At 44.9% G+C, this 121,896-nt stretch overlaps 1 protein-coding gene across 1 annotated transcript; it reads right to left on the minus strand.

Moving 5' to 3' along the window:
• Positions 1-44,368: 44,368 nt before the first annotated feature.
• Positions 44,369-121,541, minus strand: BAK1 (BCL2 antagonist/killer 1). The gene is made up of 6 exons (XM_068265510.1): positions 121,447-121,541; positions 78,288-78,394; positions 64,873-65,014; positions 62,509-62,652; positions 50,303-50,483; positions 44,369-44,818 (listed from the first exon to the last, which is right to left on the minus strand). The coding sequence occupies exons 2-6, from the start codon at positions 78,343-78,345 to the stop codon at positions 44,711-44,713; spliced, it is 633 nt and encodes a 210-aa protein (XP_068121611.1). The 5' UTR covers positions 78,346-78,394; positions 121,447-121,541; the 3' UTR covers positions 44,369-44,710.
• Between the last annotated feature and the right edge of the window lie 355 nt (positions 121,542-121,896).

Raw genomic sequence — 121,896 nt, forward strand, 5'->3', positions numbered from 1 at the left:
GTTATTATTGCTTGATTACCTGTGTATGACTCTGGCTCTCTTCTGACTTCTCTTGCGCTAAACGATTCTGTACTTTAGCCCATCTGATTCTGTTGCTGACTCTGACTGAATTATCACTATCCTTTTGCCTGCCGATTTTGTACTGTATCCTCCTGTCTGTTGCCGAACTGATCTGTCTGACCACTCTACTCACCAGTGAGCCCTTGTCACTGGTGAGGTTCATTACTGATAGTACCCACCAGCTCCTCTGGTGAGGTCTTGCCAAAACTAATCAGTATTACAGTTGCACCAAGCACTATACACTTGCAATTACCTTGTTAGTAGAGATGTCGCGAACCTCCGATTTTCGGTTCGCGAACCCCGTTCGCGAACTTCCGTGGAAGGTTCGGTTCACGTAAAAGTTTGCGAACCGCAATAGACTTCAATGGGGAGGCGAACTTTGAAAAATAGAAAAAATGATGCTGATGTCATAGTGAAACATAAGAGGACACAATAAATCATCAGATCCAATATTCTGAAACCATAAACTTTACAATCGACAACTTCTAGAAAAAAAGCAACTGTGTAAGGATTTGTGAGGATCTGTAAGGTTCTTGCAATAAGAAAACCTCATTTGTTCAGAACCAAACTTTCAGCAATAAGATTATAAAACAGTTCTCCTTAAAATCCGCCGTGTCCGATCGGGATTCGATTAGATTCAATTTGATTTGCCATTGTTTTGCAATGGCAAATTGAATTGAATCAAATCGAATCCCGATCGGACATGTCGGATTTAGTCGGATCGTAAATAGAATTGTAATCGAATTGCACAAAGAATCGTATTGTGTAGATTGGGCTTACCAGAGACATTTAATCTAATGCAATAGTCTTTTTAGAAGTGATGTCAGCTCTCATTTAAACGGAATGTTATCTGACTGCACCAGTTGCATTCTAGATGGAGCCAGACTGGATATCGGAACCTAATTTTCCCTGAAAATGAGTACAATTAATCTGATGCCACGGTAATGTCAGAGTGACCAAAAGCCAGTTAACTGGAGGTTGGGATGTGTCTGGCATGACTTGAGGGTCTTGCGTTAATAGTACGATCCATTGATCGACGTGTAGTTTAGTAACACCTATAATCCACCCACTGCCCACCTATAATGGGAGGTGACTGACCAATAGAGATGGCCCGAAACTCAGATTTTCGGTTCGCAAACCAGGTTCGCGAACTTCCGCCAAAAGTTCGGTTTGCGCGAACTTCCGTGAATCGCAATAGACTTCAATGGGGAGGCGAACTTTGAAAAATAGAAACACTTATGCTGGCCACAAAAGTGATGGAAAACATGTTTCAAGGGGTCTAACACCTGGAGGGGGGCATGGCAGAGTGGGCTAGACACCAAAAGCCCCGGGGAAAAATCTGGATTTGTCGCAAAGCAGCATTTTAAGGGCAGAAATCACATTGAATGCTAAATTGCAGGACTAAAGTGCTTTCAAACATCTTGCATGTGTACAGGGCCGCCATCAGAAATTTTAGGGCCCCACACCCATCATAAGGTTGGGACTGCACTGCATCTCCCCATGTGAGCAAGCTGTCCCATTCGACTGAGCATGCTCCCCTTCCCCGTGCTGGAGTCCTCGGAGGGGAGTGGAGAAGGAACAAACAGCTGCCCTGTGATCCTGGTCTCTGCAGGAAGTTCTCCAAGGCAGGCCATGCTCAGCCATCTTCCTCACAGGCTTGAATCTCCCTCGCTGGCTTAGCCACGCCCCTCAGTGTCAGAGGGGAAGGGAGGGGCGCTCTCCTCTGCACTGCGTGTATGCAGGAGAGAGTGTAGAAGAAAGCAGCAGCCAGAGCAGACAGCCGATTGCCGATAAAGAGCTGATCTGCTGCCGGTGTGTGACCCTGCCCCAGCTCTCCTGCCGGCTCAAATCCAGCAATCCGTGTTGGGAGGGGGCCGGACCCCCTGGGGGCCCTGGGCCCCTCACGGAAGTGTTGCCTGTCCTCCCCTGATGGCGGGCCTGCATGTGTATACATCAATCAGGGAGTGTAATTAGAGTTCTGCTTCACACTGACACACCAAACTCACTGTGTAACACACCGCAAACAGCTGTTTGCGTAGTGACGGCCGTGCTGGACTGGTGCGCACCATGGCCAGAGTGCAGGCCGTGGCAGTTTTCCAGCCCATATGGTCGCCGGGCTGTGGTAGCTCAATGATAGAACAACAGTGACTGTCCAGCTGATCGAATTTGGTCTGTCCACAATGAAGCAACGACCTTATTATCTTCTTGTATGTAGGTAGGCATAGGTAGGAGTCCCAGTATAGGTAGGTAGGCATAGGTAGGTGCCTCAGTAGTTAGCTAGGCATAGGTAGGAGACCCTGTATAGGTAGGTAGGCATAGGTAGGTGTCCCAGTAGTTAGCTAGGCATAGGTAGGAGTCCCAGTATAGGTCGGTAGGCATAGGTAGGTGCCTCAGTAGTTAGCTAGGCATAGGTAGGAGACCCAGTATAGGTAGGTAGGCATAGGTAGGTGTCCCAGTAGTTAGCTAGGCATAGGTAGGAGACCCAAAATAGGTAGGTAGGCATAGGTAGGTGTCCCAGTAGTTAGCTAGGCATAGGTAGGAGACCCAGTATAGGTAGGTAGGCATAGGTAGGAGTCCCAGTATAGGTAGGTAGGCATAGGTAGGAGTCCCAGTATAGGTAGGTAGGCATAGGTAGGTGCCTCAGTAGTTAGCTAGGCATAGGTAGGTGACCCAGTATAGGTAGGTAGGCATAGGTAGGAGTCCCAGTATAGGTAGGTAGGCATAGGTAGGAGTCCCAGTATAGGTAGGTAGGCATAGGTAGGTGCCTCAGTAGTTAGCTAGGCATAGGTAGGAGACCCAGTATAGGTAGGTAGGCATAGGTAGGTGTCCCAGTAGTTAGCTAGGTATAGGTAGGAGACCCAGTATAGGTAGGTAGGCATAGGTAGGAGTCCCAGTATAGGTAGGTAGGCATAGGTAGGAGTCCCAGTACAGGTAGGTAGGCATAGGTAGGTGCCTCAGTAGTTAGCTAAGCATAGGTAGGAGACCCAGTATAGGTAGGTAGGCATAGGTAGGTGTCCCAGTAGTTAGCTAGGCATAGGTAGGAGACCCAGTATAGGTAGGTAGGCATAGGTAGGAGTCCCAGTATAGGTAGGTAAGCATAGGTAGGAGTCCCAGTATAGGTAGGTAGGCATAGATAGATGCCTCAGTAGTTTGCTAGGCATAGGTAGGAGACCCAGTATAGGTAGGTAGGCATAGGTAGGTGTCCCAGTAGTTAGCTAGGCAAAGGTAGGAGACCCAGTATAGGTTGGTAGGCATAGGTAGGTCCCCTAGTATAGGTAGGTAGGTAGGTGTCCCCGTATAAGTAAGTAGGTGCCCCAGTAGTTAGGTAGGCATAGGTAGGTGTCCCAGTATAGATAGTTAGGCAGGGCCTGGCTGGCTCAGTAATAACAATTACCAAGGTCCAGCTGCAACAGATAGGGCTGTATAATGTCAGTGTCAGTGAGCAACACACACAAAAAAAAAACAGGAAAACATTAGCTCTCAAAAGAGAGCTGAGGGGTGCTATTTTAGCAATAACAATCATCTAGGAGCAAGCCAAAAGCCTAACTAATCTTTCCCTAGGAGAAAAAATCTGCAGCAGCTCTCCCTAGTCTGTCTATTTGCAGCAGGCACACGAGTGAGTGTCATGGCCAGTGAGCCTGCCTTATATAAGGGGGGTGGGGCTCCAGGGCTTAGTGTAGCCTGAATGGCTACAATGTGCCTGCTGACTGTGATTCAGAGGGTCAAAGTTGACCCTCATAGTGCATTATGGGGCGAATCGACCTTCGGCAAAAGTTCACCTGGTCCAGGCGAACGCGAACCCCCAAAGTTCGCCTGGAACCGTTTGCCGGTGAACCGTTCGCTACATCTCTACTTGTTAGCTATACTTGCATTATTGGTGATTCTGCAGATCACCATATAATCAGGTATAGTGTCTGATTTATTGGTGATACTGCAGATCACACAATAACCAGACTTCTGTTTGCTACACCAATCGTTACACCCCCATAGTGCACCATTAGGGTCAACTTTGACCCTCTACATAACAGTCAGCATGCACATTGTAGCCAATCAGGCTACACTCCCTCCTGGAGCCACTCCCCCCTTATAAAAGCAGGCATCACTGACCATTTTACGCACTTCTGTGCCTGCAGTAAATAGAGAAGGGACAGCTGCTGCAGACTCTCTCATAGGGAAAGATTAGTTAGGCTCTTGTAGGCTTCTTAGCTTTCTCCTTGCTGATTCTTATTGCTAAAATAGCACCCCACAACAGCTCTTTTGAGAGCTAATCTTGTTCTTGTGATCTATTTTTTTTCTGTGTGTCCCTCTGACACTTGTGTTGCATAGATAGCCTTGATAATTCATACTGTGTGTGCCACTGCCAGGCCCAGCACATTCAGTGACTACCTGTGTGTGACAAGTGCACATTACCCATCACTGCATATACCTACCTGTTGTTCACTGTGCACCCACCCACCTACGTGAGCGCAGGCAGTGTCACTGTGCCTGTCCGCTACCTGTATGTGTGTGACAGGTGAACATTGTAATACCCATTACTGCATATACCTACCTACCTGTTGTTCACAGTGCACCCACCTACCTATGTGAGTTGAGCGCGCGCAGTGTCACTGTGCCTGTCCGCTACCTGTCTAGGTGTGACAGGTGCACATTGTAATACCCATCAATGCATATACCTACCTGTTGTGTTCAGTGCACCCACCTCATCACTGCATATACCTACCTGTTGTGTTCAGTGCACCCACCTCATCACTGCATATACCTACCTGTTGTGTTCAGTGCACCCACATACCTAGTGCAAGCAATGTGATATACCACTCCGTGCATACCTGTTAACTGCACCTGTGTGACTGTACATTGTATTAGTGAAGTCAGTGCATACCTTTCACTTCATCCCCCCCGATATGGACAAAACTGACAAAACAGGTAGAGGCAGAGGTAGAGGCAGACCCAGAGGAAGGCCAACCGGCAGGTCTGTGTGAGGTCGTGCTGATGTGATTTCGTGCGGCCCTGGACCAAAGTACAGTGCTCAGATAAAGGCATGTCCCATAAACTCCCACAGGACGTGGTTGACTATTTAACACCGAACACCTCATCTTCCGCAGCCACCAGCGCTACTCCAAGTAGCACATCCGCTACATTTTACAGTTTGCAGGAGTTATTTGGTGGGGAAATCACTGATGCAAAGCCATTATTGTAACAACCAGATGAAGGCGCTAAGCAAGTTACACCACCTCATATGTCTGAGTTAGGCGACACTATGGACATAACGTGTGCGGAGGGGGATGATGAAGCGCTGCGTAATATGTTGGAGCTTTATAAATACAATAAATAAATAAATAATAAAATGAAGTACCTGCTGTTGGTGCAGTTTTGGAGATGTCTGAGGCAAACGAAGCTGGGCAGGATGATTATGATGATGACGATGATACGAATCCCACGTATGTTCCCAATAGAGGAGATGAACAGGGGACAGTTCAGAGGGGGAGTCAGAGAGGAGTAGGAGGAGACAAGTTCCTAAAAGAAGAAGGGGGAGCTCATCATCCGAAACAGCTGGTGGCAGTGTCCGGCGGCATTTACCGCCACCTTTGCACAGCCAGCCAACATGCCCTTCAACGGCAGCTGCTGATGCCACCATAGTGCCATCACCCAAGGGGGGCTCAGCGGTTTGGACATTTTTTAGTGTGTCTGCCTCAGATCGGAGCAATGCCATCTGTTCTTCTGCCTCCAAAAATTGAGCTGTGGAAACGCCAACACCCATGTAGGGACAAGTGTCTTACGAAGGCACATGGAGAAAAGGCACAAACTGCAATGGGAAGAGCACCTGAGCAAAAGCAGCACACAAAAGAAAAGCCACCCTTCTTCTCCTTTTCTTCCTTCAGGTGCAGCATCTTTTGCTGTTTTCTCCCTTGCACCTTCACAGCCACCCTCCTCCACTCCGCCTCTGCCCTTGAGCGGTTCCTGCTTCTCTGCCCACAGCAGCTAGGTGTCCGTGAAGGAAATCTTTGAGCGGAAGAAGCCAATTTCTTCCAGTCACCCTCTTGCCCGGCGTCTGCCAGCTGGCTTGGTGGAACTGTTAGCTCGCCAGCTGTTACCATACCAGCTGGTGGACTCTGAGGCCTTCCATAATTTGTGGCCATTGGGACACCGCAGTGGAAGATACCAGGTCACAATTATTTCTTTAAAAAGGCGATAACCAAACTGTACTGTGAAGCAGAGAGGCAAGTGGTGTCATCTCTGGCACACAGCGTTGGGTCAAGGGTCCACCTGACCACAGATGCCTGGTCTGCCAAGCACGGTCAGGGCTGCTACATTACTTACACAGCCCATTGGGTCAACCTGGTGACCGATGGCAAGCAGGGAGTACGTGGCTGTGCAGCGGACCAACTTGTGACACCTCCACAGCTTGCAGGCAGGCCTCCTGCCACCTCCTCTCCTTCTCCTCCTGCTACATCCTCTTCGCTATCGTCCTCCTCCTCCTCCTTGGCTGAATGGCAGTTCAACTCTACTGGTGCTGCGATCTCCTCTCCAGCTACACAGCCCCATTTCCCCAGGGCCTATGCTGCATGCCAGGTACGACGGTGTCACGCCATCTTAGACATGTCTTGCCTCAAAGCGGAGAGTCACACTGGACCAGCTCTTCTGGCTGCTCTTAACAAACAGGTGGATCAGTGGCTGACCCTGCACCAGCTGGAGATCGGCAACGTGGTGTGTGACAACGGCAGAAATCTAATTTCCGCTTTGAATTTGGGAAAGTTGACACATGTACCCTGCATGGCACATGAGCTGAACCTAGTCATTCAAAGATTTGTGTCAAAGTACCCAGGCTTAGAGGACGTCCTGAAGCAGGCCAGGAAGTTGTGTGGGCATTTTAGTCGGTCTTACACGGCCATGGCACGATTTGTGGACATTCAGCGGAGAAACAACTTGCTGGTGAGACGCAAAATATGTGATAGCCCGACTCGCTGGAATTCGACCCTGCTCATGTTCTCTCGCCTGCTAGAACAGGAGAAAGCTGTCACCCAGTACCTGTACAATTACAGTAAAAGGACACAATCTGGGGAGATGGTGATGTTCTGGCCCAACAACTGGACACTGATGCAAAATGCATGCAGGCTCATGAGGCCTTTTGAGGTAGTGACCAACCCAGTGAGTCGCAGTGAAGGCACCATCAGCGACTTAATCCCGTTCGCTTACTTCCTGAAGCGCGCCATGCGTAGAGTGGTGGATCAAGCTGTGGAGGAGCGTGAAGAGGAACAGTTACGGGAGGAACAGTTGTGGGAGCAATTTTCAACAGAACCAGATGTTTCCTCAACACCTGCAGCAGCACAGAGGGGGGACAAGGGGCAAGAGTAGTGTGGGGAGAGGAGTCAGACTCGGATGATGAGGAAGGTTTTTCTTTGGAGGTGGATGAGGTGGAGGCGGAGGCAGAAGAACAACCGCAGTAAGCGTCGCAGAGGGTTTGTGCTGCTCGACGTTCCCACGTTATTGTTCGTGGCTGGGGGGAGGAGGAGGACTTACCTGACGTCAGTGAGGAAGAGCAAGAGGAGATGGATAGTGCGTCTGGATCCAACTTTGTGCAGATGGCGTCTTTCATGATGTCCAGCCTGTTGAGGGACCCCTGTATAAAGAAACTCAAGGGGAATGAGCTGTACTGGGTGGCAACACTACTAGACCCTTGGTATAGGCACAAAGTGGCAGACATGTTACCAACTCACCAGAAGGCAAAAAGGAGGCAGCACATGCAGAACAAGCTGGCAACTATGCTTTACAATGCGTTTAAGGGTGATGTCACAGCACAAAGCAATAAAGGTACCACTGTAAGTACCACTAAGTCGCCAGTAATCCTTCTACCATGTCCACGCAGGCAAAGACAGGACGCTCCAGCGATCTCATGGTGATGTCGGACATGCGGACATTCTTTAGTCCAATGCTTCGACTTACCGCTTCTGGATACACCCTCCACCAACACCTGGACCAGCAGGTAGCCAACTACCTGGCCTTAAGTGTGGATGTAGACACTGTGAGCAGCGATGAACCCTTGGACTACTGGGTGCACAGGCTTGTCCTATGGCAGGAGCTGTCCCAATTTGCCATCCAACTTCTGTCTTGCCCTGCCTCAAGCGTCTGTCAGAAAGGACCTTCAGCGCAGCTGGAGGCATTGTCACGGAGAAGAGAAGTTACCTAAGTCACAAAAGTGTTCAGTACCTCACCTTTATCAAAATGAATGAGGCATGGATCCCGGAGGGCTACTGCCCGCCCAAAGACTAAGTCAGTCCCCACATACAGCATCTCTGCCTGCACGCTGTGTGACTGGCTGCCTGCCCCAAGACTAAGTCGCTCCCCACACAGCACCTCTGCCCGCAGGCTGCTTGACTGCCTTCTCCGCCACCACCAACAGAGTCCAGGACTCCAGGCAGATTCCTGAATTTTTAAGGCCGCTGTTAGCAGCGGCCGCTATAATAATTTTTCTTGTGTGTGTACATGCCTGCCTAATTTTTCTGGCTGCAGTGCAGCTGCAACAACAAAACAAAAGGCATGTACATGTGCCCATTCCCCTTCGTGATCATTACCTTGCAGCGGTGAAGGGGCTTGTGTATCACAATGAAGCAATGACCGCCGGCTATTTGAGTGTCTCGGGGGGTGGCACACCAAAGATAATAATGTCGTTGCTTCATTGTGGACAGACCAAATTTGATCAGCTGGACAGTCTCTGTTCTGTCATTCAGCTACCTCAGCCCGGCGACCATATGGGCTGGAAAGCCGCCATCACCTGCACTCTCGTCATGGTGTGCACCAGTCCAGCATGGCCGTCACTACACAAACAGCTGTTTGCAATCACTGCATACCTTTCACTGCATCTTTGACTGCACATTGTATTATACCTGGCAGTCAGTGCATACCTTTCACTTGAATGGATGGCAGACTTGCCCTCCATAACAGATTCTCATTACAGGTAGTAGAGTCTATCAGTGTCATCTACAGCAGGGCCTCGAAAATCGTCCTTTAGATCACTACCTCGGGACGTGCATGCCATGCCTGCTGCCTTCCTTGGATGTGTGGTAGCTGTTCATGCTCCTTTGCCCACAGCATGACTGCTGCCTTCCCTGGATGTGTGGTGGTGGTAGCCGTTTCTTAGGCTCCCACTCCGGACTGGAATCGAACCAGGATTCCCCGGCCATTACCAGTGGTCACTCACAATGGCAGACTTGCCCTCCATAAAAGATTCTCGTTGCAGGTACTGAACAGCAAGCAGAACAAGTATTTAAAAAAATAGATGTAAGCTTTTACAATAGTAGAGAAAGAACCATTGAAAGTTGATAAGGCAGTCAGACTTTACCTGACATCACTGAGTGTGGAAGAGCAATCTCACCATGGTGCGCACCAGTCTAGCACGGCCATCACTACACAAACAGCTGTTTGTGGTGCGTTACACAGTGAGTTTGGTGTGTCAGTGTGAAGCAGTACTCTAATTACACTCCCTGATTGATGTATACACATGCAAGATGTTTTAAAGCACTTTAGGCCTGCAATTTAGCATTCAATGTGATTTCTGCCCTTAAAATGCTGCTTTGCGTCATTTTCCCCCGGGACTTTTGGCGTCTAGCCCACTCCGCCATGCCCCTCTCCAGGTGTTAGACCCCTTGAAACATCTTTTCCATCACTTTTGTGGCCAGCATAAGTGTTTCTATTTTTCAAAGTTCGCCTCCCCATTGAAGTCTATTGCGGTTCACGGAAGTTCGCGCAAACCGAACTTTTGGCGGAAGTTCGCGAACCTGGTTTGCGAACCGAAAATCTGAGTTTCGGGCCATCTCTATTGGTCAGTCACCTCCCATTATAGGTGGGCAGTGGGTGGATTATAGGTGTTACTAAACTACACGTCGATCAATGGATCGTACTATTAACGCAAGACCCTCAAGTCATGCCAGACACATCCCAACCTCCAGTTAACTGGCTTTTGGTCACTCTGACATTACCGTGGCATCAGATTAATTGTACTCATTTTCAGGGAAAATTAGGTTCCGATATCCAGTCTGGCTCCATCTAGAATGCAACTGGTGCAGTCAGATAACATTCCGTTTAAATGAGAGCTGACATCACTTCTAAAAAGACTATTGCATTAGATTAAATGTCTCTGGTAAGCCCAATCTACACAATACGATTCTTTGTGCAATTCGATTACAATTCTATTTACGATCCGACTAAATCCGACATGTCCGATCGGGATTCGATTTGATTCAATTCAATTTGCCATTGCAAAACAATGGCAAATCGAATTGAATCTAATCGAATCCCGATCGGACACGTCGGATTTTAAGGAGAACTGTTTTATAATCTTATTGCTGAAAGTTTGGTTCTGAACAAATGAGGTTTTCTTATTGCAAGAACCTTACAGATCCTCACAAATCCTTACACAGTTGCTTTTTTTCTAGAAGTTGTCGATTGTAAAGTTTATGGTTTCAGAATATTGGATCTGATGATTTATTGTGTCCTCTTATGTTTCACTATGACATCTAAACCTGTATATCTCTGCGGTTGTTTTGTTGTACCTTTTTGGCAGCATAATTTTTACCCTTTTATATCTTTCCTGCCAGATTTATATTCCCCATAAACAGATTATTTTTCTCAGAATTGCACAAAAAATAGAGAGTTCCCATCTATAGTCTGATTTACAACACAATTTGAATTCAGTGGCGTTATCTCCAATGGACTGTTCCCAGCATAGCTTTATAATCGCAGTCTTGTGGTTCAGATCTGGCTTTGTAAACATAAAACCCATTTTACTTGCTTCTTTTAACATGGTATCTGCTAAGCATGTCTGTTAGGGTGGTGAATGGCTGTATGGTGTACTGCAGGATGGCAATGTGTATATTTAACCATCAAATCTTGTTGCAGCCTCTCTATATGTCTTTTCATGTTTCAGTCTGCACCACTGGAAGTCATTCCTTTCTCTTTTAGTACATAGCAACAATGAAAGTGGCAGTCTGATCAAACCAGTTTATAGCTTGGTGCCAAGAGAAGCATGTAATCCAGCTTGATGAAAAATAGATGCTGTGCACTCAGATATTCCATATCTCTTAACAACATCTTAGGAATTGTGATTAGCCTGTTGTGTTGCATTATTTTAACCATTTCCGGACCGGATGGGCCAGCTCTGGCCGCTTTAAGACCAGAGCTGTCGGTGCCCATTTAGTACTGTGATTGCTGTGATTGGCTCACAGCAATGAAATCGGCTCTATACCGATATGCTGAAGCTTTGCTGTTAGCATGACAGCAGAGCAAGTGGGTGCAGCAATGGTAACGGTGGGAGCATCAAGACTACGTGGCGGGGATGATTGAAATCTACGCTCTGGCAGGAATAACTGGAACGTAAACAGGGCATAGATTTAAATCATCATGATCCGAAAAAGGTTAATGAAAGTATTACATCTTTAAGGTGGCCATACACTGGTCGATTTGCAATCAGATTCGACCAACAGATAGATCCCTCTCTGATTGAATCTGATCAGAGAGGGATCGTATGGCTTCCTTTACTGCAAACAGATTGTGAATAGATTTCAGCATTAAACCGATCTCAATCTGTGGAGCTGCCGCCGCCGCCGCCAGCTATACAATACCTGATCTGGCCGGCGCGACTCCCCCGGTCTCCGCTTTCTTCTTCTCCGCGCTGGTCTCCGGTCCGGCTGCAGCTTCACTGAACTTCCTGTCCAGGAGAAGTTTAAACAGTAGAGGACACTCTACTGTTTAAACTTCCTGCCGGGGCAGGAAGTTCAGTGAAGCTACAGCCCTGGAGCCCGGAGCGGAGAAGAAGACAGCGGAAACCGGGGGAGTCGCGCCGGCCGGAACAGGTAATGTATTGCCTCTGTATTGCGTCAGTTGTCGGTCATTCGAACGCTGCTATCAACGCACTCCCGACCCGCCGACGATCGAGAAAAATCTTCCGCACGGACGGATCGACGGGAACTATTGATTTCGGATGGAAATAGATCGTTCTGTCAGCGTTTGCGCGACGATTTCACAGCAGATTCGATCACAGTGATCGAATCTGTTGTATATCAGCGGGAAAATCGTTAGGTGTATGGGCCCCTTAAGAAATATTGTTCTGTGCTCACAATCTATTTCTTCTTCAAAATGAATCACAACATTGCTCCAGAATCTGGTTATGTAAGTTGAGTCAGGCATACATTGGTGGTATTTGGACCTCTGTATAGTGAATACGTGTGCTGTTACTCCTAGTCTCTAGAGAGGAGCACAGAAATTAGGCAATTAACCAAGTACACATAACCAAATACACAGATCCCCACCCTCTGCACTGGAGATCTTCTGGATGGCTACAATACTGCGGTTCATGCCCAATGCCAATGCAGTCATAATGAGGAGTGATTGCTTCAGCTGGGTTGTATATTGAGTTTGCAATTGTGTTCATTGAGCAGGATACAGATATGTGTGTCAGTTCATCAGGACAGTGGATGTGTACAGCTTAAAGATAATCTGTATTCACAAAATGAAGTATAAACAAACATCCCTGCCTGTTTGGGGTCATCTCCTAGTCCCCTCTGTAATATTTTTGCTGCTCTCCGCTGCAATAAAGAGGGTAACAAAAATGTTTTATAAACTGTTTTGTAAACAGAAAACATGGCCACCAAAACAGGAAGTACATCAGCAGAGCAGTGAACTCAGTTAATACACAGTGAGTACAACGAGAATTCAGTAAGTTACACATTGAATTCAGTCTCCAGAGGTTATGTGCAAGTTTTGAAAGAGCTCTGTGTCAATGAAGCATGACAAGCTGTGTTAGAGCCTGGAGTCCTGTCAGCCTGACAGGCAGCTTCCTCCTCAGCCAGCTATTCTTTGTTCAGTTTATCAGTCTGTGTTTATCAACCTCACAGATAGCAGACAAGCTGACAGTGAGAGCAAGGGACATTGTCTGTGAGGAATAATCCTCACAGGAGTACTGGAGGGGCTTGGAAGGAGTTAACTTGTTCACATTACTGAAGAGTTGTCAGCCTTCCAGACACAGCCGACAAATCCGACAGGGGAAAGATAAGTTGATTTATTACAGAGATGGTGCAAGTAGAAAGTGCTGCAGTAAGCCAGAGCACAATGGAACAGCCTTAGGAACTTGTAGGATAGGAGAAATACTGCTGAAATTTTTGTTACAGGGTCTCTTTAACCACTTGCCGACCGCACGCTTATACCGTGCGTCGGCAAAGTGGCAGCTGCAGGACCAGCGACGCAGTACTGCGTCGCCAGCTGCAGGCTGATTAATTAGGAAGCAGCCGCTCGCGCGAGCGGCTGCTTCCTGTCAAATCACGGCGGGGGGCTCCGTGAATAGCCTGCGGGCCGCCGATGGCGGCTCGCAGGCTAAATGTAAACACAAGCGGAAATAATCCGCTTTGTTTACATTGTACGGCGCTGCTGCGCAGCAGCACCGTAAGGCAGATCGGCGATCCCCGGCCAATCAGCGGCCGGGGATCGCCGCCATGTGACAGGGGACGTCCCGTCACTGGCTGCACAGGACGGATAGCGTCCTGTGCAGCCTCGATCGCCGGGGGGGGCCAGGTAGGAGAGGGAGGGGGAGGATTTCGCCGCAGAGGGGGGCTTTGAGGTGCCCCCCCCCGCAACACCCAGGCAGGCAGGAGAGATCAGACCCCCCCTGCACATCATCCCCATAGGGGGGAAAAAAGGGGGGCAATCTGATCTCTCTGCCTGCAACCTGATCTGTGCTGGGGGCTGCACAGCCCACCCAGCACAGATCACTCAAAACAGCGCTGGTCCTTAAGGGGGGGTAAAGGGTGGGTCATCAAGTGGTTAACTACTTGCCGACCGCACGCTTATCCCCGGCCAATCAGCGGCCGGGGATCGCCGCCATGTGACAGGGGACGTCCTGTCACTGGCTGCACAGGACGGATAGCGTCCTGTGCAGCCCGGATCACCGGGGGGAGAGGTAGGAGAGGGAGGGGGGTGAATGTCGCCACGGAGGGGGGCTTTGAGGTGCCCCCCCCCGCAACTAGCCTGCACGCAGGAGCGATCAGACCCCCCCTGCACATCATCCCCATAGGGGGGAAAAAAGGGGGGCGATCTGATCGCTCTGCGTGCACCCTGATCTGTGCTGGGGGCTGCAGAGCCCACCCAGCACAGATCACAACAAACAGCGCTGGTCCTTAAGGGGGGGTAAAGGGTGGGTCCTCAAGTGGTTAAAGAGACTCCGTAACATAAATTGCATCCTGTTTTTTATCATCCTACAAGTTCCAAAAGCTATTCTAATGTGTTCTGGCTTACTGCAGCACTTTCTACTATCACAGTCTCTGTAATAAATCAATGTATCTTTCCCCTGTCAGACTTGTCGGCCTGTGTCTGGAAGGCTGCCAAGTTCTTCAGTGTTGTGGTTCTGCTATGAACTCCCCCTTCCAGACCCCTCTATGCACACTGCCTGTGTATTATTTAGATTAGGGCAGCTTCTCTCTTCTCTCTTATCTTTTACAAGCTGGATAAATCTTCCTCTGAGCTGGCTGGGCTTTCACATACTGAGGAATTACAGACAAGGGCAAAGCTGTTTGCAGGAAGAAACGAGCAGCCTGAAACTTCAGTGCATGAGAACAGGGGGAAAGAAACACACAAATGATCTCTTGAGATTCAAAAGTAAGGGTGTATACAGCCTGCTTGTGTATGGATGTATTTTCTATGTGTGGACATACTGTACATCAACCTACTTCCTGTTTTGGTGGCCATTTTGTTTGTTTATAAACAAACTTTTTAAAACTGTTTTTAACCACTTTTAATTCGGCGAGGAGCGGCGAAATTGTGACAGAGGGTAATAGGAGATGTCCCCTAACGCACTGGAATGTTTACTTTTGTGCGATTTTAACAATACAGATTCTCTTTAAGCATTAAGTTGGTATTATTTCCTTTTTTTTAGATGAGCCTGGTATTATTGACCATATCTTCACATCAATGGAATTTGCCTTGTCTTGCTTGCTTAGTAAACTATTATATATTTTTGGTGTTCTTTGTATTAGGAATTGTGAAAGTTTGTGTGACGCTATAGTAAGAGAGGCAGACATGCTTGCTTGTTGCCCAGTGATGAGAGACATATTGTAATGTTGTATGGGTTAAAAATGTGCCACATTAACACGGAGGAACCAGGATGCAACCTAGGTTCAAGTACTGTTCCGTTAAAGAACATTCAGATCATTAGTCATATGCCTGAGCTGGAATGCCTCTGATATTTAGGCGCGAGCTTGGCTACTATCCTTCTAAATTCCTGTTCTGAGTTTCCAAACACTGTTTATCTGTAAAGTTACATTTCGTGACTACCGCCTGCCAGGCTACATAATACTGGGGGCTCTTGTGACTACCTATATTGGGGCTCCGCTGGCTAACTACACGGGGGGGGGGGGGGGGAGGGGGTGGCGGGCCCTCTCCCAGCTATGTTGGAGGCTACCTAATACTGGAAGGCACTTCTGGCTACTGAATCGCTATAGTGTGCCGAGTATAAGGTGTGTGTGTGTTTGCGTGTGTGTGTGGGGGGGGGGGGGGGGCACAAGTTATACACCTATTGCCTAGATACTGCCCTGACCTGCACTAACCTTCAGTTTTCTTCTGAAATGCTATTAGTCTTAGAACTTTTCTTTATTTACCTGTCTGGTGTATTCTGACACTACAGAGGTGATACAGAAGGTCACATTGTGAGATCAACAAAAAGGCCTCGATTCATAAAAGTGAGTGCAGTAGTTCAGAGAAGGGCGGGAAATTACCGCTAGTTTTTGCAGTGAATTCATTAAAAAAATTCTGAGTGCGAGGTGATTGCGATAGCAGTCGGCAAGTGTGCGGTGTGGTGCGTAAAGCTGTCGGTATAATTTGCTGAGTGCGGTAGTTTGCCACTGACTTCCTAATGACAAGGTGCATGCTGGGTAGAAGTGGGCAGTTTTAGACACATGTGACTTATTTATTATAAATTATTATTATATTTTATATATCTATCGATCTATATATATATTCATTATATATATATATATATATATATATATATATATATATATATATATATATATATAGTGGTGTGAAAAACTATTTGCCCCCTTCCTGATTTCTTGTTCTTTTGCATGTTTGTCACACTTAAATGTTTCTGCTCATCTAAAACCGTTAACTATTAGTCAAAGATAACATAATTGAACACAAAATGCAGTTTTAAATGATTGTTTTTATTATTTAGTAAGAAAAAAACCTCCAAATCTACATGGCCCTGTGTGAAAAAGTGATTGCCTCCCTTGTTAAAAAATAACGTAACGGTGGTTTATCACACCTGAGTTCAATTTCTGTAGTCACCCCCAGGCCTGATTACTGCCACACCTGTTTCAATCAAGAAATCACTTAAATAGGAGCTATCTGACACAGAGAAGTAGACCAAAAGCACCTCAAAAGCTAGACATCATGCCAAGAGCCAAAGAAATTCAGGAACAAATGAGAACAAAAGTACTGTAATTGAGATCTATCAGTCTGGTAAAGGTCATAAAGCCATTTCTAAAGCTTTGGGACTCCAGCGAACCACAGTGAGAGCCATTATCCACAAATGGCAAAAACATGGAACAGTGATGAACCTTCCCAGGAGTGGCCGGCCGACCAATATTACCCCAAGAGCGCAGAGAAAACTCATCCGAGAGACCACAAAACACCCAAGGACAACATCTAAAGAACTGCAGGCCTTACTTGCCTCAATTAAGGTCAGTGTTCACGACTCCACCATAAGAAAGAGACTGGGCAAAAACGGCCTGCATGGCAGATATCCAAGGCGCAAACCACTTTTAAGAAAAAAAAGAACATTAAGGCTCGTCTCAATTTTGCTAAAAACATCTCAATGATTGCCAAGACTTTTGGGAAAATACCTTGTGGACCGACGAGACAAAAGTTGAACTTTTTGGAAGTTGCGTGTCCAGTTACATCTGCCGTAGAAGTAACACAGCATTTCAGCAAAAGAACATTATACCAACAGTAAAATATGGTGGTGGAAGTGTGATGGTCTGGGGTTGTTTTGCTGCTTCAAGACCTGGAAGGCTTGCTGTGATAGAGGGAACCATGAATTCTACTGTCTACCAAAAAATCCTGAAGGAGAATGTCTGGCCATCTGTTCGTCAACTCAAGCTGAAGCGATCTTGGGTGCTGCAGCAGGACAATGACCCAAAACACACCAGCAAATACACCTCTGAATGGCTGAAGAAAAACACAATGAAGACTTTGGAGTGGCCTAGTCAAAGTCCTGACCTGAATCCTATTGATATGTTGTGGCATGACCTTAACCACTTCCCGACCGCCCACTACACAGGGGCGGCGGGGAAGTGGAGCCCTTCAGGACGGCCTCACCCACAGAGGCGGCGGTCCATTTAAGGGCATGGGCGGAGCGATCGCGTCATCCGTGACGCGATCCTCCGCCGGCGCCTGTCACCGCTCGCTCGCCGCAACATCCCGCCGGCTATACGGAAGCGCCGGCGGGATGTTAACCCCGCGATCGCCGCATACAAAGTGTATAATACACTTTGTAATGTTTACAAAGTGTATTATACAGGCTGCCTCCTGCCCTGGTGGTCCCAGTGTCCGAGGGACCACCAGGGCAGGCTGCAGCCACCCTAGTCTGCACCCAAGCACACTGATCTCTCCCCCCCCTGCCCCAGATCGCCCACAGCACCCATCAGACCCCCCCCCCTGCCCACTCCCCAGACCCCTGTTTGCACCCAATCACCCCCCTAATCACCCATCAATCACTTCCTGTCACTATCTGTCAACGCTATTTTTTTTTTATCCCCCCCCCTGCTCCCTGCCCCCTCCTGATCACCCCCCACCCCTCAGATTCTCCCCAGACCCCCCCCCCCAGACCACCCCCCCTGTTTACTGTATGCATCTATCCCCCTGATCACCTGTCAATCACCTGTCAATCACCTGTCAATCACCCGTCAATCACCCATCAATCACCCGTCAATCACCCCCTGTCACTGCCACCCATCAATCAGCCCCTAACCTGCCCCTTGCGGGCAATCTGATCACCCCCCCACACCAATAGATCGCCCACAGATCCGACATCAGATCACCTCCCAAATCCATTGTTTACATCTATTCTCTCCTCTAAACACCCACTAATTACCCATCAATCACCCATCAATCACCCCCTATCACCACCTGTCACTTTTACCTATCAGATCAGACCCTAATCTGCCCCTTGCGGGCACCCAATCACCCGCCCACACGCTCAGATTGCCCTCTGACCCCCCCCTTATCAATTCACCAGTGCATTAATTACATCTGTTCTTCCCTGTAATAACCCACTGATCACCTGTCAATCACCTGCCAATCACCTATCACCCATCAATCACCCCCTGTCACTCCCACCCATCAATCAGCCCCTAACCTGCCCCTTGCGGGCAATCTGATCACCCACCCACACCATTAGATCGCCCGCAAACCCGCCGTCAGATTACCTCCCAAATGTATCGTTTACATCTGTTATCTTCTCTAAACACCCACTAATTACCCATCAATCACCCCCTATCACCACCTGTCACTGTTACCTATCAGATCAGACCCTAATCTGCCCCTTGCGGGCACCCAATCACCCGCCCACACGCTCAGATTGCCCTCAGACCCCCCCCCCCTTATCAATTCGCCAGTGCATTAATTACATCTGTCCTTCCCTGTAATAACCCACTGATCACCTGTCAATCACCTGCCAATCACCTATCACCCATCAATCACCCCCTGTCACCCCCTGTCACTGCCACCCATCAATCAGCCCCTAACCTGCCCCTTGCGGGCAATCTGATCACCCACCCACACCAATAGATCGCCCGCAGATCCGACATCAGATCACCACCCAAGCGCAGTGTTTCCATCTATTCTCTCCTCTAAACACCCACTAATTACCCATCAATCACCTATCAATCACTCCCTATCACCACCTGTCACTGTTACCTATCAGATCAGACCCTAATCTGCCCCTTGCGGGCACCCAATCGCCCGCCTACACGCTCAGATTGCCCTCAGACCCCCCCTTATCAATTCGCCAGTGCAATATTTACATCTGTTCTCCCCTGTAATAACCCACTGATTACCTGTCAATCACCTATCAATCACCCATCAATCACCCCCTGTCACTGCCACCCATCAATCACCCCCTGTCACTGCCACCCATCAATCACCCCCTGTCACTGCCACCCATCAATCAGCCCCTAACCTGCCCCTTGCGGGCAAACTGATCACCCACCCACACCAATAGATCGCCCGCAGATCCGACATCAGATCACCACCCAAGCGCAGTGTTTCCATCTATTCTCTACCCTAAACACCCACTAATTACCCATCAATCACCCCCTGTCACTGCTACCTATCAGATTAGACCCCTATCTGCCCCTAGGGCACTCAATCACCCGCCCACACCCTCAGAATGCCCTCAGACCCCAGCCCTGATCACCTCGCCAGTGCATTGCTTGCATCTATTCCCCCCTCTAATCACACCTTGAGACACCCATCAATCACCTCCTGTCACCCCCTAGCACACCTACCCATCAGATCAGGCCCCAATTTGCCCCGTGTGGGCTCCTGATCACTCGGCCAAACCCTCAGACCCCCTTCCGATCACCTCCCCAGTGCATGGATTGCATCTATTTTCCCCTCTAACCACCCCCTGAGACACCCATCAATCACCTCCTGTCACCCCCCTAGCACTCCTATCCATCAGATCAGGCCCAATACAACCTGTCATCTAAAAGGCCACCCTGCTTATGACCGGTTCCACAAAATTCGCCCCCTCATAGACCACCTGTCATCAAAATTTGCAGATGCTTATACCCCTGAACAGTCATTTTGAGACATTTGGTTTCCAGACTACTCACGGTTTTGGGCCTGTAAAATGCCAGGGCGGTATAGGAACCCCACAAGTGACCCCATTTTAGAAAAAAAAGACACCCCAAGGTATTATGTTAGGTGTATGACGAGTTCATAGAAGATTTTATTTTTTGTCAAAAGTTAGCGGAAATTAATTTTTATTGTTTTTTTTTCACAAAGTGTCATTTTTCACTAACTTGTGACAAAAAATAAAATCTTCTATGAACTCGCCATACACCTAACGGAATACCTTGGGGTGTCTTCTTTCTAAAATGGGGTCACTTGTGGGGTTCCTATACTGCCCTGGCATTTTAGGGGCCCTAAACCGCGAGGAGTAGTCTAGAAAACAAATGCTTCAAAATGACCTGTGAATAGGACGTTGGGCCCCTTAGCGCACCTAGGCTGCAAAAAAGTGTCACACATGTGGTACCGCCGTACTCAGGAAAAGTAGTATAATGTGTTTTGGGGTGTATTTTTACACATACCCATGCTGGGTGGGAGAAATTTCTATGTAAATGGACAATTGTGTGTAAAAAAATCAAACAATTGTCATTTACAGAGATATTTCTCCCACTTAGCATGGGTATGTGTAAAAATACACCCCAAAACGCATTATACTACTTCTCCTGAGTACAGCGGTACCACATGTGTGGCACTTTTTTACACCCTAAGTACGCTAAGGGGCCCAAAGTCCAATGAGTACCTTTAGGATTTCACAGGTCATTTTGCGACATTTGGTTTCAAGACTACTCCTCACGGTTTAGGGCCCCTAAAATGCCAGGGCAGTATAGGAACCCCACAAATGACCCCATTCTAGAAAGAAGACACCCAAAGGTATTCCGTACGGAGTATGGTGAGTTCATAGAAGATTTTATTTTTTGTCACAAGTTAGCGGAAAATGACACTTTGTGAAAAAAAAACTATTAAAATCAATTTCCGCTAACTTGTGACAAAAAATTAAAAACTTCTATGAACTCACCATACTCCTAACGGAATACCTTGGGGTGTCTTCTTTCTAAAATGGGGTCATTAGTGGGGTTCCTATACTGCCCTGGCATTTTAGGGGCCCTAAACCGTGAGGAGTAGTCTTGAAACAAAAATGACCTGTGAAATCCTAAAGGTACTCATTGGACTTTGGGCCCCTTAGTGCAGTTAGGGTGCAAAAAAGTGCCACACATGTGGTATCGCCGTACTCGGGAGAAGTAGTACAATGTGTTTTGGGGTGTATTTTTACACATACCCATGCTGGGTGGGAGAAATACCTCTGTAAATGACAATCTTTTGATTTTTTTACACACAATTGTCCATTTACAGAGGTATTTCTTCCACCCAGCATGGGTATGTGTAAAAATACACCCCAAAACACATTGTACTACTTCTCCCGAGTATGGTGATACCACATGTGTGGCACTTTTTTGCACCCTAACTGCGCTAAAGGGCCCAAAGTCCAATGAGTACCTTTAGGATTTCACAGGTCATTTTGAGAAATTTCGTTTCAAGACTACTCCTCACGGTTTAGGGCCCCTAAAATGCCAGGGCAGTATAGGAACCCCACAAATGACCCCATTTTAGAAAGAAGACACCCCAAGGTATTCCGTTAGGAGTATGGTGAGTTCACTTTTTGCACCATAGTTTGTAAACGCTATAACTTTTACCCAAACCAATAAATATACACTGAATGGGTTTTTTTTTATCAAAAACATGTTTGTCCACATTTTTCGCGCTGCATGTATACAGAAATTTTACTTTATTTGAAAACTGTCAGCACAGAAAGTTAAAAAAATCATTTTTTTGCCAAAATTCATGTCTTTTTTGCTGAATATAATAAAAAGTAAAAATCGCAGGAGCAATCAAATAGCACCAAAAGAAAGCTTTATTAGTGACAAGAAAAGGAGCCAAAATTCATTTAGGTGGTAGGTTGTATGAGCGAGCAATAAACCGTGAAAGCTGCAGTGGTCTGAATGGAAAAAAAGTGGCCGGTCCTTAAGGGGTAGAAAGCCCTAGGTCCTCAAGTGGTTAAAAAGGAGGTTCATGCTAGAAAACCCTCAAATAAAGCTGAATTACAACAATTCTGCACAGATGAGTAGGCCAAAATTCCTCCAGAGCGCTGTAAAAGACTCGTTGCAAGTTATCGCAAACGCTTGATTGCAGTTATTGCTGCTAAGGGTGGCCCAACCAGTTATTAGGTTCAGCGGGCAATTTCTTTTTCACACAGGGCCATGTAGGTTTTGAGTTTTTCACACCACTGTATATATATATATATATATATATATATATATATATATATATATATATATATAAATTATTCTTATAAATTATCTAACGCTGTGCGATTTCTAAAAACCTGGGTGATACTACAACCACCCTTCCTCCTCTGTATCCTTAAAACTGTGACTGTGCTCATGTGCAGCAAATGGCCAGGTAGTCCTGTTGCCATAGTGTTGTATATACAGTTGATCCGCCAGGCAGCGTCTTCAGCTTCTCTTGGGTTTGAGCAACATCCGCAATTTCCCCGACCCCGAGAGACAGACAGGAGAAATACCGACTAACAGCTTGTACAATTAGCTAGCTGACTTGGGGGTTCGTTCACTTTGTAGGACGAGATCCCGCACTTTGGCCCAATAGGCTGCCTGTCAATTGACAGGCAGCCTATTGGGCGAATCAAAGTGCGGGAATCTCGTCCTTCAAAGTTACTGGACCTGACAGTGTCCTGAGTGGGACAACTGAAGCAGTTGTTCGTTTTGTGGTAGTGTAAGTTAGTAGTGCATGCTAGAGCAGTAGCATGCCTACTTTGAAAATGTAACTTGCGCTGCCACACTAAGCTGCGCTGTTTGAGCTGTGTAGCTTAGTGTATCAACCCCTACTGATTTGTATGTGAGCCAGATGTAGCCATCAAAAGAGCCACATCTGGCTCCCGAGCCATAAGTTCCCTACCCCTGGTGTAGAGCAAACTCGCCAGGTCTTTGTTGGCGATAACATGTTATTTATCGCTTCCTTACTCCCCCTTTTTTTTCATGAATACACTTCATTCAATTTACCGACACAAACATTTCATTACCGCACTATTACCGCATGTGATAAAACATGCCTAAAATTTCATGAATCCACTATCAAGAACATACCATGCGGTAATTTACCGCTTGGGCGATAACGCATGTGGTAATGCTTTATGAATCGAGGCCAATATCCCCATTATCAACTCTGGAGGAAACTTGGGTGCCTGTAAAAACATACCTAGGTTTGAGGTTCACATCATCTATCCTACCTAATAAAACCTAAGTGTCGCTGCGTCCAGTGGTTTGCAGCGTCCCTGGTAATTTGTTACTGCACATGTGCGCAGTAACGTACAGCTGGAGGGACCAGGTGGGCGGGCAGTTGCGTGCGAGTGGCAGGTGTGCGCCGGGTGCGCAGGCATGTGCAGTGACTGGCGGCAACGTTAAAAAAAGACCTAAAGCCGTTTTTAAACGGGCTTGGGTCTACTAGTTACTATATAATTTATCTTTTTTTGTGACATTTCTATTTATCTTGTGATAATCTTTTCCTTCATATCTGTAGCTCATACAGTAGTTCACCCCATGTAGCCAGTGCTCCTCATCACTAAAATTTACCTGGTCTTAAAGTATATACACACACACAATTACTGTTGCTGGGATTTCATCCCCAGGGTGACAGTTGTTTCAACAAACTCATTCAGACATACTGTTGCTATGGGGAGGAGAAATGAGGACACCGAGCATGATGGAGTAGCTTCCTATGTGCAGGGTAAGGAGAGTAGCAACACCCTTATTTGTTGCTATTGCAGGTGGAAGCCCGTGATCGCGATGGTCCCAGCGACATAGGGGATTGGTGGCAGGAGACAGAAGTCCCCTGAGCCAATCTGTGCATGTCGGACGAGAATTATCACTGTTTTTGTTCGAAAACAGTGATCATTCTCAAATGGTACCACCGTGCTCCCTCCCGCTCGCTCGTTCCCACCGCTCCCGCTGCCAATCATTAGATTAAGGGATGGGAACTTTGTTGCCATTCATTCATCTCCCCTCTAGGCCACCATGATCGCTGGCATCAATGAGATGCCTGCGTCACTTCCGAAGTAACACAGCCGTGCATTACTTCCTATTTAGCATACTTATTGTATGTGAATAGGAAATAATGGAGAGGACATCTTGTGGTCAAATAGTAATATTACACCTACATACATTAGACACAGACAGTCACAGAACATTTATATCTCACTGTGAGAAAACGTGGAAAAGCCGCCACGTGTGCTCAGAACAAGGCGGCTGATTCCGCATCCAACGCGGCGGTTTGCACGCGTAGGCCTACATCTGCCAGTATGGCTGAACGCGGAGAAACCGCCGCATGCCCTGACAGCGGTGCGGCTGGTTCTGCGTCCAGCATGGCGTGTCTGGTGTGGCTGGGACTGATAGTCCACACAGGTTCAGAAGGACGCGCGCGTGCGCTGAGAGGCAGAATTTTTATGACAGCCAGAAGGGAGTCAGCTGACCAAGCCGGTCAGCTGACGATTCTACCAGTTCCCATTGGTCCAGCACTTAGGGGAGGCACTGGAGAGCGCTGGGCTAAATATACCGGGTGTTGGTCATTCGCTGGTTGTCTGCCGTTGCGATCACTACGTGGAAGCACTCAGACCTTATTGTCAGAATCTATGTTATCATTCTGTTATACTTCAGACTAGTTCCAGGGTGTTGATGATCAATGACCTCACACCCAAGATTAGGGACTTGTGTTACCATTCTGTTATACTTCAGACTAGATCCAGGGTGTTGATGATCAAGGACCTCACACCCAAGATTAGGGACTTGTGTTACCATTCTGTTATACTTCAGACTAGTTCCAGGGTGTTGATGATCAAGGACCTCACACCCAAGATTAGGGACTTGTGTTACCATTCTGTTATACTTCAGCAAGGACCTCCAAGGTGGTGTTCTCTGAAATACTGCCAGTGCCACGTGCTACATCTGAGAGACAGAGGGAGCTTAGGGAGTTAAATAAGTGGCTGAGAAATTGGTGTAGGAAGGAAGGGTTTGGGTTCCTGGAGAACTGGGCAGACTTTGCAGTCGGCTACAGGTTCTACAGCAGGGATGGGCTGCACCTTAATGGGGAGGGTGCAGCTGCATTGGGGGAGAAGACGCCTAAACGGTTGGAGGAGATTTTAAACTAGGATCTGGGGGGAGGCGGGAGGATAAAGTCTCAATATGTAGACAAGATAAGGTAAAAAGACAGTGGGAGCCTAACATTATGGGGGGTGGAGAGGGGGGTGGAGACAGTGTAAAGATTAAGGAGGTTGGTAAAACTTCAAGTAGCCCATTTCGTGTAAACAAAATTGGTAAATGTGTTGGTAAAAATATAAAGTGCATGGTAACCAATGCTCGGAGCCTTGCAAATAAAATAGACGAACTAGAGTTCATTCTGAATGACAAAGGCTATGACATTGTGGGAATAACCGAGACATGGATGGATGAAAGCCATGACTGGATAGCTAATTTAAAAGGATACAATGTGTTTAGGAGGGATAGAACAGGGAAAAAAGGTGGAGGGGTTTGTCTCTTTGTTAAGAATTCTTTTACAGCTGTCCTCAACGATGAGATGGAGGAAGATTGCGAAGATGTGGAGTCCGTTTGGGTAAATATTCATGGTGGAAATAAAAGTTGCCAATTGCTTATTGGGGTATGCTACAGACCACCTCTTATTAATGAAGCTGCAGAACTGCGATTACTACAGCAGATTGAAAAAGCTGCAAGTAAAAACGAGGTCATAATTATGGGCGACTTCAACTTTCCAGACATTGACTGGGGTATTGAGGCTACCCATTCTGGTAAAAGCAGCAGATTTCTGGCAGCACTACAGGACAATTACTTGACTCAAATGGTAACGGAACCAACTAGGGGGAATGCGTTACTGGATCTGATCATTTCTAATAGACCAGATAATGTATCAAATGTGCAGGTTCAAGAACATTTGGGAAATAGTGATCACAACATGATAACGTTTGATCTGGTGACTGATAGGCCACGGGGCAGCGGGACCACTAAAACTATGAATTTTAGAAAAGCAAAGTTCAATCAAATTAGGCAGGCACTAAGTTTGGTGAACTGGGATAATGTACTACAAGGGGACGACACTGAAGGGAAATGGCAAGCTTTTAAACGTATTCTCAATCAATATTGTAGTATGTATATCCCATATGGAAACAAAATGTCTAGGAATAAAAAAAGGCCTCTATGGATGAATAGAAAGGTTAGGGATAAAATGAAGAGGAAAAAAAATGCCTATAAGGTCCTAAAACAGGAGGGGACTGAGGCTGCACTAAGCAATTATAAGGAGTGCAATAAAAATTGTAAAAAAGAAATTAGGCTGGCAAAGATCGAAGCTGAAAATCAAATCGCTAGGTATATCAAATCTAACCCAAAAAAGTTTTACAAGTACATCAACTCTAAAAAAAGAAAGGTTGACTGTATAGGAATCCTAAAGGATGAGGGTGGGAACTCAATGGTGGACGACCAAGGTAAGGCAGAGTTATTAAATGCTTTCTTTGCTTCTGTCTTCACAAAGGAAACAGCACTGTTGCAAATTACAGAGGCAGAAGAGTCTCAATCTTCTAACTGTAATATTAAATACTTAACGCAGGAAGAAGTAAAGGCAAGACTAAAGAAATTAAAAATAGACAAGGCACCTGGCCCGGATGGCATGCATCCTCGGGTCCTAAGAGAATTAAGTTCAGTTATAGCTAAGCCCCTTTATCTTATCTTTTGTGACTCTCTTGCAACTAGCAGAGTCCCAGTGGATTGGCGTACAGCCCACGTTTTCCCATTATTTAAGAAGGGCAAAAAATCTGATCCAGGAAATTATAGACCTGTAAGCTTAACATCAGTTGTATGCAAACTATTTGAGGGGTTACTAAGAGATACTATACATGACTTCATAGTAGAAAATAATCTTGTTTCTCAGCATCAACATGGGTTTACTAGAGACAGGTCCTGTTTGACTAACATGCTCAGCTTTTATGAGGTAGTGAATGCTAATATGGATATTGGGAATGCTGTAGATGTGATATACTTGGACTTTGCAAAGGCCTTCGACACTGTTCCCCACAGAAGTCTGGTGCAAAAGTTGAGGATGCAAGGACTGGGGAAGAGTTTGTGTGCATGGATAGGGAACTGGCTAATGGACAGAAAACAAAGAGTTGTGGTCAATGGATCGTACTCAAAATGGGAGACTGTTAGCAGTGGGGTCCCACAGGGGTCTGTACTGGGTCCAGTGCTCTTCAATTTATTTATTAATGACCTAGTAGATGCAGTAGTGAGCAATGTTGCTATTTTTGCAGATGATACAAAATTGTGCAGAATCATCAACTCTCAGGAAGATAGTGTCATATTGCAACAGGATCTGGATAGGATGGCTATATGGGCACATACATGGCAGATGAAATTCAATATATAGGTAAAAGGCTGCGCATCCCTGACCCAATACTGTACAATTGAATGGTTAATCGCTGTGGCGCACACCGCCCCCCTGGACTAAAATGTACGCCCGCATCCAAACAATGCAATACTGGTCTATGGAGAAATTTTAGCTTCCATCATAGTTTTGCATGCAAAAATATAGATATACTGGACATCTGCACCAACGTTGAGGTATATCTCCAGAGCAGATGTCCTAACACTAAACTGACCTAAGTTAAAAGCAAATGTCTTTACCCTGGCAGCTGCTATGCTAAAATGTGTAACTTACATTCAATACAGACAGCAGGAAACAAAGCAAGCGCTCACCAATATGGGCCGCATCTGAATGACTCACCACCTCATATGCACCGCTTAAATAGCTCAAATACACACTCAGCAATCAGACAGATGCAAAACATATGCAAAACTAAACTAAATACTTACCATGCAAAACAGGATAGCACAATGGGTGCTGCTAGCCTGGTAGTTACAGAACTGTGGATACAAAATATAGGTAAAAGGCTGCGCATCCCTGACCCAATACTGTACAATTGAATGGTTAATCGCTGTGGCGCACACCGCCCCCCCTGGACTAAAATGTACGCCCGCATCCAAACAATGCAATACTGGTCTATGGAGAAATTTTAGCTTCCATCCATTTAGTTTTGCATATGTTTTGCATCTGTCTGATTGCTGAGTGTGTATTTGAGCTATTTAAGCGGTGCATATGAGGTGGTGAGTCATTCAGATGCGGCCCATATTGGTGAGCGCTTGCTTTGTTTCCTGCAGATGAAATTCAATGTTGACAAATGTAAAGTCATGCATTTTGGTCGTACCAATGGTCTAGCACCATACAAAATAAATGGGATACAGTTGGGAACATCAAACTTGGAGAAGGACTTAGGAGTACTCATCGACAACAAGTTAAATAATCGTACTCAATGCCAAGCCGCTGCAGCTAAAGCGAACAAAATTTTGGGATGCATTAAAAGGGAAATAAAAACTCGAGATGCTAGCATAATATTGCCCCTGTTTAACTCTCTAGTAAGGCCACATCTGGAATATGGAATTCAGTTCTGGGCATCACATTACAAAAAAGATATTGCAGTTTTAGAGCAGGTGCAGAGACGAGCTACAAAATTGATACGTGGGATGGAAGGTCTTGCTTACCAAGAAAGGTTAGATAAACTGGGTTTATTTAGTCTAGAGAAAAGACGCCTTAGAGGAGATCTAATTAACATGTATAAATACATTAGAGGGCAATATAATAGCTTGGCGGATGAGCTTTTTGTCCCTAGGCCTTCTCAAAGGACTAGAGGACATGAGCTGCGCATGGAGGAAAAACGTTTTAGCCATTTATTTAGGAAAGGGTTCTTTACAGTAAGAGTGGTTAAGATGTGGAATGCATTGCCACAGGAAGTCGTTATGGCAAACTCTATACCTGCATTTAAAGGGGGCTTAGATGCTTTCCTTGCGTTGAAAGACATCCATGGCTACAATTACTAGGTTATGCCTAATGATGTTGATCCAGGGATTTTATCTGATTGCCATCTGGAGTCAGGAAGGAATTTTTCCCATTTGGGGCTAATTGGACCATGCCTGGTGGGGTTTTTTTCGCCTTCCTCTGGATCAACAGGGGTATGTGGGGGACGGGCTGGAGTTGTACTTTGTACTGGTTGAACTCGATGGACGTATGTCTTTTTTCAGCCAAAATAACTATGTAACTATGTAACTTCAGACTAGTTCCAGGGTGTTGATGATCAAGGACCTCACACCCAAGATTAGGGACTTGTGTTACCATTCTGTTATACTTCAGACTAGTTCCAGGGTGTTGATGATCACGGAGCTCACACCCAAGACTAGGCATTGTTTATTATCTGTTATGACTTTCTGCTTTCCTGACCACTCTTCTGTTCACTGATTCGGTACTTCGCTATATCTGATACTCTGTTGCCAAACCCTGCTTGCCTTAGGATTACCGAATCAGCCTCCTATCTTTGTACTTTGTATGTCCGTGTGTTGCCGACCTGGCTTGTCCGACCTTGAGAGCTATCTCCTCAGTTAAGAGATAGTTCACAGATCAGTCAGTGACATCCTCCTATTGGTGTCACTCACGCTCTGGTCCTTTCCTCTTCCAGTCTGACTCCTCCCTGCGGGAGATTCTCAGGCTGCTGAAAGGTACTCATACTCTAGCAGTATTCCTTACTGCCTTTGTACCTGTCCTCCTGATATTGTTCTCAAAGTATTAAGGTGGCCATACACTGGCCCGATTTGCACCCGTTTCGACAGCAGATTTGATCACTGGGATCGAATCTGCTGCCAATCGTTCACGCTACACGCCGAATTTCGATCCATTCCGTCCGATCCCGTCGATCGCGCCGTGCGGAAAATAACTGTCGATCGCCCGTGGGTAAAGAGCGCATCGCTAGCGGCGTTCGAGTGCCCGACGACCGACGCAATAGAGCCGCATACATTACCTGCTCCGCCGGCGCGACTCCCGGGTCTCCGCTCTTCTCCGTATCGGCTCTGGTCTGGTCTCCTCCGGCATGCTTCCCTTCTTCCTGTCCCGGCAGGAAGTTTAAACAGTAGAGGGCGCTCTACTGTTTAAACTTCCCCCAGACAGGAAGAAGGGAAGCATGCCGGAGACCAGAGCAGACCAGAGCAGAGACGGAGAAGAAGAAGAAGAGCGGTGACCGGGGGCAGTCGCACCAGCGGAGCAGGTAATGTATGCGGGCGGGGGGAGCGGCGGCAGCACCACCACAACAGATTGTGATCGGTTTCAGGCTGAAATCGGTTCACAATCTGTTTGCAGTAAAGGTAGCCATACGATCCCTCTCTGATCAGATTCGATCAGATAGGGATCTGTCTGTTGGTCGAATCTGATGGCAAATCGGCCAGTGTATGGCTACCTTTACTGTTGCACCAAACACTCATATCTCTCAGGTGTCCAGAGGTTAGTAATATATCTGATTATCGGTGATACTGCAGATCATCAATAATCAGGTATATATCTGTATTTTTGGTGATACTGCAGATCACCAATAATCGGATCCTCTCTGTGTTATACTGATCGTTTCAGAACGACAGACCAAAACAAAAAAATGCAAATGGACGCACTCACCAGCCGTCTGGGCACACTTACCACTTCTGTGGAAAACATCAATATAGTGCTGGGCAGTCACCAGACGGTAATGGACGCTTTGTCTGGATCTATACAAACCCTCCAGACGGCTGTGAAGGATGTGCGATCTCCTCTTACACAGACATACGTATGCCTGTACCTGAAAAATGTTCTGGTCACAGATCTGACTTCCGAAATTTTAGAAGTAGAGTGTCATCATACTTTGAGTTAAGACCTAATTCTTCAGGAACTATGGCCCAAAGAGTTACCTTTATTAAAACCTTGTTATCTGGCGATTCTCAGACCTGGGCGTATAGCCTTCCCACCAGTCACCAGTCCCTAACCTTTGTAGAGGAATTTTTTAAAGCTATGGCTATAATTTATGACGATCCGGACATTGCCTCGACTTCTGAGCGGAACCTCAAACTTTTACGTCAAGGCAAGAGTCCGGTTGAAGATTATGCTGCTGAATTTAGGAGATGGTCAGTATCGGCCAGGTGGGACACATTTGCCCTTTTAGATTGTTTTTTATCAGGGTTGTCAGACGAGGTCTCCGATCTTATGTTAAGTCAGCCGGAACCTAAGTCCATCGATGAGGCCATTTCATCGGCCATCAGGATAGATCGCCGGCTGCGCTATCAGAGACAGACCCGGGGTAAAAACCATGTGAAAATGGTGTCCCACGCTGCACCCCCAGTGACTCCACCTCCACCCGCTTCACCACCACTGGAGCCAATGCAGATTGGTCGGTCAAAGTTGTCTCAAGTGGAGCGGAAACGCAGAATATCAGAGCATCTCTGTCTTTATTTGTAATGATCGGTGTAACACAGAGACGGTCTGATTACCGGTGAACTGCAGTATCACCGAGAATACAGAATATACTCGATTATTGGTGATCTGCAGTATCACCGATAATCAGATATATCTACTAACCTCTGGACACCTGAGATAACAAGTGAGTGATTGGGTGTAACAGTAACACAGTGGACTGTACCTAAGGAGTAGGTACAGAGGCAGTAAGGAATACTGCACAGAAGAATGCTCCTTCCGTAAGCCTAGACTCTCCCGGGGGAGGAGCTAAGAAGAATGTGGGAAGGACAGAGCGTGAGTGACACCAATGAGCGGGTGTCACTAACAGATCTGGGAACTGCCTCTAACAGTAAGGCTAGTTCTCGAGGTCGGCCAAGCCAGGTCGTCAACACACAGACAGATAAAGTACAGAATCAGAAGGCAGATACGGAATCCAATAACAGGCAGGGTCAGGCAACGGAGAATCAGAATAACGAGGTACAGAATCAGGAGGCAGGTACAGAGTCCAGGAACAAGCAGAGATTGGCAACAGGATATCAGAAATAGCAAGGTACAAGATCAGAGTTCAGAGGAATAGTCAGGCAGGCAGAAGGTCATAACAAATAATACAATTCAATATTCCTAATGCTAAGGTGTGAACTCCTTGATGTCAACACTTTTGGAAACTATGCTAGAACACAGAAACAGACAAGGCCTGAGTGTTACCACGTAGTGATCGCAACGACAGACAACCAGAGAATGACTAGCACCCAGTATATATACTATAGCGCTCTCCAGCGCCACCCTAAGTGCTGGACCAATGAAAAGTGGTGGAGATGTCAGCTGACCAGCTTGGTCAGCTGACCTTCTTCTGGCTGTCATATAAACTCTGCCTCTCAGCGCGCGCGCGCGTCATTCTGAACCTGTGTGGACTATCAGTCCCAGCCACACCAGTCACATTTTGCGATGTCTCTGCTGGCCTGCACGCGGGGTGAGACTAACCGCTATCTGCACATGCGGTGGCCTCCCCGCACCTGGTCAGACCGTCAGTAGCTGGCCTGTGCGCACAAACCGCCGCGTCAGACGCGGCGGTTTTTCCGCGTTCCGCTATGCCAGCCGCGGAAACAGCCGCCTCATCCTTCGTCCATGCGGCGGCTTTTCCGCGTTTCTTCACATTGTTGTGCAGAGGGGGGTCATAGAGTGCAGAATTGCCCTAAGAAGTCGGGAAACGCTACTGCCTAGGTGTAGTCGGGGGTAATTCCCTAGGCATGCAATTTTTACCCCTAGATGATAAACGTTTGCTTCTTCCCTGTAGTATTTCATGGGAAGATAGGTCTGAAGTCACTGAAGCCTTCATTGACTCTGGCTCAGCGGCTAATTTTATGGATTTTGAATTTGCAAAAAAGTTGGGTATTCCGGTCACCCCGGTAAAACCACAGATACAGGTTACTGCAGTAGATGATTCCCCTCTGCAGGGTAACAGTCCTCTGTCACAGACTCCAGAAGTGGGGTCACTATCGGGGTGTTGCATAGGGAAAATGTGTTTTTTTTGTGTTACGTATGACAACCTCTACGATCATTCTTGGCATGCCTTGGTTACAACTTCACTCACCTCAGATTAACTGGGCCACTGGTCAGCTAACGAGCTGGTCTTCCTATTGTTTAAATCATTGTTTAGCGAAGGTAACCTTGGGTGAGACCAAGATTCACGTGGAAGGATTGCCAGATCAGTATTCTGAGTTTGCAGACGTGTTTTGTCCTAAATCGGCCGATAAACTTCCTCCACACCGCCCTTTCGATTGTCCTATTGATCTCCGGTCTGGTTGTATGCCCCCTAGAGGTCATCAAACTTAGCTAAAGGGTTCATTCGTCCTTCCCGATCGCCTCCTGGAGCAGGTTTCTTTTTTGTAAAGAAAAAAGACAGAGGCCTTAGGCCGTGCATTGATTATCGGGGCCTGAATAAAATCACAGTAAAAAATCGCTATCCATTGCCTTTGATAGACGATTTATTTACTCAGGTCACCAATGCTAAGATTTTCTCAAAGTTGGATTTGCGGGGTGCATACAACCTGGTACGGATCAGAGAGGGCGATGAATGGAAGACGGCCTTTAACACACCTGATGGGCATTACGAGTACCTGGTGATGCCCTTCGGGTTGTGTAACGCCCCGGCCGTCTTTCAGGAGCTCATTAACAGGGATGAGCAGAAACTACGCCAGTGCGAATTTACGCATCGTAGTTCGCATCTACGCATCGTAGTTCATAGGCGAAGTTTCAAACCTACGCTTACGAATTTACGCGTAGCGAAGTACCGCTACGCGTAGCTTACGCCCACTATGCGTAGTTAACATGTGTATTGTGTAGTGAACTACGAATGCGTTACTCGCATCTAATTTTCCGCATGCGATTGTATGCATACAAATTTACGCATTGGAAAGGGGAATGTACGCATAGAAGAGTTCCCAGTATATGCATTTCTAACGAAATTAATGCGTACAATTTTCTGCATACGGGCATAAGTATCCGCATACACTACGCGTAATTGCGTATTTTAACGCGTATTCTACGAAATGCATACAAAGCGAATATTTGTTTTCGAAGCCATAAACGACGCGTATTTCCAGCGTAGCGAAGTTGGCTGACTACGACCATCCCTACTAATTAATGAGGTGTTCAGAGAGGTTTTAGGCAAATTTGTCCTGGTATATTTGGATGATATACTAATCTTCTCAGCCAACCTCTCAGAGCATAGGGATCATGTCATGTTTGTGATGCGCAAGCTAAGACAAAACATGTTATATGCCAAGTTGGAGAAATGCATTTTTGAGGTAACATCTGTCACCTTTCTGGGGTACATAATTTCTACGGGCCTTTCTATGGACCCTGCCAAGGTCTCTGCTGTTCTGGAGTGGCCTCAGCCAGTGGGTCTGAAGGCTCTCCAGAGATTCTTGGGGTTCGCTAACTACTATAGAAAGTTCATAAAGGGGTACTCCACAGTCATCGCACCCCTCACCAGTCTCACAAAGAAAGGGGCAGATACTAACCACTGGTCCTCCGAAGCTCTTGCTGCTTTCTCCACCCTGAAGGAATTGTTTTGTACTGCACCCATTTTAAGACACGTTGACATCTCCTATCCCTTTATTGTGGAGGTAGATGCCTCAGAGGTTGGGGTAGGGGCTGTGCTGTCTCAGCGTTCTGGGTTGCAGGGAAGGTTACACCCGTGTGCCTATTTCTCTCGTAGATTTTCACCCGCAGAGAAAAACTACGATATAGGCAACAGGGAGCTCCTAGCCATTAAATTGGCCTTTGAAGAATGGCATCATTGGCTAGAGGGAGCAGAACATACGATTACAGTTTACACTGATCACAAACATTTGGAATACATCGTTTTTCTCGAGATTCAGATTTATAATTACGTATACCCCGGGTAGTAAAAACATTAAAGCAGACGCTTTATCCAGATGTTTTGAGCCAGAGACAGCACAGCCCTCAGACCCAGAGACTATTCTCCCACAGAAAGTGGTGTTGGCAGCCACAGAGACCTGGAGGAACTGGACCGAAACTTTAAGTCCCTTCCAGCAGGATGTCCCTGAAGGAAAGCCTGAAGGGGTCATGTTTGTACCGTTGCCATTCCGCCTCCAGATATTGCAGATGTTCCACTCCCACAAAAATGCTGGACATCCTGGTGCCACCAGAACACAGGACCTTGTTGCTAGGTGTGCATGGTGGCCTTCATTGGCAACTGACTGCAAGGAGTATGTAAGAGAATGTGCAGTATGTGCAAGAAGTAAACCCTCCCGTCAGGCACCTGTGGGAACATTGCAGCCTTTACCCACCCCGAGTGAACCATGGACCCATTTGTCCATGGATTTCGTGGGCGAACTCCCGAAGTCTGAGGGCATGTTGGTCATTTGGATGGTAGTCGACAGATTCAGTAAAATGGCCCATTTCGTGCCCCTGAAAGGACTCCCCTCGGCCCAGGAGTTGGCCGATCTTTTCATCCTGCATATCTTCCGGCTACATGGTATTCCGGAAAATATAGTGTCAGATCGGGGAGTCCAATTTGTTTCTAAATTTTGGAGGGCATTCTGTCATCAGCTGGTCATGGAACTTTCGTTTTCGTCGGGCTACCACCCACAGACCAATGGACAGACCGAGAGAATTAATCAATCTCTGGAACAGTTTTTAAGGTGTTATGTTGTGGATGCACAGACTGATTGGGTCAAGTTCTTGCCGTTTGCAGAATTTGCACACAATAATTTGAAAAGCTCTTCTTCTGGATTCTCTCCATTCAAGGTGGTAACAGGAAGGGTGCCTAGGTTCTCCCCATTGCCAGTAGCTTCTACTCCGTTTCCAGCTCTGGAGGCTTGGCAAAAGTAATTTAAAAACATTTGGGGAATTGTGAAAAAAAATCTAGAGAAGGCCTTTCAGAGTCAGAAAGGACAAGCTGACAAGAAACGTTCCATAGAGTGGAAGTTCCGGCCAGGAGATTTGGTCTGGGTGTCCACTCGTCATTTGGCCCTAAAACAGCCTTCACCCAAGCTAGGACCCAGATTCGTGGGTCCTTTCCCTGTAACCAGGAAAATCAACAATGTTACTTATGCCATTGATCTTCCTGCCAGTATGCGGGGTGTAAGATCATTCCATGTATCCCTGCTTAAGCCATCAGTGCATGTAGATTCCAATCCTCCTCCCCCTGTGATGGTGGATGACCAACCTGAGTATGAAGTGGAAAAGATTTTAGACTCACGTATTGTACAGAACTCAGTACAGTATTTGGTTCACTGGAAGGGTTACGGCATTGAGGAAAGAACATGGGTACCTGATTGCTGCATGCATGCGGATGAATTAAAGAGGGAGTTCTACGCCCTACATCCTGAGAAACCGGGTAGGAGCTGTCCGGAGTCCACTCCTCGGGGGGGGGGGTACTGTGAGAAAACGCGGAAAAGCCACCGCGTGTGCTCAGAACAAGGCGGCTGATTCCGCATCCAACGCTGCGGTTTGCTCGCGTAGGCCTACATCTGCCAGTATGGCTGAACGCGGAGAAACCGCCGCATGCCCTGACAGCGGTGCGGCTGGTTCCGCGTCCAGCACGGCGTGTCTGGTGTGGCTGGGACTGATAGTCCACACAGGTTCAGAAGGACGCGCGCGCTGAGAGGCAGAATTTTTATGACAGCCAGAAGGGAGTCAGCTGACCAAGCCGGTCAGCTGACGATTCTACCAGTTCCCATTGGTCCAGCACTTAGGGGAGGCGCTGGAGAGCGCTGGGCTATATATACCGGGTGTTGGTCATTCGCTGGTTGTCTGCCGTTGCGATCACTGCGTGGAAGCACTCAGACCTTATTGTCAGAATCTATGTTATCATTCTGTTATACTTCAGACTAGTTCCAGCGTGTTGATGATCAATGACCTCACACCCAAGATTAGGGACTTGTGTTACCATTCTGTTATACTTCAGACTAGTTCCAGGGTGTTGATGATCAAGGACCTCACACCCAAGATTAGGGACTTGTGTTACCATTCTGTTATACTTCAGACTAGTTCCAGGGTGTTGATGATCAAGGGCCATACACCCAAGATTAGGGACTTGTGTTACCATTCTGTTATACTTCAGACTAGTTCCAGGGTGTTGATGATCACGGAGCTCACACCCAAGACTAGGCATTGTTTATTATCTGTTATGACTTTCTGCTTTCCTGACCACTCTTCTGTTCACTGATTCGGTACTTCGCTATATCTGATACTCTGTTGCCAAACCCTGCTTGCCTTAGGATTACCGAATCAGTCTCCTGTCTTTGTTCTTTGTATGTCCGTGTGTTGCCGACCTGGCTTGTCCGACCTTGAGAGCTATCTCCTCAGTTAAGAGATAGACACCAATAGGAGGATGTCACTGACTGATCTGAGAGCTATCTCTTAACTGAGGAGATAGCTCTCAGATCAGTCAGTGACATCCTCCTATTGGTGTCACTCATGCTCTGGTCCTTTCCTCTCCCAGTCTGACTCCTCCCTGCGGGAGATTCTCAGGCTGCTGAAAGGTACTCATACTCTAGCTGTATTCCTTACTGCCTTTGTACCTGTCCTCCTGATATTGTTCTCAAAGTATTACTGTTGCACCAAACACTCATATCTCTCAGGTGTCCAGAGGTTAGTAATATATCTGATTATCGGTGATACTGCAGATCATCAATAATCAGGTATATATCTGTATTTTTGGTGATACTGCAGATCACCAATAATCGGATCCTCTCTGTGTTACACCGATCGTTACACTCACTTTTCTCCTGACAGACTCAAAGCGCCAGAGCTGCAGCCACTAGGTCGCGCTCTATAGGCAGTAGCAGTGTTAGGGAGACTTGCCCAAGGTCTCTTACTGAATAGGTGCTGGCTTACTGAACAGGCAGCGCCGAGATTCGAACCCAGGTCTCCTGTGTCAGAGGATATGTATGTAATATGTATGTCAAGAGGGTATACTATTATTAAATTATGGACTTGTGATTAGTGATGGATGTAAAACGGAAAAAATGCACCTTTATTTCCAAATAAAATATTGTCACCATACATTGTTCTAGGGATATAATTTAAACATTGCAATAACAGGGACAAATGGGAAAATAAAATGTGTAGCTTTTATCTACAGTACAACATTTTATTTTAAAACTATATTGGTCGAAAACTGAGAAATAATGAATTTTTTTCTATTTTTTTTCTCATTGTTCCCATTAAAATGCATTTAGAATAAAATAATTCTTAGCATAATGCACCTGCAGGACAGCTTGGTATTATTACACAAGTTTTGCTGCAGGAGCTTCCAGCATCCCTTCCTGAAATCTTATATGGGCCTGATGAGGAGAAAGGCCAAGTACTAGTACTGCTAGCCCTTAGTAGCAAACAGTGTTCAATAATTCCTTTACATATATACCAGCCTTATTAAATCAATCCCATGGTGTCATAGGGGAATCAGTGAGGGCTTTGTTCCTAAACATTCATATTCAGATGTTTGGCTGTATCGCCATTCATGTGTAGTCAGAGCCAGAATGAGGGTAGCCAAAGCTATCGACAGGCACTAGCATTGACCTCTTGTTAATAAGTTTAGCCATCGTCTTGTCCTCTGCTGTACAACCAATGTGTCCCTTCATTAAACATATTTTTCCCATAAATTGCCTGACTTAGTGCAACCGTATAACTGGACTTCATAAAACATAGAACAAATTGGTCTAAGCACTGCTCATTGTTGCAAAAATGGGTGAAAAAAGGAATTTATTACACATATAGAGCTCACAGACTTGCTCTTTGAAAAGAGCCAGACACAGTATTATATTAAAATAATTTTCTGCGCAGAAAATGTGTTTAAAAACCACGGGGGGCCATCAATATCTAGATGTTTTTTGTCAGGTCTCATCTGCTTACGGGGACGGCGGCCATGCTGACTCAAAACGTCCCCGCAGTCAGACGCCCACCTCCTACCACTGCAATCATACGATGACAATCCTGCATTCACACAGCAGCTGCCTCCCTACTAACAGGGACAGAGTCCATATGGCTATGACATATATGCGCAGTTGGCCGGCAAGAGAAGGTGATAACAGTTCATCTATTCAGCTATATTCAGTATAAAGCAAACTTCTTTCCAAACACAGCACAGTAGCATAGCAGAGAAGCAATTCACATGGATTATGCAGCACAGAGGCAGTTGTTAGTGAAGCGGTATACTGACAGCTTGCAGCATTCAAACTTTTGCATTTTTCATCAGCGTTTATCAGGCTTAAAAGCTCAGCATAACAGCATGCACCAGCTGGTATAGTCATGTGATATAGAACACTGGGTAGTTTGAAATATACTTGCAGCTTCCTGTGTTAGAGAGATGCCGTTCTTCCCAGGCCTTTTTCCCAGCGATGGGCGACCATTTCCTCATCAGCGGGTGCAGTTTCTTGCTCCTGGGTTATATCCAACGGCTTCCTCTCAAAGGTTTCAGCGTGGTAAGGAGGTGTAAGCGGCCTGGCGTCTCACGTGCTGCTCTGCACGGAAGTTGATGGCCCCTCCTGCCTATGCATTTCGCGTCATCAGACGCTTCGTCATTGACCTCTCCTGCCCAGCTTGTGGCATCAGTTGAAAAGTGCGCCTGGGCTGCCTGTATGAAAAGGGCGCCTCCATAGACAATGTTATTTCTGCAAATATCGGCTACAAGTAGGGATGCTCATTCGGGTTTCGCGGAATTGAAATTTCCGAATTTCCGATCGGAAATCTGAATTTCCGATCGGAAAACGGAACTCAGTAATCGGATTTCTGCAAAAATTCTGCATTACTGCAATTCGGTAATTTTAGCCCACTCACAGAACTCGAAATCAATGGACCAATCAGAGAATGCAGAAACAACTCAAAAGTATTTGGCCAAACAGAGAATGCAAAAAATGTCCCCAAAAAAACACACCACTACTCGGAAATCGGAAACCGATCGGAAATCCGTGAAATCAGTAATCGGCATTGGAGGAAGTTGTTATTTCAGAATCGGAAAATGACATTTCCGACCATCCCTAGCTCCAAGGTGGTGAAAAGGGCGCCCGAGTTTTGATATAGGTTACAAGCGGGCGCCCCTTGGTAGCCCATATTTTATTTGGCTACTTTTGGCTACAGTAGGGCATCCCTTTGTAGCCCATATTTTTTATTAGGCTACAAGGTTTTCAATTACAGTAGGGTGCCCCTTTGTAGAACATAATTTTTATTCGGCTACAAGGTATTTGGGTACAAAAGGGCGCCCTACTGTAGGCCATATTATTTTATTCGGCTACAAGGTTTTTGATTCTGCTACAAAAGGGCGCCCCTTTGTAGCCCATATTTTTTATTCAGCTTCAAGGTTTTCGGCTACAAGGTTTTTGATACTGCTACAAAAGGGCACCCTTTTATAGCCGAGATTTTTGATTTGGGGGTGAGGGGGGGGGGGGGGTAGGATTAGGCATCACAAGCAGGGTGGTCTTAGGGTTAGGCACCACTAGGGGGGGTTAGGCACCACCAGGGGGGACATAGGGTTAGGCATCACTAGGGGAGTCTTAGGGTTAGGCACCACCTGGGGTGGTGATATTCTCCTTTTACTCATGTGCTTTAAGCTATAATGGATTGTAACGTCTTTCCCTTTGGTTCAGTTTCTTATGCCCTCATAGGCTTAGCTTTTGTGCCATGTATATAACTTCCTATAAAATGGCTGCTTTGGCCAGTTCTGGGCACAGCAGGGTAGGATGGTTGCTGAAATCCAGAGTTAGTTAACCCCTAGATATTATAATCATTAAGTATACCATATTTATGATTTCTATTGTTATTCTTTGCTTCTTATAATAAAGCAGTTTTTGTATATTTAAAATTAACACCCACTGGCCATTGATTATGTACACCTGCTCAGTGTGGTTGTGTTTAGTTCTTCTCTGGATCTCCAAGAAGCAGCTAGGAGAAGAAGGAAGGATTGAAAACGAGCCATCTACAGTATGTGTATGTAGAGCATAGTACAGAATGAGCCACGTCTTCTGAGCACAGCCTGTAGTTAGAGGGCTCTTTCACATGGGAGTTTGTCCAACACCACATTGACCCATACCAGGGCCATGCACGTGAATAGGGCTATGTAATCTGGATGGTATTGTATCCTCACTGCTATTTGCACAATAAATTGCTGACAGAAGACGGAAGGTGCACACGCTTGTTTCTTGTAACTTGGACACTCATTACTATTTGCCCAGTGTTTGCAAGGTGCAGAACTCAGCTGTGGCACCGGTGCATTAGCGGCTGCAATATTTACCTATCGCAATATTTACATGGCCGCTGTTCGGGGGGTGCCAGCGATGGACCCTGGATGGTGAAGAGGACAGCGGAAGCCTCATTAGGATCCAAAGGCTTCCCCCTCCCGAGGTAAGTACCTCCCATGGGCTGTTTTGTTTACAGATACTCTTTAAATGATTGTCATTATTTACAGTACAACAAAGTGTTTAGAGGATGTTCACAAGCCCTGTTTGAGTAAAGCTATGTACACATGTTGGACGGAACTCGGCCATTGCAGGTGAGAATCTACTGTAGAGTTTTCCCAGCGTGTGCTCAGCAACTTCTAAAGAACCGGCATCCTGCCAAGTGACCCCAGAGCATAATTTCTGAAGAATGAACGTCCAGAGCGCTCCCTGCCGCAGCTGCTGTACAGAGCCATGAGGAGTGCAGACATATGGGAAGCGAGGTGTGGAGAAAAACATGTGCTGAAGGAGGGGAAATCCTATAGCTATTATTTGACTGGCTTCAATTGGAAACATGAAATGCAGCAGAGTGGTGCAACATGCAAAATTAGGAGCCTGTAAGTATTAACTCTCTGAAACAGACACATTTTTATGTTTATTTTAGAATATTTCAGTCAGTTCAGATGTCCTTTGAACATTTATCGTAGCTACACAAGACCTTTTTTCAATATGATCTTACCTGAATTGGGACAAAAAAAGTGGAATTTTACTTACCTGAGGCTTCTTCCAACCCCCATATTCTGTCAGGTCCCCCCTCCTATGCGCTGCTGCTACCTCAGAAAGATCTGTGACTGGAGCTCTAGTTCCAGCTACTGAACATGAGAGGTCCCTTCTACACACCTCCTCAAGTGTCCTCCCTTCCCCGGGAGTGTTCTGTGCTTGCACGATTCTCAAAAGAATTGTACTGAGCATGCGCAGAATGCTCCCGGGCTATGGGAGCACGATTAAGGAAGTGCACCAACAGGTGGAAGATATGAAATAACTATTTTTTTTTCAAAATAATCCATACACAAGCCATTTAGCTGAAACATTTTTTTAAAGCCAGACAGTGTGACAAACAATATTACCTCATGTATGAGGAAGACATTACTTTCATATCGGATCAATATTGGTACAATATCTTAGGATGGGAAATGCAAGCACATGGTGAAATTTGTTTATGTGCAGGCAAGTGTGAGGAACTCAACTCCAACATGTGCTGCCAGCCAATGGCCCGTGTCACACAGACAAGTCAAATCAAATATAGCTTTATTGGCATGACCAAGATTCTTTACAGGTATTGCCAAAGCAAGGGGAAAAGGGGGGCATGGGAGGGGGTGAGGTAGGGGGAAATTGGCTAAGCAGTCTGTGGGCATTCTTTAGGTTTACAGTTCCGTTATGCTCCTCTCAGTCTGTGGCATGCTGTGACACAGTGCGCAGCGATTGTCACTGTGGATTCCTCTTCTCCCAGTAGGATATATGTTTTTCTCTCATCTTCTAATGTGAGAAAGTCTGGGAATAGTTCCAACAATTTCTTAAAGTAAGTGTCCCTGGTTGCAGTATATTTGGGGCAGTGCAGCAGGAAGTGGCTTTCATCCTCAAGGGTCTTCTACTCAGTGTCGGCATAGTCTCCCCTCCCTGGGTTTGTACGTCTGTCTGTGTCTCCCAGACTCTATTTCGAGGTTGTGGGCACTCAATCTGTAGACACTCAGGACTGTCCTCTCTTGAGAGTTTTGGAGCTTTTCCAGGTAGGGGGCCATTTTATATTCTCTTTGTAGAGACTGGTATATGGTTAGCTTTTGTGACTGTTTTACTTCCCTCCTCCATTTTTCCACATAGTCCTCTTTGCTCTTGGCTGTGGTGTGTTTTATCTGGATTTTTGTTATGACCTGTGGGTCAGGGGTTGGAGGGAGTATAGAGCTGACCACTACTTTCAGTGCACATGGCTTTTCTTGGTCTTCATTGTGCAGCATGGCTTTGTAGTGGGGTGAGTCAGGGCTGCTGCTCTGTAGGTGGGCCCAGAAGGACAACACTCTCTTCTGTATCTCAAGCAGTAATGGGAATCTCCCCAGCTCAGCTCGGCAGGCATTGTTTGAGGTACTCCGATGGACAAGGAGAAGGTGTTTGCAGAACTCCAGGTGGAATATTTCTGTTGGGCTGGATTCCCATTTTGATTGGTCTGGGTAGGTGGTGGGGCCCCATACTTCACTTCCATACAGTAGGATTGGGGTGATGACACTGTCAAATACTTTAAGCCAGACCTTTACTGGTGGTTTGAAGTGGTACAGTTCTTTCCTGATGGCATAGAACGTTCGGCATGCTTTGTCTTTTAGGGCCTCCATGTCTGGCTTAAGGCTTACTGATTGGTTGATTTCCAGACCAAGGTAGGTCCATTTCCATGCTGCTGACACTGTTGGTGGAAATATCAGCAAAATGCAGCTATATCACAGTTAATCAGCTTGTCGCCTGTGATTTGTTGGCCCATTGCTAGCTGAGATGCAGCTGTCCCATTCAGGAGTTAGTGACACAGCAACCAATGACTATGATGGCTAGCAGTAGGAAGCTTTATTAAGTATTATGGAGCTGTAGTCTGAGAATTGATCAATAGGGATATGTTACTAGCAGGACTTTGCCATGGAATCACCTGTATAATAGGTTCTAGGGCAGGATCACACTGTGAGCGATTGCGCTCTGTTTGCTGATCGACAACGATCGGCAAAGCGCTAGAGCAGTGTTACCCTACGGGGTGTTCTTAGGGCAGCGTTTGCATTTTTAGAACATTGAAAATGTGCTGCCTGTATCATTTTAAGTGTGATTTTTCCTATATGCACATTCCTTTAAAAATGCTCAGAAAATCACTTTGCAAAATTGCAATCGCTTAGTTTTGTAGTGTGAACTAGGACTTAGTGTGGTTACTTTTTATAATTATGTCATGTTCCAACTTTTTTTTTTTTTTTAATAAAAAAAACAAATCTCCTCAGTTCAGATCTATACATTACAAGGACTTTTATCAACATTACTTTAGCTCTTTCACTTTATTTATACCTGTTGAGACAGTTTCAGCCTTGCCAAAGGAATGCTAACAGTGCAATGCGTAATAAGTTTGCTGATTACTGCAGGTGATAACTCCTCTAGGGTTGCAATGCTTCCTACTTTGTGCAGGTAATTACTCATGCAAAGACAGGGGCGTTACTGGGTTCTTACTGTGCAGTTTGTGCTTTCCCAGTTAGACAAACATCGCCATTTGAAATTCAAAGTTCATTTTTAACAATTTTAGATTGTAAATTGAACCGAAATAAATATTTAATAAAGAAAATGGCAAAATGTTTTATAAAAATGGGATATTTATTAATATTGATTGCACTAAACCGACCTCTTTCATAGAGGTCCAGTGTATCCCGCAACAGCTGATACTTTATTCCCTGAGGCTGACACGGAGTCAGGTATCAGTAATACAGAAGTTAAAAAATCAGGAATTCCTTGTGGGTGAGAGTGAAGGTTTTCCAAAACACAATATTGCCCAGGTATAAAACACAAGTTCCTTTGTGAATATATATTGTAGATCATATAAATCCTTTGGGAGAAACATTGCCACCGGCTCTGTAGGAACTGGACTGCAGATGCAAATTTTATTCACAGATCTTCAATGCTGAGAAGATACTCCATACTCAGGATCCGGAACTTATGCGCTTAATCAGGAACTGAAGGATGAGGACCACACCCAGTGCCATCAGGACATATTGGATGCTGTTATTTGTCAGTTTCAGTACAGCAGCCTGGTAGGGATACACAAAATGAGAGGCATTAGGTACACATTGAGGAAATATAGAAAATCTCCTTACCTGTCTGTTGGCAGAAGTCATATCCTTCATTGAACATTAATTTACTAGATTTTAGGGTGACCTTTTTTTGCTCATTTAAACAAAAAAACTTGTATATTACAACTTATTTTAAAGATTAAATGACTAAAAATAACAGTGAACCTAGTTCTGACTACATTTGGATGTACGATGAAGTGGAAATCCTATACCATAAAATGCAAGTGTCCCTGCGTCATCATCTGAATGGTTGTGTGTCCCTGGCTTTTTTGTACTGAGCATGTGCGCAGCCAGGTCAGTTAGGACACAGGGCCGGACCTGACAGTTTACTGTGTGTGGTTCACAGAGATTCTCATTGCATAGTGGGAAATAACGTATATGCCGGTGTCTAAGACCACTGGGCGTATAAGACGACCCCCCAACTTTGCCAGTTAAAATATAGCATTTGGGATATACTCGCCGTATAAGACTTCTCCCTCTCTGCATCCTCCATCCACCTGTCCCACCCCTGTATACCAACCCCTTTGCACCTCATATTACCTCACATCAAAATGATTGTATCATAAAACATTTATCATAGGACATCATAGGACAATATAGGAGATAAACAGAACAATTGTATAAAATATTTACTGAATAAAAGATACCGGTAGTAGCAACTGGCATTGCAGTGGGAGGGAACAGAGATCACGCTGTGCTGGCCATGTGGGGACCGATGACTCCATTGCTGTACCGTGTGCTGGAGTCATTGGGAAATTGTTGCAGGCTTCGGGCTTTCCATCTTGAGTTAAAGTTTCCAGCAATCCAGATGGCATATTGCGAACAGCCACTCGCGCGGGTAATAGAGCAGCTTCCTGGTTGCGGGTCACCTGACCGGTGACATGTGCGCTCCACAGTCCGCCAGCAATCTCTTCCGGCGTGATTACACATGCCACCATTGGAGCGCACAACCGCACACGTCACCAGTCAGGTGACACCCGAACAAGGAAGCTGCTCTATTACCCATGCGAGCGGCTGATCGCAACATGCCATCTGGATTGCTGGAAACTTTAACTCAAAACAAAGATCCCAAAGCCTGCAACGTTACCCGATGACAGCAGCACCCGGTTATAGGTCAGCCTAAGGCTCCCTGCACACTGCAAATCCGTTTTCCGATTCCGTTTCCGATTTTCCTTGAATACATTCAACAGAAAAACGGATCAAAAAACGCAGCATGCAGTTAAGATTAAAAATCTGAATCGGAATCGGATGTAAAAACAGATTAAAAAGCGGAATCGGAATCTGAAATGCATGCAGTGTGCAAGAGGCCTAACACATGTGCTGACACCCGGCAGCCTGACACCCGGCGTATAAGACGACCCCCGACTTTTCAGAAGATTTTCAGGGGTTTAAAAGTCTTCCTATAAGCCGGAATATACAGTAACAGCTTTATCCAGCTGCCGAGCAAGCAGCTCCCTGTGTGCATATACTTCAGACAGTGGTGGGGAACGAGCAAGCGGGGCGCGTATGTGCGCGCATTGCAGGGGGTAGCGGCTGTGACCTACCGCCCGTTTTTTAATGGGCGGGCCTTTTTACTAGTTATATAATATTTGCTTAAAGTTCTCAGGTAGATTTATTTTCTATATTTTGACAATAAAAACACAATCGAAAGAAAAAACAAATAAAGTTCTCAGGTAAAAGATAAGCATAGTAATTCTTCAAAGACCACCAGTATCTGATCCCATCATCAAGAGCTACTGGTGGCCTGGTGATGACAGAATCGTACATTGCATATATTTACATAATGTATTGCTGTTCCCTCTGGCCAGTATGCCACACTGTGCTAAGACAGTAAAATATCCTCTCCAATCCTTTCAGGATAGGTGCACACATAACATAACATGAAAGAAGCGTTTCATGTCATGTGCAGGTTTTTTCTGTGGACTCTTTCTCCAGCTACAACCACACATATGGATACTGACGTGCCGTGATCACCCCTGGAGTCACAGGGATTCAATGCATAAGATGAGACAATCCGCAAACAGCATTCCCAGTAGGACTCGACCCTCCACAGATGTGTATCCAATCTTTATTGCATATTAATAGCAGTGGTACAAGAGCATCACAACAGCATGCATGCTGTTGTGATGCTCTTGTACCACTGCTATTAATATGCAATAAAGATTGGATACACATCTGTGGAGGGTCGAGTCCTACTGGGAATGCTGTTTGCGGATTGGATTTTCAAGGAGGAGTGATGGACCTCTAGCCCTGACAGGACTCCCCAATATAATCGGTTTATCCCAGAGGCGGGCAGATACACTTTAGATTGCGATAAGATGAGACAATCCGCACCGTCTAAAAAGATTTATTAAAACTCTTTAAAAACTGGCAAAAGCATTAAAGTCAGTGTGTGCCAAGTCACCATAATGGTGACCCGCCACACACTGACTTTAATGCTTTTGTCAGTTTTTAAATAAATCTTTTTTAGACGGTGCGGATCTTCTCATCTTATTGGGCTTTTGTTGTGTTTTTACTGCTTTTTTGGTGCGATTGCAGTTTTTTTTTTACCACAGATGCATTTTTCATTTCCGTTCGCATATAAAAACCGTGTAAGCGTTATGTATGCGTTTTATGCAAATAACTAGGAAGACAACAGGAAACGTAAATACATCACAAAACAATTTTTTTAAATAAAAACTCATAAAAATGCATGAAAAACGCATACCATCGCGTTTCCATTGACCTTCATTATGTGTGTTTTTGATGCGTTTTTGCATACCATGCAACAAAACCAGAGTTTTTGAAAATTCACGCATAGAAAACTCATATACGTTTTTTATATGCGTTTTTATTCCTGCGGCCCATAGACTTCCATTAGCAACAAAACCACAGCGGTTTCCCCAATGCTAGCGTTTTTGCTAGGTGGGTACCTAGCCTCAAAGACTTGCTTTCTACCAGCAGTCTAGAATGCTCTTGCACTATGTCCCTTCTGATATGTTATTCACCATCCACTGCAGCCATGGTTAAGTGGGATTCTAAGGGCTTGATTCACAAAAGAGTGCTAACTGTTAGCACGGCCGTTTTCGCGCAAATTTTCGCATTGCGCGCGATTGCGAATTTTCACGCAAAACGATAACGTTTACGCGCGCAAACACAAATTTTATAGTTTTCGCAGGAAAATTCTCATTTGTGCGAAAAAACGTTAGCGTTTCGCGGGAAAATTTGCGATCGCGCGCAATGCGAAAATTCACATGAAAACGGCCGTGTTAACAGTCAGCACTCTTTTCTGAATCAAGGCCTAAATGTGTTAGCATTAACACAAACTCCAGCTAGATGTGAAGACCTACAATAGATTCCATAGTGAAACCTATTGAAAATCTGTGTGCAGTGTATGGAGGATTCTATCCCTCTCTGATCAGATTGAGATCAGAGAGGGATCAATCTATTTGCCCCATTGGGTAAATGTGTGTATGGCCACCTATACCTCAGTAGTGGGAAATCTCTGGATAGTATAAAGGAATCCGGGATCCTCCAACAGCCCACTATTCCAGCACAGGGACCATCTATACCTATTCAGCTTGCGCCGGTCAAATAGATTTAGTTTGGTCAAAAGCATGGTTGTTAAAATTGACATGTACCTGTTCCACCTTACTTAGTTGTTTCATTTTGGTATCGTTTGTTGTCTTCTTACATGTTATATGACTATCTAGAGGAAGTAAAAGTTCTTACATGTTATAGGTAATTGCTTATGAACCCCTGCGGGGAATTGTTTTGTAATGATTGTTTCCTTATTTTATGCCTAATAAAAATCTAGTGAAACTAAAAGTATGGCTGTGGATAAGCGTATCCGGACAGGGCAAGTACAAGTAAGGTGCATGCATGCCCAGTAGAATGAAGTGTTCATGCACATAGGAAACATGCTGTGTATGAGCTACAAACAGCTTCATTGTACTGGCCATGCGCAGACTCGTGCATACCAAATCTGGATGTGCTTGCCCATGGCTTTCTTCCTCTTACTTCCACTGGGCATGCATAGACCTTACTCATGTATGCCCAGTCCGGATACACTTGTCCAGGGCTGGAAGCACAGCCAGGGGGTAAAGAGAGACCATGCTCTGAAATTGTTGGCTCTACAAGGGTCCAAGAAGCCTCTGAACCCTCCAGATGCTTTCCATTACTAAGGTATCTTATTTTCGAACGCTGCCATTCCTGTGCAGGAGACTTGGGCGCAGCAGTGAGTAACTTCAGCGCCGCCAGAAGACAGAGCTGAAGTTACTTGTAAAACTCTATAATTCGGCCTCCAGCAATTGCTGGAAGCCAAATTATTTCATTCCCCACCATCTATGGATGCCTGGAGGGGGAGTAGTATTTAACATTGATGGGAATTTGTGCAGGAGCAGGATAAGCCATACAGGCTGTATCCTGCACCCAAGTCTCCTGCGCCGATCCCTCTCGTACGCCTTATTTTTGTTTTTTAGTAGTCACTTTAGTTTAAATGATTCAGCATTTTTTGATGAATGTAGTGCAGCTTTACTTATCTGGGGCTTCTTCCAGCCCCTAGAAGCCTCTGTGTTTGTCGCAGTCCTATTGTCATCCAGTCTTCTGCTGTCTCCTCCATAGCGGTCAGTTACGGGAGCACAGTTGCGAGCAGCACAGTTGTACACATGCAGAAGCTGCTTGTCGTCCATTATTGAGGGGACAGAGAAGACAAGATGACAGTAGAGCTGCTGCAAGGGACACAGAGGCTTCTAAGGGCTGGAAGAAGCCCCAAGTAAGTAAAGCTGCACTACATTCCTTGCCCTCATGTCTCCTTGTATCCAAATTGCCTGGCTCTCCTGATCCTCTGCCTCTAACATATTAAGTGTGCAGGACGGGAGCATGGTGCAATATACGTGGACTGACAGGAATCCCAGTGACATACTTCCTGACCAGCAGGGAGTATGTCACTAGCCAGGCAGTGGGTCTATGCATATGACCCTGTCGCTGCACTGTGGTGCATGGTCACATGAAAGCTCATTTATGCTTGCACCACAATTAATAGGTGTGCAACCGGCCTCAAAAGGAAGTAAATATGGCAGCCTCTATTTTCCTTTCACTTCAGGTGTCCTTTAATTTTAGTGCCGGCCTGCGTCTGCAATTGCTGCAATGCCAGAATGCATCCAAATCCCTCTGGCATGGCTATGGGGATTCACATGCGTGATGCGATTTTTTTGCTGCTGACATCTGTCTTTTTTCCTGCATACAAATTTGGAGGAAGCCTATTCATTTCAATAGGCTGCACTTCCTCTGAATTTGCGCAAAGGGAAACACTATGAATCGCCGCTAGTGGAAACGAGCCCTAATGATGAACACACACCATGGATTTGAAAAATGACGTAACCCGCCACATTTGTAATGAACATCCTTTGGCACGTTTGATTTCTGCATTCCTTTCTTGCAACAACTTTTCATTTCACTTACCCATCCACCTTGTCTCACAATCCACCGCGCAATGCTGCTTTCCACCAAGTATCTGGCAAGCCACTGAGCAACTCGTCTGAAGAACTGACGCCGTCCATTCTTCCAAACAAACACAGCTAGTTGATATCCAAAGCCAAGGAGTGCCAGAACACGCCCCCAGTTCACACCGGTCTCAAAGACACTGTACAGTAAAATGTAAAGATAATACTGTCAGATGACTGAGCAGCGTGACTCCAGTACATGTTCTAAGAATATATTTATAGCATGTTATATACGAGTTATTGTGCATGCTGGGAAGCAGCGACCAAAGGAATTCAAGCTGAGCTCAGCAAAAAGTTATTTCAAACATGTCTTTCCTGCGATTTGTTTTTTTTGTTTTTTGCGACCGCTGTACATTTTGTTAGACAACAGTGTGTATTAGCTACTTCCGTATTCAAGCAGTTCACCACCTTTGTATTGTGCACCCATGATTTGTATTGATTACTACAGAAGGTGATGGCAGTACATACATCACTCATTAATAATAATGGATGTCTACAAGCTGCTGTAACTACAGTATGCCTTAGGTATGATCAGTGGTGTGATGGCTCCAGCAGAAGTTACAGGTTTGACCTACTTTAGTCACTATTAATAACTCAAATACCCATTTTACACTCCACCAATGAGTTTGATTTCCCATAACACACAAAAATAGCTATTAGAATGCGAGAGTAACACTTTCATTATGGCTTTTGCATTTGGGGACAGACAGTAATAGAAAGATAAGATTTTTCATTCACTGCTGCCCAACAAAGAAGTGCAATATGAACTTTCCTTCAGTAGAGTCTGGTGTCCCTGTTTTGTCCCCGTACTTCAGGCTACAACCATTCTGCCACTGCTTAATACTAAAGGTTAAAGGACAACTGAAGTGAGAATATGGAGGCTGCCATATTTATTTTCTGTTAAACAATACTAGTTGCCTGGCAGCCCTGCTGATGTATTTGGCTGCAGTAGCCTCTGAATAACACCAGACACAAGCATGCAGCTAATCTTGTCAGATCTTACAATAATGTCAAAAACACCTGATCTGCTGCATGCTTGTTAAGGGTCTATGGCTAAAATTATTAGAGGCAGAGGACCAGTAGGATGGCCAGGTGACTGGTAGTGCTTAAAAGAAAATAAATATGGCAGCCAAACAACTTCTAGGGGCTGAAAGAAGCCCCAGGTAAGTAAAGAGAGATTTAGCTTTTCGCTTCGAGAGTCCTTAACCACCCTGGCTCGGCCGCGGGTGGGTTTTTTTAACCTATTTTTTTTTTTATCATGTATCTAGCCTAGCGCTAGCTAAATGATTCCCCCCCCCCTCCACCCCTCCGATCGCCGCCGCTATGCGGGACATCCCTGCAGCGGCGGTTTGCAGCGCATCGGGACCGCCGCAAACCGCCGATCACTATGTGACCTTTTGTGGGCACGTAATACTACATGCCCACACTGTCCTGCCCCCAGCCCCATACCTTTTGGCCCCCATCAGCCCCTGAAGGAAGTGACATTCAGATTTAAATGTCACTTCCGTTTCTTTCCTGTTTGTTTTTTTTTTTAATAAAAAATAGCTTCTGATTCATTTTTGCAGATTCCATTCTGCAAAAAAAAAACAATAATAATAATTGCAGATTAAATTTTATTTTTATAAGTTGTTAATAGAATGAATGGCATCCTATGGGATGGACTGGGGGAGGGTGTAAATAGTAGCCAGTATTTTATTGTTAATCTGCCCAATCGAAATACCAACGAATGCATTGTGTGTAGGGACAGTAAGACCCCGGGAGGCGGGCATAAAACTACCTACGGTATTATTGCGAAACTTGCTCACGCAGGCCCGGATTACACTCAGGAAACTGTTTTTCAATTTACCATACCTTGGCTTGCTCCTCTGCTACCAGCCAATAGAAGATGCCAAACTGTCCAAATAAGGTATCAAATTAAACGTTATAATATGTTCTTTAAAATAAGATATACCATGTTACGGTGTTATATTCCATGTTAAAATGAGAGAGAGAGTAAGAGGGAGAGCACATTTCTTAAAAAAAAAACCTCAGAGCAGAAACGACATCCTTTAGGAAAGAACTCCACATACAGAGGTAACTCAGTGTGTTAACAGAGCTGCCTAACTTTTAGCCTTAAAACTAACCCTAATCTTAGGCCCTACAAAAGTAAATTGCTAACCTTTAACTTATTCATAACACTAGCTACCCCTAACAATAATTCAAATCTTATAAAAGGTACACACAATCAGTGATGTTCATCTGAGCTAGGATATCCGAGGTACTCGGATATCCTAGCTCTTTTTTCACTATTCGAGCTCGAATACCGAGCTCGAATAGTATTAGCTATCCGGGCTGTGCTATCCCAGCGCACTCGGATAGCAAGCAGCTATCCGGAGATATCCTATAGCTATCCGAGCTCGGATAGCGTCACGAGCTCGGATAGCGTCACGGCAGACGTCACCTCGAGTCCTCACAAGCGAATCAGAGGGCTCCCAGCCCTCTGACTGCAGCCAATCACAGAGGGGGAGCCTGGCCAAGCCGCCCTCTATAAATAGCGGACGCCATCTTGCCTCACTCTTTCTGCTTGCGACTTACTGACTGATTGTACTGAGAGACTGCTCCAGTGCTTTTTGACTGTGTGCAAGTGCATTTATATTGTTCTAAACCAAGCGTTTTTTTACCCTCCAACACTTGATATTCAACTGTATTGCTTTGTATTGTAGATAGATTGTATTTTAGGCAGTTTAGGTTGTGTGATTAGGGACTAGGGAGGGAGACTGTCACTGGTGCTGCTGCAGGCCTGCAGCCAGCAGCTAGGCCCTGTGCCTAGGCAAGGCAGCCTGCCTGCTCTGTGCTCTAGTCTCTACCTTACCTGTGCTCTCACCTGTCCTACTCTACTCCTGTACTACTACTTCTGTGTTAGATCGATTATTGTACTATAGTATTTTGTAGTTAGCAAGGCCCAGCTTTACTGCTATACCTGTCCTGCTGTATCTGCTCTCTGTAATCTAGTCACACCTGTTGTATTATTTAGCTAGATTCTTCTATTGTTTACTGTAGTGTACTCTAGTCTGTGTATAGGGACCGTCCGTCACCGCGTTACCTAGGGTCTTTGTGTGCACAGTGCACGTCTGCGCTGTCCGCACCCTCTCGTTAGTGCTACAACTGTCCTATTGTTTATATTACTTCTATTGTGTATTAGCTGACTATACTATACTGTAGTCTGTGTATAGGGACACCGTCAGTCAGCGTCAGCTAGAGTCTTTGTGTGCGCACTGCGCACTCTCTCGTTAGCGCTACACCGATCTCTGCTGTAGAGTACAACACCTGTCCGTCACCTCACACACCCACCACCACCAGTCCCACCCCATTAAAGTACCCCACTTGTCCCACCCGCCTTTACATACATAAGTTTTTTGTTTTTCATTTGTATAATATTAAAAATATACGATGTCTGGCACTGGCAGCCGCGGTTTGGGAAGGGGCAGCAAGGGCATCGCCAAGAGAGGAGGTCGTGGGCATGGCAGCCGCGCCACCACCACCATGCGCAGTTCTGCGTCTGCACCAGTGGCTATTCCGCCATTAGCCACTGGGCGTGGACGCCTTGGCCGCCCAACAGCTGGAAGTCACGCTGCAGAGACGCAGCAGCAGCAGCGTGTGGCGCAGATGTTCCTCCCACCGCCAGGTCGTAGCCGCTCTATTGAGGAGAAGGACGCAGACGCTGTGGTGGAACTGATGGTGGATGAGCAGGCCACCATTAGCTCTGGAACCGAGTCCTCCACCCCCGCCACCACTCCTGTTCGCAAGAGCAGCAGCAGCCGACCAGCACTGCCTGGGGAGGAGGAGGAGTGCAGTTCTCCAGTCCCAGCGGGCGACACCAGCACCTTGTCACTCAGCACCTTCTTATCCCCAAGCACAGCGGGGTTATGGAGTGCTGTTGCGGCAGAATTGGAGGAGGAAGGAATGCTGATGGGCACTTTGAGGGATGATGCTTTGGACAGTCATACAGTGGTGACTGTCCATCCGCCCATGCATGCACAAGGGGAGTTTGGGGGATCCCAGCAGGACATGTTTGCGGAGGGGGAGGATGATGATGACAGGGTGAAGGATAGAGACTGGGTGCTAGGTCCTGGGAGTGGGGATGTCATCAGCTCTGAGGAGGAGGATGCGTCTGTGGGCCTTGCTAGAAGGATCAGCATCGCAGGCATGGGCAGGATCACAAGTGGGCAGGCCAGACAGCGTGCTATCAGGAGACGAGTTCTGCCAGTGCCACCACCAGCCGCACCAAGAACCCCCCCCCCCCCAACCACCACAGGGAGACCAGCGGCAGCAGCACCTTCCAGCCGAAAGGGCAACTTCACCTCCCCAACATGGAATTTTTTCACCCTGCCATATTTGGAGTGCAAGTATGCCACCTGCAACCAGTGCCGCAAGCAGCTCAGCAGAGGGAAGGAGCCCTCTGCGTTTGGCACCACCTCTCTGGTCAACCATCTTGCAGGGAAACACTTTCATGAGCATGAGGAGTTCATGAAGTTGAAGGAAGCTGGCAGTGGCAGACCCGCCACCACTGCGAAGCCGTCGGCAGCAGCCACCCGCCCTCCTCCACCTCCTCCAGCAGCACCAGCAGGAGTTTTTCAGACGCACTGCTCCTCCTCCCTCTGCAACTCCTGCCGCCGACACTGAGGCCTGTTCTGGCAGCCAGTCCTCAGTGGCCTCCTCTGCTCCCTCCAGTGATTCCGTGCCAGCAAAAGGCGTCGCCAGACCCTGCTCAGCGACACCTTCCAGGGGGTGGTCAGGGTTCTGCCTCCCAGTAGCCGTCGCGTGGGTCAGCTGAACGGCTTGCTGGCACGGGCCATGTGCTCCCGCCTTATTCCCTTGTGCAGGAGGGGAGTGACATGCGTGCGCTCCTGATGTGCGCAGCCCCCGATTGGCCAATCCCCAGCCGACATTATTTTTCGCGCACGGCCATCCCTGCACTTCACCGCTCTGTGATGACCAATGTCGGGAGAGGGATGGATCACGCGGTGGGTCAACGGGTCCACGTCACCATGGACTCGTGGAGCAGCCGGTTTGGGACAGGCCACTATCTGTCCTTCACCGCGCATTGGGTCAGCTTGGTGGAAGGGGGTGAGGAGGGGGGAGCAGCATCGGGCACTGTCAGAGCAGCAGCAGCAACAACGCAGTGGGTGGTGCCACCATGCAGGGTCAGTGGAATTGCAGCAGGTTCCTCTGATCCGCTTCCATCCTCCGCCACATCAGCCCAAACCCCCCGCCTCAGCAGCAGCGTGAAGCCCCGCCACTGCCAAGCGCTTCTGGAATTGGTCAGCTTGGGGAAGACCAAACTGACGGCGAACCATGTCCTGGCCAAACTCCGAGAGCAGGAGAGGAGTTGGCTGACCCCCAGAGGCCTCAGAGTCGGAGAGGTGGTGTCCGACAATGGGGCAAACCTTGTTGCTGCCATCAACAAGGGAGACCTGACCCACATCCCCTGCCTGGCGCACGTCCTGAACCTGGTAGTCCAAAGTTCCTGCGGACCTACCAGGGGATGGACCGACTTCTTGAGGCAGCAAGGAAGGTTGTGCGTCACTTCCGGCACTCGGCTGCAGCCGTAGCGAGCCTGGAAGAGGTGCAGAAGGAGCTGCACCTGCCACAGCACCGGCTCATGCTCGATGGAACTCCACCCTGGCGATGTTGGAGCGTCTGGTTGAACAGAGGCAGGCTGTCAGCCAGTTCATTGCACGAGCAACAGTTGCCTCCATCACTGCAACTGGGCGTGCCGCCACCAACCTCCGGTCCATCATCTCCACGGAGGACTGGGGGCACATGCAGCAGCTGTGCTCAGTGCTGGCACCCTTCCTGCAGGCCACCAACATAGTAAGCAGGGACTATGCAATGGTGTGCGAGTGGGTGCCCATGGTGTGTGTGCTGGACAGGGCCCTGTATGCACTGGTGGAAGAGGGAGCGGCAGCCTTGGACCAGCAGGAGCTGCAGGCAGCTTCACAGGCCACCTCTGAGGAGGAGGGCTCGGAGTTGGTGGAGGTCCCTGACCTTGCTGCTGATGAGGGGGAGCAGCAGAGCGCAGCTGGACTGGTGCGGGGGTGGAGAGAGGATGAGGTGGAGGAGGCAGAGGAAGAGGACAGCACTGTCGGCTCTGGGGCTGCCGATGATGTGCCAGCAGACGTGGCCAGACTCTTCCCAATGGCAGTGCACATGCTGAGGTACCTGCGCAGGGACCCAAGGGTGATCCAGATGAAGAAGAGGGAGCACATCTGGATCTGCATGATGCTGGACCCACGTCTGAAAGGGAAGCTCAGCCAGTTCCTGCCTGCAGGAGGAGACCGTGCACAACAAATGAGGGATTTGCAGCTGTCCCTTGTTGAGCGCTTGGAGGAGGCCTTCCCTCAGACATCCACCCTCACTGTCCAGCCAGCACAGAGGCAGTAGCAGGTGCCTGCATCCACCAGCAGCAAGCGCACGCGCACCACAGACCTGCTGTCTCTGACCCAAGAGCTCTACATGAGTGTAGAGCTGCCAAGGACTAGAGAGGAGGTGCCTGCAGCAGCATCCTTCTCCAGTCACAGGCAGCGCTTGACCCGCATGGTGGCTGACTACATGGGGTCCTTCAGCGGGCTTGACAGCGTGGCCCCTGATGATCCCATGGAGTATTGGGTCAAGCACCTGCCGATCTGGAGCGAGCTTGCGCAGTACGCCCTGGAAGTGCTCTCCTGCCCCCCTTCCAGCGTACTGTCAGAGCGTTGCTTCAGTGCAGCCGGTGGAGTCGTCACTGAGAAGCGATCTCGTCTGTCTCACAAGTCTGTGGACAGACTGACGTTTCTCAAAATGAACCAGGCTTGGGTGGAAGGCGAATTCATGGCCCCTGTTGTCGGCAAGAGGGGGACATGAAGTGACGACTGGCACACACACATACACCTGCTGCTGCTGCTGCTGTTGTATTTCATCCTGCTGTCTGTGTCTCCACTGCCAGGGAACACATTACAAGGTGCTGCTGCCCATGCGCCACCAGCTATTACACTCAAAAATAGCTGCATTCAATTTGAAAAAAAAAAATTGTAATTATTTTAGAGGTGTCCGGGTTGAAAACTGTGCTGTCCCAATTGTGTATTGGATACAATGTGGGCTTCATGACCGCTGTCTGGAACCTCATGCTGTTCATTTACGGCCCTGGAACCACCGCTAGGACCCAGGGCCTATTATGTCTCGCTGCCTGCCCTCGTGCCTGCTGCCAGTCTGCCACACACTCATCCTCCTCACGATGCCTGCTGTTGTATTTACTCCTGCTGTCTGTATGTTTCCACTGCCAGGGAACACATTACAAGGTGCTGCTGCCCATGCGCCACCGGCTATTACGCTCAACAATAGCTGCATTATTTTGAAAAAAAAAATTGTAATTATTTTAGAGGTGTCCGGGTTGAAAACTGTGCTGTCTCAATTGTGTATTGGACACAATGTGGGCTTCACGACCGCTGTCTGGAACCTCATGCTGTTCATTTACGGCCCTGGAACCACCGCTAGGACCCAGGGCCTATTCTGTCTCGCTGCCTGCCGCCAGTCTGCCACATACTCATGCTCCTCACGCTGCCTGCTGTTGTATTTACTCCTGCTGTCTGTATGTTTCCACTGCCAGGGAACACATTACAAGGTGCTGCTGCCCATGCGCCACCAGCTATTACGCTCAACAATAGCTGCATTATTTTGAAAAAAAAATTGTAATTATTTTAGAGGTGTCCGGGTTGAAAACTGTGCTGTCCCAATTGTGTATTGGACACAATGTGGGCTTCACGACCGCTGTCTGGAACCTCATGCTGTTCATTTATGGCCCTGGAACCACAGCTAGGAACCAGGGCCTATTATGTCAGTCACATCACACTGCCTGACACACACTCCTCCTCCTGTAGCTGCATTGAGCTTCTGCTGTCTTTGTGCTGCTAGTACCACTGCCAGGGAGAACAGAAGAAGAACTACTTTCTGCTGCCGCCCACTCTCCTACCAGCTATTGCCACACTACAATAGCTGCAACTACTTCCTCCTCCTGCTGATGTCTGTGTTTTACCACCGCCAGGGTACACAGAAAAAGGCGCTGTGGCTTGCAATGTGCTACTAGTACCTATTATGCCATCAACACAAATATAACTATGGTGTTATTAAAATAAAATATTTCCACAAAAGAAGTAAAAAAAAAAATTACAAAAGAAAGGAAGAAGAAGCAGACGATGATATAGAATAAGAAGATATAGAAGAAGAAGAAGATATAGAAGAAGAAGAAGAAGAAGATATAGAAGAAGAAGATGAAGACGACGTAAATGAAGACTTCCAACTTACAACCATTTTGGACACACCTTCTCATGCAAACACTTTTCATGAAGTTAATTTACAATTTTTGATACCTTTTTTATTACTACTGCATCACCACATAATCACTTGATGTTTTTCTTCATAAAAAAGGTGGTTTCATGCATCATTGACCTCCAATACAAGTTTTAAAAGCTATTTAAGGCCATCTCGAATATTTTACTCGAAAACAGAATCGGATAGTGACGTTGGATATCCGAGGTCGAATCTGATATTCGATTAACTCGAATATCAAACTTCAAGTGAATTCGGATAGTTTACTATCCGAAGTCGACCAAACTCGAATAGGATAATGAGGTATCCGATCAACACTACACACAATGAGATTTCCTGGCAGATTTACTGTCGGATGAATTATTTCCAACAAGTCCGATCTGATTTCCAATTGGTTTCGGATTGATCTTCCATTGACTTGTATGGAAAATCAATTGGAAATTGACTGGAAATCAGATCGGACATGTTGGAAATAATTGATCTGCCAGAAAATCTCATTGTGTGTACCGAACATTACAATAACCTGGCTACTTTTTAGAGATAGGCCTTCATGTGTGAAAAGTAAATGCTGACTGTTTTTATTCCACTTATTCTCTTAGTTTTACATTACACTTTTTGAATGCTTGCATGAGGGTCCAAGCAGGTCGCCACTTCCTTCCCAAGATGAATGTGCAAAGGAGTCTTTTCCCTCATGAAAACAATGTGAAACAAGATATTATAATGCCTTAATATTACTTAAAGCTCACCTCTGGCATACATACAAAAACTCAGAGGTGGGAAGTCGTATGTGTAATTATGTTCACTGGAGCCCCATATTAGAGTCGGTCCACACTTGTCTGGTTGCAGATCGGAATGTGTTTTAAACGGATCAGTTTTTCTAAAAACTGATCCGTTTTTCAAAATGTTGTGCTTTTGCAGCATACGTTTCCAGTCCGTTTAAACATATGGCAAAAACATGTCCTTCCATCCTGAGTGATTCTGTTGGATAAAGAGGTCCACAAAGATGGTGCTGAAGGGAGTAACAGGCAGTTGGCAATCTGCTTTGGCATCAGTTTTGTGTGCAAAAAGTTCTCTGTGTAGAGGGAGATCCGTTTTTGTGTTACCTTTCATTGCCTCAGTGTGTAAATCTACAAAATCCACACTCTCCGTTCAGTTTTCTAAAACGGAGCCTGCGGATCCATTTTTTGATGTGTGTGAAGACGGCCGCTATTTTTAACATTGGTATCCGTGGCTCAGTTTTTGTCCAGGGCAAAAAAACAGAGCCACGGATACGGTTTTGAAACAAGTGTGAACCGACCCTTAGCCAGGTTCTGGCATTTAGCTCTGTCTCTTTGCAAGAAAGGCCTCAGCCTTTTCTACATCTTATATTAAAAAAGGTTGAGGCTTTTTTCTTCAAAGGGGTGGAGCTGCATGCCGAAAACTGGCTGATATGTGGCACTGGTGAATCTTATTACACAGACGATGTGCAGGGTAACATGCAACTTGTAACTTTCAAGCATTGGCGTACCTCTGAGTTTTTTTATTTATGCCAGGGGTAGCCTTTAATTGTTTCCAAAACAAAATAAATAACATCAGTTTTAGACATAATCCATTTCCTTTCCACCTATTTAAATAACCTGTGTAATATTGTGACATATACAATGTCTGTATGGAAGGATAGGAAAGTAGCTCACACACAGTGATCTGCTGTTGCATGTTTATACTTAATTTGATGGCCGTGTCCCATCTATTTATCCTCAGATTAATTAGTATATACAGAGTTAATAGAGTATTTATTTTTTCAATCAAGGCACTACATTGACTTGCAGTCTGTCATTCTATTGCATTTCTCATCAAATACTTCTTACAAGGAAGGCTCCCTCTGGGTTCCATATAAATCAGCTTCAATCCACTACCAATTTATCCAACTCTCTGCACAGCATGAAGATCAGGGAGATGCTGCCCCAGCACGCTCACATTTTAATTCGGACGTGACGCTCTATGACACCAAGTGCTGATTATATAATGTGTGTAATCCCTACCTTTCAGCGATCTCAGCTGAAACCGTGCCTAGTATCAGCTCATGCCACACAAACCTGCTACACCTACACCAAAGGAGTATCGGACTGAATTGGTTCTTTTTAACCTAACATGCCTACAAACATTCAAAGATGCAAACGAATACCTTATTTGCAAAATAGAAGCATTAAACTATTTTAAATGCATTTTATAGAATAGGTAAATGTTATAGCAACGCATTTGACTAGTGGAACTGGACAGTATAAAGTTACCTTAAAATGAATCGTAAGCTCTAGCCCACAGAGAGGAAGCAGGAGAGAGAACAGAGACATTTATGCAAAGCCAGTTATATCAACAGCAGTTTACATGTACCGGATACTCTGTTATTCTGTACCTAAACTGAGACTGCACAGAAAGACCTACAGACAGATAAACAGATAGCTGGACAGACAAACATACCATACTCAATAAACATCAGTAACGTTGCTGTTCGAGGGAGCACACAGCAATTTCACAGTTTTACTGTTAATTTCACCGACTACATAGAGTGCGTTGTGCAATTAACCGAGTCTTATAATGGTAAAAAGCATTAAGCTTCTTCCTTAGTGAGCATTACCCTAGAAACACTCACATTACCTTGGTAATACAGGTCACACTAATTATGCAATACTTTTGAAAGGCACTGTATATAGTGTCAAAAAAGGTACCATTTAAAATGGTAAGATTTTAAACATTGTCACTACAAATTATTTTATTTTTCACGACAAATTATTATAGTATAGGCTAAGACTCTCTCTGTTTTTACTTTAGTTATACTATTTTTTTACTCCATAAGATGCACTTTTCCCAACAAAAAGTAGAGGGAAAGTCTTATGTACCAAGTAATACATTATTCAGGCCAGCACCGGGTCTCCCCCAAGGTATGTCTCCAGCACCCCTGCAGAGTATATAATGGCAGTGGAGCACACTCATCTCTCTGGTTGGCACTCTCCTCCCTTTCTTGTCCACTACCTTTATACTCAACAGGGAAAAATACGGAACTTGATAATCATAGTATATATGTGATGGCTGGTGATTCTTCAGTGCATTTGATAATGCTCTTGCAAACAAGTTACTTTGAAAATAAACAAAATAAAATAGCATTAAAGAGACTCTGAAGCCTCATAAAATCCCACGTTTTACTTAACATTCATCTTCTACCCTATAACCGAAGCTAAAACATGGCATCCTAGTGGCAGAACGCTGTGTTTAACACCCTCCCCCCCCCAAAAAAAAAAATCCGCTGGGCAAGATGCGTGGAGCGCTTACTTTTAGAAGCAGAGCTTAGCGCTGTAGCTCTGCCTCTACTCGGGTCAATACCGCTGATTGCCGCCTCTCCCCGCCCCTCTGTCTTCTTTCACTGAGTGGGGCGGGGGAGAGGCGGCGATCAGCGGTGGATTGACACTAGTGGAGGCAGAGCTACAGGGCTAATCTCTGCCTCCCCGGGCAGCAAAATCCACGACCAGGAATTTGGTGGATTTTTTCCCCGCTATTTGGGGGGGGGGGGGGGGGGGGGTTAAACACAGCGTTCTGCAGCGGGGATGCGGCGTTTTAGCTTGGGTTATAGTGTAGAAGGTAAATAAAAAGTGGGATTTTATGAGGCTTCAGACTCTCTTTAAAGCCCTGGTTGAAACACAAATATTGTCCTTGATCTGTGTACGTACACAGTAGTAGAGCTTGTTATGTCTGTGATGTAAGCCATTAGATGGTGTTCCTATACTTGTGCCTGGAAATGGGTTTTAAGCACAAAATAACAATCCTTCTTTATCTCTTTATCAACTTTACCTGGAAGCAATCTTTTTGAAATAGTCATAAGCTGTATCCAGGTTGGGATTCAGGTCCTTTAAAATGTCATTAAAAAACTCCTCGTAGCGCTTATTTAAGTCATCTCCAATCAATGCTAGCTGTTGTCCAACTTTGTCTAGATTGCTGTGAAAAGATATACCGGTAAGTTCATAGTAGGTTAAAATTAAAATTCACTTGTATAAAACAATTACTATATACATATCCAGGAACCCGTATCATGTCACAACTAGCAGGTGGCTGCTGCCCACTCAAATATACATGCTAGAGGACAGGGGCCATTCCAATGTCAATGCCAAGCACTTGCAACTGCCTGCAAGCACCTGGCAGATCCATGGCAACAGCTGACAGTTGGTGGATGCACCATTGTACACACACAATGTAAAAGAGGCCTTAAAATTGATTCCCCCCTCCCCCTCCTCATTTTGAATAGAATGAGGAAGAGTAAAAACTATTGTCCAGCTGTTATTGTTGGGGAAATTTGTTCTCACTTTCTGCTCTACAGATAGCATTAACAACATGTCTAGTAATATGAAAAAGTAATGCAACATTTGTATGGTTTTTATTTCTCTACTGGATACATTTACTTAAGCCTGGTACACACATCCACTTTTGATTGGCCAATCACTGACCAATTTTACCACCTCCATGTAGTATGAGGGCCAACAGATTTTGAATACTATGAACAGATTGTGTAGGTGAGCTCTCATACTGGTGGATGTGGTAAAACTTGCCAATCAAAATTGGAAGTGTCTAAGAATAGGAAGTGAGAAGAACCTCCTTAGTGGGACTGCAACCAAAATGTTAGAGATGCTCTACACTTTCCCCTAACTATACAAAGCTGAAATCAATTGAAACCAACTTGCTTTCCTAGAAAAACCAGCAGCTCCCAAGCATCTGGTGCAATCACCACCTCCATGTGCATTCCATATTAGCATGCTAATGACAGGTAAGAGGACAGTAGCTATAGCACAGAGATACCATGCAAGTAACATACTCAACTACTATATACAGGTTATCTATCCTGACTAGAAGTGTTTGCTGGATTACTACTTTAATCATGTCTTACTATCCTAAGCTTGGCTCTGTGTGTCTCTTCTTGTTTTTCTCCCTGAAAGCTATAAAGCTAGGTACATAATCTGGATGACTGTCATCCAATCTGACTCTGTATGTCTCTACCCACTTTAGATGTACGGATTCAGGGACCGATCTGTTCGGGAGAGTAATATTTTTTCCAGCAGATCGCTATAGTATTTTCTTGTATTAGGAGGTACCCTCGCTCCTCTAAGCCAATTATTAGATAGAGTAGCTTCCTAAAATTGTTCTTCAGCTCAGACATTTATAATGTCTTTGAGAGATGGATGGCCCCTGTACAGGAGTTCCATGCCATGTGGTTCCTGCCAATCAGCTATTTCCGGGCTGGAGGAATAAATGTGACACACTGGAGATGCTTTCTATAAAGCCATTGAGTTAGATAAGTTGAAGGAAAATTGTCCTTACATTTAAGAGTTATAGATTTGTCCCCAAATGGCATTAAGTTCTACATGGACCACAAGTCTCCATATTTGGAAGTCCAAACAAAGAAGGTCAAGTTTACTTTAATGATGGTCATTGGTGGGTAAACAGATAACCATATTTATGTGTGTAACTAAGTTATGCTTTAAAGGGACTCCGAGCTCAACATAGAATAGAAAATGGTACTCACCCGGGGCTTTCTGCAGCCCAGTGTAGGTCTGGAGGTCTCACGCCGGTGTTCTGCCTCGTCTCCCAAGGGCTCTTCAGAAATGGCTGGACGGCGGCAGCTTGGCGACACTGGCCCCGAGTGTCGGGCTCCTCTTCCTGATACGTCATGGCTGTCGACATCACGCCGGCCGCCTCGCGTCATCACGGTGGCCGGCGTGACAGTACGGCGCATGCACGATTAAACCGTGCATGCACCGTACTGTCACGCCGGCCGCCGTGATGACGCGAGGCGGCCTTGGTGATATCGTCAGCCATGAAGTATCAGGAAGAGGAGCCCGGCACTCGGGGCCAGTGTCGCCCGGCTGCCGCCGTCCAGCCATTTCTGATGGGCCCTTGGGAGACGAGCCAGGACGCCGGCGTGGGACCTCCAGACCTACACTGGGCTGCAGAAAGCCCCGAATGAGTACCATTTTCTATTCTATGTTGAGCTCGGAGTCCCTTTAAGCATTCTTCTTCACAAGCAATAGATGCTCTCATGGACATTAACTTTATACAGAAGTTTATCTTTTACATGGTTAGTTTCCACAACCTATGCATACCATTTTATTATCTTTAGTCCTTTAAATAAATGTCTGATAGGTACCTTTGTTATTATACTGTTACCTGTTTTCTTGCACAGCTTCTTCAATTTCATTAACAGGGAGTGTGGAATCTTCATCTTCATCGTCACCTTCCCTCCTAAATCGAGTGAGGTGAACGGCGTAACTCAAGAATACAGTTTCCGTCTGCTGACCTACTTGTTCCTCTGCAGGACAAAAACACAAGATATCAAGGAAGAGACATCATAGGGCCCTCACACAAATCCATACTCCTATGGTAATCAATCTCATGTATGCATCATTTTGGCAGATGTTTAACTGGACACGGTGAAAGCTGACAGTGAGTGTATCAGTAAGTTGCGATTGCTCATACTATGTTGGCTTGCAACACTACTCTCACTGATAGTTTTGTGTTTTTGCCCCTGTTGATGAGGTAACCCTAACGGACCTCCTTAAAATTCCAGATGCCTAACCCTGATCTACCTACTAAAGCCAACCCTTTACTGATTTTACACCTAGCCCCACCTTTTCCTGATGTCTAACATTCAATCCACAGACACATTAACCTCTTGCTGACACGTAATGTTAACCTTACAAGCCTAGCAATGAAAGCTAACCCTTCTAATCTGCAGTGGCAAGTTTTTGGCTATATGACAGGGACCCCACCATGAAAGTAAATTACTACATGACTGATACTTGTGCTACAACACATTAGTTATGTAATAGTTAAGCTATTTTTTTCAATGTACACCTTTCACAGCTTTTGGCTATAGAATAGCCAAATCGTGAATAGTGAGCACCAAAGTAAATGAATGCATAGCATTTGGCTATATATTAGTCAGCCTCCAACCTATACCATCAAGTTTCGGGTTACACCAGTGCCCAAATTATAGAAAAAAGCCAATATTCCCATCAACTGTATGGTGTGTTAAGATAAATATACACACACATATGCACAGACTACATGTATCCTCAGCTTCATATATATCTAAAAATAAGAAACAAGCTATATTATGTGGTACATTTTAATGTTTCTCCTGTACAAAAATCTGAATCATGTTGTATCTTTAGTTGCGTTCATTAATACTTGCCTTCAAATTTTATATGTTAAAGTAGATGAAAACAAAGATAATTAGGTGTTCTTCCATTGTAGTACTGATTGTAAGTGTACTGTCATTAGAGCAATATTTTATTTCACAGTATGTATGGTGGCCAGCTTTGACCAATTCCAAACATATGAAAAGGACATCTTAGAAAATGAATGAAATCATGATGAAATTAAGGTGTGGTTTACCCAGATTAATTAATCAAAGCATTCCGTACAAGATAACATGTGACTCATTTGCTCAGCATGGCAACAGCAAGCTACATGAATGATCACTGTCAGGAAGAGACACAGGACAGATTTGAATTGTTTGCCAGATCACCATTTTCCCCAGCGAAAGCACAATCATATGACATGTGTCCTTATCTCCTGCCCATACTCAACACTCCTCTATTCTCTGCAGTAATAAACATGTATGCTCAGCCAAGCAAACTTACAAGCTTATAAGATGGAAGTCACAAAGCTTTTGTTAGTTAAACCTAGGAAAGATAGAAAGAGAGAGGGAGAGATCTCATTAGTAAAACATGTAACTGAAAGTTATCACCAGGGTTCACTTAGGGCTCATTCACACTAGTAAGTGCATGAATAAAAACTTGTGAATTGGTCAGTGATTTTTGTGCATTTCAACACATTTCTATGAGTTTGAATTAGGGCTCGTTCACATTAGGTCCGGAAATGTATCTGTGGCTCAGTTTTTAAAACTGATCAAAACCGGAGCCAGTAATGTTAAAAATAGCAGCCATCTTCACCCAAACAAAGACGGATCCCGTCTGCGTATGTGGGGACCAGTTTTCAAAACCTGAACGGGAGGTCCGCATCTGTTGCATTTTCCCGCACCGCACATGGATCCTGATACACGCAGGGGTAGTGGAGGGCAGAGCAAAAACGGATCTCCCTCTACACAGGCTAATCATAAACACAAAATGGAGGGAGATCCGCATTGCCTACTGCTTGCTCCTCCCCTTCACGTCATCCCAATAGGTGTCCCCCAGGTAGCCTGAGGGGGTAGCAGCCAGGACAGGTCCCCCAGTTCCCGCTCCCTCCTCCAGCTATTTGTTGCAAAAGCGTAGCGAATGAGCCCACTAGAGGGCGACATTGCAGGAAGTCACGGCGAGCAAAGGAAGTAAGGTGCTTCACTGCTCACTCGCTCACTACACTTTTGCCACAAATAGCTGGAAAAGGGAGCGAAGCCAGGGGGACCCAGGTGAGGGAGGGGGGCAAACTCCCTCCTTGCTGCTGTGCCCGTTACCCCCCATCCTGGCTGCTACCCCCTCAGGCTACCTGGGGGACACCTATTGGGGTCCTGGCTACAGCCATCCGTTTTTTGGGGAAGGGGAAAAAACAAACAAACACGCAAATGGATCAAAATCGTTTGCTGCAAAAGAGCAGCACGGATCCATTTGGGTCCAGGCTTAAAGGGACACTTAAGTCAAACAACAAAAATGAGTTTTACTCACCTGGGGCTTCCAATAGCCCCCTGCAGCTGTCCGGTGCCCTCGCCGTCTCCATCCGATCCTCCTGGCCCCGCCGGCAGCCACTTCCTGTTTCGGTGACAGGAGCTGACAGGCTGGGGACGCAAGTGATTCTTCGCGTTCCTGGCCACAATAGCGCCATCTATGCTGCTATAGCATATATCATACACCATATAGCAGCATAGAGGGTGCTAATGTGTCTGGGAACGCAAAGAATTACTCGCATCCCCAGCCTGTCAGCTCCCGTCACCGAAACAGGAAGTGGCTGCCGGCAGGGCCAGGAGGATCGGAGGGAGACGGCGAGGGCACCAGACAGCTGCAGGGGGCTATTGGAAGCCCTAGCTGAGTAAAACCCATTTTTTTTGTTTGACTTAAGTGTCCCTTTAAGCAGAATCACGGACCACCAGGATCACGGACCGCAGGTTCTGCAAACGGGCCTAGTGTGGACCTAGCCTTACTCCAGGCCTGTTGAAATGCACTGCACAGCAACTCACTGTTGTAGTGTGAATGATAAAATTAAAGAGAATCTGTATTCTTACTCTTACTCTTAAATTCTTAAAATAAAAAGCATAACATTCTATTTATTATGTTCTCCTGGGCCCCTCTGTGCTGTTTCTGCCACTCCCTGCTGCGATCCTGGCTTGTAATTGCCAGTTTTAGGCAGTGTTTACGAACAAAAGACACGGCTGCTAACCAGAGTGTGATAGGCTGAGAGGAGCTCAATCTGTGACTCACACAGAGCCTGCAGGGGTCGTGGAGAGGGTGTGTATAGCTTCTGCCTATCACAAGCAGAGCAGCACATTCCTTCCTGAGTGCCTGAGCCCAACAAAGCCGTCAGAGGAAAGAAGATTAGACCATATAACAGAGATAATACAGCCACTGTGCAACTAGGAAAGGCTGCAGTAAGACAGACCACATTAGAACAGGTATAGAAATTTAAAGGATAGAAGAAATAAGGCTGAACATTTTGTTAGAGTCTCTTTAAAGTCTATGGACTTTCATGTTACCATGTTTAACACACACTATGTACAGTGCATCAAAACTCACTGCAACTCACATATTGTGAATGAGCCCTCATCAAAGCACACTAATAACAGCTATTCTTAAAGGGAACCTGAACTGAGAATAAAATAATGAGAATAGTAATAACCATACACAGGTCATACTTACCTCCTGTGTAGTCTACTCCTCAATCACTTTCTCCTCTCCTGCTCCCTGTTTGTCCACTGTGATCAATGGAATTCTCCGTCTTCCATTTTAAAAATGGCCATTACCCCATAACAGCTTCCTGGTCAGCACACTGTTAAACTGTAATATCACCCACTTGAGCCATAGGGAAACATGGACATTACCTTGCACAATTAGTTGTAACTGAAAGCTGCTGATATATAACCGACAGCAACTGGTATATTTCAGTTCTGACAAAATATTGTCAGAACTGGAAGGGATCACTGTAAGAACAGAATGGTGAGCTTCTGAAAGGAACTGACGGTAAAGTTAGTATGTAATATTCATTTGCAGCTACGTCATGTATATTTTAAATAATTTTACTCGCTTCAGGTTCCCTTTAACAGTCACACCAAATAGTAGAGTGTAACGTAACAGAAACAGAGACACCGGGTGCACCAAACAAAAGAAAGCAATCTTACATTTAATGAGGCACCCCTTAAAGAGACACTGAAGCGAAAAAAAAAATATGATATAGTGAATTGGTTGTGTACTATGAATAATTACTAGAAGATTAGCAGCAAAGAAAATATTCTCATATTTTTATTTTCAGGTATATAGTGTTTTTTCTAACATTGCATCATTCTATAATATGTGCAGATTACACAACACTCAGCATTCAAAATGAGTCTTTCAGAGCAGTCTGTGAAGTAATGACCTCTCCTCTAGCAGAGGAAAAGTAAATAGTCCAGGAACAGTTGAGATAATAAAAGTCAGATAACAGCCCTCTCCACGACTAACTTAGTCGGAGAGCTTAATGGCTTGTTTGCATAGAGATAACAACTGGAGTTTCTCAACTCTTCCTGTACTGGAAACAATTACACTGATGTATCTGATCTTAATGTTTTATTTCTTAGCTGTGCTACACATACAAATCATAATATCATCATTTTTTTTTTCGCTTCAGTGTCTCTTTAATATGGGCACCATCTTAGTCTGTTAGTTACAATATTGGTAAGGTGCGAATATCAGCGTAGCGATGCCGTGTTTGTCAGGGTTTGCTGTGCATCTCTTACATTAAGTGGGTATCTCTAACCAATTCTCTTCTTCTACCCAATGTTTAATCCTAGATGCCCCCAATGTAAATTCCTTTCCTCATGCCTAACCTTAACTCTTTCAATGTATTATTGCTTCCTAATGTCTACTCAATCCCACCACAAGTAAATCCCTTCTAGAACTCTAACCTTCCTTACCAACATATTGGCTGTCCTAATGATGTCTAAACCTAACGTCCTAATTTCAGTTTTAAATCTAACCTACTCAACCTAAACTCAGTAATTCTCATTAAATAATGCCTATCCCTAATCTTTACCTATTACCAATATTCCCCTTCCACAGTCTTTCTTGTAAGGTGCTTGATTTAGGCATCAGCTGTTATGGATAGGGGAAACCTATTGACCCTGGCATCAGTGGTAGGCATGGGCTCCCTTGTGGCGCAGTCTTAAGTCTTCACCAGACCCTCCTGCAGTGGAAAATGGCCCACTATCCCCTAGCTTGCAGCACACTACTAGTGGCTACCAGGTCATGGTACAAGACAAGAGGAAGATCCACAAAAGGAAGACAGATAGAGGGGGTCCAGTCTGAAGTGAGCGAGGTCAGTAGTATGAGTTAAGGTCAGGTTCTGTTGTGATCAGAAAGAGGTTGATGCGGAAGGTTTATGGACTTGGTCAGTGAATTTAACACAAAAAAAAAGCAGGTAACTATGGGCCAGGCTTGGTCAGCAACTGTACCAGAAGTTGAGATACACAGTAATCAGACAGGCTTGTTTAATAAACATAGCAGAGGTAGATGCAAGCAGCAATCAGAGGATGAAGTCATGACAGGCTGAAGTCAATAACAAGGAGTATAGGTGTAACAGAATAACAGATTGTAGCAACACCAAACGGGGCACAACTGTAGTTGCCCAGACGACCCAGCATGAACCTGCAGAAAAGGAGTGCTTGTATGCTCTGGGAAGTGTGGTAAGAGTCCACGCCTCTTGCTATGACCAAAATCCCATGCATACCCAAACAGACTGGCGCATAGAGTGCATGTGTACCCTATGCCACTGTCAAAATATTGAATAACGGGGGCGGAGCCGACCATGGAGGAGTGAGGTCGTGTGGAAGCTGTGCTCCTGTCCCGGTGTGCTCTAGAAAGCTTACAGCCGAGCAACTCCTCGCCAAAAAGATCCCTAAGGGGTATGAGGAAAGCTGAGAGACAACCCGCAAAGAAAAGGTGCGCACCATCCCTTACGCAAAGGCCGGTAACCCGATATTTCCAAGCAGCCCGCTCTAGCACGGATCCTCCTAAGATGGCGGACCCAGCGGACCAGGCCGCAACGTCTTCCTCTATGAAGGCGGGCCCCTCAGCTCTATGCAATCTTGAAGATATATGGCGCTATCTCCGTAGTCTGCCCACGAAGCAAGACCTAGATGAACAAACGGAGAGGATCGTCACGTCTACAAAGACTGAAATAGCGGCGATCCATGCTGATATTACAGGCCTGTCTGATCGTATCTCCACCACGGAAGCTGATATCGCCACACTGCGGGCAGAGGTGGCCTCCCTCAAAGCGGCAAGCGAAAAGCAACTCGCCAGCTCGCAATCGTTCCGGTGGCAGCTAGAGGACCTGCAGAACAGGGGAAGAAGAAACATCATAAGGGTCCGCGGTGTACCAGAGACGGTGCAAGCGGACGAAATCGTCCCCGCACTCTGCTCGATTTTTAACGGAGTCCTGGGCAGACAGGAAGACAGAGGAATCAAGTTTGATCGTGCGCATAGAGCCTTACGGGCTGTGCCATCCAGCCAAGAACCCCCACAAGACATCATCTGCCGCCTACATAATTACAAAGAAAAAGAAGAAATCATGGCGGCGGCCCGCAACAAGGATCAGGTGGAGTGGCAGGGCTCCTCGGTCTCCCTGTATCAGGATCTGGCTCCCTCCACCCTGGCCCAGCGATGGGCCCTACGCCCGCTAGTCAAAGCATTGCAGCAGGCTGGAATTACCTACCATTGGGGTTTCCCCTTCCAGCTAGTAGTGCGGAAAGGGTCCAAAACCGCCATTTTGCGGCACCCACGTGAGCTACCAGCCTTCTTTGAGGACATCTCCATGCCCGCGGTCGAGCTTCCTGAATGGGACCCAGACTCCTTCGATCCATCGCGTCCACCGAAGAATCGTAGACGGAGACGCCAGTAGTGTGAGTACTTTGTTATCTGTCTGCCCCATGGCCCTCACCTAGACTTTTCTGCATGGGCCCACTCCGGAATGCACTCCCTGAACCCCTCCCTGGGGATATATGAGCAACTAAAAACGCTAACCTGGAAGGCCTTGCCACTCTGTGACGCACTGATATATAGAGCCTACAGGGAACGTTATTTGGGACTATGGTTGCCATGTCCCAGCCCCTCTCTCTGATACACCTATATCGGCAAAACAAAATAGGTTTTATATTGGAAAAGGGGCTGTGGTGGGGCCGTGTGTCGCCGTGCTGCCTTCCCTTTCCCCCTGCTGTGATGACGGGGTCCCGGGCCCCCCTCCCAGTGACTTCCACACATGCTTGATATCTGTTGGCCTACTCGACCACGTTTGCTGTCTGCTAAGATTTCTATTGCATCCTGTAAAATGTATCTGTGTGAACATAAGTAATATGAAATATTTGACTATGCACATGTGGTGGGGGATAGCTGGCCTGGGGGGTACGGAAGGTTACCTCTAGCTGCTGGGGGGGGGGGAGGGGGGCAGCGAACTTGATGAGCTCTAGGGGGGATAGGCTTTATTATGGTGAACACCCCAATGCAGAGCAGTGTCATGAGGTACTCCCCCATTCTCAAAGCCCATGGGGAGAGGGGGGGTATGTTGTAGAAGTGCCCGGGATGGGAAACCTTAGCATAAGCTAGGTAGGGGGCTGGTGAAAACAGGGCCATAGCTGGAGTATTTTTACACTGTAATCTTTAGCATTCTCACACTGACGGCTGATAAAGGTTCTTACACTCTTTGAAGGTTGTTCTTCTCCCCTATTGGGACACATTAAGGTTGTTGCGTTTAAAGTTTGCACGCGGGGACACGGGGTCAGCGACTCCACTCTTAACTATGGTGTGGACTCTCTTACCCCAGGGCGCTTTGCTGCCTCGCCCCCACGAGCACCCTCGGCTTGTGGGAGTTCTGGATGTTACTATCCATAAAAAGGCCTGTCACAGGCCTAATACTAAGAAGACATGTAGAAACATACTTCTTAAGGTATTTTTGTGGTTTGTTACACGAGTTCTTATGCAATCCTCGCTTTCTGTCATCTCTATCTTTCTCTACTCTTTTTTCTGTCACTTGTTCTTTCCGAGTGTGTGGCCGGTGGGGGGGTCTGGGCGAGCTGGTGGGGCCCTGGGATTTTTATTCTACATTCAAGCAGTCACTTAAGGTTCTCTCCTTGAACGCCAGGGGCTTAAATATACCAGAGAAGAGATTGTCTATGCTGAATTTGTGTCGCAGAGAAAGAGCCAATATAGTCTGTTTACAAGAAACTCACTTCAAAAGCCCCTCGCCACCTAAATTATTTAGCAGATATTACAAATCTGCCTTCTATAGTATCCCACAAGATACTAAAACGCTTATAGAAGAATTTGGGGACAAGTTAGGATGATTTAATCTAATCAAGGGCATACTCTACAACCAAAAGGTCACAATTGGCTCTTTTTATGCACCCAATACTCAGCAAGCTCTTTTCCTCCAAAATTTCCTTTCCAAACTAAACACCTTTGCAGAAGGCAGTATAATTCTCGGTGGAGACCTAAATGTGGCACTGGAGCCTGTATTAGACTCCTCCTCTCAAAAATCTGCACTCTCAGAAAAGCTCCTTCGTAAATGTAAAGCTTTGCTACGCGATATGCAGCTGGTGGATGCCTGGAGGCTTCATAATCCCTCCCAAAAGGATTACACCTTCTTCTCATACCCACACAACTCCTACACTAGGATAGACTACGTGTTTATTTCTCACAACTTACTATCAGTATCTGCCTCCCCCGGCATAGGTAACATGACCTTGTCAGATCATGCCCCAGTCTGGATTGAATTATCCTGGGGAGATATTAGAAATAGACCACCCACTTGGCGCATAAACAACTCCCTGATACAAAACAGGCAAATTTACCAAAAAATTAAAAGCGAAATTGAGGAGTTTTTTCGGATAAACATGAGTGAGGAGATGTCCCCTATGACAATCTGGCAAACACAAATGTTTTGTGCGTGGCATCCTGATCCGCGAAGGAGCCCATTGCAAGAGGGAAAGAGAAAAAGATATAGCAGACTCCCTGTCGCTTATTAGCGAACTAGAATCCAAACATAAGGGGGACATGTCCTCGTCCACACTGTTTGACCTAACAGCAGCAAGGGTGCGCCTTAAATCTTTACTGTTCCACAAGGCCAAATTCGCAGCAGAAAGGTGCCACCGCACTTTCTACGAATGGGGTAATAAGTGCGGTTCTATGTTAGCAAGGGCATTGAGATCCCAGCAAACCTCCAATTATATCTCCTGTGTCAAGGATAGGTCATCTGCCCTGCATCATGAATACATGGACATATCGAGAATCTTTAAGGAATATTACGCTAGCTTATATAATCTTCCTTCCTCGTCACTTAATCTCTCCACAGCTGCAAAACGGGACAAGATTAAAATGTATTTGAAGGAATCTAAAATTCCCCGCCTGTCACAAGCGGACGTGGAGGCTCTGGAAGAGCCCTTTATGGAAGATGAGCTGGGAGTGGCCCTCTCTCAAATGCCCACAGGTAAAGCCCCAGGACCAGACGGGTATTCCTTAGAATACTACAACAAATTTAGGAACCTAATCTCCCCGCACCTATTACGGGCCTGTAACTTAATCACAGAACAACCATTAGATCAACATTGGTTTCCCTACCAAATGCTCGAATCCCATGTCACTGTTATCCACAAAGAAGGAAAGGATCCGGCCCAATGCCAAAGCTACAGGCCAATCTCCCTCCTCAACGTGGACCTGAAATTATACTCCAAAATGCTTGCAAATAGGCTAGCCCCTCTACTACCTAACTTGATCCACTTGGATCAGGTGGGGTTTATCCCGGGTCGCGAGGCAAGGGACAACACAATCCGTACCCTTAATGTGCTGCATTGGGTGAGGTCCCAGTCCACCCCTACTCTACTACTATCTACAGATGCTGAGAAAGCATTCGACAGGGTGGACTGGGACTTCATCGAGGGGACACTGTGGCACATAGGCTTGGGAGGTATGATGCGCAAGAGAATCCTTGCCCTATACTCATGCCCTAATGCGAAAGTTAAAGCCAATGGAGTTCTGTCAGACACATTTAACATCCAAAATGGCACTCGTCAGGGGTGTCCGCTCTCCCCACTCATTTTTGCACTGACCCTTGAACCTTTTCTCAGCACAGTACGCAACAATCCCGACATTGGGGGGGGGGGGGGTGCAGTTCCCGAAATCCCAGCATAAGGTCGCTGCTTACGCAGATGATATGCTATTCTATTTGACCAATCCACACATCTCTTTACCCAACCTTCTTCTGGAATTTCGGAAATATGGGCTTCTCTCAAATATGTCAATCAATTATGATAAAAGCGAGGCGATGGGAGTTCTGCTACCACAAACTCTCAAGTCCACTATTCAAAGTAATTTCCCTTTTAAATGGCCCCCAATCTACATTAAATACCTAGGGGTGCACATTACACCAGACCCAAGAGATTTAGTCTCCAATAATTTCACCCCTGCTCTAGAACGAATCAAAAAAGACCTCCAAAAGTGGAACAAACAGCAATTTTCCTGGTTTGGAAGATCTAGTATAATAAAGATGACGATTATGCCGCGGCTACTTTACCTGTTCCAGACCCTTCCTATCTATATCCCATCCTCGTTCTTCAAGATGGTGACCCGAGCCTTCTCCAAATTTATCTGGAACGGTCGTAAACCCAGGTTGAAATATCAGACCCAGACAGCTCCCAAGGAATCGGGGGGAATGGCAGTTCCTAATCCTAAACTATACTATACTGCTGCGGTACTTATCCGCATTATTGATTGGCACAGGCATGCCGATCACAAACGATGGGTAGGAATGGAAGAAGAGCTCTTAAAGGATAAGTTAAGCAACGTTCCCTGGGCCACTAAATTCAGGAAAATCTCTGACCCCGCTGTCTCTATGGTAGCACACACCATCAGTGTTTTCGCCAGATATAGACATTTACCATTAATGTCTCCTTGGCCCACTCCTCTCATGCCCATCCTGGATAACCCTGCTTTCCTGCCGGGTTTACCAGCTAAGAGCTACCCAATTTGGAGGGGGGGACCGACTATACGAGCCCATCTTATGTTAGAGAATGGAGACTGGACACACCTTCAGACACTAGCCCAAACTGTAGGTGCACAGACTTTAGACCCCTGGAGCTGGATCCAATTTAAGCACTTCCTTATGTCTCAAGGACCTAAGTCCAGCTATAACAGACCCCTTACCGTCTTTGAACGAACGTGCATGGAAGAGGGCCAAATACGGGGAACAGTCTCTCTAATGTACTCTATTCTAAACGATGTTGCCGCACCATCAGCCCAATTTCGAAACAAATGGGAACAGGACTTGGGATTAACGTTCACAGACAAACAGTAGGACAAGATTCTAATTTTTGCTCACAAATCATCCTTATCCTCTAGATTCCAGGAGTCAGGCTATAAACTATTAACCCGATGGTACTTGACCCCATCCCGTTTACATACCATGTTTCCCAGTATATCTAACCTGTGTTGGAGGTGTGGACAAGATGTGGGAACCCTAGTTCATACATTCTGGTCATGCCTTAAGCTCATACAATTCTGGACGGATGTCAGAAGCATTATGCATGAGTTAACTGACTTTCTTCCACCTGACTCTCCAGCTTTCTTTTTGCTACACCACAACACCTGGTCCATTAGAAGATATAAAAAAACGCGAACAAGACATCTAATTAATGCAGCTAGGACTCTGATTGCCAGGCTCTGGAAGTCAGAAGACCCGCCCAGAATCGGCGATTGGCTGAAGCTGGTAGGGCAAATACAACATATGGAGGATATCACGGCCACGCTACATAATAAACCTGACCAGTATTGGAAGACATGGTATGGCTGGTTTGAGTTTCAAGAAACGCAATGATACAAGTCACTTCTAATTAACTAGATGGCCCGGAACATACACCCTCCCAGACAGTTTAATAAGTCCCGCCTTACTCAATTCCTCCCCCCTGGCGTGGGGAGAAGAGAACACTTACTCCCTACCCGGGGTCCCCCCCTGCTTCGCTCTGGGCTCCTACCACGGCCGTCCACATCTTCTCCTTCTCTTTCTTCCTTTCTCTTTTTTTTTTTCTTTTTATGTTTTCAGAGTGAACAGAGGAGAATAATATTCTCTAGATATACTGGGTGAGACTAAATTTTCTCTATTATAGGCCCCCTGGTGTATGATCCCTATGGGCCCAGGGAAGCCGTGATAATAACAATGAATGTCTAACCTATTACGCTGCTCTTATTGCCTATATTACATACTAAGATAAGTATATAAAGTAACGGCGTTGTGTGACCACTGTTTTTATCCTCCAAGACTCCAAGACTCATACATGTCTCCTTTTCTATCTTCATATGAAGCTACATTGGACATTGACCCTATATGTAGCTATATTCTGTTATTGTTTAACTACATAGATCTGGTGATACTTCTTCCATGTGTCTTTCATGTTATGACTTATGGCATTTATGCTAACTGTCTATGTATCTCACTGCTTCTCCTTTATATTCAAAATAAAAGAATCTAAAAAAAAAAATATTGAATAACCAAAGCTCAGTTGTCCTTGGTGTGAGTCTAATCAGAGTACATGATAGCATATACAAATCTGTACTACAATGTAACTCATGTGCCATAGATATGAATACCATTTTCAGTCTAGCTGTAAATTTAAACAACACCAGACTTATTTTAACCACTTTACCACCAAGGGGTTTTCCCCCTTATGAACATGAGCAATTTTCACATTTTAGTACTCTCCCCATTCATTCATCAATAACGTTATCACGCCTTATCACACCAAAATGATGTATACATTTTTTTTTCACCACAAATTGAAATTTCTTTGGGTGGTAATTTTTGTTAAGAATTATTAACCATTACTTGTCCTTTTAGGTTTTTTTTCCACTAAGTACAGTGTTTCAGCTACATGGAATTCACCTAGCTGAGACACTAATTATCCCACCTGTGCATATGTGAGGTTGCCTGAATAACATGCACCGTTGGGGAGTCGCAAGGACAGGTTTAAGAAACACGCAATAAGAAACACTTTTTTTTTCTATTTCCACCACCGCGTTGCATTTCGATTTCCGGTGGGAGAACAAAAAGCTCAGTTTGAATTGATGAACTGTGGGGAAAATTGCATAGCGGCACAATTTCTATGCAATTTCCCTGTGTTCCTATATAAAGTTTAGGAGTGCAAACACAGCAAAAATGCAGCAGGCTGGCCATTGCGATTCAGAAAAAAGACGCAAATCGCACTAGTGGCCAATGTGTATGGCTTACTCTGGCACTTTGACCACCATCTCTTCACACTTTCCAACTAATCAAGACCATTTGTCAAACATTACTGATCCTCTAATAGGCATAGCTTCTCATTTTCATTATATTGTGTAAACTCAAGGATGGCTTACCACTGGCCCCGAGGTCATCTGTGTAATCTGTAGTATCCTCTCGGCCTCCAGTTGCCATAACTGACAAAGGGAGGGGAAGGAGGCTCAAGGGAAGCGTTCGGATGATCCTGCAAATAGAATAACAGTATTTAACTTCCCAGAAAAACACTTAACTATAAAAGAATAAACTCATATGTACATACAGTACATACAGTAACACATAAAGGGCTAATAAAGATAATAGGGAGTAACCGCAGATGAAATATCAGGGTATATACCGTCCTCAGACAGATACTTCTGTTTTCAGGCCTAGTTCTCTACCCTCCACACCAATGCAAAGAGTGGAAGTATGTGGGGAAGTGGTTGGCAAGTAACGCATTACATGGGGAGTTTGTCATTGGAGAGTTTTTCACCTGTGAACATGTCAAGGGCATAGGAGCGAGAAAAGTCTATCACCAGGTCACACGGGTGGAGGGAGCGGACCAGTCACTGAGGGCTGAGGAAACTTCGGGACCCACCACTGGGAATCATTGGGGCAATGGGGCAGGGATGAGGGGAGTCTGTCACGGGTAGAAAACTATGCTATGCTATAAAAAAAAAATCCTCTTTTGCCACTCCCACAACCAGCATACACCATTTTTCATTTGGGCACCTGTCCCTAAAGGATTCTATGAATCACACTGCGGCTCTAAGGGTAAAAAGAAATAATTTCTTACGTATTTTATTTATTTATGAAGACTTTGGGAAAGTTGAGGGAACGGTTAAATACTTTATTAAGCTCTGTGCAGGAAATAGATAGGTATTTGATAAGACTTTGCTGAGCTGCAGCTGCAGTGCAGGCTACAAAGAGGTCATATCTCAGCAGCAGAGGATAGAGTTGGGGATTATGAGATGATCTGCACTGTGCTCATACAGAAAAATTAGCCAGTACCCTGCCCTCTCCCGGCTAATGGTTGACTACCTCAGATGGGTGATGCTGGTATACTTGAAGTATTTTTAATAGCAGATGGAATGCTGTTCTCTCAGCCCAATAGCATCTGTCATGGCAAAGGAACAGCGTTTTGCAAACTCAACCAGCTAAGTAATTAAAATAAATAGTAATGAAAAAATAGTAGTGCAAAAAACTGACCGCCCAGCATGTTCCAAAGTCAAGGCAAGACAGAAACAGTCTTTATGTTAGATTCCTAGTCCTTTATGTGTAAAATGGTACTTATTGAAACCACTGTATTTTATATGCTGCCAGCTTCTTGTCTGCCACTGCTAGCTGTAAGAAGCTGACGTGGATATAGTGATTTTAAGGCAATGTGGAAAAGTGTTTTCCAGTTTGCTGCAATTTAGCTGCTCCTCTGCCCATGTTGCTTCCATGGTGGCATGACAGCTTTTACAGATCACAGTGGATAAGAACAAAGGGGTTGCTGGAGCTTGTTAGAGTGGCACCTCTAATAGGATGCCTGTGCAACTGCAGCGCCACCATATTGGCTTTAGTTAAATTATAAGTCATGTTCTGAGGCACAAACAGCTGAATAAATAATTGTAATTTTGTTTGCAGATATGTAAAAGGGAACCTGATTTGAAAACAATAAGGAGTATTTTAAATAGTTGCCACACTTTAAAAATGTATTTGCCTGATTATTGAAAAGTCATGTAAATAGGGCTAACATGCAGTCTTGTTTTAGTCACACTGGAGCGAGAAAACCACACACAGCTGAGTCATAGTGTATCAGAATAGCTGATCTGCATACTTGTTCTGTTCTTTGATTCAGGATGTATTAGAGACAGAGGATTATAGTAAAACTTTCACTCAAGAAGGAAGCCAGCAATGGCACCTTCCATATTCTAATTCACACTTCTAGCATGTGTACAGGTGTCTCCCCACATCACACATAGTTCAAGCAAGCCGGAACTTAGGCGTCAGCCACACCCATTGTTCCCCTCCTGATGGTATCTGCTTTGTTGTAACTGTACCATGGTCCCTTCTGGCCTGCAGGATCCTGTAGCCTTGTGAGTGGCCAGTACTGCACTCCGCACAAAACTTTCACCTGAGGGTCATCATCCCTGCGGCTGACAATCTTCATGCATTTGTACATAGCTTTAAGAAAGCTGCCATTGCTGCCATGGGTAATAAATATTGCCTAGATGTCTTCTGACCTCAGCAGTTTACATCACACACTTGCAACAAGCCTACAGCTAGTGTAGATACAGTCCAGCAGCGTTAAATAAGCACACCTTACCCGCATAATCATGCTGGGCTAGTATTAAAGTGTACCTGTCCCCCAAATGGGTACTTACCAAGGTAGAGGGAAACCTCTGGATAATCCAGAGGCTTCCCCCATCTTCCTCCTCCTCGCCATTCCATAGCCATAGAAAGGGGCTTGTTGAAGGCGCTCAGCCGCACTGCACAGGCAGCCTGCACCCAAGCCGCTGCTTCATGCTACTGCGCAGGTGCAAGTCATCCTGAGCCTGCGCAGTGCAGACACGCTCATTCTCATACAAAGGCTTGTATTTAGAGAGTTAGCTTGTCTAATTCCCCCTCATATGGGACTGATCACGAGTGTAATTTGATCTCTCAGCTGTGTCAGCTGGCTGCCTTGGCAGAGCAGCTAATTTGTAAAAATAGGATGTTCACACTATGTCTGCTTCCATGAAAGAAGGAAATAGACACAGTGCAAATTTATTGCAGGATTTCTCAAACCTGTAACAAATGTTTTTTCTTTAAAGATAAATATGCTGTTGCTTATCTTGTAGAGCAGAGAGGAAGTTCTGGTTTGCTTTAAGGACACAGTGACGATCAGACAAATTGTCATACGGCTGGAGAAAGCAACAAGATAATGTGGTGATGCCCAGCAGCACAGTAATCACTAGAGAAGTATTGAGCACAAGTGAGACAAAGGATGCATCCAGCAGGACAAATGATTGTCTGCAATCAAACTAATTCAAAATACAACTGGGGGAAGAGGCATTATTGTGAGCAAACTCCTAGCCTGAAATATTGAAGAGCTGACTGTTCCGATGTTGCAAGGCTGCAATATTATTTCTCAAGAAAGCAAACAAACATCTTTTCAATTTAAAACCTAACCGAATAAATGGATGTCTCGCTGAAAATCGAGGTCATACTTCTTGCTGATTCCCCTGCATACATGGAACAGAATGCTTTTAAAACTGTTTCAAAGTGTAATCATTTATTTTAAGTATCATATATTAATGTTTGACAAAGTTTGATCAAAATCTATAAACACCTCATAGATGCAGCAATTTCCACTGCCAGGAAGTTATTTATTTGCAAAATCACAACACAACATCCAATGCTATTCATTGCCGGCAGTTCTGAAAGCAGGATGCTACCCAATACTGATATTTTAGCTGAGAGTAGATGCTGCGTGAGGGAGTCACTTATTAGTTTCTCTACTGATGAACTAGCCCTGCTGGAGATCTTCACTGCCTGAAAGTGTAAGGCTAAGTTATCGCTATGAGTGTTGCACAATGACCATTCTGCTACCATACAGGCATAATGCAACACACTCTGCATGTTAAAATGTGCAAGTCATTTTCTTAGTATGAACATTATAGCATACAGTATAATTTTGTTATAGTAAACTACAAGGGACCAGGAAAAGTGGTTTACTATATCAGATTGGCCAGGACCTGGAAAGGTAAATGTTTACTATATCAGAGTCTAATATAACAAGATTATACCGTATTAGTAAAAAAAAATCCCCCACCTTAAAAAATAACGGGCGCTATGCCAATGGGCATGTGCCGTGCACACAGCCACACCCACCCCGCAATGCATGAATGGCAGTGACTCCCCCTGCACACACAGATGCAACCCAGACACACTGCTGCAACCAACGCAAACCTACTCACATTCCCATCCAAAACCGGTGCCCGAAATTCACCAATGCATGCGCGCCTGGATGCATGGACACAGGAAGACGCAGGGACAGGGAAATGATTATTTAGAATGAAATATGCACGTTTTCACACATCCAGAGACACACAATAGAAAGTGCATTTGGATAATATGGTCTGTTACAATCCAGAGATATGACGATACGAAGCGAGATCACATGTGGTCTCGCATACCATGTAACACGCATAATGTGAACACATTGGACTCAATTCACTAACCTTATCTCCTGTCTTTAATAACGTTTCTAGAGTTATCACCATGGTGATAAGGCATGTAGTATTCAGGAAACATTTTACCTCAGGCAAAGCTAAAGTTATCTCTTCTGTCTTTAAGTTAAGGTGAGTTCTCCAAAGTTAACTCTTCAATCCTTAAAATAACTTCAAAATTCTAAAGTTAAAGACAGGCTGTTAATTAACTGTGTGTGAAAATAACTACAGAGGAGGTAACTTACTACAGTGGAGGTAACTTAAGGAATGAAGAGATAAGAGAACTCTCTCACTGTGTGGTGGTAAGTTTTTTCTTGCCTTATTATCTCCAGCATGATCTTAGTGAATTTAGGCCAATGTGACTTCTCTAGCTTCAGAAATATTAGTCTCACAACTTCTTTGACTATCTTGTTAAAGTGGAGCTCCAAGTGAAAATATTGACCAGAAAAGGAGATTACCTCAGTAGTAGTGCTGTGATTTCAGGTGCAGTAGTCTCTCTACTGGTGTGAGACCTCGGGAGGGCTATTCAATATCTAACCAAAAGTTAAATATTACAGTTATCCAATAAGGCTAGGCACGCACACTCAGGAATGATTATCCAGCATGTCCAACCAAAATCCAGCATGTCCAACCAAAATCCAGCATGTCCAACCACCAATGGCAAGTTTGAGGATGGAGAGACACAATCTCAAAAGTCACCCAAAATAATCACAAAGAATAGTTCCAGACGATGAAAATCTAAAGGTGCCAATTAAAGATACAATATTAGCATAGGATGGACCTTCTGATTCGATAATTGTGATTGGAAAGAAGCGATCGATCGAACTTATAAGTGGAATAAAAAATATAACCAATCCGTTAATATCAGATAGCATCTATCTGAAAAATGGATAGATCATCCATTTGATAAAACGAAACGTTTAAAGTTGGTGGCACCATCAACACTATCTGATCTGATCAATCGGAAGGTTGATTGTTTGCTAATAGTATCATTAATGGGCAACTTGAGGTCTATACAGGCTCTGGTTGGGTAGTAGCAATGCAGTCCTATTAAGGCTTCAGGAAAATAATCTACATTTAATACAAACTTGGTATTTCCCACGTCCCTCTTCAAGTCAATCCAGCTCAGAAGACAAGCATGAAAAAGAGCTACATATCTTAGGGGATCCAGCCGCCTGCCTACAAAAAGGTTAGAATGTGAAAGGTCCTACACACTATGATGTCTGATATAAAGCTGGACCAGGCTTTGGTGTTTTTCTTTCAACACTTAGCAAAGAGAATAAGAAGTGAGCATTGCAAGGCCCAGAGAAAATGTATTCATGCGCACAGATACAGAAGAACATTAATCACGTACACCATTAAATTATAAAAGACAATCCAGAGGCATGAACAATTATCCTGTGCTACCATTAATTATGGGAGCTTTAAACACACTAGAATATATTATGTATAAGGTGCACACCGAGAGGCAAAGAATCAATTCACACTAAAGATTTATATAAATAGAAAGTAGCACACAAAATGTTGTATAAATACTCACACAAAATAAATCATAAGAAAAAGTACTCCATTACAAAGTACATTATCAAATACTCATGGGAATAATTCACAGATGGATCTATGACGAAGTAGACGTTATTAGCATGAGGTGTAATTATTATATACAAAAGAATATATACCGTACACATCTACAAATATATCTACTTCATGTGGGATCCAAACCACTTACTAGAAATGGCTTGGGAATGACGATATATTAGCAGAAACATCAGGTGGCCTTGAATCATGCCCATTGCTTCATAGTATAGTGCAGATTTATGCACTCTCTGTACTGTGTAGCTACCCCCTCTATGCTCTCTTCACATTGTTGTATTTTTGCCTATTTGAGCATCTAGAATATCTAAGAAAATGAGTGCCGAATTTCAATATAATATTTGAAAAAACAAATATTTCTGTTTTATGACTTTTTTCACAATACATTTTTCCCTTTACTGTTACCCCTTTGTGGTAAATTTCTAAGAGTGGTAAAACTTTGTAGCAATGGCCAGAAATGACAGTAAGGCCCAGTGCACACCGAGCGGTTTTTGGAGCGATCCGCCGGCCGCATCCGCCTGGAAAAATGCTTGGCTAATGTACTGCAATGGGATGGTGCACACCGGCGGTTTGAGGTTTTTGCCAAGCCGCAAACGCGCCGTTTGCGGTTTGCTTAAAAAAAAAAACCGCTGGTGTGCACCACACATTGAAATACAATAGCCAAGCGTTTTCACTGGCTGATGCGGCTGGTGGATCGCATACAAAATCCGCTTGGTGTGCACCCGGCCAAATCTCTGCTCTCAAAACCGCTAGCGTTTTGACGATCTGCTAGTGGTTTTGGTGTGCACTGGGCCTGAGGCCTGGTGCACACCAGAGGAGTTTTTCTGAGCATTTTGAGTTTTTAAATCTGCTGCTAATGTTATCCTATGTGTCTGTGCACACTGGAGCAATGAGGTTTTGTAAAAAACCCCATAGCATTACATTGGGAAGAGCTTTTGAAACCTCTAAAAGCTCTTCCCAATGTAATGCTATGGGGTTTTTACAAAACCTCATTGCTCCAGTGTGCACAGACACATAGGATAACATTAGCAGCAGATTTAAAAACTCAAAACGCTCAGAAAAACTCCTCTGGTGTGCACCAGGCCTATGGCCCGGTGCACACCAAAACCGCTAGCAGATCCACAATACGCTAGCGGTTTTGGGAGCTGATTTCAGAGCGATTCTAGGTATGTTTAGAGAGGTTTTCTAAACATACCTAGCAATTTTAGGTGCGTTTTTGTGTAGCAGATTACACATATTGTTACAGTAAAATCTGTTACTGAACAGCTACTGTAACAAAAATGCCTGGCAAACCGCTCTGAAGTAGCGTTTTTCAGAGCAGTTTGCGTTTTTCCTATACTTTACATTGAGGACGAAACGCTTCCGAAATCTGCAAACGCGCAGCAGGAGGTGCGTTTGCGGCTTGGCAAAAACCGCAAACCGCCGGTGTGCACCATCCCATTGCAATACATTAGACAAGCGTTTTTATAGGCGGATGCGGCCGGCGGATCGCTCCAAAAACCGCTCGGTGTGCACTGGGTCTAAGAAGTAAATTCTCAAAGCCAAGGGTCAGCATTAATATAGCAGTCTTAATTTGTCTACCTACTTACATACTAATTGTATTTTATGCTAATTATATTTTACCATACTAATTCTGGTGAGAATTTGACGCCAGTATATTATGAAAACAAAAAAAGTAGATCCTGCAAGTACTGCATCACACCATGAATCACAGTTAAATATTTGCTTTATTTATACAACAATAAACAAGTTAAAACCATATTAAAAATAACCATCAAGGACAAATTAAGTGAGAAGAAGAAGGGAGCTGCCATATTTATTTCCTTTAAACAATATCATGTCCTGGCAATCCTGCTGATCTATTTGGCTGCAGTATTGTCTGAGTAACACCAGAGACAAGCATCCAGCTAATCTTGTCATATCTGACAATACTGTCAGAAACATCTGATCTGCTGCATGCTTGTTCAGGGCCAACTGTTAAAAGTATTTAATGCAGAGGATCAGCAGGATAGCCAGGCAACTGGTATTGCTTGAAAGGAAATATATATGGCAACCTCCATATCCCTCCCTGGGGGACACAGTTGCATCATATATTTGAATGTAGATAACCGTAACAATAGGATCTCACAAGCTCCACATTAAATATCAAATTAAATAATCCATATTGAAGCTCAATCTAGTAAACAATAAAGTGCAGTATGCAATAGAGTGAATCAACAAAGTTGTGCACGAGAAACACAGTTGTGCAAGAGAACTGTAAAGATTTACAGCTCAGTGAACAATAAGCAATAAAGTGCAACGTGCAGTCCACTAGTGCAAAAGAACTGGAGATCCCTGGTGTAAGCGACCAGAACTGAGTGCAAATGACCTGTGAGGAAATGTAACCAATCAAAAACATACCCAAGCAGGAAAAAAGCATCTGAAACACCAAGTGGAATGAGTGGAATAAAAGTATACACTAGTGGCGGTAGAGTGAGCAGTGCTGAAGACTAGAGTCACGTGACTGCTGCTAAGCTGCAGTTTTGGTGCAAATGTTGGACTATCGCAAAGCTGAGTAGAAAAGGGGATTTAAGAGGAATTCCATACGTCAGGCCAACTTTAGGCTTGCTACTGAAAACTAACAGAGTGTGTAAAGGTGCATACACACATCAGACTATAGTCTTTGGAAAATGAAAGATCACAGACCAATCTTACCACCCTTCATGTAGTATGAGAGCCATACTCTACACAGTCTTTTCTATGGAGCTGAACTCCACATCAGAAAAAAATCTTTGCAAGATGCTGCACACACAGATGCTGTACAGACACAAAAGATCAGTATCTGCAAAAGATCTGTTCCTGCCAAAAATCCATTCCTGCAAATTGCAATGATAGTCTATGAGATCTGCAGATCATCATACACACATCATTTAACTGACATTCATCTGTAGATCAAGCAATCATCTGCAGATCTGAAAATCCATCCTGGTGGATCTGATCTGCAGATGAATGTCAGCTAAATCATGTGTGTATGATGATCTGCAGATCTCATAGACCATCATTGCAATTTGCAGGAATGGATTTTTGGCAGGAACAGATCTTTTGCAGATACTGATCTTTTGTGTCTGTACAGCATCTGTGTGTGCAGCATCTTGCAAAGATTTTTTTTCTGATGTGGAGTTCAGCTCCATAGAAAAGACTGTGTAGAGTATGGCTCTCATACTACATGAAGGGTGGTAAGATTGGTCTGTGATCTTTCATTTTCCAAAGACTATAGTCTGATGTGTGTATGAGCCTTAAGTATGCAGTTCCAACTATTTGTTAGGCAGGCTGCAGGATAACATTAAAGCCCATGATGAATGCAGCAAAAATGTGTTTGGGACATAAATCTCTCTGCATACCTATTTGTAGCTAGTTGAAGAGGAGCTGTATGCCGTATCTTGGTGGTTTTGCTAATTTAGCTCAATAAGATAAAAACAGCGCTAAAAAAAAATACAGAAAGGGTGTGAATGAGCCCTTATAACAATAACATTTCTATAGTTCTTTTCTCCAATAGGGCTCAAAGCGCTTAGGCTCTCTCAGATATTCTCTTTTTAAAATGTTAAAATTCCGCTAGCTTAAATGAAGTCAGATAGTTTCTATTTGCACATTGTTTATTCAGATATATTCTGTACATAGGAATTACAAACGTAGGTCTTGATTATGGAAACTTGAGCAAAGCACATACGATGGAATAAACCACCAGAGGAATCTACTCTGAATTCAGGTTGCATTGGATCCATCCTCAGCTCCTGCATTGACTGTCTTAGCATGATGTATTGGAGGGAGTGGGTTTGCATTATTTATAAGAATGTCTAATTGGTTCCTGTGTGTAGCTAATTGGGCACAGCACATAATATGGAATGATCCAGAAAAGTTGGCTCTGAATTCAGGTTGCAGCAGGAGACTTCCATACACTGCTCATACATGGACTGAACTGACATGATGTATTGTCATATAGAGTCTGTACAGGAGACACACATTTATATATTAACTACGATATATGGTAATACCACTTCAAGCAAGTAGGTCAAATATTTATATTTAATGATTTCAACAACTACCTATTTTAAAACAGTATTCTGTTTTATAATCAGTCCTTTTAAAAACCTTTAGTGGGAAAACATGGAACTCCCACAGCTGATTAACCCCCTCCCGACCACCTAACGGCGATCGGCGTCAGGAGGGTGGCAGCACCGCCTAACGCCAAAAGGCGTCAAGTTCTGGGGCGGGGGTTTTGAAGGAGATCGCGCGCGCATCTCCGCTTGAATGACAGAGCTCCACTCCATCATTAGTCTCCCAGCGGCCGCTAGGAGACTGTCGTTGTCTATTTACATTGTACAGCGCTGTGATCTACGGCAGCGCTGTACTGGGGACAGCCATGTCACTCTGTTGTCCCCTAGAGAGGCTCAAGAGCGATCGGCTCTCATAGGCTGATGCCTATGACAGCTGATCGCTGTCATTGGCTGGTGGGGGGAGGGAGGACGTAAAAAAAAAAAAAAAAAAAAAAATTGATTTAGAAAAAACCCAAAACAAATAAATAAAAAAACAAAACAAACATCGCAGGAGTGATCAGAGCCCACCAACAGAAAGCTCTGTGGGTGAGCAGAAAAGGGGGGATTCATTTGTGTGCTGAGTGGTATGGCTCTGCAGCTAGCTTTTAAAGGGACTCCGAGCAGTGCAGAAACTATGGAAAGATGCATATCATTTTAAAGTTCTCTTTCTCCTCTTCCCAATGATATATAAACCACCGCCCTACGCCTTTTAGTTTTCGCTATTTTCGCGATTGAAATTGCCGCGGCCGTGATTTCAATCGCGAAAATAAAGAAAACTAAAAGGCGTAGGGCAACGATTTAGGTGTCGCCAGAAAGAGGAGAAAGAGAGCGTTAAAATGATATGCATCTTTCCATAGTGTCTGCACTGCTCGGAGTCCCTTTAAAGCTGCAGAGTCCTAAATTGTAAAAAATAACCTGGTCACTAGGGAGTGTAAGCCTACGGTCCTTAAGTGGTTAAGTACCAATCATCTAGTTTATGGGTGGGATTTACAAAAGGAATGTGCTGAGCAGAGCCATGAGGTTTCAGTGTGTTTTTCCCAATATCCTTGCAAACGAGATAAACAGAGGAACACCAAGAGCCCCAATAGGGTAGTATGTATTGACAAAGTGGATAATGACAAAGAGTAATAGTTGTTATACTCACAAGCATGGGTCACCAATAGGCAACCACTGTAAAGGCAGGTGGGGAGATTATCCTGACCCCACTCAGGAATAAGAAGTCGCTCTCTGTAGATAGTAGAAAAGGGTCGCAACCCTCCACCCAGGGTGGATACAATATTATATAGGAGAGAACAGAGGCGCCAAAAGGATAAAAGGGGTTTTAAATGAGCTTAACCACCCTGGCGTTCTGATTAAATCGCCAGGGTGGCTGCGGGAGGGTTTTTTTCAAATAAAAAAAAAACTATTTCATGCAGCCAACTGAAAGTTGGCTGCATGAAAGCCCACTAGAGGGCGCTCCGGAGGCGATCTTCCGATCGCCTCCGGCGCCCAGAATAAACAAGGAAGGCCGCAATGAGCGGCCTTCCTTGTTTTGCTTATATCGTCGCCATAGCGACGAGCGGAGTGACGTCATCGACGTCAGCCGACGTCCTGACGTCAGCCGCCTCCGATCCAGCCCTTAGCGCTGGCCGGAACTTTTTGTTCCGGCTGCGCAGGGCTCAGGCGGCTAGGGGGGCCCTCTTTCGCCGCTGCTCGCGGCGAATCGCCGCAGAGCGGCGGCGATCAGGCAGCACACGCGGCTGGCAAAGTGCCGGCTGCGTGTGCTGCTTTTTATTTGATTAAAATCGGCCCAGCAGGGCCTGAGCGGCGACCTCCGGCGGTGTTGGACGAGCTCAGCTCGTCCAGACCGCTCAGGTGGTTAAAAGCCAAAAATTTGGTAATTAGAGGAGGCAGTGGTGGACTTACCTCCTCCAAGCAGACACATACTGTACATTCAGTCTATTTATTAACGAACTCCAGATAAAACAAAGCAACGCATTTCACGGGTCAGTGCCCGCTTCCTCAGTCAGGCAATAGAAAAAGGAGTTACAGCATCTAGCAAAACAAACAACACCCGGTACTAGGGCTGCACGGTTTTTCGGTTTAAAACCGAAACCGCGGTTCGTGGCAAGACGATCTGCTGATCGTCAGTACCTTCGGTTTTTCGGTCCGCTGTCTGCCTTGCTTCTGGCCCCGCTGTGCGCGGATTGGCCAGAAGCAGTGAATATGCATAAGTGTTAATGAGCGGGGGGCGGATCCACTAGAGCGAGCGGCCGGGCACATCATACAGCATTACCGATCACTGGCTAGCGATGGAATGACGGCAGTGGTAGGCGGAGCTGTACAGAGCATACAGCTCCGCCTACCACTGCCGTCATTCCATTGCTAGCCAGTGATTGGTAATGCTGAATGTGCCCGGCCGCTCGCTCGAGAGGGTCCGCCCCCCGCTCATTAACACCTATACATATTCACTGCTTCTGGCCAATCCGCGCACAGCGGGGCCAGAAGCACGGTATTACACACAGCAAACCGGGCAGTGCGGACTGGGCATTGCGGACCGTGGTGAACCAACACCGTGCTTCTGGCCCCGCTGTGCGCGGATTGGCCAGAAGCAGTGAATATGTATAGGTGTTAATGAGCGGGGGGCGGACCCTCTCGAGCGAGCGGCCGGGCACATACAGCATTACCAATCACTGGCTAGCAATGGAATGACGGCAGCGGTAGGCGGAGCTGTATGCTCTGTACAGCTCCGCCTACCGCTGCCGTCATTCCATTGCTAGCTAGTGATTGGTAATGCTGAATGTGCCCGGCTGCTCGCTCGAGTGGGTCCGCCCCCCGCTCATTAACACTTATACATATTCACTGCTTCTGGCCAATCCGCGCACAGCGGGGCCAGAAGCACGGTATTACACACAGCAAACCGGGCAGTGCGGACTGGGCATTGCGGATCGTGGTGAACCAACACACCCCCAACCCCCCCACCACCACCACTGCCCCAAAGTGCGAAAAAGCAGGATGTGAAAAAAATCGAGGGAAAATCGAAATTGCAATTTCTGAGAGAAAAATCGCAATTTCGATTTTTCCCTAAAATCGTGCAGCCCTAGACCTCTGTCTCAATAAATAGACTGAATGTACAGTCGTGTTGTGTCTACTTGGAGGAGGTAAGTCCACCACTGCCTCCTCTAATTACCAATTTTTTTTATCCTTTTGGCGCCTCTGTTCTTTCCCAATATCCTGTTAGGTGCAGGTACATTCCCGTACCCTCTGCCTAATTGGATACTAGAAATGAACACACTGAACACATTTTCATAGGCCCCTATCAATTAACATTTTCTTTTAAACCTTCTCCAAGGTTATATTTTTACATCTTATAGGGACCCTGAGCAGTAAAAAAAAATTGTATTCTTGACTTACCTGGGGCTTCCTCCTGCCCCCCGGCATCCTTTTCGGAGATTGGTTCCCCTCAAAAATTATGCATTTAAAAAATATAAATAAAATTGAATAATTCCAGAGAAGAAAAAAACACCGTATATGTATGCATTAAACACCGCAGAATTGCTTATAAAATTGCTTATAGAAAAAATATGACTAGCTTGCTATTCAAAAAAAGAGTCCAAACTCTATATTCTGTATCCAGGGACAATGATAATCTGCGTCTGTCAGAAACCTCACAGGATCCCAAGAATATTTCAGTGGATCTAAAGTCTCTCATAAACACGTCCCTCTGTTGAATACAAAGATATGGATCTTACCAGTAGCTCAATTACAACGATCCCATATGTGTGATTACTTTAACCACCTTCAAGCCCACACATTGAGCTACTGGTAAGATCCAGAGTTTGGGCTCTTTTTTTGAATAGCAAGCTAGTCATATTTTTTCTATAAGCAATTTTATAAGCAATTCTGCTGTGTTTAATGCATACATATTTTTAAGTTTCTTCCTCTCTGAATTTATTCAATTTTATTTATATTTTTAATTGCATATTTTTTGAGGGGAACCAGTCTGCTCTTGCTTGCATGGTTGTGGAAGTGTTAGGCAATAATTTACTGGTATGTGCATATGTAGAATAATCTACATCAATAAAGTCCTTCCAGCCAGTGATATTGCCTACCTATCACTTCTCCCTCAGTGAATGAGGAGCCATGTCAAAGTCAGATGGGAGGGGTGGAGTTTGGCTTTCACATTAAAGCCAAACTTCCTGTTTAACTCCTTCTGGATTTGCATAAGGACCAAAGTCTTTTTTTTTTTTTTCTATTTTTCCTTAGTGATCACTGTGGTAAGGAGCCAATGAAATTGTCTCCTGACCGGCGCATGAAGAGTGTAGGGTCGGCAGAAGTGCGATCAAGGCAGGAGTGCAAGGAGCCAGGCTATTGATATCTACGCCCTGACAGAGATAAGAGGCTGCAAACAGAGTGTAGATTTCAGTAGCATGCATCCGGAAGAGGTTAATTAGGTTACAAGAGGACTTTTAACATTTTGCGGCTGTGGAATAGTAAATGATATGCACACACTGGCAGTTTAGATGACCTTTTAATCGGTCCCAAGGACTTCAACTATTCAGAAAGGACTCATTGCTGAATAGGTGCTGGCTTACTGACCAGGAAAAGCCAAGATTTGAACCCAAGTCTCCTGTGTCAGCCACTATATATGCAGAGGATTTATCCCATGTTGGGTTCCCTTTAACTTGAGTTATTTGAAATTGTACACATACCATATATACTCGCAAGCAAGCCGAATTTTTAACCCCCAAAAAGGGGGTCAAACGTTGGGGGGTCGGCTTGCTTGCGAGTCCCCTGTGGTCCGCGCACCCCGCTCCCCCGCTATCACTTGAGCTGGCGCCGCATCTTCTATTATTCCCCTCTCCGCTCATAAAGTAATTCCCAGCAGCGCGCCCCACGGCAGCTGCTGTGATGACGAGGCAGGAAGCCATAGAGAGAGAGCGGTTCCCATAGTTACAGGAAGCCGCTGTCTCTCTCTACGGCTCCTGCTTCATCATCACAGCAGCCGCCGTGGGGCGCGCTGCTGGGAATTACTTTACGAGTCAGCTCAGGTGATAGCGGCGGCCGAGGGGGGGGGGGGGGGGTCGGGAGAGGAGGGGGCACTACCTACCTATACTGGGCACTGTACTAGCTATACTGGGGCACTATACTGGGCACTACCTACCTATACTGGGCGCTATACTGGGCACTACCTACCTATACTGGGCACTATACTGGGCGCTAACTACCTATACTGGGCGCTATACCGGGCACTACCTACCTATACTGGGCACTATACTAACTATACTGGGGCACTATACTGAGCACTATCTACCTATACTGGGCACTATACTAGCTAAACTGGGGCACTACCTACCCATACTGGGCACTATACTAGCTAAACTGGGGCACTACCTACCCATACTGGGGCACTATACTAGCTATACTGGGGCACTACCTACCCATACTGGTCACTATACTAGCTATACTGTGGCACTATACTAGCTATACTGGGGCACTATTCTAGCTATACTGGGGCACTATACTAGCTATACTGGGGCACTATACTAGCTATACTGGGCACTATACTAGCTATACTGGGGCACTACCTACTCATACTGGACACTATACTAGCTATACTGGCCACTTTACTAGCTATACTAGGGCACTACCTACCCATACTGGGCACTATACTAGCTATACTGAGCACTATACTAGCTATAATGGGACACACTAGGGGGATCACGCAGCCAGCATTTCCTACCCCCGGCTTATATGAGGTTGGGGGGGGGGGGGTCGGCTAATATGCGGGTCGGCTTGTTTGCAAGTATATACGGTACTCAAAAATCTGTAAATCAGAATAAGGCCTGAGCAACACTGCTGAGCGCTACGTTTTTAATGCACTCCTGTTGACTTGCATTAAAATAACGGGAAAATTGTGGCAAAAACTCTCAGCGATTTTAATACAAGTCAATGGGAGTCCATTTTTAAAATCTCAAACACAGCGCAGACAGATCTCAAAGCACACAACAGTGTGGCTCAGCCCTTTAGGAAACTCTAAAGATTGTTATTATTGAGAAATTACATGAAAGTCCATGAAACTTTTACAATGTTTCCAAACTAAACCTCGTTGTTTTCTGGTTAAGTTCCATTTATCTTAGATTTACTGCAGCCAGAATACAGATGGAATAATGACAATTCTGTTATATTTTTGAATCAAATAGAAATGTATTTGTATCACTCCATAATAATAATGACAAGTTGAGGCAAGCATTGGACTTTCAGCATCTGTTACAAAAGTAGACAAACCTGTTCTCTGGGTCTTCCATAACATGAACACATCTATATTTATCATACACAAAATGCCAGGAGATTTTCATGTATCAGAGACCATACATGCTTACATAGTTAGTTTAGTTGAAATACACAGAGGTGCTGGAAAGTTTGTAAACGTTTCAACATTCTCTACAATTTTTATATGAATGTGAACTAAAACAACACCTGATTTTCAAAGAAGCAGATGAAACAGAAATGATTATATTTGGACAATTATTTTTACTGGAAAAAAAAACTAACAACATATCTGTGTGGCAAAAGTAAATTAATCATTAGGATTTGGATTTAAAGTGGATCCGAGATGAACTTTTACACATTGCATAATTGTGTTCCTTTCCTATTGTTTATAGGGCATTCCTGAAAGCCAAATACTTTTTTGTTTTTGTCTTAATACTCTAATTCCCTATAAACTAAAGAAGCCACGCCCACAGGTTTTCAGAGAGCCAAGGCACTTTCAGACAGTAGCAAGGGCTCATGGGAGCTCAGTCTGGGCAGGAGGAGGGGGAGGTATTACTAGCCAGAGATTTCAGAGGCAGAGGGGGATTAGGTTTTTTTGCTCAAGATGCAGATAAGCCTGCCTCTGGGTAATGTTTACAAACAACATGGCTGCTGTCATTGTACCACAGGAATAATCAATCATATTCTATTAAAGCTGTTTGCAGCTAGATTTGCTGTGTAAACTATCTAAACTTTAGATAGGATATATAGACAAGTTACCTGTTCTAGTTAGTTTTTCATCTCGGATCCGCTTTAAGTCCTTTCGAGCTGCAGAAGGCAATAAATACCCTCCCATAGGACTCAAAATGCATGGCATGTTGGGATAAAACATTTGCCCTGTCGTACAAAAAGGTATCCCTCTCTTATAGCCCAGGAAAGGAATTACACAACTTTAACTAGGTGGTACAGAGATCCAGCCAGACTGGCGAAATTTCAGGGCTATGGAGACGGTACAAAAATCATTCGACTCCAACTCCTCAGTTTATGAAAGCTCTGACTCCAACTCTTTAGGCAAATACTTACCATGGCTGTGGATTAGGTACAAAAATCATCCGACTCCTCACTTTATGAAACCAACGACTCCAACTCGGACTCCAGGTACCCAAAATTACTATGACTCAGACTCCACAGCCCTGCTAAATTTGATCCCAATAGCTCCAGTACATGCTGGAGATGTTCCTTTGAGATTGGGGACTTTTTTCATATTTGGTGGAAATGCAAGCACATTTGCCCATTCTGGACAGCGGTGTTTGATCTGCACAAACTGCTTTATGTTACCACTCTTCCATACAATCCAGAAATCACTTTGCTATCTATCATTCCCGGTGCCATTGCATCAGCCATGAAATCAATATTTAGATACATATTGATCAGTGCTCGTTTGCTTATCGCCAGGCACTGGAGGCAACAGATGGTTTCCTCTTAAGCGGAACTTGTTCTGCAGATCAACCATCTCAAAAGAATGGACGATTTGATCCTTTCTGCACAGAGCAAACAGGATGTCTTTGTTCAACGTTGGGCAGTTTGGATCGATTTTCGTGATTCTGATGCATTTGTGTCCTTTATGTCATGATGCGCCTTTGAATAGACAGAGGCCGTCGGCCATATTTCTTAGTTATGGTCTGAATCCTTCTTAAATAAGAAATGTTCTGTTCTCTATAGGTAGCACCTAAATCTCACTGCTTGTATCTCGTCTTCCCTTCCCTTCTCTTTTTCCCTTGCTTTCAAACTCCCTCCCTTCCCCTGTTTTTCCCTTCTTACCAAAAATATGGTTCTAAATATGGTACTGTTATCTACTACTCTTTACATATGCACGGAGACAACTTTGTATTGTGTATATACCTGTCTTTTGGTGCTTTTGTACATTTACTACTGCTGTTCCATTTCTTTGTTGTATGTTCTAATTTAACCAATAAAATCTGTTTTTTGGGAAAAAAAATGCATGGCATGGCTCTCACCAGTAACTAGATGCAAGATTGTGTTATGGAGGAAGAAAGCCATATGTCCATAAATGCCAGACCAAACAGGTTTCCTTCTAATCTAAAAGTGTACCCCTCCACGGATGGAGCTGTTCTGTTTGATTTTGGTGTGGGGTTCCAAAGGGTAAGGGCAGCATGACAGAAGACTTTGGTTCCAAAGGTTTTGAGGTTGGCTTTGGGGGTAACCAAGTTATGGCGTCCTGTTGTTATGAGTATGTGTGAGTTATAGTGTAGTTGTAACACATCTTTCAGATAGTTAGAGGCAAAATAGTGTAAGGGCATGAATGTTTGTAAGCCAAACATTCCACTATTTGTCAGGAATTAAAAAAAAAAAAAAAAAACACAAAATCCAGGCTCTTCACCTCGAGCAAGGACATTTAAACACTTGCAGATTTAATGGGGAGGTGCTGGAAGAGGTGTGGCAAGCAAAACAGCAAATTCAAAATGAACTTCCGCACACTCATGCTAATCCTTATGCAAATCCATTCATAAAAATCATGCAGCAATCAATGCTTTCCCTACAGCTAAGTTAAAAGCTGGGATCTTTGTTACAAGAATAAAGTCTCTTGCGTAGTCATATACACCGCGTAGAGGTAGCCCAGTGTCGTATGTCTCCTAACTCTGGCCTTGTAAAATGCACAGCACAAACATGCACGCATTCAGTGCATCAAAACCTATCTAGGGAATAGGAGCACATATCCTTAACGTCCTACCTGGGACAGATAGTGCATGTAACTAATCCTGCAAGGGAGCTGCTAGTACCTACATATGAGTGTGCGGAAGTTCATTTTGAATTTGTTGTTTTGCTTGCCACACACTTTCCATTAAATCTGCAAGTGTTTAAATGTCCTAGCTCGAGGTGAGGAGCCTGGATTTTGTTATTCTTTTAAATTGTATTTGATCCTTTGTGGCTAGGATTTTATCTAGTGCTCTGCCTATTTCCCTATTAGTGATCTTAACACACACAGCTCGCTGGTGTGTTCGCATGGTACATATGTAGGTACAAACAGCTATGCATGTTACAGGGCCAGAGTTAGGAGACATATGACACTGGGCTACCTCTACGCGGTGTATGTGACTACGCAAGAGACTTTATTCTTGTAACGAAGATCCCAGCTTTTAACTTAGCTGTAGGGACAGCATTGATTACTGCATGATTTTTATGAATGAATTCGCATGAGGATTAGCATGAGTTAGGGGAAGTTCATTTTGAAATTATTTGTCAGGAATGTAAATATTTCTAACAAAATGTCCAATCACTCATTAAACATATTTACTTAATCTGCTAGAGCCAGGTCTTTTAGAAGATTATTGTACAATTATACAGCCCTCAGAGGAGCCTTCAACTCCTTCCATAGCTTCAAATCATTACTTTTTAGCCAACCTCAAGGGGGTGCCTCAGGTCTTTTGCATTGTCTTTGTAACGAAAATCTTTTCAGAATCTTGGTGGTCCTGCTCCCACCTTATTCGATTTTGGAATCAAGTATATAAATTGCTTTCATCCCTTTTTCACAGATCCATTCCAAAAAAAATCCCTGGCAAGCACTTCTACATGAAAAAAATTTAATCACTAACTACCTCCGAAAACAACCTGGCTTCCATTTTTTTCAGCAGCCACTATGACTATAGAAAAGCAATGGAAAAAAAAATCTGTTAAACTTTGGCGAAGTCAAATCTAGTCTAGTTTCATACATGGTCAATGAGAAATTAACCAGCATCCTCCGCAACACTGATAAGAAATTTGAGAGGATCAGACTAGAACATCCCTCGATGAAGGATACTTTGATTTCTAGGCTGTGAGGTGGGCCCCACTCCAACTTTCCACTCTTGTCTTTCTTTCTTCTTTCTTTCTTTCCTGTTCTTATTGCCTTCTCTTTTAGCAGAGGTCCTGCCCACCATTTATTGGCTGACCTCCATAGCTTTTTTTTTCCTACCTACCCCTTTTTTGGGCTAGTATTTTACCTCCCCTTTGCAGCATACCCCAGATAGCAGGAAACAATTCTCTGGGGTACACTGGCCTTTCTATAGGCTATCTCGCTGATTACCCCTGTTATTGTTCTCGGTTTAAATGGGCTTTTACTGTGTTTTACCTACTGTTAATGGACATGCATAGTACTACCTAGTTGGAGCTCAGGCCTCTCTGGGTTCTTTACTGATCTCCTATGATTAGTGACCTAAGTTTCTGACTGCTCTAGCCACATTTCACTAAAACAACGTTTGTATGTTTAATTACTGTTCACATTTATTGTTTGCCTTCTTACTGATACTATGCAACAATTGTATGCTTATTCATTGTATTGCTCAAACAAAAAAACATGTTTGTATATCTATACATGGAGCAGCATACTGATATAATGGATAGTTCTTGTGCTTGTCACCACTACAGTGCCAGATTTCAACCTCGGCCAGGACACTATCTGCAATGAGTTTTGTGTTCACTCCTTGTTTGCATGGGTTTCATCCAGGTTCTACAGTTTCCTCTGACATTCCAAAAAACTTACTTATAAGTTCATTGAATACTCCCCATAGATTATGGTCAGGACATTGGACTATTACTGTGGTAGGAATTAGGTTGTGGCATAGCTATGGAACTACGTACCCCAGTCCGAGTTTTACATTGGGCCCTCTCAAGGACCATATACATAATTGATACATAACTGATATGGTGCACCAAAACCTGCTAAGAACAGTCAAACTCCACAGAGGTATAAGCATGGAAGAGGAACATTTTGTTAATGATAACCACTATTTAAAGCATTTAGACTTAACACAACCATTACCAACAAAGCGATGAAAAATTAAAACAGCGGTTGAAGAATGGCCCTTGGATGCCTCCCCTATTGCTATGGCTCTGTTTGTCACATGACTATGTAATTTATAAACATGCAGAAGATGTCAGAACTACATAAAAGAAAAATAATAATAATGGTGATCATATGCCTTCTTAATCTTCTCAAGGGAAACAAATTTACTACAGCTATCCTGATGGCTTAATTCTTCCATGGTAGTGACCCTTCTCGGCACCCTTAACAGCTCCAGAATATCTTTTCCACATGGGGTTTTCTTCACGTTAATACCCTTTAACACTTAGCAAGTGAAAAGGACTAAAAATTAACCTATAAATGTAATATCAAGCTTATGTGGACTCTTAACTAACCAATATGTCTAAAATAAGTCTCTGAAGATCTTAAAAATGTTTGTTCAACAGCAGACCATTAGCATCATATGCCAGTCTTTAGGAGACTTCATATTGATGATACGATATTGGTATGGTAGATTGACAAAAAGGAGAATTACCATAACTATCTTCAAACTACATTTACAGACTGAGAAGCTACCAACAGGAATTCAGTGTTTTTCTTCTCATCTGTTTCTAGACAGACAGGCTTACCTGGAGGTGTGAAGGTGTACCTAACATATGCCAGCCCTCCAATGCCCAAACCTCCTGGAGAGAAGCAAATACCTGTAGCTAAGTTCTGTCTATGGTTGCTATTTTATTACATAGCAGGATAAACTCTGCCCTCTTCATAGGAAATAACACACAAGCTCTGTATAGGGATTATTGCTATGAAGCAAGGATGGTACTTTGCACAATATGGTAGTGGAAACCGGCATTATTATTATTCTAACATCAATTAACGTATGTAAAATACTACACTCAAAATATCTGTTGAATGGACATACTTATTCTTTGGTAATTTGATGGTGGAAGGAGTGCCAAGGCAAATGGGCATAAGCAAAAGCAGTTACAAAAGCAAAGCAAAGTACTCATAACTTTTCAGGCAGTAAAGGACTAAAGGAACAACAGTGGCAGGCACTAAAGGTGCAGTACATTAATGGTACAATATTTAGTGAACGATTTTTGATCAGATTATTAATTATGAAAACAGATAATCTGGTAGGTTCAGTTGCTTCTGAATGATGGCATTATTGATTGTTTGAGCTGTCAGCCATACTATCTCAGAAAAAAACACATATATAAGTAGTAAAATACTTGCTCTGCTTACATAACATATGTATTGCACTGTTCACATTTTTATTTTAGTGATTTTTCTGTAGTAAAAAAAAAAAAAGAAAGAAAACTTCCTTTGTGCGGCAGATGTACCAAATGCCAGGGAAACTGGGGAATGATGTTTTATGGAGAAGAAAAGTAAGAGTGATGTAACTTTTGGATCGCCTGGTTAGCATCCTTATTACTTGTTTACCAGATAAAAATAAAAAATTGATTTTTGATATTATGCCTGACAGTTACACTTTAAAGTGGACCTAAATTCAGAACTACCTGCTCTAAAATATATGCAACAGCATAATAACCTTTAAAGAAAAACATTTAATTGTTATAACTTATAGAAATCTTAAAAAAAACTGCAGTATTTACTTCCTGGAGATCCTGGAAGCACAGAAAGGGTTAACCTTCAGTGTTACATAAAGTAGAGTGCCAGTTATTCGTAACTCAACTAATCAGTAGCCTTAACTAACCAGAACAAAGTGCCGGCAGTACTCACAATGGTGAATGCCAACTTGTTAGGCTGTTTGTGGGCTCTGCTGTGCTTAACCACTTCAGCCTACAGTGTTGTTCACCTTATGCATCTGAGCAACTTTCACCTCCCATTCATTCGCCAATAACTTTTTCACTACCTATCACACTGAAATGATCTATATCTTGTTTTTTCCGCCACCATATAGGCTTTCTTTGGGTGGTACATTTTGCTAAGAATTATTTTATCCTAAATCTAGTTTAACAGAAAAATTATAGTTTAAAGAGTAACTGTCAGGCTACAAAAGCTAATTTAAACCTCTATTCTCCTGTGTTAAACAGTTTAGAAGGAAGCCAAAAAGGCATTACTGAAGATAAAAATCTCTCTTACATTTGATGTGTGCTTATCAGCAAAGCTGTTATTCCCAAGCTCTTAAGACGACGCAAGCGCATACCATACTGCAAAGCATTCTGGGGCTCTCCCCTCAGCTGCTAATGAGAAGTTACAGGGTCAAGTAACAATAGCATGTAACTAAGTCCAGCACACAGCACTGATAAATCTCCGGGCAGAGTACACTGCAGGAGTCAGCTATTGTTCCTAGCCACATGGCTAATTAATATTCACTGCACACTAGTGTTATTCAGTACGAGCTTTTCTGTGATCAGGAAGCAGGGAGGACATGACGACACATTTGGCTTCATAGGAGACAGACAAACATGGAGCCTGCCATAAGCTGTCAGGAGCATCATTCTCTGCAAATACTATATAAAGATTCTGTGAAATCCAAACGTGGACAGTGAAATGCATATGTAATGTAAGTACAGCCTATATTTAGCTACTGATATATGTGTTTATTTTCTCTGAGACCTTATACCTAACAGCTCCTCTTTAAAAAAATTAATACATGCTACCGTAATTAAAACCCATGTATTTTATTTGTCCCAGTTATTACACCGTTTAAATTATGTCCCTATCACAATTTATGGCGCCGATATTTTATTTGAAAAAAAAAGGTGCATTTTCCCAATTTGCGTCCATCACTATTTACAAGCTTATAATTTAAAAAATATAGTAGCATACTCTCGTGACATGCATATTAAAAAAGTTCAGACCCTTAGGTAACTATTTATGTTGTTGTTGTTTTTTTTACTGTATTTTTTTTTTAAAACAAATTTTATTTGGGTAATTTTTGGTGTGGGAGGTAAACAATTAATTTTAAATGTAATATAATGTATTTATATATGTATAGATAAATACTTGCTCTACTTACATAACATATGTATTGTACTGTCCGCATTTTGATTTTAGTGATTTTTGTATAGTAAACAATGAAAAGAGAAAATCCTTAGGATTTTCCATTTTGTCTGCATCTATTTTGAAGCTAATCCTGACATCATTTCCTCCCTTACTCTGTCTGTGTATCATTTCCCACCCCCTCCCAGTCTTCAGACACTCCCACCCAGGTCTGCAGTAGAAAGTGCATAGAGAAATATTGGCCAATCAGAGATTAACAGAGGTGTGTGTGTGTGTGTGTGTGTGGGGGGGGGGGGGGGGGACAGGAGGGAAAGAGGCTTCAGCCAATTAGGCTGCATTAGTTAAGTCTGAGGAGAAAGTAAAAAAGAAATCCCAGCACGCCCTGCAACTTCCTTTGTGCAGCAAATGTACCAAATAAGAGCCAAGGAAACTGGGGAATGATCATTTACGGAGAATAAAATTAAGGGTGATTTTTAACTTTTAAATTGCCTGTTTAGCACCCTTATCACTTGTTTACCAGATAAATATAAAGAATTGATTTTTTATTTTATGCAGTTACTCTTTAAAGCAAATGTGAAGCCTTAAAAAATAATTAAGTAAGATATTTACCACAGAAAAACAGAATACCCGAGCAGCTCAGGGTGACCCAGAACCACTAGGAAAGTATAGGGGACTAAAAAGACCACAAAGCCCTCCTACTAAAAAGCAACACTCAGTGTAGTTTGTCTTCTGAAAGAACAAGTGACACCCATGCTAACCTAGAAATAAAAAACACATATATAAGTAGATAAATACTAGTGCTACTTACATAAGATGTATTGCACTGTCCACATTTTGATTCCTATAATTTTTTTAAAGGAAAAGCAGAGAATCCTATTCTAGACAGTTTCCATCTTGGTTACCTTTGAATGAAGCTAATCCTGACATTTCCTCCCTCACTCTTTTTTCTCCTCTTGCTAATTGTGTATTCATTACCCGTCCTCCTCCCAGAGTCTTCAGACACTCCCACTAGGTCTATACTAAGTGCACTGTCTTATGTCATTATAAGGAGGGGGGAAATAAAGGAAGAGGAGGACTATATTATAGATAAAAAGACCCCCCACCATGCAACTGTTTTGTCAGCCATTGGCAATTGCAATTAAAGGGCCAGTGCTCCTAAGGTATGTAATAACTTCAAACCATAACAGCAAAACAAGTTTTGAACGTTTTTAATGCAGGATTAGCATCTTTATCACTTAATACACTCAGACCAGTTGCTGTTTGATTTTTATGGTGACAATCCTGCTTTAAAACAGAAGGTATGTTTGAGATAATTCAGCTTTAAGTGGGTTACTGTGGTTTACCACAATGCATCACTACTGAATATGCAGATTATCTATTTATGCCCCTGAAGCCAGGCTTATATCCAGAACCGGTGGTGGATAGCAAGCCTATAGCTTATACATTTTACAAAGCCACAGCAAGCCCAACATGCAGGTTGATGTGTGAAAGGTTGTAATAATGTGCTGCTTAAATCACCCCGATATTAAAATATATACAGCACATCACAATTTCTTAAAAATGACATCATTGCTTCAACTAGTTAGCAGCACATTCCTCCAGACAGTGCTTTACAGATACATTAATAATTAACACTCTAGAAGTTCCAGGCACCTGAATACAAAACCTGTATTTCAATACCCAGTTGGTATATTACCATACAAGCCACTGTGACAGAGATCTGAAGACTCAGACCTATTCATGCATTGTTGTTAAAAAATCTGGTCTATTGAGAAATTAACACATGTAACAAAGTCTACCTCTGCCAGTTGTTTACAGAATAACAAATCCTATTGTCTCTGCTGTCTGTACCATGTCTATGCTATTGTTTCAAATATTTTCTATGTGCACTCCGGTCTAATCTGGTTTTTCCCTAACATCAGGGTGTATATAAGATTGACCTGTAAATAAAGATTTCAGATGCTGTTCCACCAATTTAAGTGTTTGTGGTTCTGTATCTCCCAGCTGGAAGAGAGGGTATTCACTTGGATTGGGGGAGAACTTTAACCTGGGTTGCAGATTATTCTGCTAAGTCATCTTGTAGCTGCCTCCGCTGAAATTGAGCTAACAATGTGGCTCTGTAATATTTAACCACTTGAGGACCGCCTACAGCCGATGGGCGGCGGCAAAGGCTGGGCCTTAACGACCGCAATACGCCCATCGGCGGCGAGTCCTCATGTGGCTGCTGGCCGGGGATTGCGCGCTGTTGTGCGCGCATCCTCCGGCAATAGGCTCCGCCCACCGCGTCGTCAACCCGTCGGCCAATCGGAAGTGCTGGCGGGTTGTAAACCCAACGATCGCCGCATAGGAAGCGTATAATACGCTTTGTAATGTATATAAAGTGTATTATACAGGCTGCCTCCTGCCCTGGTGGTCCCAGTGTCCGAGGGACCACCAGGGCAGGCTGCAGCCACCCTAGTCTGCACCCAAACACACTGATCTGCCCCCCCCCTGCCCCCTGATCGCCCAAAGCACCCCTCAGACCCTCCCCTGCCCACCCCCCAGACCACTGTTTGCACCCAATCACCCCCCTAATCACCCATCAATCACTCCCTGTCACTATCTGTCAACGCTATTTTTTTTAATTCCCTAAACTGCCCCCTGGGGACTCCTGATCACCCCCCACCCCTCAGATTCTCCCCAGACCCCTCCCCCAGACCCCCCCCCCCCCTGTGTACTGCATCTATCCCCCCTGATCACCTGTTAATCACCCATCAATCAGCCCCTAACCTGCCTCTTGCGGGCAATCTGATCACCCACCCACACCATCAGATTGCCTGCAGACCCGCCGTCAGATCACCTCCCAAGTGCATTGTTTACTTCTGTTCTCTCCTCTAAACATCCACTAATTACCCATCAATCACCCATCAATCACCCCCTATCACCACCTGTCACTGTTACCCATCAGATGAGACCCTAATCTGCCCCTTGCGGGCACCCAATTGCCCGCCCACACGCTCAGATTGCCCTCAGAGCCCCCTTATCAATTCGCCAGTGCATTATTTACATCTGTTCTTCCCTGTATTAACCCACTGATCACCTATCAATCACCCATCAATCACCCCCTGTCACTGCCACCCATCAATCACCCCGTCACTGCCACCCATCAATCACCCCTTGTCACTGCCACCCATTAATCAGCCCCTAACCTGCCCCTTGCGGGCAATCTGATCACCCACCCACACCATCAGATCGCCTGCAGACCCGCCGTCAGGTCACCTCCCAAGTGCATTGTTTACATCTGTTCTCTCCTCTGAACACTCACTAATTACCCATCAATAACCCCGTCACTGCTACCCATCAGATTAAACCCCTATCTGCCCCTAGGGCACCCAATCACCCGCCCACACCCTCAGAACGCCTTCAGACCCCAGCCCTGATCATCTCGCCAGTGCATTGCTTGCATCTATTCCCCCCTCTAATCACACCTTGAGACACCCATCAATCACCTCCTGTCACCACCTGTCACCCCTAGCACACCTACCCATCAGATCAGGCCCTAATTTGCCCCGTGTGGGCTCCTGATCACTCGGCCAAACCCTCAGATCCCCCTCAGACCCCCTTACGATCACCTCCCCAGTGCATTGATTGCATCTATTTTCCCCTCTAACCACCCCCTGAGACACCCATCAATCACCTCCTGTCACCCCCCTAGCACTTCTATCCATCAGATCAGGCCCAATACAACCTGTCATGTAAAAGGCCACCCTGCTTATGACCGGTTCCACAAAATTCGCTCCCTCATAGACCACCTGTCATCAAAATTTGCAGATGCTTATACCCCTGAACAGTCATTTTGAGACATTTGGTTTCCAGACTACTCACGGTTTTGGGCCCGTAAAATGCCAGGGCAGTATAGGAACCCCACAAGTGACCCCTTTTTAGAAAAAATACACTCCAAGGTATTCTGTTAGGTGTATAACGAGTTCATAGAAGATTTTATTTTTTGTCAAAAGTTAGCGGAAATTGATTTTTATTGTTTTTTCACAAAGTGTCATTTTTCACTAACTTGTGACAAAAAATAAAATTTTCTATGAACTCACCATACTCCTAACGGAATACCTTGGGGTGTCTTCTTTCTAAAATGGGGTCACTTGTGGGGTTCCTATACTGCCCTGGCATTTTAGGGGCCCTAAACCGTGAGGAGTAGTCTAGAAAACAAATGCCTCAAAATGACCTGTGAATAGGACGTTGGGCCCCTTAGCGCACCTAGGCTGCAAAAAAAAGTGTCACACATGTCATATCGCCGTACTCAGGAGGAGTAGTATAATGTGTTTTGGGGTGTATTTTTACACATACCCATGCTGAGTGGGAGAAATATCTCTGTAAATGGACAATTGTGTGTAAAAAAAATAAAAAAAATTGTCATTTACAGAGATATTTCTCCCACCCAGCATGGGTATGTGTAAAAATACACCCCAAAACACATTATACTACTCCTCCTGAGTACGGCGATACCACATGTGTGGCACTTTTTTGCAGCCTAACTGCGCTAAGGGGCCCAAAGTCCAATGAGCACCTTTAGGCTTTACAGGGGTGCTTACAATTTAGCACCCCCCAAAATGCCAAGACAGTAAACACACCCCACAAATGACCCCATTTCACAAATGACCCTTCAAGGTATTCAGAGAGGAGCATAGTGAGTTCGTGGCAGATTTCATTTTTTTTGTCGCAAGTTAGAAGAAATGGAAACTTTTTTTTTTTTCTCAAAGTGTCATTTTCCGCTAACTTGTGACAAAAAATAAAATCTTCTATGAACTCACCATGCCTCTCAGTGAATACTTTGTGATGTCTTCTTTCCAAAATGGTGTCATTTGGGAGATATTTATACTATCCTGGAATTTTAGCACCTCATGAAACATGACAGGTGGTCAGACAAGTCAGAGATGCTTCAAAATGGGAAAATTCACTTTTGGCACCATAGTTTGTAAACGCTATAACTTTTACCCAAACCAATCAATATACACTGAATGGATATTTTTTTTTTTATCAAAGACATGTAGCACAATAAATTTGGACAAAAATGTATACAGAAATTTTACTTTATTTGAAAAATGTCAGCACAGAAAGTAAAAAAAAATCATTTTTTTGACAAAATTCATGAATATAATAAAAAGTAAAACTCGCAGCAGCAATCAAATAGCACCAAAAGAAAGCTGTATTAGTGACAAGAAAAGGAGGTAAAATTCATTTAGGTGGTAGGTTGTATGACCGAGCAATAAACCATGAAAGCTGCAGTGGTCTGAATGGAGAAAAAGGCTCTGGTCCTTTAAGCCTCTTCCGCGTCCCCGCTCGCCCGCGCCAGATTCGATACCCGCTCGTCCTCGCGCCGCTTATCTTCTGCTCGATTCCCTGCCATTGTCCCCTCGCAGGGAACGACCAGGGAATCGGCGGTAGCAAGATCCGACCTGTTGGATCTTATCAATCAAGCCGCAGCAGCGGCTCGATTGATAAGCCACATCACCGCCTCATCTACTCGTGTAGATGTAGATGAGGCTTAAGGGGTGAAAAGACTGTGGTCCTTAAGTGGTTAAAAGCTATAGGCTTGCTATACACCACCGGTTCTGGATGTAAGCCTGGCTTCAGGGGCATAAATAGATAAACTGCATATTCAGTAGTGATGCATTGTGGGAAAACACAGTTGCTCACTTAAAGCTGAATTATCGTGAATACTTTCTATTTTAAAGAAAATCTGTAAGCAAAAAAAAAACCCCTGATGGATATTCACCTTGGGAGGGGAAAGCCTCTGGATCCTAATGATGCTTCCCCCATCCTCCTAAACTTTGGTGATTCAGTGCTGGAAGCCCCCGAATGTTGGCAAGGTACATATTTACCTACTGCGATCCAGCACAGGCGCAGTAACGGCTCTCCGCACGGGCTTCGGTGGAAATAGCTGGGCCTAATCGGGTCAGCTCTACTTCACAGGTGGCTCGTGCCTGCGCAGTAGAGCGGACCCGATTGGGCTCGGCTATTTCCACCGGAGCACGAGCAGAGAGCCTGCGCCTGTATAGGAGCCATGGAAGGTAAATATTGCAGGCGCTATTGCCTCTGTGCCACAGCCAACATCCTCTGTTTGCTGTGATTTCAGGGGAACCAGCATTGGATTCCTGAGGTTTAGGATAAGGGAAGCCTCAATAGGATCCAGAGGCTTCCTCCTCCTGAGGTAAGTATCCCCCCAGAGGGAGTCTCTTTAAGAAGGCAAACTACACAGAGTACTACTGTAAAACTAAGAGCCTTCTGATGCTGAACTGTTAGCTCTTTCTACAGGTTTTCTTGTTATCCGTGTCCCCATTGGAGAGATATTATTAGCTACCTGACTCACCACCATATTGTACAGTACGGTTAATTAGACTGATTGCATTAATCTGAAACAAAAGTGACTGCAATATGTACTGTACTTCATTTTACACAGCATTGTTCTTTGTGCTGTACTATTGAATATGCCAGAATCACCAATGTTTAATCAGATAGAGAACAAACTGCAGTCACTGACAGCAACCAATAAGAAATGTCTTTTCATAGTCTTTATTGCTGCTGAAATGTCATATACTCAGCACACTTAATAGAACGTTTCGTGGTTTATACTGAATTACAATGTCACCACTGTAAACATCTAAGCTTTGTATGGAACAGATGAAACGGTTATTCAGTCACTGCTGTGCTGGAGCTGGGGTGTCTCGTCCTAACTCTCCTCATTTTAACTATAGATAAGGTTTATAATGAAGAGGAGAGACCTGAGCTACGTACACACATGCGACAACGATCGTTCGTTGTGACCGACGAACGAACTATTGTTTGATGAAAGAAAGACCTAAGTAAAGTTAGTTTTAAAAGGTGTGTAACGATCTGATCGTTAGAACGAACGTTACATCACGTAAAAGCAACTATTGCGCTAGCGCATAAAAATAAAAAGTTCCATGGAGAAATAGTGAAATGCGCATGTCAAGCCTGGTACGAACGATCATTTCCAACGATGTACTACTTTTGCAAACGATCGTCGTTGGGAAAAATGCGCCAAGCTAGATAGTTCGTTTTGAACGATCTAGCTCGTCCGTCGTTAGACTTAATGGTCGTTGGCTGCTTTTTTTCAAACGTTCGTCGTTTGAAACGATAGTTTCAAACGACTATAGTCGCATGTGTGTACGCACCTTTAGAATGACACAGGAAAAACTCCCTTTGAGTGGCTTTTCAAATGAAAACATTATAGCCCCTAAACTGGAGTAGAAAAAGGTGTGTGTGTGTGTGTGTGTGTGTGGGGGGGGGGGGGGGGGGGGGCGGGGAAGGTTCGGGGGGGGGGGGAGATATTTTGATATGCTATGCTGTGCAGTAAGTGATTAGGAGACTGATTCACATATCTTTTCTCATGGATTATCTCACCACGGCATAGATTCACCTTGGTAAAATGTATGCAATCTCAATACAGAAAGCAAGATTTACTTTACACATGCAGCAAAGGCATGTATCACGTGTATAAACGCTGCTAACACTTTAAATCTGCAATCAAAATTTTGTGAATTTACCCCCTTACGTGTTCTTCACATATTTGCTAGTCTATATAAAATCTTTTAAGCATTTAAAGAGACACTGAAGCGAAAAAAAAATGATGATATTATGATTTGTATGTGTAGCACAGCTAAGAAATAAAACATTAAGATCAGATACATCAGTCTAATTGTTTCCAGTACAGGAAGAGTTGAGAAACTCCAGTTGTTATCTCTATGCAAACAAGCCATTAAGACTTAAGCTGGCCATACACTGGCCCGATTTACAGCCGTTTCGACAGCAGATTCGAACACTGGGATCGAATCTGCTGCCAATCGTTCGCGCTACACGCCGAATTTCGATCCATTTCGTCCGATCCCGTCGTGCGGAAAATAACCGTCGATAGCCCGCGGGTAAAAAGCGCTAGCGGCGTTCGAGTGCCCGACGACCGACGCAATAGAGCCGCATACATTACCTGCTCCGCCCGCGCGACTGCCCCCGTTCGTCTCCGCTCTTCTTCTCCGCTCTGGTCTCCGGCATGCCTTCACTTATTCCTGCCCGGCAGGAAGTTTAAACAGTAGAGGGCGCTCTACTGTTTAAACTTCCTGCCGGGCAGGAAGAAGTAAAGCATGCTGGGGCCGGAGACCAGAGCGGAGACGGAGAAGAAGAGCGGAGAGAGACCCGGGAGTCGTGCCGGCGGAGCAGGTAATGTATGCGGCGGGGGGGGGGGGGGAGCGGCGGCAGCAGCACCACCACCACAACAGATTGTGATCGGTTTCAGGCTGAAATCGGTTCACAATCTGTTTGCAGTAAAGGTAGCCATACGATCCCTCTCTGCTCAGATTCGATCAGATAGGGATCTGTCTGTTGGTCGAATCTGATGGCAAATCGACCAGTGTATGGCCACCTTTAGTTAGTCCTGGAGAGGGCTGTTATCTGACTTTTATTATCTCAACTGTTCCTGGACTATTTACGTTTCCTCTGCTAGGCCTGGTGCACACCAAAAACCGCTAGCAGATCCGCAAAATGCTAGCAGATTTTGAAACGCTTTTTGCTATTTTTCTATGGCGTTTTGCTAGCGTTTTGTGGATTGCTGCAGCGGATTTCAGTATAGTAGATTTCATATATTGTTACAGTAAAGCTGTTACTGAACAGCTTCTGTAACAAAAACGCCGGCAAAACCGCTCTGAACAGGCGTTTTTCAGAGCGGTTTGCGTTTTTCCTATACTTAACATTGGAGGCAGAAACGCCTCCGCAATACAAAATCTGCAGCAGCCTGGGAGTATGCGTTTCTGCAAAACGCCTCCCGCTCTGTTGTGCACCAGCCCATTGAAATACATTACCCAAGCGTTTCCACATCCGCAATCGGTGTGCACCAGCCCCTAGAGGAGATTTCATTACTTCACAGACTGCTCTGAAAGACTCATTTCTAATGCTGAGTGTTGTGTAATGTGCACATATTATAGAATGATGCAATGTTAGAAAAAACACTATATACCTGAAAATAAAAGTATGAGAATATTTTCTTTGCTGCTAATCTTCTAGTAATTATTCATAGTACACAACCAATTCACTATATCATATTTTTTTTTCGCTTCAGTGTCTCTTTAACAAGCAAAAGAGCACTTAGGCCTCATTCACACCTAAAATTAAAAACGCAAATGTTTTACTTTTTTGTGCGCTTTCCACCCCCCTCCCAGCGCTCCACTGCGCGATGCGTTTCTGGTAAAAGCACTTTTCTAAGCGCTTTTCCAGAGCAGTTTTGTAATTCACTTCCTGACGCAATTCAGTGAACAAGTGAATTGAAGTGAACAATGTATTTATTCCTAAAAAACACTCACGCAATCACTGCACAAAGTGATTTTGTGAGCGTTTTGCGTTTTTCCTATACCTTCCATTGAGGCAAAATCACCTCAAAAATGGTAAAGGCAACGCTTTGCAGAGCGGATCGCAAACGAACTGCTCAGCTGTGACCTCTCTCATAGGGAATCATTGCACACGCATTTTTAGAGCGATTTTAAAAATCACCTGCGCTTGAAAAAAGTCAAAAAACGCCCAATGTGTGAATGAGCCCTAAAGGTGAGAAAAGTAATAAAGGAGTCAACAAGAAAATCGACCCAGATTCACCATGCACCGGAAAGATTGCTGTGAGAAATACATAAGGAGTGACCATTTATGATTTATTATTTTGTGAATTAATTTCTAGAGGAGATTTCTATAGGGAAATCACAACCTACTTCATTACTATAGGTAAGAGACCACACACAAAAGATCCCCCATAAGCCCCAAATTACTACCCTGTTCTGGCCATCACAAACTTGGTACTTTGAGGAAAGATTCTCCTCCTTTCTGGTTATCAATATGAAAAAGTGTAACCTCCACAGCTGAAAGAAATATAGGGGTTGATTCACAAAACGTATCTCATAATTTATCTCTCCTTGCTTATTTTTCACATTATTTATAATGTCATTTTTCAACATTTTCCCAAGCAAACAAAATCACGGGGAAAAGTTGTTCTTGATTAGATTAACTTTCATGTCACCCTTCTTGGCATAGTTTTACTCATTTTGCTTGTTGGGCATTGAAAGGGGTTTAAAAAGATTAGTTGAAAAACAATTTAAGGACAATTGTAGTGAGGAGAATATGGAGGCTGCTATATTTCTTCTTAAAAAATACCAGCTGCCAGGCAGTCCTGCTGATCTATTTGGCAGCAGTATCTGAATCACACCATAAACAAGCATGCAGCTGATCTTGTCAGATCTGACAATAATGTCAGAAACACCTTGATCTGCTGCATGCTTGTTTGGGGTCTATGGCTTAAAGTACTAGAGGCAGAGGATCAGCAGGATAGCCAGGGAACTGGTATTGCTTGTAAGGAAATAAATATGGCAGCCTCTATACACCTCTTGCTTCAGTTGTCCTTTGAGGAGAGATGGCCCATGAGAAAAATGTTATGAATCAAAACCATAGACTGGTCTCCACTTGGCAAGTGTGCACACTCTCACGGTCCTCTTTCTTTGGTAGCACCAACCAATATGTTACAGAATGAACTTTTTATAGATGGACAAAGAGACTTAAAACGGGATTAAACTCAGAATCTAAATCATATTAAAACAAACAAAATACCCTTAAAAAAATATAATCTGTCTTAGGGCTCAGCCACACTATGGCCCGGTGCACACCAAAAACCGCTAGCAGATCCGCAAAATGCTAGCAGATTTTGAAACGCTTTTTCTTATTTTTCTGTAGCGTTTCACCTAGCATTTTGCGTTTTTGGGAAGCGTTTCTGGTGTAGTAGATTTCATATATTGTTACAGTAAAGCTGTTACTAAACAGCTTCTGTAACAAAAACACCTGCAAAACCGCTCTGAACTGCCATTTTTCAGAGCGGTTTGCGTTTTTCCTATACTTAACATTTGAGGCAGAAACGCCTCCGCAATACAAAATCTGCAGCAGCCTGGGAGTATGCGTTTCTGCAAAACGCCTCCCGCTCTGGTGTGCACCAGCCCATTGAAATACATTACCCAAGCGTTTCCACATCCGCAATCGGATCTGAAAACGCTGCCGAACCGCTCTGGTGTGCACTAGGCCTATAAGTGCTTTTCTGAGCGCTTTGTGATTGATTAGCATTCACTTTCATTAAAATCACGTAAAAATCGCCGCAATTACCGCAATTTTAATGAAAGTGAATGGGAGCAATTTTTAAAAAGCGTTCATAAAGCGAATCACTCACAAGCGCTCAGAAAAGCCCTTATAGTGTGGCTGAGCCCTCACAGTCTAAATAAAGCATTGTTTCAGCCTGACTTCTACCCGTTTGATTCTCAGGACTGCTAGTACCCTAAGCCGAGAACGAGCTGCTGTGCATTCTGGGGCGGGTTTTATTTTTCTATTCCTGCAGCCCAAGAGAAACTGAAGAGTCCCATAGCTTCCTCCATGAGTTTATATTCATGATCTGCGGCTGCTCTGGGCTCTGGCATCATTCAGAAAGTTTGTCCTTTACTACTTGCTGGCTATAGCCTCAGTCACACCACACTGAATTCAACTGGACTAATTTACTCAGACTCTTGATCTTACATAAATATAAGAGATGCAGCAACCCTTATCTCAAGTTTTGAACATTTGTCTGCTATAACAATTGGAGTACTCACTTGGGTCATATCGGACCACAACAAGAGCTGCTAATTAATTTGTGGTTGTGACTGTAGTTCTCCTGCTTGGAGATGTTTATAATAAATCTAGTATCAATTATGTTCTCACCATTGACTTTCATTATGTGCGTTTTAGATGCGTTTTGGAAAAATATGCAACAAAACATGCGTTTCTGCCTTGTGTGTTCCCAGCCTTAAAGAGAACCCGAGGTGGGGATCTTAGAGTTAAATCTATACACAGAGGCTGGGTCTGGCTATAGTGCCCAGCCTCTGTTGCTAGTTGAATCTTCCCTAAATCCCCCCTGCGCTCTGCACTAGCCCATAAATTACAGCCGCGCTGGCGACACTGAGCGTGTCGCAGCGGGCTCTGTTTACCATTCTAGTGCCACTCACGCCGCTCCCCCGCCTCCTGCAGAGCGCCGGTCCCCGCCCACGTCCCTTCCCTCGCCGCTGATTGGAGGGAAGGGACGCGGGCGGGGACCGGCGCTCTGCAGGAGGAGCGGCGTGAGTGGCACTAGAAAGGTAAACAGAGCCCGACAGCGCGGCTGTAATTTATGGGCTAAGCGCACAGGGAATTTAGGGAATATTCTACTAGCAACAGAGGCTGGGCACTATAGCCAGACCCAGCCTCTGTGTATAGATTTAACTCTAAGATCCCCACCTTGGGTTCTCTTTAAAGAACAAGCGACACCCATGTTAACCACCCTGGCGTTCTATTAAGATCGCCAGGGCGGCTGCATGAGGGTTTTTTGTAAATTAAAAAAAAACTATTTCATGCAGCCACCTGAAAGTTGGCTGCATGGAAGCCCACTAGATGGCGCTCCGGAGGCGTTCTTCCGATCGCCTCCGGCGGCCAAAATTAACACGGAAGGCCGCAATGAGCAGCCTTCCGTGTTTGGCTTCTCCTGTCGCCATGGCGACGAGCGGAGTGACGTCATGGACGTCAGCCGACGTCCTGACGTCCGCCGCCTCCGATCCAGCCCTCAGCGCTGGCCGGAACTATTTGTTCCGGCTGCGCAGGGCTCAGGCGGCTGGGGGGACCCTCTTTCGCCGCTGCTCGCGGCGGATCGCCGCAGAGCGGCGGCGATCGGGCAGCACACGCGGCTGGCAAAGTGCCGGCTGCGTGTGCTGCTCTTTATTTCGTCAAAATCGGCCCAGCAGGGCCTGAGCGGCAGCCATCGGCGGTGATGGACGAGCTGAGCTCGTCCATACCGCTAAGATGGTTAACCTAGAAATAAAAAAAAAAACACACACACACACATATATATATATATATATATATATATATATATAGATAGATAGATAGATAGATAGATAGATAGATAGATAGATAGATAGATAGATAGATAGATAGATAGATAGATAGATAGATAGATAGATAGATAGATAGATAGAGAGAGAGATAGAGAGAGAGAGAGAGAGAGAGAGAGAGAGAGAGAGAATTACTAGTTCTACTTGCATAACAGATGCATTGTGCTATCCAGGTAATGATTCCTGTGAATTTTATAAAGGAAAAGCAGAAAATCCAATTCTAGGGAGTGGCCATCTTTCTAAACTAGCATTGACATCATATCCTCTCTGACTCTTGTCCCCCCCCCACCCCCCTTCTCTTGCTTATTGTGTTTTCATTAGCTGCCCTCCTCCCAGAGTCTTAAGACACTCCCACTGAGGTATATACTAGGAACTGCACTGTCTTTTTTTTCTTTTCTCCTCCAATTGCTGAGTCTCCGCAGCCTTGTTTGTACACACAAGTGAGCAGAGGATCATGTTTCAGATAAGCAGCTAGGCAGGGAAATAAATGGAAGAGGAGGAATATATTATAGATAAAAAGAACCCCCAGCATTCAACAGTTTGACACTGACTACTAAAGGGCCAGTGCTCCTAAGGTATGTGATAACTCCAAATCATGACAGCAGAAAAAGTTTTGCAAGTTTTGAATGCAGGATTAGCATCTTTATCACTTAATACACTCAGACCAGTTGCTGTTAAAATTTGATTTTTATGGTGACAATACTGCTTTAAAGTAAGGTCATTACTTTATAGGTGATGACATCTATTAATTTCAGTTACGATGGAGGAAGAGCATTGGTCAGCCCGATGACATTATTTCAGTTACAAAGAGAAAAAGAAGGCAATATTCGCTCTTCTATGTTACCTAACTTTAAGCCCTTTAATGTGTCAGACTGTCTTCCTTTACACATCAGAATGTCTTAGCAGCAAAGTTAGGGGTTCAATTAGCATGCTCAAAGTAATAATTTGTGATCAGCATACTCTTCATACTTTTTCAGGGTCTTTGGCTTTAACAAGTGGAGGCAGAGAATCAGAAGAACGGCCAGGCACAGGCACTGCTTAGAAGGAAATAAATATAGCATCCCCCATAATCCTCTCACCACATGGTCACTTGAAAACAAATCTTCACTTGTGATGTCACCATGCCCTGCTCTTCCAGCTGCCATACACTACTGGACATTTTTAATAAATTAGATGTTAGATTTAATAAAAACGTGTTAAACACTCATTATGCTGACCAAAGATCGATTGAGTAGGGCTGTTCTTTCTTCAGATGTGGTCAAACATGCTCAACATTCCCATCTCTTTAAGCAGCGTAAAGCTAGCAGTAGCAGTGGCCAGATCAATAGTGCATCAGATTTTAGATTTTTCCTTAGGATTTTGAAGGAGCTTTGCACTATTTAACACAGACGTTAAAGGAACCTGAAGTGAGATGCATATGAAGCCTGCCATATTTATTTCATTTCCAACAATGCCACTTAGATACACACATTTTAACCTTATTAGAGGAGACTAAACCTAAAACATTGAACGTACTAATAAACATAGTTGTGAAGTGAGAAGTACAGTGGATTGAGGCTTTGTAAAGCTCAATAACCCCAATAAATTATCAATATGGGTAACCTCAATTAAACACTGTTGAATAAACAAAACAATTTCACACTACATCACACATCCTACATGTTTCACTCCCCCCTAAAATGGTGGCTTGGTCAGTGGTACAGAAAAGTGCTTAGTGCAAAAGTGCCCTGTGATACAGTGCATAAATCTATACTAATACTATATACAGTTCACTTTTCACAAAATAGCAGGCTGTCAGCTAAAGTAGCAGCCAGACTGTAACGCCACCATTGTTTATTTTTATTTTTTTAGTTTGCGTTTTCTTTGCAGATTATAGATTAGGGGCTATGATGCAAACTGTAAGGACTATAATGCAAACTGTAAACAAAAGGACCAGAAAGAAGTTGATGTCATTGATTCAACCAGTTGGAACGTTTAACTAATATAGCTGATGTCTGCAAAGGAAAAAAACATTATCGTTTTTAACAGTAACAAATAAAAGTTTGGTTTTCGGTTTAGTCTCCTCTAATAAAGGTTAAAATTTGTGTATGCATTTGAATCAGGTGAACGTATTGTCAGCAATACCAGCTGCCTGGCAGTCCTGCTCCTCTTTGGCTGCAGTAGTGTGAATCACGCCTGAAAACAAGCATGGAGCTAATCTTGTCAGATTTTTATCCGAAACATCTGATATACATGCTTGTTCAGGATTTATGGCTTAAGTATTAGAGGCAGAGAATCAGCATGACTGCCAGGCAACTGGTATTATTTAAAAGCAAATAAATATGGCGGCCTCCATATCCATTTCACTTCAGGTTCCCCTAAGGCTGGAATAACACTTAGATGTGTTGTGTGCTGCAGCATGCTTATTTCAATGGGATGTAATGCAACACAACACATCACAACACATCAAGTGTGAACCCAGCCTCAACCACAGTGATTGAAATCTACACCCTGTTTTGGTAGTTACCTGGCTGGCAGGGCGTAGATTTAAATCAGCCACCGCTGCGCGCATCCGTCGTTTTTGTCGTTCCACCGCTGAATCCCCACCGTGTCCCATCGCAGCTCACTTGCCTTGCCTGTCTCTATGACGGCAGAGGCCTGTGAGCGGGTCAGTAGCTGATTTCATTGGCTCCTGGCCCTGTCTTTCAATATAAGCAACTCCCATCTGCTTACATTGACAGGACAGGGTCAGGAGCCAATGAAAGCGGCTTCTGACCTGGCTCACTGGAACTCTGCCATCAAAGATACGGAAGAGTGGGTGGCGCAGGCAATTTGCGGCGGTGACGGCTATGTGCGGCGATTCGTCGTTACCCGTTGGGATTCTGCCGTTTCTGTACCAGCGATCTCTGGTCCCTAAGGGGGCAGAGACCGCTGGTACTAAAGTGGTTAAGTTAGGTCCATAAACATTTGGACAAAGACAACTTTTTTTCTAATTTAATTAATTATTTAATTAATGCAATCTTACAGAGGAGTTAGGATGGAGCCAGAGTCACTGTACACTAAGAAGTGTGAGTCAAAGGATTCTTTTTCTGACTCCACAGCTCTTGGTAAGAGAGGAGATGCGAGACACATATGGAGGACCACCGGAACATATCTGACAAGAGCTTGTAAAACATGTCCATGTGGCCACGCTCCCTGCCATTAATCCGCCTCAGATTCTCTTTAAAGTGTACCTGAGTCGAGAAGAGACTCAGGTACCATACTGACCTGGGGCCTTTAAAGGAAAAATGTAGTGAGAGGGATATGGAGGCTGCCATATTTGTTTCCATTTGAGCAATACCAGTTTCCTGGCTATCCTGCTAATCCTCTGCCTCTAATACTTTCAGCTATAGGCCCTGAACAAGTTTACAGCATATCAGGCGTTTCTGATAATTTTGACACATATGACAAGATTAGCAGCATGCTTGTTCCTGGTGTGATTCAGACACTTCTTTAGCCAAATAGACCATCAGGGCTGCCAGGCAACTGGTATTGCTTAACAGGAAATAAACATGGCAGCCTCCATATACCTCTCACTACAGTTCTCCTTTAAGGCCGCTTGTGCCTCGCTATCTACTCGGGTGGCTCCGTACACGTAATTTATCCAGAAAGCCTAGCTGAGTTGCTCTTTATCGTGCATGCGTGGCCCGTCCAGGCATATTGCCCCGTCTCACTCCCACAGCTGGGAGTATTACACAGTATTACTGCACAGGCTCAGAACAGTCCCAGGGACGGGAGCGCAACGGGGATGCCTTGCCAGGCAACACATGCACAATGAAGCACGATTCAGACAGGCTTTGGGGATGAATTTTGGGGACTAGAGCCATCCGGGGAGACGGTGAAGGACGAGTGGCCTTAAAGAGACTCTGTAACATCAAAAACATCCCCTGGGGGGTACTAACCTCGGGTGGGGGTAGCCTCGGGATCCTAATGAGGCTTCCCACGCCGTCCTCTGTCCCACGGGGGTCTCGCTGCAGCCCTCCGAACAGCCGGCGACAGACCCAACTGTAAATTCAATATTTACCTTTGCTGGCTCCAGCGATGGCGCTGTGGCTGCTTTCGGCTCCGAAGTAGATGGAAATACTCGATCTCAGTCGGGTCCGCTCTACTGCGCAGGCACCGGAAACTTGCGCCTGCGCAGTAGAGCAGACCCGACGTCGATCGGGTATTTCCGCCTACTTCGGAGCCGACAGCCGTCAGAGCGCCTGCGCAGGAGCCGGGAAGGTAAATATTGACGTCATCTTGCACGGAGGGCTGCAGCGAGACCCCTGAGGGACGGAGAACGGCGTGGGAAGCCTCATTAGGATCCGGAGGCTTCCCCCACCCGAGGTGAGTACCCCCTAGGGGACGTTTTGACGTTACAGATCCTCTTTAAGGAAGCCCCAGGTAAGTATGGAACCTGAGGCGCTTCTTGTCTTAGGTTCCCTTTAAGGCTAGGTTCACACTAGCAGCAGGAATTGATAGGGACAGCATTGAAAACTAAAACAAATGAAAAATAAACAAATGCTATATTGGTCCTACAGCATGTTCCACTGCTTAGTCATTTTGCATAGTAATTTCCCCATGTCATCCAAGAAAAGACCAAGGGTCCATTCACACTGCACATGCTGCATTGTGATGCCATCGCAATGCTGCTGCAAAGTTGCACCCTGCGTTAGACATGTGGCGCGACTATACCGCCAAGCATACAGTACAATGAAAGCATGCTTCACTGACACTATAAATGCACAAGTTGCCCGGTAAATGCCCACTGGAACCTTCAGTACCACAATAAATGTAAAAAACACCATAGGAATATCATTGCATCGTGTTGTGTTGATACTGTGCAGTAGGATGGAATGCAACTGATACAGGGTGAAAGAACCCTAAAAGAGTTTGTGTGCAGCAACCACTAGACACAAAGTGACCATTCAGCACGGCATCAGCGAGAACGCAGTCACCAGTTTTGGGGACATTATCCCATCATTCTCCCAGCAATGAGAACAAGGGAAACGGCCAGCATGAACATTAGTGTGAAGGTCATCTGCAGTGGACAATCAGGAAAAGCAGACAACTGTCTTTGGTTCATCACCTCAAAGAAAATATACAAATTTATCAATACAAACTGCATTGCTTAAGCATCTATCTCAAGACTCGTTCACACTTGGGTACTTTTCAGCACTTTGCTGATCGCTAATGATCTGCAAAGCGCTGTTGCTGATGTATCCCTATGGGATCATTCTCACTGCATTTGTAATTTGCATAAATCGCAGACGTGCTGCATGCAGCGCTTTGGGGGGACTGCGATGCGATTCTCGTTCTATTTCATGGGAATCACATTGCTAATTGTGGCAAAATCGCAATGCAAAATCGCAATTTTCATTCCAAGTGTGAACTGCCCACATATCAGCAGTGACTAATAGGACTTATTTTAATGACACCTTGGCAGTGAGGTTTCCTGCAACTATCTCTGATAGTCTGATTTATAACACCGGACAGAACTGAGCAACAGTGTCATTACTGCCCACAAGCATTCATATTACACACTTTATTTCCCCACTCATTGATCGATAAATCCTGATTGGCTGTTAAGGGGGCCTCCGGTTTCAACCATCAGATAATTCCTCTCAGATGAAATCTGATCAGAGTGGGATCAAATCCTTCCAAACCAAAGCATAGATTTATAATAGATTTCAGCATTTTTAACATTGCACTGCAGCAGTGTTGCACTGTTCTATGCAGTGGAACGCTATGGGCCATTGATCTGCCGCCACTCCCCAATTGATATCTTTCATTGATCAATTTTGGCCCAGAAGATCAATCGCTGGGCCAACAGGTTGGGGCATCAAATTCTAGCAGATTCAATCAGAGTGATGGAATCTGCAGAGAAATCCTTAGCAAAAATGGATAAGTCAGTGTTCTCCCCAAGCTCTTTTAGCCGGGTGCTCCACCCGGCTAGATTTGGTGACCACCCGGCTGTCATCGGCTCACCTCCTCACCACCTCCTATGCTGTAAGTAGAGTTGCCCTGCATTTTCATCTCGCCCCACCCGGCTAATTTTTCCTGCCACCCGGCTACTATTTCATGCCACCCGGCTGGAAAATAATTCTGGGGAGAACACTGTAAGTGTATGGCTGCTTTTAGATGCCTCCTCTATCCCTTTTTCTTCCCCTATACGTTTTTCGTTTTACATTATATATGAATGGCCGTGCTTGACAGCTGTATGGCCACAGCTTTGTTCACAGCCAGCCTTCCTCTGAGCTGGGATTCATTGAAATGCTGCAGAGGTACACTGAGAAGTGCACACACACGGCAGATGCAGGAGGGGCTTATGGCTGCTGAATGCTGTGCAAGACACGGTGATATCTCACAATCAGGATTCAGGGCGACCCTAGGAGCAGTATGACAGCCCCACTCACCCCGAGAATCCGTCCTTCCACAGCTCTCTCTGGATGACTTGGATGACGGAAGAAACTTCTGAGGTCCCACGCTGACTCCTTCCTGGGCTGGGCGGGGTATGTTCAGACTGTACAGCAGCTGCACCAGCGGCAGGAGGAGGAGGAGTTCCCGGGTGTCTCTGCTAGCTGGCAACATTGTATATAGCCGGAATAGGCATCTTGCAATTTTATAAATAGCTAGGAAGTATGAAAACTACGTTTCTAAATGCATTCTATACGGGATGACCTTGTTCTGCTAGCCTGTGTAAATTTCAATCATCTCAACTATAGTCGCCTAGCCCAGTGTAATTTGCCTTCTTAAAAAGAAGGTATGTGTGATCATTCAGCTTTAAGTATTAACAGTGGCTTCCCACAATGCATCACTACTAAGCATGCAAACTATCTCGTTATGCTCCTGAAACAGTACATCCA

The sequence above is a fragment of the Hyperolius riggenbachi genome, chromosome 2, assembly GCF_040937935.1.
Source record: "Hyperolius riggenbachi isolate aHypRig1 chromosome 2, aHypRig1.pri, whole genome shotgun sequence".
Taxonomy (NCBI): Eukaryota; Metazoa; Chordata; class Amphibia; order Anura; family Hyperoliidae; genus Hyperolius; species Hyperolius riggenbachi.

Bases quoted from the DNA above. Each gene is read 5' to 3' on its own strand.
- BAK1 (XM_068265510.1), bottom strand. From the start codon at position 78,345: ATGGCAACTGGAGGCCGAGAGGATACTACAGATTACACAGATGACCTC. The intron at 65,015-78,287 runs GTAAGCCATCCT...TTTGTCCTGCAG, and splicing joins AGATGACCTCGGGGCCAGTG to AGGAACAAGTAGGTCAGCAG. The intron at 50,484-62,508 runs GTAAAGTTGATA...TTTACTGTACAG, and splicing joins TTCAAAAAGATTGCTTCCAG to TGTCTTTGAGACCGGTGTGA.